Source organism: Pantherophis guttatus, chromosome 2 (genome assembly GCF_059756535.1).
Source record: "Pantherophis guttatus breed Tessera chromosome 2, ASM5975653v1, whole genome shotgun sequence".
Lineage (NCBI taxonomy): Eukaryota > Metazoa > Chordata > Lepidosauria > Squamata > Colubridae > Pantherophis > Pantherophis guttatus.
This window is the reverse complement of record NC_142064.1, coordinates 154,321,229-154,443,124: the sequence shown is the minus strand read 5'-3', so window position 1 is coordinate 154,443,124 and position 121,896 is coordinate 154,321,229. Positions and strand designations below refer to the sequence as shown.

General features: G+C 40.9%; 2 protein-coding genes across 4 annotated transcripts; both read right to left on the bottom strand.

Moving 5' to 3' along the window:
* Positions 1 to 3,434: 3,434 nt before the first annotated feature.
* TTYH2 (tweety family member 2) lies at positions 3,435 to 76,521 on the bottom strand. 3 transcript variants are annotated; one of them, XM_034412735.3, is made up of 14 exons: positions 76,330 to 76,521; positions 58,410 to 58,582; positions 40,440 to 40,551; positions 33,928 to 34,148; positions 32,076 to 32,171; positions 30,812 to 30,884; positions 23,520 to 23,589; positions 22,121 to 22,176; positions 20,605 to 20,697; positions 18,969 to 19,061; positions 18,721 to 18,863; positions 17,579 to 17,764; positions 13,398 to 13,476; positions 3,435 to 6,235 (listed from the first exon to the last, which is right to left on the bottom strand). In XM_034412735.3, exons 1-14 carry the CDS (start codon positions 76,459 to 76,461, stop codon positions 6,155 to 6,157), a joined length of 1,608 nt encoding a protein of 535 aa, XP_034268626.2. In that variant the 5' UTR covers positions 76,462 to 76,521; the 3' UTR covers positions 3,435 to 6,154. The 3 variants fall into 3 exon arrangements, with proteins under 3 accessions (XP_034268626.2, XP_087743164.1, XP_087743165.1); XM_087887038.1 differs by lacking the exon at positions 76,330 to 76,521 and adding an exon at positions 70,915 to 71,011; XM_087887039.1 differs by lacking the exons at positions 13,398 to 13,476; positions 76,330 to 76,521 and adding an exon at positions 70,915 to 71,011.
* Positions 76,522 to 87,511: 10,990 nt separating this feature from the next.
* Positions 87,512 to 95,231, bottom strand: RPL38 (ribosomal protein L38). The gene is made up of 5 exons (XM_034412733.3): positions 95,086 to 95,231; positions 94,852 to 94,879; positions 92,198 to 92,258; positions 89,887 to 90,009; positions 87,512 to 87,590 (listed from the first exon to the last, which is right to left on the bottom strand). The coding sequence occupies exons 2-5, from the start codon at positions 94,852 to 94,854 to the stop codon at positions 87,565 to 87,567; spliced, it is 213 nt and encodes a 70-aa protein (XP_034268624.1). The 5' UTR covers positions 94,855 to 94,879; positions 95,086 to 95,231; the 3' UTR covers positions 87,512 to 87,564.
* Positions 95,232 to 121,896: the final 26,665 nt, after the last annotated feature.

The window sequence follows — 121,896 nt, the reverse complement described above, 5'->3', positions numbered from 1 at the left end:
GTGTATAAAGTGCTATGTTTTTGCTGTGAGCTCAAAGCCCAAATGGGTGGAAATGCAACCCCAAGGCTTTACTATTGTGGATATTCTGGTACATAAACACTGAGACGTCCTCATTTAATGCCAGAATAGCTTTTACAGTCAGGGGAAACTCGTCTTTCAGATTGAAGCATCTGCTTAAAAGCCCATTGTTCCAAAAATAACAACAGTGACTCGTTTGCTGATTTCCAAGTACAGTACAGGTAGTCCATAATTGAGCCCAAAATTTCTGCTGCAAAGTGAGACATTTGTTAAGTGAGTTTTACCCCATTTTATAACTTGGCACGGTTGTTAAGTGAATCTGAGCAGTTCCTAAGTTAGTAACATGGTTATTAAAAGAAGCTGGTTTCCCCATTGACTTTGCTTGTCAGAAGTTGCAAAAGGTGATCACATGACCCCAAGACACTGCAACCGTCACAAATATGAGTCAGCTGCCAAGTGTCTGAATTTTGATCACATGCAACATGGGGATGCTGCAACAGTTGTGTGAAAAAGTCACTTTTTTCAGCGCCATTGTAATTTTGAACAGTTTACATTAAAAAGAGTCTGATTGTTATCTGGAAAGCTAGTGTTTTTGTAGGTTACCTTTCTTGGAGATCAACAGTTATGTACTTTCACTGCCTGGAATATTTTGGTCCAGGGAAAACTGTGTCAAGTGATTGTGTCAGTTAGCATCATCACAATACCCTAACCCCCATCATTGGCTGGGCTGTATACAGTATAAACAATATGTATACAGTATACAGTATAAACAATAAACCCCACACTCAACAGCACAGATTTATTTATTTATTTATTTATTATTTGAATTTGTATACCGCCCTTCTCCCGAAGGACTCAGGGCGGTGCACAGCCAGATTAAAATACATATAATACAAAATTTAAAATAATTTAAAACAGAATTAAATCCAATTGGCTCCCCAAAGCATTTAAAAACCCATTACCCCTTAAAACCCTTTAAAAATTTCAAGCCAGCCCAGCTTGCTGGAAAAGGAAGGTCTTCAAAGCTCGACGGAAGGTACGGAGGTCCGGGATTAGTCGTATTCCTGGGGGTAGCTCGTTCCAGAGGGCGGGTGCCCCCACAGAGAAGGCCCTCCCCCTGGGGGTCGTCAGTCGGCATTGCTTGACCGACGGCACCCTAAGGAGGCCCTCTCTGTGGGACCGAACTGGCCGATGGGAGGTTATCGGTGGCAGAAGGTGGTCTCGCAAATAGCTGGGCCCTAAGCCATGGAGCGCTTTAAAGGTGAGAACCAATACCTTGAAGCGCACCCGGAAGACCACCGGGAGCCAGTGCAGCTCGCGCAGGTAAGGTGTCACATGGGAGCGCCAAGTCGCTCCCATAATTACCCGCGCGGCCGCATTCTGGACCAGCTGAAGCCTCCGGGTGCTCCTCAAGGGGAGCCCCATGTAGAGAGCATTGCAGTAGTCCAGGCGAGAGGTGACTAGGGCATGAGTGACCGTGCATAGGGAGTCCCGATCCAGAAAGGGACGCAACTGGCGTATCAGGCGAACCTGATAAAAAGCCCCCCTGGCCACGGCCGTCATATGTTCTTCTAAAGACAGCCGTGCATCCAGGAGGACGCCCAAGTTGCGAGCCCTCTCCGTGGGGGCCACTGACTCGCCCCCAATAGCCAGAGTTGGCACCAGCTGGCTATATCGGGACGCCGGCATCCACAGCCACTCGGTCTTGGAGGGGTTGAGTCGAAGCCTGTTCCTCCCTATCCAGACCCGCACGGCCTCCAGGCACCGGGACATCACTTCAAGGGCATCGTTGGGGTGGTCTGGGGTGGAGATGTACAGCTGAGTATCATCAGCGTACAGATGGCATCGCACCCCAAATCCACGGATGATCTCGCCCAGCGGCTTCACATAAATGTTGAACAGGAGAGGCGAGAGGACCGACCCTTGTGGCACCCCACAAACAAGGTGCCTCGGGGTCGACCTCTGCCCCCCTGCCAACACAGACTGCGACCGGTCGGAGAGATAAGAGGAGAATCACCGTAAAACGGTGCCTCCCACTCCCAACCCCTCCAGCCGGCGCAGCATGATACCATGGTCGATGGTATCAAAAGCCGCTGAGAGATCTAATAGGACCAGGACAGAGGAACAACCCCTGTCCCGAGCCCTCCAGAGATCATCAACCAACGCGACCAATGCCGTTTCCGTGCTGTACCCAGGCCTGAAGCCGGACTGGAACGGATCCAGATAGACAGCTTCATCCAGGTACTGCGGGAGTTGTCGCGCAACCACACTCTCAACAACCTTCGCCACAAAGCGAAGGTTGGAGACAGGACGGTAGTTTGCCAAAACAGCCGGATCCAGAGAAGGCTTCTTGAGGAGGGGCCTCACCACCGCCTCTTTCAAGGCGGGAGGCAAGACACCCTCGCTCAGATGATGTTACCTAATTGGGTAATGAAATGTATGCAAGCAAACAACCAAGGATTCCATCAATACATCAAAAAGGTCAGTTGATGTAGTAGGGGTTTGCCGTCATCAAGAAACTAATCACATATTGTCCATTTTGGACAAAGCTAGATGATAGACTACACATACACATTATGCTTTTAGCAACAATTATTGGATCTCACAGTCAGGACAAAAACTGTATAGGAACTTTTTTTCATCCCTTTCCCCACTGTACAAAAGATATGTTTAACTCCCACATCTCATTTCAGTTGGGGAAAGGAAATTTTTTGTTTAAAAAAAGAAGTTAAGTACAATAAGTAATGCCAGGTTGCTTTAAGAAAAGAGAACTGGAGTCCATTTTGAAAGTGTAACACTTGACGCTCTTGGAGAGCCAAATTAAGACACAGTTAATTGCTTCCATCTTCAATCTTAGGAAGGTGGGTATGAAGGTCATGATGTATAATTCAGTTATTTCCAATTTGAGATTTACGGTAAATTTTGCTGTTCACTGTAAATTTTCTTATAAAAGAACAGAATAATTCTAATGTTCTATTGTCACCAAAGTATATTATGATATTAAATTGAGAGTCTGAAAGATAATTAAGACTTACTGATTGTTAATTTATGCTCACTGTAGTTTTAAACTACTGTTTAGCATACTATTTTCCAAATCAAGGCAAGTCTTTTTTTGGTAGGCCTTGATTACAGTATAAATTACACACACTGCAGATATCTTCTTAAGAAGCATCTGCTCTGCTTATATATGCTTGCATTTTCAGGTTTCTTTCAGTTTTATAACACCATATACCATACTACTATTTTATTTAATAACGTAATTAAAATAATGCGTGAATCTATTAATAGTATGTCTTTTTATTTTTGCCATCTGCAGTACTTAAAGTACATCTAATAATAACTAATCCCAAACACAAAGCTTTACATTGAAAACAACTGAAATCAAACTAAACTAAAAAAAAACAGGAAAGTGAAACTCATATTTTAGTATGTGTTTATTATCAGTTTCCCAGTCAGTACATATAAATCAGGCACAGCTTTGAAGTAGCCTGTGATAGTTAATTCACATGCATTTTTTTTGTTTGTTGAAAAAAAACAATTGTAGTTATCAATAGCATTACTCATAGCATAAAATTAAGATTCTCTTCTCCCTCTGCCTTAAAAATGTAGCCAATTACATATAAGATGGATATATAAATTATGTTGCTGTACGTGATAGGTACAAGTTATCCTTGATAGAAAGACACAGTATGTAATTGTTGTCAAGTAATTAAAAATCTTCATGTCACATTATGCATCTTGGAGGGCAGCTCTCTACCTTTACAGTTGTTGTCATTGTAGTGGTTGTCAGTGGCAATTTTGAACAATGTGCAAATTGTCCAAATATTATGTTGAGACCACTGGAAACGCGCATTTTCAGCAGCCTGTGAAGATATTCTGAGTTCTTTGTACTTAGTTGAGGAAACCCACCTGTTTTATGTTTCCAAGAGAGTGCTCACATATTATTTTCACTTCCAACTATGCCTAAGTAGAAAAAGATAAGCTAACTCATTTGGGAAAATTTAGCATAACCCAAGAAAATGTAACTTGTTAACTGTAAAAGGAGTTGCTTTTGGCAAAAGTTGAACAGACCTCTAAGAGGCTTTGATTCTTCAATTTGATATTCTGTACTTTGATTTCCTTCCTTCAGTGCTTCTCATCTCCTTGGAATCCCTCCTGTCCAAATGTTACTATTTCTTTTACTTTCTCTCTCCAATAGTAGATAACAAGAATCTGATTCTGTTTCAGAAAAGCCCACAAGATCTTTGTTACCTGAGGGAATGATATGACGGTATCTCCTGCCTGTGATTGCTCATACAAATGGTGACTAGACTGGAAAAGAAATCTTAACACTGGTAGTTGAAAATGGCTGCTGAGACAAAGGACAGACTGCCTGGCACTGTTTTAACCTCCAACACTTTGTCATTGCTCATCTCCTGGTGGCTGAGATAAAATGAGAGCCAGCAGTTCTCAGGACAGATATGTCAACAACTGTTCTACTTCAAGGACATGAAGAGCAGGATAAAAAGCAGTGGGAAGGGCAGAAAGAACAGCAGTGGCTATGAGAAGGAAACTACACTCTCACAGTGACAGAGGGAAACTAACTGCTTATAGCAGTCTGGGTTCAGTTTAGTTTGCAAGGAGGAATCTTAAAAAAATTAGATTGAATATCCAAAAGACTTCTGCTGAGTTTAGGCCTGACTATCAATCCTGTCAAGCTGTGTGAAACTGGGGACTTCTCTTTAGTTTTGAACTGGGAAACCTGAAACTTGACTCACTTTGCCCAGTGATAGGACTTGCCCTTACAAGACACAAATGTGTGCAAGTAACAATGGAAGTTATGAACAGTTCCTAATTTCAAGGTATTACAGTTCTTTCATGGATGGAGAAAGCAAGACATTATTCGGAAGAAACTGTACTGTCCTTTTCAACACTACCTGCATATTAGAGTAGCCAATCCAGCCCAATCCAAAGTTCCCTGGTATTTTTTATTTCCTCACAAAGTAAGAAAAATGTATTTTGGAATATGTCAGTATTTGCCACACAAATACATTATCTTGGAAGGTTAATTTTTGCCTTTACTTTTAATTCCCTTTTGGGGGCGGGGAGGGGGAATCAGTGCCAAAATCAGAAGTTGGCTTGCAAAGTACATAAAAAAGGTGTAATTATTAATAACAGAAAACTATAAAAACAGACACAAAAATTATGTTCTTTGGGTAGCTAATATAAAACATAGACTAAAAAAAATAGCAAACCAAATGAAGTATGTAATAGAACAAAAAAGGCATTTGTTCTAAGTAATACCTGAGGCCACCACAACAGGAGTTGGTGAAGTTCATGTCAGTTCTTGATGCAAAAGAGTGAGTGACAAGTGGTAATATTGTGCATGGATTTTTGTATCATAAAATACCAAACAGGTTCTATCAAAAAGGATAATGGATGATACACTTCCAAGCCAACAGTAAGTTCTGTGCAGAGGCCTCATCAGAGGACACTAAAAATTCACTTCTGTCAGCATTGCATGTGATTCAGGAGTGAGGTGCATCTTCTTTCATGGCAATCTCCTGCCCCATTTCTCTGAGGTTAGCATTGTACACCATGTGTCAAGTATTCTCTTTACTTGTACAGTGTACTGGTCTTATTATCTGCCCTAATAAAACAAAAAGGAAGACAGAACCGCCCTATCAGAGATGAACAAAACTGCCCTGAAGTTGGTGCAGAAGAAAAGGAAACAGGACTTATAGCATTAATTGCAAACCCATGGCAGGCCTTATTCTAATTTCACATCTCCCTGCTTCTCCAATATAACAGAACAAAGTTTGTTATAAAGCAGTAGTGACAGGAATTGAGCAAGAAATCAATAGACCTCTGATCCTTAGCTCATTGGATGGAGGATCCGGGTACCATCCTGGGTCTGCAACGGAGGAAGACGTAATATTGGAAGAAGAAAAGCTGCCAATCAAGCACACAGGATAATCCTTGAAGAGTACCTGGATTGCCAGCAGGAGTTTTCTTCAGGCTGATCTGTTTTCAACACCTTTGAACACCTGACCGGTTTGCTAGGGAAGCAATCTTATTCCCAGCAGTCTATGTGCCTTCAGTTATTATTGGGTTTCACTATAGCATCGTGGGTGGTTTCTTCTCTACGATCTGAGTGCTAGGCTGGAAATTCGTTGCTAGGCTGTCGCCGGAAATCATCATTAACCGCAAGATAGGTGGCTCGCATACTTGGAGAATACTAGGCAGAGGAGAGAAAATGGGAGAGAAGTTATACGTTGTGATTTCAATGACAAGTTTAGGATTTTACTGATAGAAACTACAGAAAAAAACAAACAAACAAAGATTCCTTCTAAAGTCTCACAGATGAAATACTAGCTCTACAGAACCAGCCAGAAATTATTTGTACCATCAGGAACAGAAGAACATGCTTGACCATTAGCAGCAGAGGTGGAGTGGGATGAAATGACAACAGAAAGGCAACTAGAAAGCAAATGTTGGTAAGACGTAAAGATCTTGTGATTCCAATGAGAAACTGGGATAGGCATCCAGCTGCTATTCTCCACTACTGGGATACAGCAGTAATGGAGAAAAGGAGAATCTTTCACAGGAAAGTTGTGAGTTGATTACACAAACACCAACAGCAAAGTATATATTAGACCAGTATTGAGCTTTGTACTTTTAAAAATTCAACAGAAAATGTAAAAAAATTTCTTTTCCATCAGAGATACAGAATATAGAAGGGACCTTGGCGGTGTTCTAGTCTAGCCCCCTGCCCAAACAGGAGACCCTATACCATTCTGGACAAACGGCCATCCAATTTCTTCTCAAAAACTTCCAGTGATGGAGCATCCACAAATTCTGAAGGCAAGCCTTGAAGGAGTTAGAAACAGAATAACAGAATTGGAAGGGGCCTTAGAGGTCTTCTAGTCCAACCCCCTGCTCAAGCAGGAGACCTTATACCATTTCAGGTCATCTCCAGTCCCATTATCAAGAAAAGTCTTTAGAGAAGATGACAGAATTAAGTTAACTTCTTTTCCCCATTAATTTCCCTATTTCGGTACTACCTCTAAGGAGTAGAGGTAAGAGTTAGGTTTATTAATACAGACAACCCAAAAAGTGATAGGAACCAAATGGGATCACAAATTTCTAGCATACTGGAAATATAGCGCTAAGGAACAACTGTGTGCCTATATACACACACTTTTCCTAATTGTATCAGTGACCCATAATAAAATTAGAGAACGAACACCTTTCCTAAATCAGTATTCTTCAAATGAGTTGGAATTACAATATGTAGAAACACCCCCTCCCCCCCAATTGCTGTACAGAACTCACCGTTGCCAATGCGCCATGGGCAATTCACTGCAGCCAGATCGCCACGGGACAACTCATCATGGGACAATTCAACAATTTTATTTCATTATTTAAAATAATTTAAAACTTTTGCCCTGAAGCAAGTTGGCCCGCAGCAAGTTGGCCATGGCGAATTGTCCCATGGCAAGTTGACCATGGTGAGTTGGCCATGGTGAGTTGGCTGTAGTGAGTTGTCTTAGACCAGGGGTCCCCCAACTTGGCAGCTTTAAGACTTGTGGACTTCAACTTCCAGAATTCTCCAGCCAGCATAGCTGGCTGGCTGGAGAATTCTGGGAGTTGAAGTCCACAAGTCTTAAAGCTGCCAAGTTTGAAGACCCTCTGTCTTAGACCCTTGCTGTAGCTTCAGGATATCTGGGAGACATTAAATTAGAGAATGCAGGCCTGGAAAATATAATTGGTAAATATGAGTGAAAGAATTTATTATGAGAAAGTTGTCTTTCCAGTCACAGAAAATTATTCACAGACTACTTTTCTGGAACAGAATAAAACTTGAAAGTGTTTCCTTAAGGCATTTAAATCTTATTCAATTTGGACTACTTCTATATGGAAAAGAGCTACATTTAATTTTACCATCAGCTTTGAGGTTTTTGCAATAGCAAATATCTGCAACACTGAGATTAAAGCCTCCAAAAACTGGCACAGCCCCAACTTTTAAATGCCCAAATTAGAAATAGTTCCTTGAATATTTAAACAACTGTTAGGCTTGAAAATGGATTGTGGCAGCTTGTAATGCAAATATCAACTAGTCTTCCTGATCATTCATCAAGCAGGCAGCCTCTCTACATATGCTTTCCATCTTTCAGGTAGATTGATATTAATTTTAATAATTCACATCACAGGGCATTTACTCCATGAAGCATATACATTTCTCAGAATAGTATACATATAAAAATCAGGGCTGCATTTAAGCATGGATTTAATTTCCATTTCTCTAGACCATCACAACATAAACCTGAGTCTGCTTACACATCGGATGAGAACGCAGTGTCGCATGACTATGCAGAATGCAAGAATTCAGTTGTGACATTAGAAAGGGGCAGCTGTTCTTCTGTTTACCTCCTAGTAACTGAACTAAAATGTACCCACTTCTGTTTTATGAGGCATGCAAAGTTCATCCATACAGAATGATGGCGAATGGTTTATGATTTGTCTTCTAGGGAATTGCTTGCCTCTGGAAAACTGGTTCCATTAATAGATCAGCAGCTTCAGCTTCCTGAGCTATAGAGTAGGATTATTCTGCTTTGTCACCTCAGAAGAGAAACTCAAGATCTTCCCCATTTGTGGCTGAGAGGGCCAGAGGCAATCTTTCTCCATTCCTTCTTGAATAGCCTCTCCAAATATACAATAGGCACCAACTCTGATGCATTTCAAGAAGGCCATTAAAACAATATCGCTCCCCTGAGTTATTAATGGCTAATTTAGACGTCGCCATTGTGATGTGATGTTAGTAGGTGGGTATTTAATTTATTGTAACTGTTTCATTGATTTGGTGTTTTGTTTTGTGTAAATCACTGGCAGTCATACCTAGAATACAATATATTAAAAAAATTAAATAAAGTGTCACCCTTTGAGGTTTCTTTGGCTTCTTTCTAACAGCTAACTCACCTCTCTCTTATTTATTATCATAACTGTTAAAGACACATATTAACTGCAGAGGCATAATTTGTATTTGATGTTTCATTAACATTAAAGTCTTATTTTTGATACTTATGAGAGCCTGGTTGTTGTGGTCCGCCAGCAGCCTGTGGACCTGGCAGCGGATTCGGATAGTGAGGAGGCTGGGAAGGACAATGGGCCAGTCCTGGAGTCAGGGGAAGGCCCGGACGAGGGCTCTGCATCGGAGGCAGAGATGGGGCCAGGGCAGTGGTGAAATGTAAAACTTGTTACTACCAGTTCTGTGGGTGTGGCTTGGTGGTGGTAATGTGACTGGGTAGGCGTGGCCAACTTTTTTTTTTTTTACTTTTAAAAGCATTTTTTCTACAACCTCTTCGGCCGAAGAGGTTGTAAAAAAATGCTTTTAAAAGCCTCTGACAAGCCCAGCTGAGCCGCATGATCATCAGAGGCTTTTTTTTTTTAAAAAAAGCATTTTTTTGGCCAAAGAGGTTGTAGAAAAAATACTTTTAAAAATAAAAAAAACAGCCAAAGGACTGGTTATGAAGAATTTGTTTTGGACGACATTGAGAATGAATTAATTCTCAGCTGTTTTAATAAAATAAGTTTGTTCAGGACTGAATTGTGTTTGGTAATCACTACTTGGGCCTCGGTCACAACACTGGTCTGGGTTCAATTTAGTCAGCTACTTTGGTGGTCTTTGCAGCTATATAACAAATGACTGATTCACACATGCGGTTGTCATAATGTGTTTGGTTTATGGCTTATCATGAATTCATGGTTGTGGTCTATACTCCATGCTTTTGTTATTGGGATAGATTCAGACATCATGTAAAGCCAACCCTTCCCCCCCGCCCCCCAACACCCCAGGAAAGAATTCAATGAAATAAGGTTGTTTTGCAGGGCTCAGGAAACATGCCTGCTCTGTGGCAATTTGTGCTTTTTGCAGTGATCTCCCCCCAGAGATTCATGTGGCTCCTACTTTTTTATCATTCAGGAAACTATTAAGACCTGGGTGTACTGATTGGGGACAGGATAATTTTGTCCTTCCGTTTTATTCTGTTTTGAATACTCTGGACTTCCAGTCAGTTGTATCTTTTATATGCTTTCATAGATAAAGCATATTTGTAAGCCGCTCAGTCTTTTAGGACTCAGGTAGCCTATATATTAAATAAGAAGAAATAATAATAATGTTTGTTACTTATCAAAGGCTAGGGACATATTTTATTCATTATAGATTAAGTTGCTGAATAATTTTTCCAATAATTTTCCTGTTCTTTTAATTCAAGTTTAGGGCTCAATGATGTAATTATTCATTTTTATGGTAGTGTTGAGCATTTCCATCATTGGCCCAGAACTGACTGCAGCTTGTATTTTTTTAAAAAAGAAACACAAGCTGTTCAGTGTCTTGGATCCCATTTTTTGTCTTCCTTGTAAACACCACTTCTTAATCTTTCTACTTTTGCACTTTGGTTCCAAGTGAAACACTTTAATCCAATGGAAAAGTAATGTCTGTACCGGAGGGAGGGAGGAAGGAAGGAATTTTACTTTCATGGTGATTGGTATTGTACTAAGACGAAGTCTTCTGAATTAGAACTAGGTTCATGGTATGCACTATTACCTTCAGTTGGCAGTAGAAGCTTATGGGGGGAATGTGATCAAGTGAAGTTCGGTCTCAACCATGCAAGAAATAGTCAAGAACTGAATGCAAAAGTACTGGTAATGCAATCCAAACAGTAAGAGATATCAATTAATATAATGCTAGTCCTATGCATAACATACATTAAGGAGAGAGAGAAAGAGATAGTATTACCCCTTTTAATACTTACCAAATCTAAATCTGTGCATAAACATAAATAACTGCTCACTTCAGAGCCTCATACTTTTACCATGAGTTTTTTTCATAATATTTTAATAGGTGGGAACAGATCAAATTCAATCAGTCTGGACACCTTTCACGCAACTACAGAAAGGCAGCAATTTTCCCTTGCGCTCTGCCTTTGTAATAGTTTCCCATTCCACTTCTCTATACAGATTTGGGGAAAACACTTCTTGTAACTGATGAAGTACATTGTAATTTCCGAAGTTGTAGACTTTGTTAAATCTGTTCAGCTTCAAAGGCCGCTGCTAGTTTGATGTTTTATTGAAACATGGCTGTCCTGTGGGAACTTTCCAAAAGGAAATCTCCAGCTGAGTAAACCATAACAGGAACAGACCATTTGGAAGGCTCACTGCATCAAATTCAAGAGCTTTTACTTATTGACTATTTAAATCAGCATGACTGGAAGTCTGGAATAAACTTTTTAAAAAATGTTATTCCCAGCATGAGTTCTCAGCATGAAGGCAATTGGGGAAGCAGCACTACTCAAGAGGGTTTTTAATTTTGCCCATTTGAAACACCACACTCAATCCATATGCAGCATGCATTGTTATGGGGAAAACTAAACAACCTGAAATTACCAGAAATTTCCCCCACAATTCTGCCCTTGAAAAGGTCTCCGTGGAAAACCTTGAAAAGGTCTCCGTTGTCAATTAATGTAATCCACTCTGCTAAACATTTCCAAAATATGGCATTCTCCAGATGTGCAGGGACTGCAGTTCTTTGAATTTTCAACCAGCAAGACCAAATGCAGGGACTTATGGACATTGCAGTCCAAATACTTCAGGAAAGGAACGAATTTGCAGAAGGATGCAGTGAGTCTAAATTACCCCTAATTTATTTCTTACTACCGGTTCTGTGGGCGTGGCTTGGTGGTGGTGGGGTAATGTGACTGGGTGGGCGTCGCCAGGGGCTGCCTATCAGGAACTCAGCTTAGATCGTCATAGCATTTAAAAGAAAAAAAGGGTTTTTTTCTTTTAAATGCCTTTGACGAGCCACACGATCATCAGAGGCTTTTTTTTAACTTTTAAAAACATTTTTTCAGCCGTAGTTGTAGAAAAAATGCTTTTAAAAGTAAAAAAAAAAAAAGCCTCTGATAATTGTGCGGCTCAGCTGGGCATGGGGTGGGGGGGGGGGTGGCGGCGGGGATTTTTGCTACCGGTTCTCCGAACCACCCGCCTCCATCGCTACTGGATCAGGCAATCCGGTCCGAACAGGGAGCATTTCACCCCTGATCTAAATGCAAACTAATGGCAATTTTAAATGCCCAGAATCCATAGATTCTACAGTATTTGTATATTGGGAGGTTGGGGATATTTACAGCACAGGGAAATCTCTTATGAAAAAGTAGGGGGGGGGGGAGGAAAGCACCCCATCCCTCCCAAGATATTTTTAAAATGCAAGCACCTTAAAAGATAATATAGCTCCAAAACAAGTTAACTGAAAAACAAAGCAAGCATTGCAATTTGAAAGATTTCAAAACAACAACAAATAAATCTTATGTTAAACAAAAAAGTGATATGCATTGTAACATTATATATTTGAAGAAAAACATTTTATAAAAGTAGAATAAGATGGGGAGAAAATAAAAAAGATACCCACTCATTTTCTAGATGAACAGAAACGTGCAATTCAAACAAACAACATGTTAAAGATGCAGGGGAAAGCCAATTTGATCTCGTGGTTAAGGGAACAGGTTAGAAACTAGGAGACTGTGAGTTCTAACCCTGCCTCAAGCATGAAAGCCAGCTGGGTAAGTTTTGGCCAATCACTCTCTCTCAGCCCAAGCCACTTCACAGGGTTGTTGTTGTGGGGAAAATAGGAGGAGGAAGGCGTATTAGGTATGTTCGCTGCCTTGAGTGATTTATAAAAATAATAAAGGGATTAAAAAAAAATCTAAAAAAACCAACTGAAATATACAAACTGTGTAACATGCATTGGATAACATAATCACGCAAGCTATAGAAACAACAGCCAAAGTCTGCCGATGTGATAAGAATTGCAGCACAGCCTCGCACAACAGTTTGCCTGAGTGACTAGCAGCCAAATAGCAATGCAATGTAATGCAACACGACATTTTCTGCTCTTTCGCTGTACAACTGCCTGAAGCTAACCAGAAAGATGCTATCTCAGTGGGAGATACATTCTACATTGTGTCTCATTGATATAGCTAAAACAATTATGGGAACAACAACAACAACAACAACAACAACAAAGCCAGCTTCCAGAAAGTAGGGCTGCTGCAGCAATTTTCATCTTCAGATAGCAGTATAGATTCTGGATTGTCGTTTCACTGAAAAGCCTACATTTAAATCATATACTGCCTGTTTCTTCATCTCTAACATCAGGGGGGGGGGGGGAGAATCCCATAAACTAGTATTTCACATTTTCTGACAAAAAGCAGAAGGGTTTTTCATCACAGTTTTTAAAGAAAATGTGTTTGTTAAATTGATCAGGAGTGTTAGTAAAAGCAGGGGGGGGAGGGAGAATAAAGGGTTTGTTGTAAAAATGATTTAGCCTCCGGAGCCCACCATACCGTGGGGGGAGGTGATCCTCTTCCAATCAGGGGGACGTTTTCATACCGTGGATTCCCACCAAAGAGCACAGCTTGGTTCCTGCAGGTAAAGAGGAGTCAGATCAGGAGGACAATCTATTAAAAGGAAATCTGTTATGGGCTATGAAATATTCCTGACATTTTCACAGAAGCAGGGGATCCTTGTTGGAGGCAGAAGCCTGTGGGAGTGGGGAAAAGGTGGGAGTGTGGATACACAGGGTATTTATTCACGCTTGTCTTTGTGTCGGAAGTACCTGTGGTGCTTCCAAGTTGAAACAATTAGCCAGTGACATCACTGTTGCTCTGGGGACATCCAGTTGGGGTTCTTTCATGTCCCCATTAATGTGCCCACCAAAGTGGTATCTATCTATCTACTTGCGATTACATGCTTTCAAACTGCTAGGTTGGCAGGAGCTGGAGCGAATGATGGGAGCTCATCCCGTCACGCAGCAGCACTTGGATCTCGAGCCATTTATTAATTTTGCCCCTCGCAGCACCATGAAGATAGCTTAGAGAGGGAATCAGCAAGCATTCATAAATGCCCTGATCATCGTCTTTTTTGCCCTGGTACTTTCCAGATGCATTAGATGGGAACTTCCATCATTTCTAGTTCAATACTCAAAGATACAGCTGGCTGAGGAAAATACAAATGTTACTCCCAACACAGCTGAAGAACGCCTGATTGGGAGAAGCTACACCAGCTCTCATGAGTTGTCTCCTTGATCTGTAAAACACCGTGGGGAAGGAATTCATTCTGGAACGAACTCCTCTACATTCAGTGAGCACTATGTACCCTGTTTCCCCCAAAATAAGACATCCCCTGATAATAAGCCCAATCGGGCTTTTGAGTGCAGGGCAATAAGGCCAATCACTTATTTCAGGGTTCAAAAAAAATATAAGACAGGGTCTTATTTTCGGAGAAACACGGTACTGCGAAGAACAACTGAGCCTTGAGAACAATAGCAAAGGACATGCGTATCCTCTTTCTTTTATGCACAATGAGTGTGAGAGGAAGGACATCCAGCAAAAGTCACTCAAGGACAGACAAAAAGAGCAGTAGCTAACAATTAGGCTTACCAATGCTCCAAGTTTATTTTACAACATCCTCCAAAGGAGAAAGAGGATGAGAAGAATAAGTTGGTTGCTTATCAAGTTAAAATTTAATGCAGCCTTTCCTAAATGTTCTTCAGACATGTGGGCCTCCCATTCCCATTATCCCCATATGGTAGGAAATTTGAACATGTAATCAAGGTTACTAGGTTGAAAGGCTGGCAACTCAGAAGTTGTACTGAACTGTGAAGTAAGTGTGAATATACAGTAGTGGCCAAAATTGTGGAAAACTTTTGGGAAAAGTGTACTTTCTAAAACTAACTAATAACACCACTTTTTTGGGGGGAGTAGTACAGTGGTGGGTTGCCACCGATTCGGACCGGTTCTATAGAACTGGTAGTAAAACCGGAGGGAGGCTCCACCCACCAACCCTGACATCATGAGAACGCTTCTGCGCATGCTCAGAAGAGCGCGCGCGGTCCTGTTGCGAACCGGTAGTAAAGATAAGTAGAACTCACCTTTGGAGTAGTACTATAAAATTATATATCAATGGAAAGATAATTAATCAAGAATGTAATGCAATAACTTTTATGAAGGGTTTGCTATTAGAATAGCAGTTACAGTATAAAGAAGAAAAGTGAAACACATAGAAAAATCGAGATATACAAAAATTATCACATTAGTTAATACTAAGTTGGGTAACCTTTAGCATGAATTATAACGTTTACAACGTTATAATTATAACCTTACAACGTTTTCCCATGGAGTGAACCAAGTCTTTTAGTTCTGCAGCTGTTATCATGTGAAATTAAGATTGAATGATTGCTTCTATTAACTGGGTTTTATTGCTGGGTCGCTTCTGACTAACAAGTTTCTTTAGTCTGCTCCATAGATTTTCAATTGGGTTAAAGTCTGGGCTATTCCCAGGCCATTCCAGCAGTGGAATATGATTATCTTGAAACGCCAAAAAAAAGTAATGTTATTAGCCATCAAACCTCAAAAATACACTTTTCCCAAAAGGTTTCCACAATTTTGGCCATGACTGTAGTGCAGGGCATTCACGGGCCTATATTCCAAGTGGGAAACCAACTTTTCTGCAAATCATCTTTATGTGGCAAAATTTATATGCCTGTGAAAGCTCAGGTAGTTTTTAGGTAGCATTGTTTCCCTCTGAGGATTTACTATAATGTACAGTATCCGAAAGAACAGTTTTGAATCAGCTTCCATTTTTAACCCAGATCTGGAATCAGCAACTAGGGTATGTTTCTGAGGTCACAATTGGAAAAAAAAATCATTCAGCAAAGAAATCACATAATCTCTTTGTCTTCCTACCTAAATTGGAGCCATAAAGGTGGGCAACACAATGCTCCCTTCCTCAGCTCTGTGACTAGGCAGAAAAGAGACAATTTGTTCGATTGCTCCTTAGCAGAAGAACTTTTCTTTTCTAAGATTTTGCAGCAAATGGTTCAGAGAGCTGAAGGTGGGAGACCAGATGGTTTCCACCAGTTATGAAAACAGAAATGGGAAATCTCCTTCCCGCCATTTTGGATGGACTTTCTCCTCCAATGGACCTTTTCCATTGTTAAACCTCACTCAAATTCAGAGGCAATTCAATGGTAACACCATCTCCCTGAAGGAAACAATAACAACTTATGAGGGTACTGAAGATGGGGGTTCAACAGCTGCCTGAAACCCAAAGTAGGATTAAGTTGTACACAATACACATCTGTATAGTGACAGATGGGATATGATGCCATCTCCAGAGTTTCCCCACCATGCTCTTTTCTGGTGGCTGCTGACATCTATGGCCAGAGAATCTGTACTGGAGCTAGAAGTTACTACATTTTCACAGAAAAGATGGTAGTAGCTATATATATCTTCTCATGCATAGATGAAAAATAAAGATTCACTTGAGTCAAAATAAATTCCTAATGAAATCCATGTATTTTGCTTGACCAAAATATGGAAATGGTTGCACTCTCTTCAAGATTTAACTTCTAGCCTAGCCTGCAGCCTTAGGATTTCTTAATAATCTCCCATCCAAGGCCTAAGCAACTCCGACAATGTTCGATTTTTTTGACATCAAACATTCCCCCAGTTTTTCTTTGTATTGCTATCTATTATTTCATTCCAAGCCAAGTCATAGAAAGGTGCAAAAAGGAAGTACCATGTATACTTGTAGATGAGCTGAGAATTTTGGGTTTCAAAATACATCCCCAAAATTGGGTTCAGCTTATCTGCAGACCAGTCTGTCATGGCCTTTAAAATCATAGTTTTATAAATGCTGACATTACGCTTTCAATTATCTGTCCACTGCTATGATTAATAATACAAGGACTGACTTATCCACGGGTGACCCATTTTTCATGGCATTTTTGGTTGAAATTTCATGGGTTGGCTTATCTGTAATTATAAACGATAAATGGCCAGGACTTCCTCCATCAAAAGTCAGCACATTTTCCAACCAATCAATCCATAAATATATTAAAACAAAGATCTTTTCATAAAAGGACATGCAAATTTATATGACAACTCAACAAGAAAAAAACCCCTTCCTGTGTTAAATTAAAGGATCACACTACAGTAATTAACGAATAATAAAAGATGCAAAAAGTAGGACAACAGCTTGTTTCACACATCTTCTCTAGGGATATTTTAAGAACTGCATCTAGTCTTTATTTTTAAAAATGTTTTCTCCAACATACAGTTCAAAAGTAGGGTTTCTCAATGTTTTTCATCTTAAGGCCATCTTCTTTCAATAAGAAGGCAATTGCTACAGTTTGAATACCTAGCAGCTGTATAAACCTGGATTTTGGGTCTCGTGGCTGGGAAGTCAGGAGTATGGAGGACATGGGTTCACAGCTATTAGGTTGGTAAAATGGGAAAACATAATGGTTTTCAAAGAAAGATGGAATGATGGAAGCAACAACAAAAGGCAGCCCAAATCTGAACGAGGACAGACAGTATCAGAGTATATTAAGTTAAGGTGGAGAACACCAAATAGCAGAGGCTATGTCTGTTGCCACCTTGAAAACCTCACAGGAGAGGATGTGGGTTTAAGTACTGATTATTGCTTAACTTCTGCATCTTCTACTAATTCCATGCATACTTACATGTACTCAGACACTGGTGCATTGGAGATGGTCTGGGCAGGAGGCTGAAGGCTCGTCTGACTGCCCAGGCTGCTACTGTAGCTACAGAAACTACGGAGTTGCCCACGGTTGGGATTGTGGGCAGCAATACGTCGAGCCTGTGGGTTGAAGGGGTCCTCTTCGTCTATGTCATCATAATCCCGATCCCTAGAAGGAAAAAACAACAACAACAGGCCAACTTAGAAAATAAAATAAAATCTGAACACAGGGGATAGTTATGAACGGAGTGGCAAGTGAGAAGATGTAACACTCATTCCTGGAGGGATATGGTATTTCAGTTGCTTGAAGTATCCCTTAATTTTAAGGTTTCTTTTGTAATGTTAGCAGAGACCAGGAAAGGAACCATAGTATCTGAAAAAAGAGAGCTCTTATTCCACTGTAGAAAACCCAACTTTAAGGGACAGTTCACATTAATCAGGAAACAGGAAAAAAAAAGCAGAAAGAACTGATTGTGCTTCCTTCACCAATTTTAGGTAATGAAAGAAGAATGAACATACAGAAGTTATCAAAAAATTGATGTTTTTATGATCAGGAACGTATTATTTATTAAATTTATATGCTACTCATCTCATTGTCGAGTGACCCTGGGGAGCTTAAAACTAAGGAATGCTAGAGAGTGCCTATAGGTGATGCTAGATAACAGGGAGAATATTCTTGTGTTGTGTTTTTCTCTCTCATAGATGAATTGCCTGATTCTCTCCCCCTCTTACTGTTCTCTCCATTCTCTCTCAACAAATTAAGGGTGAATATGAGAAACCCGGAAAGACATGAGAGGTTAACTATTCAACAATTCTGGTAAGTGACATTAAGTGGCCATAACATTACTAAATAACCTTATGCTATGCTATTTAGTCAATATCTCCCACTCCCACTCTAGAATGCTTCTTTAAATTCTTCAACATGCATAGCTCTCAATGATGGGACAATAGGAAGATCAGCTCATAACTCTGCAACTTTATTGAAGGAGAAATCAGACTGATGTTCTGGTTGTTGCAGAACATCACCCATTTTTATTTTATTCATCCCTTTTTCAAAACATCCCTCTGTCGTCAGCAAGGTTATTTTGACTTTATGGTAGCCCTGGGTAACTTATTCCGTTTTACCTGCTGGCTAAATGTTTCCAGGCTCGAGGCATGGCACATATGATGGTGGAGAAGGATACAGCAGCCATCAGAGAGAAGAGGGTGAGGTAGAGCAAGCCTTCCACCCCATCGTAGCAGATCCCAACCAAGGCATCCAGGTAATCCTTTAGTGAAAGGAAGGGAGGGGGGGAAAAGAAGAAAGGAAGTGTCTTGCTCCTGTGCTACGAACACCTTTGTACCCAAAGCAGAGTGTGCCTTATGCTGCTTACCTTGTGAAGGCCCCTGCAGTCCAGCATGGCAGTCAGCTGGTGAAGGTTGATTTCAGAGTAGTTCAGTAACTTCTGTATATCAAGCAGGTCTTTCTGCAGCAAGGGCAAAAGCCGTCAGAGAAGGGGCATATATTCTATTGGAAAAGGAACAGTGTTCACCATACCTAGAATGACTGTCCAACCATCACTGAATAGACTACCGATTGTACTGCAGTCGTAACCTATCCTTCTCAGCTGGCACACACAATATCACCTCTCTGATTTTATCTTGTGATATCAAATTGGGCTGAGAGATGGTGAATGGCCCAGTGACTTTTTTTTTTTTTGGCCGATTCCAAATTTGGAACCCTTATCCTTCCGATCTTAATTTAACTGTTGCCCAACATTGGTTTTATAGAAACAGGGATAACTTTAGAGCTTTAGTGCTTTTACAAAACCTCATGAAGAAGAAAAGGGCATCTTCTCTTGGTACTGCTATTAGTTATTACCAGGGATTCTCTCTCATTTGATTAAATGCTAAAAGAAAGGAAAAAGAACTACCTTATTGTTCACCTGTCAGCAATAGATATAGACAGAAAGCCATCTCACTTATGCATGGAGGCATTGCTTGATTTCAGATTCTTTTGCTAAAGCTCCATATGGGAGCTCAAGGGCATGCCTGTCAAAGCCCATGGAACTGGCAAAACTGAGGAAGCAAAGACAACCTAATTTTCAGGAAGGCATATGTAATGTTAGTCTGAGATAACATTATTTTTGAAAACTGTCAGCCACAGTTATAGTAAGTTATTAATTTGGACTCTCTTTGAAACACTTTTTTCTCACAACTTTCACATCTGGACCATGCAGCCTCTTCTCAGATAAACCAGTGGCTTCATCCCCTGCTCACAATCTCTCACAATGCCCTAGGACAAGTTTCTCAGATACCTGAGGAGCCTATAGGGACAGATCCACCTACCCTCTGAAGCCAATATTACACTTCATTTCACACGGCAGACAAAATGTGACCATGCGTTATGTTCGACTCCAACTATCATAAGCCTTTGCTACGGTTTGCAGGTTGCTCATTCATGTTATACAGAACATCGAATGACATTTCCTGTCAAAAACCAGTTTGTTAAGCATCTGGCTTTTTTTAAATCTAGCTGAAGAAGGCTTTGAAATTTCATCTACATCTGAAATATACAAATGGATACAATTGCTAACTCTTTTCTGTTCACATGAAATTTCACTCCATCTATTAGAATGGCTTCCAGTCGCTACAGCAGTCTTTCCAACTTTATATTCTCTGGATATGTTGGGAGTAAAGCTCATAGAATTACTACCTGGAGAAAACCAAATCAGTGAAGACTATGATTACAGGGGATCCTAGACTTGTACCTCTGCTGCTGTATGGTCATGGCACCTACATCCTGTCAACCATAACCTATGATTTTTCTGCTGCTTGCTTTACCTTCAGGTAGTTCATAAGAATATTCAACATTTCCCTGGTTAAATATGTGCCCATATTTTGTATTTGTCAAATACTGTTTCTGAAAACAGCAGGTGTGTGACCCACTTCTAAATATACGTAACTCAGAAGCTTCCATCGAAGAACCTTGCCTACTTCCATAGGAAAAGACAACAGTGTGCAACTTACTTTGGCTGTAGGGAAAAAAGGCACTGCAAACTGCACAAGACCCTGAATCTGGATCTGCATAGTTGTGAGAGAACGCTGGTAAATAGTCAGAGCCTACAAATAGAGAACACATCATGCAAGGTATTAGTCTTTTTTTTCTACATAAATCTTAACTTGAGGTACAGGTAATCCTTGACTTATGACCACAATTGAGCCCAAAATTTCCACTGCTAAGAGAGACCGTTGTTACCTGAATTTTGCCTTGTTTTACAACTTTTCTTATTTATTTATTTATTTATTTATTTATTTATTTATTTATTTATTGAGATTTATATGCTGCCCTATCTCCAGCCGGACTCAGGGTGGCTCACAACAGTAAAAAACATCTAATGAAAAAGTTAAAAAGAAATTAAATCCAAATCTCATAATTTAACAGTTAAAAGTGCAATTAAGATTAACAAGTTAAAAATTAAAACCCCATCAGTCCAGGCCAGTCAAACGAAACAGCCACGTTTTCAGGTCGCGACGGAAAGAGCGGAGGTCGGGGGCCACCCGGAGCTCCAGGGGCAGTTGATTCCAAAGGGTAGGTGCCAGAGATATTAAGTGGATCACTGCAGTTGTTAAATTAGTAATGCTGCTTTACGTGAATCTTGCTTCTCTATTGACTTTGCTTGTCAGAAGGTTGCAAAAGGTGATCATATGACCCTGGGAGATTGCAACCATCAATAAATACAAAGCCAGTTGCCCAGGTTCTGAATTTTGATCATTTGATCACAGGATACTGCAATGATTGTAAGCGTGAAAAATGATTGTAAGTCACTTTTTTCATTGCTGTTATAACTTTGAATGGTCACTAAACTAATGTTTGTAAATCAAGGATTTCCTGCAAACAGATTAAATACTATCCTCTTTCAACAACTAGGAGTCAGTCCACACTCTTTTACATCAACATTCACAACATCAGAAAGCTTTCTCTTCCTGGAAATCCAATGAACTAAATGGTTCTCTTACCTACATTTCATAATTAATACCTTCTATGTAGAGGTCCAACTTTCCAGGACTTACTGAGATTACAGAAGCCACAGCTCCAGATTGAGTAAGGAGACATCAGAGCTGGATCTTCCAAATTGAACTAACTGAACTAACATGTTCAGATAAGGATGTTTCCTTACCTGGGGAGAGCCCTGTGGAATGCAGTATTGCAGGCAAACTCTGCCCACACACCAAGAGTTCGATCCTGACGGGCTCAAGGTTGACTCAGCCTTCCAAGGTCAGTAAAATGAGGACCCAGTTTGTTGGGAGTAATCAACAAATAATGCTTCTAGATTGTAAACAGACCAGAGAGTGCTGTAAAGCACTAAGGGGCAGTACATAAACCTAAATGCTATTGCTATTTTTGTGGAGAGTAATGTTCATCAATTTTCCCTGCCCTATCACTGAAAGCAAACTGATTCTTGGAATAAAGAGCCAGGTTTCTGTTTTCATTGCTATTGGGGAATCCTTTGCCAAAGGTGTACAAAGGCAACCAAGTTCTTACCTGTTGAAAGGGGTTGGTCAGACTCTGTCTACAATACAGGTAATACTGTACGATTTCTACAAAAGCAAAGTGCAAGAGGAAGAGAGTTATTGTAGTTATTGGTTAAAGTGTGACACTTTTAGCAACTTCTAAGCCATACTGAGTCAGCACTGCTCAGCACCAGTTGAGACAACACTATATGGAGTGTCTCAGTTTATAATGCTGGCGTTGTCTAATATATGTTGAAAAAATAATGCTGCAGAAAAGTTTGTATCTAAAGGTTTTGCCAGACTTTTGACATGCGCAGAATGAGAAGCAATATTTGAATAAATCTATTTTCATATGCCACATAAATCATAGCCTGCCATGAATGTATTACTTTGTAAAAATTTCAGCTTTCATTAATGATAAAGCTACATCTTACACCATATCTCATAAATACTGCCCACCTACCAGCATAAAAGCAACTGCAAATGGTAACTAATATATGATTGGTTCATCAAATCTCTATCCCTACTTAACCCTTCCACACTTGCTGATTTTTCCAAACCAATCTCCCCTACTAATCTGAAGTTCTGCCTTAGTATGTTAAGAGACATAGCAAATGCCAAAGATAATTAGCAAATGGTCACTTTGCATAATCTCCCATCCCTACTAAATTTACTTAACCTTTTCTCTTTCACCCAATCCTTCAAAACAAGTTGGAGCAACTGCTAAACTGTGGTTCTACATTAATAAAAGGAAATAAAATGAAATCTGAGTCCCTAGCTTAAGGGAAAAAAATATCAAAACTTCGGCAAACATTAACAAAAGGGATGTTTTGGCCCAGATTCTATAGCCGGGAGTATTCTCTTTTTGCCTCTGTTCACTGAATATGTTAAACTGGTTTGGGGAGGATAATTTAATGCATAAGCAGAGTGGGGTAGTTTTTACCTCAAACAGCCATGGGACTCTTGTGGGGTAAATTAACTGTACTTGGTCAGTGTTCTCATAAGATGTCAGTTAATGGACTGTTAAGGTTAGACCAGAAGACCTCCAAAGTTCCTTCTTTCTATGATCTTTCCATGCTACCAAATCAGAAGTAAATTTTAGAATGGCCAACAAAAGAGGTCTCTCTAGGATCTACTTGTGTGCTCCTTGGTTTTTTTAACACTTCCATACATAGTCACAAAGGTAGGTTGGAAAAGCACAATCACTTTCTGAGCACTTTTCACTTAAATATTCTGAGCACTTTCCACACAAATATTCACATTATCCCTTAATTAAAGTGTGGTACCTTAAATCTCTGGATTTTGTATACTGATGTTTATCTATGCAGGGCTGGCCCTAAATCTACTTCACATTTTATTTCTCTTCAGTCAACTTTCAATTAAGGCTTTTTCCTCCGCTATTCAAATGACGGCAAAAGCAATATTTTTACCTGCACTGAGGTCACTTTTTGTCATATTCACAATGAATTTATCTGGGGACACGCAAAAGTCACTGGTACCCTATAAGAAGCAAAATTTTTATTACACATTTTTTAAAAAGAAGATAAAATTAATGTTTTTTAAAAGGAAGTTGTTATCATTATTTGAAGTTGTACTTAAGGAGGTTACATGCTGATTTACATCTGAGGTTACATCTGGCTTAAGAAATTGTTTCTACATATCCCAGCATTGCCAAGTGAATGGATAGACTGCACAGGTAGAATGGACGTTGTCTTACCTGAACGTCCCTTTTCTGGGCGCTGCGTACACTATCCATGCATGGGTTAATCCTTCAGTGCTTGGCAAACAACTGAGTGAAAACAAAAGGCTTTTGTTCCCCTTTCCGGCTCCCAAGCCACGCCTCTGGTCCCATGATCCCCCAGTCTGAACGAAGGCGCAGCGGACAAGAAACCACACTATGGTAACCTATAAAACTCAACTTTATTAACTCAAATTAATGTAAGGAAAAACAAAACTAGTCTCAGCCCTACCAGTGGCAGGCAGCCCAAACGGGCGGGATATGGATAGTGTACGCAGCGCCCAGAAAAGGGACGTTCAGGTAAGACAACGTCCATTTTCCTGTGCGCTGCTCCCACTATCCATGCATGGGATATACCCAAGCTTAAACCCCCTGGGTGGGGGGCTGACTGCCCCCAGAGTCCTCCTCTGACAGTACTTTTTGCAGAATTCTGCGGCCGAAGGATGCCTCAGCCGAGTTGTAGGCATCGATCTTGTAGTGGCGGATGAACGGTGTGAGGGATGACCACGTTGCGGCTCTGCAGATGTCCACGACCGAGGCTTGGGTGGCCCAGGCCGCCGTGGTGGCCGCGCTGCGAGTCGAGTGCGGTAGGATCTTGCCGGGTGTCGGTTTGGCGTTCAAGTCATATGCCAGGGCGATGCAGGCCTTGATCCATCTGCTAACTGTGGCTGCTGATATCTTCTGACCCATGGACTTTGGGTTGAAGGACACCAGGAGTCCCTCCGTACGGCGGAAAGGAGCGGTCCGTTGGATGTAGAGCTGGATGGCACGTCGTACGTCTAGGGTGTGCCACCTCTCCTCTCTGGGGTCGCGAGGTGAGGGGCAAAAATCCGGCAGGATGAGCTCCTGAGCTCGGTGGAACCACGAGTTGACCTTTGGGATAAAGGCAGGATCCAGGCGTAGGGTCACCGTGGAGTCGTGGAAAATGCACAAATCTTTGCGAACTGACAGAGCCGCTAGCTCTGAGACTCTCCTCGCTGAGGTGATCGCCAGCAGGAAGGTCACCTTAAACGATAGATACTTAAGCGCTGTCGAGTCCAGGGGTTCGAAAGGGGGCCCGGTCAGAGCTCGCAACACCAGTGGTAGATCCCATGAGGGGTAGCGGTGAACCGTGGGTGGCCGCAGGTTGGTGGCCCCGTGCAGAAACCCCTTGATGCGCGGGTGGTGCGCGAGGGATTGGTACGGAGAGCATGCAATGACTGTTGACAATGCGGCTGTCTGTCTCCGTAGGGTTGCGGGGGCCAGGCCCTTGTCTAAGCCGGCTTGTAGGAACCGCAGAATGTCCCGAATGGTGGCTGACGTGGGGTCGATATGCTGTTGGGCGCTCCATCGACAGAACGCCTGCCATGACGACTCGTAGATGCGGGTCGTAGCTGGACGTCTGGCCGCCTGGATAGTGGCCACCACCTCGTCTGGTAGGCTGTCCTTCTTCAGGATGACCCGTTCAAGTGCCAGACGGCTAATTGGAGCCACTGGGGCTCTGGGTGCGTGACTGCTCCCTGGCACAGGACGAGCTGCTGCGGTGGGATCAGCCACGGCTGTTCTACGGACAGTGCTACCAAGTCGGCGAACCAGGGTCTCCGGGGCCAGTTCGGGGCTACCAGGAGTAGGTCGGCTTTTTCTGCCAGTAGCTTCCGAATGAGTCGCGGGAGCAGCGGGACTGGTGGGAATGCGTACAGGAGACCCTCGGGCCACTTGCAGCGCAGCGCATCGTGGTCCTCCGCTTGTGGTGTCGGATAACGCGATACGAAGCGGGGGAGCTGAGCGTTGTTCGGGGTTGCGAAGAGATCTACGACCGGGTTTCCGAAGCGTGACGTGAGTTCTTGAAACAGCTGAGGGTGGAGCTGCCATTCCGCTTGATCTATTGTTTCGCGGCTGAGCCAGTCCGCCGTCACATTGGTTGTCCCGGAAATGTGATCTGCTCTGATCGAGAGCAGGTGTCTCTCTGCCCAGCTGAACAGCTCCGCGGACTCCTTCATCAGGGTACGGGACTTTGTGCCCCCCTCCCTGTTGACGTGTGCCTTGGCCGAGATGTTGTCGGTCAGGATCAAGACGTGATGCCCCTGCACCGTCGTCTGAAAGTTGCGGAGTGCCAGTCTGATCGCTCGAAGCTCTAGGAGGTTGATGCTGCATTGTCGTTCTTCTTGCGACCACTGACCTTGTGTGACTAGGTTGTGGAGATGGGCTCCCCACCCCCGAAGGCTGGCGTCGGTGGTGAGTATCAGACGGTCTGGTTCTAGGAAGCTGGAGCCCTTGAAGAGCGACGGTGATGTCCACCACCTGAGGGACCTGCGGACCTGTAGGGTGAGGCGAACCTCCTTCTTGGAGTTGGCCCTTCCCGTTCGCTGGAAGGGGAGGAGGAACCACTGCAGGGGTCTCGAGTGTCCGCGTGCCCACGGTACGATGCCGAAGCAGGATACCATCTTCCCGAGGAGGGTTGAGAGGTGGATCAGGGCGACTCTCCTCCTCGTCAGGGTCTGCAGAGCTAAAGTTCGGATGCTTTGGATTCTGTCCGGTGACAAGAATACCTGGCCGCTGGCCGAATCTATCTGTGCCCCCAGGTGGAGAAGTCTGGTGGTGGGCAGGAGCTGACTCTTTGCAAAGTTTATGGTGAAGCCGTGATCCTGGAAGGTCTTGATCACTTTCTTCATGTCTCTGTAAGCTTGGTCGGGCGTGGACGACAGGACCAGAATGTCGTCCAGATAACATAGCACCCAGATCGGGACGGCCCGGAGCTTGGCCGCCACCACCGCTACCAGCTTGGTAAAGGTGCGGGGGGCCGAGGAAAGTCCGAATGGCATCGCGCGATATTGGTAGTGACGGCCCGCGTATTCGAACCTCAGGTATTGACGGTGATGCGGGTGAATCGGCACGTGCAGATAAGCCTCCCGGAGGTCGACTGATTGAAGGAAGTCGCCCTGTCTCACTCCCGCTAGGATGGACTTGAGGGAGTGCATCTTGAACCTGCGGTAATGTACCGACAGGTTCAGGCGCTTTAGATTTAGTATGCCCCTCCAGCCCCCGGAGTTCTTGGGGACCAGGAAGAGGGTCGAGTAGAATCCTGAGCCCCGCTGGCTGTGCTGGACCGGCTCTATGGCCTCGACCTCCAGGAGGTGGGCAATCTCCTGCGCCATCAGGTCTTGGAGCTCCGAGGATCGAGGGATTGGACAACGGACAAACCGGTGGGGCGGCTGGCCGGAGAATTCGATGGACAGCCCGGAAGAGGTCGTACGCCTTACCCAGGCATCCGAGGTCGATCTGGCCCATTGTTGGTGGAAAAGGATGAGCCGTCCCCCTATGGGCCCCGTGGGCCTGGAGTCATTTTCCCCTTCTGGCAGGCTTAGGGCCGGCTCCACGGAAGTTGCGTTTAGGCTGCTGGTGTCTTCCTCGGTCTCGGAACTGTTGTCTGTCGTTGAATCTGTCTCCTCCCTGGTAGTGGGAGCGGTGCGAGGAGGACCCCCTGGGTCCGGCGCCTGCCCGAAAGGGCTGTTGGAGCGGGTAAGGCGTGTACCTGCGTTCCTGGCGCCTGTAGGTTGATGGGAGGATCTTCCTCTTGTCCTTCCCTTCAATCAGTAGGGGCTCCAGCGAGGCACCGAACAGATCTGGTGCTTTGTATGGGGAAGCCGCCAGCTTCCATTTGGCCTTGAAGTCGGCTTTCCAAGGCCGGAGCCAGAATAGCCTCCTAGCCGTAAGGGTAGAGGCCAGGGCCCTTGAGGCGAACTTGGCTGAGTTCAGGGAGCTGTCGGCAGTGTATTCGGTGGCCGCTATTATCTTGTTTAGATCTTGATGCAGTCTAGTGTCCTCAGGCGGGAGCCTGTCCTGCAGGTGACGAAGCCAGATGAGCGAGGCTCTGTTGAAGAAGGACGAAGCTGTTGCGGATCTGATTGCCCAGCCCACGGCCTGGTGTGCTTTGCGGAAGGCCCATTCCATCCTCTTTTCCTCCGCCTTGAGCGTGTCTAGCGGGTCGGTAGAGATCAGGGAGCTGGAAGATAAGGTTGCCACCGGCTGATCTACTGAGGGGAGCACCAGGAGGTCCTCTAGCTCTGGGGCTGAGCAGTAGAGTTTTTTGTCGAGGTTGCTGGGAGTTGCCATGGAGGCCGGCTGCACCCAGGGGTTCTGGATCACGTCTGTAAATAACTGTGGGCAAGGGATGTAGTCCTTTTGCGGCTTTGACGATTTGAAAAGGGCGTCGTGAGGGCCCGCCGTTGACGTGGAGGGTGTTGCGACATCTCCTGGCACTCCGAGGTTGGTTGTAAGTCGTGCCTTGTGGAGAAGCGACTTGAATAGGGCCGGACGGAAAAGGCCTGTGAAGGCCGGGGTGTCCGGTGCTAGGCCCTCATCCTCCGATAGCTCCATCTCTTCTGGGCCCTCCTCCGCTTGGTCTGATTCGTCTGATGAAGAGTCCCGGCCTCGTTCTGGGATGGGATGAGGCTGGGGCTGGAGTGGCCGTGGATGGCCCGGTGCTACTTGTGCGGGAGCCTGGGACGCCTGCTGCATTGTTGCCGTGAAAAAGGATGACAGGGCCGCTGAGAACATGGCCTGGAAGTCCACTGGGTGTGCCAACCCCAGTCCGCCCTGACCTTGTGGGTCTGCCCTTGACGGTGTGGCACTCGCCTCTCTAGTCTGGCGATGCTGGTATGGTGCAAAGGAAATTGAAGCGTCCAGTCCGGGACCTGAAGCTGTCTCGATGCCGGATGTTGTGCGAGACGGTCCAACCCCCTCAGGGGTTCCAGGAGTGGTTGTGATGTCGGTCACAGACGTAAGCCCCCGTTCCGCCTCTCTTGGGGCGATGGGGTTAAGCTCCCCAGGTGCAAGAACCCTGGGTGAGTTTCCTGGAGTTGCTTTGTGCGCCCCCTCCCACTGTCGCTCCAGGGTGTTGTGTCTCCTGAGGGCATCCCTATCTTGTAAGGGAAGGGAGCCTTCAGAGGCTGCTCTGCTGGCCGAGCTCGCGTGCCTCTTTTTTGATTTCTTTTTCCCCCTTCTTTCGGATGTACGTGGTGGGCTTAGCTCCAGCTCCATGTCTGATGATGGGGGGGAGCGAGACATGGCTGAGGCGGCTGGAGAAAGGCGGTAGAGACCTTGCCCGAGACCCCTTCCGATGATTGGCAGTGGTTGTTTGGTGCCCCTTCCCGCAGTGGGGGGGGGGGTGTGCCGGTCTGCAGCTGGCTCCCTGATTGGGAAGGGAGGCACAAGCTGAAACGATGCCCAAAATGGCGGCCCGAAGGTCCACCAATATGGCGCTGCTCCACGTGGCAGACTTGGCAGCGGTCTTACAATGGCAGCCCTAGGGTCCGGCCAGACGCCGCGCAATCCCCTAACGAGGGGTTTCTGTAGTGCAGGGGGGGGCTGTCTCCCTCTTCGGCGCTTGTCCCGCCTCGCGCCCTCGCTCTGATGCCGCTCCGCGAGGCCCGGCCTTGGATTAGGCTTCGGAGCCTCGCCACGTGGGCAGCCGACGCTTCCTGCTCCGCCGGCCAGCTGATGGGCGCGCCGCCGCTGATCGAGGTCTCCGGCGTGGGGGCGATGAGCCTTGAAACCCCTTGCCGGCTGGAGCAGGCGCAGATCGCTCCGGTAGCTCCGCCGGCCAGCTGATGAGCGCCCCGCCGCTGGTCGAGGTCTCCGGCGTGGGGGCGATGAGGCTTGAATCCCCTTGCCGGCTGGAGCAGGCGCAGATCGCTCCGGTAGCTCCGCCGGCCAGCTGATGAGCGCTCCGCCGCTAGTTAAGGGCTCCGGCGCGGGCGATGGAATTTGAGGCCCCTGGCAGCAGGAACGGGCGTGGGTCGTTCCTAGCGCCGCGCTCGCAGCGAACTGGCCGGACTGATGCTGGGGGGCTGGCGAGCGAGCGTGTGAGCGCTCTGCTCCTCTCCCCCCTGTTGACAAAATCGCTCAGCGCAAAGCGCAACAGCAAGAAATCGCGAAAGGGAGCTATTCAAAAATAAAGCAAATTCCTAGACGCTCAAAGGAAAGGAGAAAGCCTGTGAACTTAGAGATTCTTAAGAAGATAGAGAAGAAAAGATCCCCACAGAAACAGTACCTTAGAAATCTGTGGAGCTCCAAAAATCACTACAGTGTTTGCCAGCAACTGAGTGAAGACTGGGGGATCATGGGACCAGAGGCGTGGCTTGGGAGCCGGAAAGGGGAACAAAAGCCTTTTGTTTTCACTCAGTTGTTTGCCAAGCACTGAAGGATTAACCCATGCATGGATAGTGGGAGCAGCGCACAGGAAAATATGCATATGAATTTAAGATATTAAAGCTTCCTATGAATATGCATTTGTTTTAAATTTTATTCTTCTATGTTGAATTTGTACACCAATTATATCTGTATGAAAACAATGCATAAAAAATCAAGGTGTTTATAAAAGTTGACTTTTCAGATAAGAAAGAAACCAGAGCAATACGGAGGCTGCAATAACTCATAATAAATAAATATCTCATGCTTAGATGAAATTTACTTTCTGATACTCCCATCTGCCAAAAAATTAGAGTAACCAAAGTTTGTAAATAGCAGAAAGGAAACCATTTAATTTCTTCCTGGCTCCCCTTGAAATCTTGGCAGAAGTGCCACTAACTTACAAGTAGAGCATTTTATGAGATTGGCAGTGCTGAAGGCACATGGCAAATTAATTTTCCTCTGCCTGACGCAGAGCAGGCAGGCAACCAAGCAAAACACCTTCAAGATGACTTCTGCTCATTTTAAATAACCAATCTCCTTGTTGCTCAAAATTCCTCCTGCTAAGTGTGCATTGTGCTATGAGAAGGTATGATTCTGGAAACACAAAAGCAGGAAAGGCTGCAGGAAGCAAGGCAAGGAAGAGCAAAACACGTCCTCCCCAAATGAACAGGCCTTTTAGCTGTCAGAAAGTTGGAAAGAATAGTTGGGCGGTCTCCGGTGGTCAGGACCTAAGGCATCACAGTAAACTTTGCGCACTGAGCCCTTAAAACAGCCAGTTTGATGTTAAAGCTCGAGTTCAAGTGTCGGGCTTACCACTGCTGCTGAAACATCTGCTGCATAGGAAGCCCAGCTGAGACAAAGTGTGAAAAGTCCACAGCACAGCATCCTGTGGGCAAAAAATATACAACAAAGAATCAAAAGGAGACCTCAGAAAGGTAACAGCAAGACTCTGCACCATTGGTTTGAGCACTCTTTCTGGATAGAGTCTTATGTTGCTATTGTTCTTGCTCCTATAACATCTTTTAGGACAAGTCTTGATTATGCCTATCATAGAGATGCAGAGCATAATCATGCATGGAGAATATTGCCTGTAAATCAAACGGTGCAGGTGGGAACTGAAGTTAAGCACTTTGAATCCAGTTCCAATTATTTTGTCTGCACAAACTGATGAAATGCATGATTGTCCTGGATATTTTGATCCAGATCACAGCTTCCAGTCTTACTAAAATCTACCCCTTCCTGGACATAGAGCTCTCTCTCTCGTTCACACAAACAGAAGGGGGGGGGGAGGAAGGAGGGAGAGGGGGTGGGAGGAGATACCTGCACCGGAAAATATATTTTTAAAATCAATACTACAACAGATATCCAAGAAACCAGTTTCCTCTAACTTGCAATTCTGGTAACTTCATTCATATTAAATTTGTGTTGCTTTTCCAGCCTGACTGGAAACAGCAAAGTCCATATGGAGTGGGAGTTAACAGAAAAATTATCTTCAAAAACAAGAAAATATATTAGTTTTTGCAGACTCGGGCTAGCTATATGTTAGAACAGCTGTGCCATAAACGAAAGCAGATATCTATGGTAAGACTATCAATCCCTCACTGAAAACTATTATCCTTTATTCTGTCCTTTTATTTTGTTGCATTTGCTTGTTCTGGTGCGGTCATTCTAATGAAAAGGAACACTCCCAGGAGTAAAAGAGAAAGCTAGTCTAACAACATCCTATATCACAACTACAGTGCATTCCAGAAACAGTTTCTAAAATTCAGATGGAAAATTGCTGGTTGGTGTTTTCATCCATAAAGTGTAGTCAGGAAGGGTTGTGATAGTTACAATAGAATGCAATGTAGGCAGCATGGAACTCTTGGATCCCTTCCACGTGAGCCTACCAATTCTAAGAAACCCTCCCTAAATCCCACAAGCGGAGACCTTTGCCAGGTGGTTTTTCTCCAGGGAGGACTCTCTCTCTTAGGGTCCAAGATCATCAGACCGCAATAAAGACTTGAGTGCCTTGCGCATGGCTGTAAAAGATACCTTTTCTTCCCCCCTCTCTTGTGGAATGATTTTGTGTACTCACGTAATAAGCAGACACCTGGAGTGCTTAGTCAGCCCAAGGCAAGCAATAAGGCAAATCACCAAGTCCAGAATGAACAGCAAGAGGTAAGAGAGCCATCTGGAGAAAAGAAAAAAAAAAAAGAAAAAAGAAAGAGAGAGAATGCTTGGGTAACTCATACATCCCTGGAGAAACTTGGCAGGAGGAGGGATGGTGAAATTTAAGCAGGACGCTGTTCTTAGGCTTTGTGGGCAACACCTCCTCAGAACCATGGAACAACAACAATATGGCATTTCTACAAATTATCCAAGTTTATGAAGGGCAAACTCCTCCTCTAGAGACCTGAAGACAGACTGCTGAAATTGAAAGGGAGACATCATCCAAGGGACATTCCAATGCAAATGGAAACATATATGGCTAGCAGAATCGAACAGATTTGAGAAGCTGAGACTTCTCCAGTGCAATCATACTTTCTTGGGAATAAGCTGTACTTACTTTGAAGCTAGCAGGCAGGTGATGACAGGTAGTAATAGACTTCGTTCATTCAGTGACTGTTCAAAGTTACAACGGCACTGAAAAAAGTGACTTACGATGTTTTCACACTTATGACCGTAGTAGCATCCCCATAGTCATGTGATCAAAATTCAGACGCTTCGCAATGGACTTCTATTTATGACGGTTGCAGTGTCCCCGGTGTGTGTGTGTGTGTGTATGTGTGTTCATGTGATCCCCTTTTGCGATCTTCTAACACGCAAACTCAACGGGGAAATCAAATGAAGGTAAAGAAAAGTCAGGTAAGGTAAAGAATCTTTACCACTAGGATGCAGCAATATGGTGGAAATGTTAGCATTTTAATCACTTAAAGTATCATTAAGTGTTGTACCTTATGATTCTTGATGAACGTATCTTTTCTTTTATGTACACTGAGAGTGTATGCACCAAGACAAATTCCTTGTGTGTCCAATCACTCTTGGCCAATAAAAAATTCTATTCTATTCTATTCTATTCTATTCTATTCTATTCTATTCTATTCTATTCTATTCTATTCTATTCTATTCTATTCTATTCTATTCTATTCTATTCTATTCCTACATAATTTGATATTTTTTAAAAAAAGAAAGCTGTTTCATGCTGGAAAGAAAGAATTAAGCAAAAAACACAGTCACTTGACCAGGATGAAGTTCCTCTTCCTATCTGTCCAATCACTGCCCTCCTGGATATTGCTGTAAATCAGAAAGATTTTAGGCTTAAGGCCCATTCATTCCATCAGGGGTAAAAGGAAAGGAGAGAAAATAGCAGTAGCAATAGCACTTAAGACTTATATACTGCTTCACAGTGCTTTTACAGCCCGCTCTAAGCGGTTTACAGAGTCAGCCTATTGCCCCCAACAATCTGGGGAAATGAATGAAAGAATTCCTGTCTCTGTAATGGTGCAATGAAATCCACAAAGTGCTATTTTAAGGAGTCAGTCCATTGGTACAGACAGGATATCATCTCTGCTGATCGGCAATAATTCTGCAGGATATCAGAGCAGGCACTTCCCCCATCCCCTGCCCCAGGAAAAGCCAGCAATTGAACTATGGAGCTACTGTTCTCTCCAGTAGCTTCAGAGGCCTGAAGGAAAAATCCCTTTGAACTTTCAAGACCTTCTAGATTAGCTCAAACAGCTTCTAACCGGAGACCTCAATCTTTCCCCAGCCGAGGGCCTCTTAAATATATTTGACTTCATTTTCTGCATTTCTCAGTCAAGAGTCATCCTGAGTTGGGAACATGAGAAGGAAGACATCCAGCTTGGAGAAGGCTGAAATCCACAGACTCTTCAATAGCTCCTTACTGGCAATGTATTTCTCTTGCTACGGTGACCATGCTGACTTACCTATAATATTCTACATAGCTGACATCATTGGCAATCATGGACAAGTCTACAGTGACATCACTCCACACAGGAAGCCCTGACAGTTGCAGCACAATATTGCCTGCCATCTGCTGCATGAATTTGAGCGTTTGTACATATTCACTGTGGGTTGCAAAGATCTCATTCAGGCGAGCCACATGTTGCTCCAGAACTACTTTCATCTGTGTTGTAGTTCCTGAGACCTGCCAAAAGACAATAAGCAGACCTATGAGAACCAGCAGGCAGATAGCTTCAAATCACTTGTACAGCAGAATGACCACAATGACCTTGACTTATATAGGTAGTCCTCGACTTACGACAATTGAGCCCAAAATTTCTGTCGTTAAGTGAGAATTTGTTAAGTGAATTTTGCCCCATTTTATGACATTTCTTGCCACAGTTGTTAAGTGAATCACCGCAGATCTTAAGTTAGCAACACGATTGTTAAGTGAATCTGGTTTCCCCATTGACGTTGTTTCTCAGAAGACTGCAAAAAGTGAACACATGATCTTCAGACACAGCAATGGTCATAAATATGAACCAGTTGCCAAGCCTCTGAATTTTGATCACACGGTCATGGGGATGCTGCAAAGGTTGTAACTGTGAAAAATGGTCATAAGTTACTTTTTTCAGTGCTGTTGTAACTTTGAATGGTCACTAAATGAACTGTTGTTAAGTCGAGGACTACTTGTATATTGATCTGGATAGGCCAAGTCGTTTTATGCAATCATCACCCCAAGAATAAAGGCAACACAAAGGAGATGGTGACTAACTTTCTTCATTTATACATATTATAATCTAGAACAGCTTTCCTCAGGCTGGTGTCTTCCAGATGCATTACATATCAATTCCCATAAATCCCCAGTGAAAAGGCTCTTCTCACAATAGTAGATAATGAAATTATCCTTCTGAAAAGCAAGTTAAATTAGCACCATGGGACTGGAATGAACCAAATCTATCTAGTCATCAGGGCCTGTTCACAGGCTCATCTTTCAGCTATCCTCCCATCCATTTTTTTTTTATTAAAGGAATATTGGGAAAGGAAACCCAGGAAGAAAGGAGGGGCAAAGCAGCAACAAATGGTCATGAAAATTGCTGGTCATTTGCCTACAATAGCAAGTTCAGGTTATCTCCTTTGCTTTCCATGTAAAGGTACAGAATAAATTTCTGCAATCCTGATGCGTAAAGTAGAACACCTAACATGCCAAGAAGTCATGTATTGAAAGGTACCATATTGTAGAAGGCCAATTTGTGTTTCTTCGGTCTTCAACTGAAAAACAGTATTTGTGGAACCAGTATTTTTGTATATACAGTGTGTGTGTGTGTGTGTGTGTGTGTGTGTGTGTGTGTGTGTGTGAGAGAGAGAGAGAGAGAGAGAGAGAGAGAGAGAGAGAGAGAGAGAGAGAGAGAGAGAGAGAGGGAGAGAGAGAGAGAGATCAATAACGGAGAAGGAAAGATCTAGACCGGGGTGTCAAACTCAAGGCCCGGGGGCTGGATCCGGCCTGCGGGATGCTTAGATCTGGCCCATAGGGCTGCCCTGGAAACAGCGAAGGACCAGTCCATGGTGCCTCTGCTAGCGAAAATGGAGCTCAGGAGGGCCATCCGCAGTCCTCCCGAGCTCCGTTTTCGCTGGCAGAGGTTGCAAGAGGCCGTCACAGCCGAAAACGGAGCTCGGGAGCCCGTTTTCGCTGGCTGAGTGCTTGGGCCACCGAAACGAGTGTTGTCGAGTTGGCCACCCCCACCCTGGCCATGCCAAGCCCAGCCCTCCGAAGTCAAATACAACCCTGATGCAGCCATCAATGAAATTGAGTTTGACACTCCTGATCTAGACATACTGTACTCGTAATCATAATCATAATCTATTCCTCAGATTATTAGTAGACCACCAGCATACAGGAACGGAAACATAAAACAGAAGAGTCTCTCTGTGCGTGATGTGGGTGGTTTCTAAATTTGATATATAAATATAGCATCAACCCAGGAAAATACAAATAAGAATTTGTTTAGCACGATTTCACTAAAATGAGAATGAGAGTTACATTGTCCAATCTCATCACCTTGTGGTGCTCCTTGCTCCTTAGCTTATAAGCATTACTATTTAGTTGTGGCCCTCTGCCAAGAATTCCAGAAGAACTTCTAATAAGCATGACTCCCAGATACCTCAGGTGATAGGCTACTTTTCCTGGGCATGATGCCACATGAAATGCTCTAGCATTGCGTTCTTAGCTGCAACAGGAAGACGCAAAAAGAGATGCTGGCAAAATGCCTAGGCTCTTGCAAGGCCTTTGAGAGGCTGCTGAAATTAGTCAATACAGGTACAGTTCTATAAGAAAGTACCTGCTCCCTTTCAGTTTTTCTGAATTAAATTTCCCTCCCCCTCCCCCCCAACAAATATTCTCAGAATTCATGTGTTCTACAGGGATCAACCTGGGGGAAAAAATCTCCCTTAGATAAAAGTGGTTGTGCCACTTTTAGTCACATTAACTGCAACCAAACACTTCTTCCAACTGGCGTTCTATCTCTCACATTAACGTTTGGAAATTTTGACTCACGCCTCTGTGGTGAATTGTTTAGATGCAGAAGTATCTCAAGGTTTTTGAGCATGATATAGTCATTTCAGGCCCTGCTGCTATATTTCTATGAGGCTTGGATTGGATTTTGATTTGGCCGTTCCAAAGCAATTTATTTATTTGTTTTTTATTATTTGGCAAATGTATATTGCTGCCTACTCTCTCACCGCGACTCAAGGCGGCTTACAGGAAATAAAAACACAGTGTAAAAGAAAGAAATAAAATATAAAAATAATAAAATATCAACCCCCCTCTCCCCCACCCCGGCGTCAACACACACTCATACCAGCCATTTAATGGGCTCCATCCCACTCTGGGTTCCTCAGACCCGATGGCAGAACCACATCATCAGGGCCTTCCGAAAGAGTGTCAGAGTGGGGGCCAGTCTAATTTCTGGAGGGATGAATTTCCAGAGGGAAGAAGCCACCACAGAGAAGGCCCTTCTTCTGGGTCCCACCAGATGTATCTCCTTGGGGGATGGAACCCACAACATTCCTTGCCTCCACACTCTAGTAGGTTGGGTGGATGTGACTGGCAAGAGATGGTCCCTCAGGTAACCTGGTCCCAAGTCATGAAGGGCTTTACAGGTGAAAACCAGCATCTTGAATTGCACCTTAAAGCAAATCAGCAGGACAGGTGACACATATGCACATCGAGGCCTGTACAAAACCATGCGGGCTGCTGTAGTTTGCACCAACTGGAGCTTCCAGATGCCTTTCATCTACAGCCCAATATAGAATGTGTTGCAATAGTCAAGATGGAAGGTGACTAGGGCATGAGTGACTGTGAGTAGGGATTGTTGGTCCAGGAAAAGGTGTAACTGGCGCACAATCTGCAGTTGCATAAAGGCTCTTCTGGCCACGACTGCCATCTGCTCTTCGAGCAGGAGTCGTGAGTCTAGGAGAACCCCAGATTATGCACTGGGTCTGTTTGGGGCAGTGCCACCCCATCCAATTCTCCCTGGACCAAAGAATCCCAAACCAAGAGCTACTTGGTCTTGCCAAGGTTCAGTTTCAACGCATTGTTCCCCATCCAACTCCTAACAGCCTCCAGGCATTGCGAGAGGGAGGTCACGGCATCGCTTAACTCACCATGAGCTGAAATATACAACTGATATCATCAGCATATTGATGATATTTCAGTCCATGGTGAAGAGAGAGTACCGAGCCCTGTGGGACCCTACAAAGCAGTGGGCGAGGTCTGGATCTCCCGCCTCCTATCAACACCAATTATTAAAATAGAATAACAAAGTTGGAAGGGACCTTGGAGGTCTTCTAGTCCAACCCCCTGCTCAGGTAGGAAACCCTATACCTTTTCAGGTAAATGGTTGTCCAATCTCTTCTTAAAAATTTCCAGGAGCATTCACAACTTTTGGGGCAAACTGTTCCACTGATTATTTAACTGTCAGGAAATTTCTCCTTAGTTCTAGGTGGCTTCTCTCTTTGATTAGTTGTCCTTCACCCATTCTTTTGTAAATTTACTTGTATGTTTGAGTCACTGACTTATTCACTTAACGGACAGATGGTCTGATATTATTCTGTAGAATTCTCTGAAACAAACCAAAATGTATCCTTTCTTCAATAATGGTAAGTCATCTAGGCCCTGAAGCTGCATACCATCCCCAAACCATGACATTATTACCTCCATGTTTGACAGCTGAAATATGGTTCTTCTTGTGGAGCATAGTGTTTGTCAGTCAGTCCTCTATTATACATGAACACATCTGTGTAACCTCAGAAGTTTTACTTTTGATATTTGTTCATAGAACATTTTGCCAGACATTTAGGGAGTCATTCATGGGGGGATTTTCTGACAAACTTGAGATGAACCACACTGTTCTTCATAGTGACCAACAGCACTCAACATACTAAAACTATCATGAATTCTATTTTCATTCAGTGCTTCTCTGATAGTAGTCATTAACACTAAATTTAGCCAAGTTGAAAAATGCCTGCATATCTCTGAATTTCTTCAGAACATTTTTGGGATTTCCTGGACAATTTTAAGCTTTGCTCTTTGCCTGATTTTGACAGCCCCCTTTTAAGAAAGAGCACTATTACCTCAATTTTCCTCATTGCGAAATAGTTTCTGATTGTGAGTCTGGAGTCTCAACTCTTGAGAAATGGTTTTGAAATCTCTCCCCCACCCCCCACCCCAATCAATAGGCAACAATTTTGTTGAAATGGCAATCTTAACAGATTTCTTTTAGTGAGGCATGACTTACTTGAGACATCTGAGTGGTGACCTCTGTGACGAAGGAGCCAAAGTTAGTAGTGTATTTATTTAGGATTGAGCTGAGTCAAACCAGCACCGATTATTTAGTGAGATACACAATTGGTCTTAGTTATTCTTTAACTGAATTTACAGTTTCCAGTGAACAATACTAGAACATCACGTTTTTGGATCACTTTATGAAATAAATGAAACAAGGACCCTATGTTTGTCTTCTTATTTCAGACTCCTTTTATACTGTATGTCATAGGGATCCACATGAAGCTCTGATAACATTTGTTGGCAAAGATATGTAAAATTACAGAAAATCCCAAAGGGATCCTATAGCAGTACAGCAAAAGCAGGATGAGACAACTAGAAGGATGTTATGTCACCATCACTCCATGGCTACATTCCCATTCGCTCACTCATATCCTTTTGACCCTCTCAATGCTTCTTTGTTCAACAGTCTTCCTCCCCCTTCTGTTTCAAGCAATCCTTCCTCAGACAATATATTCTCATGGGTTATCTTAGCCCAAATCCTTACACTATGATCTCAGCTCCCTTCAACAGTAATAAAATAACTTCAGTTAACTGCTCTGAAGTTAACCGGAGCCAAGGCATTTCTTGATAGCACAAAAATCCATTTAGTCCATTTTACTGACTAACCAAAGTGAACGTTTCCAATCTCAAATTCAGATTTCTGACTTCCCGTTTTTTGCAGCCGATATGCCTTCCGGAAAAAGGGAAACTATCAACCTTACTTATATCCAACAGAGACAGTATATGATGCAACTAACTCTTTCACATTATGCCATTCTGAAGTACAGATGATAGTAGCTTCAGGGAAAAATATAATGATAGACTGTGGAACTGTTGATATGAATCAATTCTTTGCCCAGTATTAACTGTCAGTTTCACCTCACTGAGAGGAATGAACCACTTAGGTAAAATTGCAGGAAATCTGTGAAAACCATGCCAAAGAATTTCAGCAGCTGTAATGATTCAAGAGCAAGCCTTATTTAAGGAAAGGGTATTCAAACCCACTTAGATATAATTTTCTTCCCTGCACTCTCAAGGGCTCTTTTTTTGTTCAGGTTGGCTTGTCTTCATCTGCCCTTTATTTTACAACTGCCCAAATTGCTATCAACTTGGCTATGAAATAATGCAATTTCCTTGATCAAGTCTGCCAGCTTGATCAGACCAGTCAGAGAACCTTTTCTTCAAGGCCCCCACCAACAGGAGGTGTGTGACCTATAGAAGGTGGTATAGAATCTCCTGCTTGAGCAGGTGGCTGGACTAGAAGATCTCCAAAGTCTCTTCCAGCTCTGTTCTGATTGATTGACAACAAATACCTGAAGGTGGACATTCCGTCACATTCTTTTCCTATGGAGTAGCTTACTGGTGAGATGGCCACAATTCTTATCCGAAAGATCCAAAACCTGTCCAGAAATGTTAAGATCAAGCTTTCCTAGAGGGTCATTTGAGATTGATTCTAGAACCATCAATATAAAATTTCCAGAAGTTCTTAGCAGGAAAGCTAACCCTTTGAAGTAAGAGAAGAGATTTCAACAATGGAAGATCTCTTGGTATTAGCTATTCCAATGGATGACCATTCCAATGGAATCTTATTCTCAGATACTGTAGCTGCTTCAACTTCCAGCATTCCACAAAACCTATCTAAGGCTGTTCCCCTCAGAAGAAATGCCTTACCAGTGAATCAACCCCTGAGAGGGTGTGATTAGCATTATCAAGGGCGTAGATCAGCTGATAAATCCCATCGTTGGTTTCACTGTTGCCATAAAACCCAATGCCAACAGCCGCACTAAAAAAGAGAGAGGAAATACAGAAATGTGAGTAAACAGAAAAAGTTATAAATCAGGGCCATTTGTAGCAGCATCACCAAGTTTCAGACTGAAAATCATTAGTGTTCTATCTAGTGAAAATATTTTTTTTAAAGAAATCCTTCAAATCTTTCCTATAATAGAGGTGTCTCCCTCTCTCTCTCCCTTCCTCTCTCTCCCCCTCCCTCCCTCCCTCCCTCCCTCCCTCTTCCTCTTCCTCACCCTTATTCTTATTCTGTGAAACAGCTTGAATTTCTTTTTTTAGAACTGGCCTGTCAAACTGGCAATCTGCGGAGGCCACGCCCACCCCAGATCCGCAAAGGCAAAAAACGTCACTCTATCTAATTTTTACATTCACTCTTTCTACTTTTTCTTTTGTAGAAGGGAACAATAGCAGCATTCTTCCAATTGTCTGGCACACATGCAGCCTTTTACACAAACAAGCTACATAGTCACTCCATAAACAAACCACATCCCTATTTTAACATTTCTTCAGTTACACCTGCCCCCTTATTATTTTCAGCCTACTCACAGCATTTATGATTTCCTTTTCATCCATTATTCTGGAATGTTAACATTTATAGCATTTAAAAAAGTGGATTTTATCAAATCCACTTTTATATCACTCCCATTTCATATAAATCTCCATTCCTTCCACAATTCTCTTCCTTCAGCTTCATCCCAGATTGTAGTTCAGCGTTTTAATTTTTTGCGCTTACTCTCCTCAAGGCTCCTGGTTTATGCCTCTTCGCTTATTTCCACCAAATATTCTTTGCAGCTTTTTTCTTTCTATATACATTATACAATATAATTTTAATTATCTTCATTTTTCAAGAACTTGCTCTCAATTCTTTTTTTCTTCATCCAGAATCTCTTTCACTTCATTTCTTCAGGCTCTAAAGAATGGCGTCTTTGCCAAGTGTGATGGAAACCCCCTTTTCTTTTGTTCTCATTGGTTTCCTCATTTCTGCCTTCTTTATTCTTCTTTGTACAGGCAGTCCTCGATTTACAACAGTTCATTTAGTAACCGTTCAAAGTTTCAACAGCACTGAAAAAAGTGACGTGTCTGTTTTTCACACATGACTATTGCGGCATCCCCTTGGTCATATGATCAAAATTCAGAGATGTGGCAATGGACTCATATTTATGACGGTTGCAAGTGTCCGGGGGAGGGGGGGGGGGCATGCGATCAACTTTTGCAACCTTATGACAAGTAAAGTCAACTGGGAAGCCAGAATCATTTAATAACCTTGTTACTAACTTAACAACTGCAGTGATTCGCTTAACAACTGTGCCAAGAAATGTCATAAAATGGGGCAAAACTCACTTAACAACTGTCTCACTTAGCAACAGAAATTTTGGGCTCAATTGCGGACGTAAATCGAGGACTACCTGTACTTTGTTGTTTCCTTGTTTAATACTTAATAAACTTTTATTATTCACCTAGCATCCTTTTCCTAATTCTCATTGTTGCAACCTCACACATCCACATGGCAGCCCAAAATATTTTACTCCCTTCCAAGCAATTTCCACATGCTGTTTCCTTTCATCCCCTTTCCATTTCTTCTGTGAGGAATAGATACTAATTCTAAACAGTTGATTGTCTGAAATGCTTCACAAGGAACATGACAGGGAAGGGATGAGAAACGGAGACATACTGGGCCAACATGAGAAATGGTCTACTTTACAGAAAGCATGGACGGGCACTTGAACTACCTACGATTCGTATAATTTTTGTCCTCCAAAAGACTGTATGATGGCCTGATGATCAACACGGTTACTTGGCTACTGTTTGGAAAAGGACTGCAGGTTTTCTGCTGACATTAATGGCATGACACCAAGCAATCTAATTTCTGCCAGCCAACTGTTAATGTAATAGTAATAAGAAATCAGTGAACTGTTAACAGCTGGAAGGAAGCTTCATTACTTTCTCTTTCTTCTGAGTAATTCAAGACAGCAGGACAAGGGAGGGAGAGACAGAGAGAGCCAAAGTGTCTGAGGGGAACTGGGTGGTGGAGCTGTGAAAGGGTTCTAATCCAAACTGTTTCAAATTAAATATAAATCAAGTCAAATTGAAAACATTCTGCTTTGAATAGAAAAGATCTGCTTTGAGTGCAAAACAGGAGGGTTTAAACATTTCAAATATGCTCCCAAGTTTGAATTGGATCTGTTACAGTAACAGTACAACAGAGTCAAAAGGGACCTTGGAGGCCTTCTAATCCAACCCACTGCTGAAACAGGAGACCCTATACCATTCAGAAAAAAACGGATGTCCAATCTCTTCTTAAAAACCTCCAGTGATGGAGCACCCACAACTTCTGAAGACAAGCCATTCCATTGAATAATTGTTCTGTCAGGAATTTTTATCTTTCGTTCTAGGTTGGATCTCTCTTTGATAAGTTTCCAACCATTGCTTTTCGTTCTGCCCTCAGGTCAGTGGTGAAATCCCAATTTTTTTTATTGCCGGTTCTATGGGCGTGGCTTGGTGGGCGTGGCAGGGGAAGGATACTGCAAAATCTCCATTCCCACCCCACTCTGGGGCCAGCCAGAGGTGGTATTTGCTGGTTCTCCGAACTACTCAAAATTTCCCCTACTGGTTCTCCACACTGCTCAAAATTTCTGCTAGTGGTTCTCCGCACTGCTCAAAATTTCCACTACCAGTTCTCCAGAACCTATCAGAATCTGTTGGATTTCACTCCTGCCTCAGGTGCTTTGGAAAATAGGTTGACCTTTTCCTCTCTGTGGCAGCTCCTCAAACATTGGAAGACTGCTATCAAGTCACCCGTGGGGGCCTTCCCTTTATTAGACTACAGTAGACATACTCAGTTCCTGCAATTGTTCATCATTTTATCCTCCTTCAGAGTTATTGCTGTTGAGTCAGGTACCCCCTATTCTATACCTGTGCATCTGTTTTTTCTTGCCTAAGTGTAACATCTTACTTTTCTCATCACTGAATTTCATTTTATTAGATAGGGCTCTGTCAAGATCCTTCTGAATCTTGAGCCTATCTTCTAAAGTGTTGGCGATTCCCCCCAGCTTGGTGTCGTCTGCAAATTTGATGAGTTCCCTTTTTATCTCCTCATCCAAATTGTTTATGAAGATGCTCAAGAGTACTGGGACTAAGAGAGAATCTTGGGGTATCCCATTGCATGCTTCCCTCCATATTGATGTTGTTCCATTGAAGGCTACACATTGTGTGCGGTTGGTCAGAGAGTTATGAATCCATCTGAAGGTTAAGCTGTCTATCCCACTTTTTTTTAAAACCAAGAAGTAGGCTGTGATTTACTTTGCCAAATGCCTTACTGAAGTCCAAGTATACAATGTCCACATCATTTTGCTGGCCCACTAATTTAGTCACTTTGTCAAAGAATTCAATAAGGTTTGTCTGGAATTTCCAGTAATAGCTTTACTTGTTTCAAGGTGTTTGCAGATCCATTGCTTATCTTTTTCAGGATTTGATGTGAGACTGATTGGACTGATTAGTTTCCTGGATATTTTTTCCCCTTTTTGGAAGATTAAAATCACATCAGCTCTTTTCCAGTCCTTTGTTAGTTCCCAGGATCTTTGAAAGATATGGTTCAGTAGTTCCAACATCACATCTGCCAGCTCCTTCAGAATTCTGGGATATAATCCACCTGATTCTGGTGATTTTAACTCATCTAGAATGAATAGATGTTGTCTTACTCCTCCTAGGAGAACCACTGTTTTTGAGCAAAAACCCAAACCAACCCATTTCCAAAATGCTCAATACAACCACTTCAGCTTCACGCATTCTTGCCTAATTGCTCTATGTTTCTATTGGGATGTTACTCATTCAGGACAATTCAATTCATATCCCTAGTACATGAACACATATAAGTGAAACATGTACACATGTAGACTTTTGGGTAGGTAAACTTGTAGTCAGTGGATTGCTCACCCATGAAACTATTTTTGTGTAAAGAATATTCTAAAACATGCTTGTGGTTCAGCTTCCAGCTTTGGGATTGATTGGCATTTATATCCACTGTATCCATTTATAGGCATTATGTAAGGCAATCTACTGTAAGGCAGGCTTCAGTTCTATTCCTTTATAAGATGCTTTTAAAACAGAAAGAATTGAACATATGACATATCCAGTACAAACTACAGACACTGCAAAATAGATGGAAAAAGGGCCCGAGCAATTTGCTTGTCTATTTCAGGTGCCTTCTTATAAACAGAACATACACTTTTTAGTCCAAGGATTTTTAAGTCACTGAAAATTAATAAATATTGTAAATGTAGGACCTTGCCAACTTACAACCCTAAATTTACAATTTAGATAAGGGCTAAGGTCTACAATATTTCAGCTGTTCTGGATTAAATTCCCATACTTTCCAGCTAGCCAGGAATTAGGAAAATTGAAGTCCAAAATATTTGGAATCAAATTGGGGACAGATGAAATTCCCAGCTAATTCAACAGAGGATGGTCAACCTCATTTCATTCCCTCTACTTATAAATGAATTTGTAAACTGGCTTGCATCCAAATGCTGAGAGATTGAGGCTAAAAAGCAAAAACAAAAAACAAAAAAAACCCCACATACAACCCCCACCTTTTTTGTTATAAAGAGTTATGAAAATTTGCAGAAAAATATTGCTTTGCATGAAAAATATTTTTATAGTAAAGCTTCAATAGTGATAACTAAGACTGTTTCTTTCCAAAGAAAGAAATGCTGTTTGGGGAGAAACATTCACTAATTCACACCATATTCATTTATTCAGAATAACTAACATGCTCTATTTTGTCATTCATCTTTACTGCAGATTAAAATATTTGAGCCAGCGCTGTCCGGAGATATTTCTGTGACCAGTATGACGTCACAGAGAACTTTATCCTCCCACTGAAGTGATACCTATTTATCCACTCGCATGCTTTCGAAATGCTAGGTTGGTAGGCGCTGGGGTGAGAATGGGAGCTCACCCTGTCGCATGCAGCTCGGGTCTCAAACCTGGGCTGTGGGCTTTCCAGCAGACAAGTCCAGCATTTTAACCACTGAGCCATCACACTGCCCTAAAAGAGACAAGGATGATTAAAATTTAATGATAGAAATTAAAAGGCAGTGGGACTTACCCAGGGGTGAAATGCTCCCGGATTGGACTGGATTGCCCGATCCGGTAGCGATTTTTCCCCTGTGGTTCGGCGATCCAGTAGCAATCGCTGCCTGGGTGTCATTACTTCCTGGTTTTAACCAGGAAGTAATGGTTTTTAACCAGGAAGTAATGTTTTGCGCATGTACAGGTGTGCACATGCATGTGATGCACACATGTGCAAGCAAAGTGTGTATGTGAGGCGCGTGCACTTCCAAACCGGTAAGGAAGGTAAGTAGATTTCACCCCTGGACTTATCCTATTAGCTGTTTGCTCCTCTGTAAGCCCCACAATAGGCCGCAGAGCCATTTTTTCACACCTTTTCAGAAGGCCAGGAAAATAGGGGTCCACCTCAATTCGGGGGGGGGGGCAATGTTCCACAGGGTGGGCTCTATTCCTGGACCCCAGCAGTCAGCGTTCTTTAGCGTTCTCCAGGTCTGCAAATACTTCCCCTAAATGAACAGGTGAGGGCTGATGTAATGGAGAGAAGATGGTTCTGTAGGTAACCTGGCTCTATGCCAACATAAGGTTTTAAAGGTCATAACTAATATCTTATATCCCTCTGCTCCCAACAGTTCATTAGCATCAGTGCTTGCTTTTATAGAGCTTCATGCAAAGGTTTAGGCATTTCTGGTCTGATTTGTATGTTTCACTGAATCCCTTTGTGAAGAGATCTCTATTCAAAGAGGATTTGTTGGAGCGTACAATTTTTGCACAAGCTGTACACTCAGCTCTTATCGGACTGTTTTTACAAGTTCTGCAACACTGATATTTCACTCCCACCTCTATTAGTATTATTTATATTCACAAGTACTCATTTAATTTGCTATTGTATTATCAGAAACATTTACAGTGCAATATTATGCTTGATTAATATGCCCCTTCAACTGCAAAGAGGTTCCACCCTTTCAGAAAGTTTAAGGTAAATAAACAATGTCTCAAAGTATTATTATCTTTATCAGAATTCAGTTTCAAATTAATTTTTAATAATTTACATAGAATTCAGACACCAAAACTGCCATGAAATGGCAAATTAACACAGCAATTTAAGCACTTCAACCTGCGTAGAGTTTCAGACATTTTAAACCACTGATTTCATGCATGCTTGCTTTTGCACAAGTCTGGGATGTAAATGATATAAACATTTCAAATTTCAACTCTCTACATTTATCTTTCCCTGAGGATTTTCTCTGGATGAAGGGTTTCTCTAGCCTGGGTTATGGTATATTATGATATTATGTGGATTATATAATAATAATAATAATAATAATAATAATAATAATAATAATAATAATAATAATAATAATATATTCAAGGTTGACTCTATTATTATTCAAGGTTGACTCAGCCTTCCATCCTTGCGAGGTGGGTAAAATGAGGACCCAGATTGTTGGGGGCAATATGCTGACTCTGTAAACTGCTTAGAGAGGGCTGTAAAGCATCGTGAAGCAGTATATAAGTGCTATTGCTATTGCTATAAGATGTCTGTTGGTGTTGTGAAGCTGAGTTCATGAATATATAAGTGCCTTTGGAATAAGAACAAGCCCTTTTGTACTATACTAGAAAGGGTTTTTCTACAACTTTTTACTTTTAAGTGACCTGAGGTAAATCCACCATTGAAAAGAATAGAAGATAAAACAAAAATGCCTTATTACTAGCAACTAATGTGTAGATAGTAAAAGCCTCAAAATAGATTGGATGAATTAAATAATACTATTGATTAAAGAATTATCCCAGAAAATATGTTTGCTATAAACAAGATGGTTATAATTACATACATCCATTTTTAAACAGAGACTTTGCAGAAGAAGACATCAAGCGTATTGTGTTTTCTCTTGATTTGCCTGAGGATAAAACCTGGCAAGTTTTTAAATCTTTACAATTTTCCTATTTAAAAAAAACAAAAAAAACTATTGCAGCTAATTTAACAGTGTAACCTTATACTTTCTAGTTTTCTTGGGAGAAGTGCAGAAGCTTCTGAAAAAAAACTTGGTTGCTTAGGAAGACAGAGGAAATGCAGGAGGGTGAATGTCATTGTTAATTACTTAGCGGGATTATACGGGGAAAGCTATTTAGTTTGTGACTCCTGTTCAACTATCCTTGATGCCTCAACCAATAAAAATGATTCATGCTTGCCAGCTTTCCTTTTATTTTTTAATGGTTTCCCTGTTTCAGATGGGCTGTACTTTCTAAACGCTGATGTGCATTTCTCCAGTTGAACTGCACAGAAGAGTACTCAGCTATGGCTATGTTTATCTCCTGCTCATTAAACATTGATGCCAGCTTTGAATTACATTCCCCACGTGGAACATTGTTTTAAGGCTTCCGTGTGGAAGTATGTTGTAGGAGATTACAGACCATTATAGAAAGCATCCCTGGCAGTTCCCCTCTACTCTTCCACAAAAAAACAAGCAATATTGGCTTGGAGACGCAACAGGGCATGGCCTATCCATTTGGTTAATGCATCTCACATGCTGGCAATAACATATAACATCCCACATGCGCAGTGACATGTAACAGAAAATTCATGGTCAATCATAGGATACTTACTGAGGCAATTTTTAACCAGGGGAGTAAATTCTGTTCTTCCAACCCCCTGAGGAAAAAATTAGTTGGCTCTCTTTTTTACTCTAATTACTTTATATTTTAAAGTAATTTCATCCCAGAAACATGTAATCTGAAATCATAAGGAAACAGATAGGCCCTCCAAAACAAAGCCCAAAGTGGCAACAAAAGTTACTTTTAAATTAGACAAAAAAAAAATTAAAAGAACTTGGAAGTAATCATATTAAATGTAATTAATTAATGCAATCTAAAGCAGAGGTCCCCAACCCCAGGGCTGCAGTCCACTATCAGGCCGTGGCCTATTTGGAACTGGGGTACATGAGCGGTGGGCTGGCGAGTGGTGGGCCGGCACACCAGGGGTCAAATGCTCCAGGTTCAGACCAGATCACCCGATCCAGTAGCGATGGAGGCGGGTGGTTCGGAGAACCGGTAGCAAAAATCCCTGCCCCCCCCCATGCCCAGCTGAGCCGCGCGATCATCAGAGGCTATTTTTTTTTTTAAAAGCATTTTTTCTACAACCTCTTTGGCAGAAAAAAATGCTTTTAAAAGTAAAAAAAAAAAAGCCTCTGATGATCACGCGGCTCAGCTGGGATCGTCAGAGGCTTTTAAAAGAAAAAAAAGCTTCTGCTGATCAGGCAACTCAACTGGGATCGTCAGAGCCTTTTAAAAGCATTTTTTACAACCTCTTCGCCGAAAAGGAAAAATGGTTTTAAAAGTTAAAAAAAAAAAGTTGGCCACACTCACCCAGTCACATTACCCCCCCACCAAGCCACGCCCACAGAATCGGTAGTAACAAATTTTAGATTTCACCACTGCATCACACATGCACATGCGCACATGCATGTGCATGGTCCCACCACCCATGCAAGTTGAGCCATCTATGCATGCATGTGTGCATGGCGGCCCACTGCTCATGCAGCCCAATTCCCCTTTCTACCCCACCTCCTGCTGATCTAAAGCATCTTTAATCAACTTTAGTTTTTGTTCTTACTGTGGTCACATCCAGAGTGTGGTTTTTTAAAACCAAAACATACACTGTTCTATTACATTATTGCAAGTTACAAGTTATTCCATTTTCAATATGCATTCAAAATTACAGCCAAATAAAACCAGAGGTATAGATTAAAGACAGGATTGTATACATAGCATTATAACTATTTTGAGGTCACTGCATTTGTTACCAGTTGGCTTCCTGACACAATTTATAAATCCCACTACAGTGTAGTGGGAGCTTAAGAGAGCGACTCTTAATCAAGTAGGTTTCTGTTTGTTCAACTAATTGTCTAGAAAGAACCGGTTCAGAATCCCTCCTCCAGGTGAGATGCAAGCAGTTTGGGCTAGAAGTCAGACCTATAAATTTAGGAAATGCATTACCCCAAGTAATATGAATGACCTTGACTCTTTTCTTCTTCTAGAAGGCCTTAAACACCACATCCTCTCCTTTAGCGACTGCAATACTGTCCTTATATTCAAGGGTGGGTTCCACTTACCTTTACTATCGGTTTGCAGCGGGATCGCGTGTGCGCATGCGCAGATCACCAATGATGACATCACGCCGGGTGGGTGGAGCCTCCCACCGGTTTTACTACTGGTTCTACAGAACCGAACAGAACCGGGAGCAACCCACCACTGCTTATACTGGAAATGATCACTAAATATATATGTGACTGCAATATTATGTGACCATAACTTTTCAATAAAATAAAATAAAATTAGCTCATCTGGGTGACATCTTGTAAGGGTGACATCTTGCAAATCTGAAAGTATATTTCTTCCCGTTTCCTTTGCAGCCTAAAAAACTGGGGAGTCCTCTTGTCCCACCCACATTCTGAGCCTCTTGCTCCACCCACATTCCTGCTGTGGATTCAGTTGCTTTTTATCTAACCCTATGCTCTGTCTGTCAAGATCAGGGGTGTCAAACTGGTGGCCCACGGGCTGGATGTGTCACACACAAGCCACTCCCACCTAAGCTCTGCAAAGGCAAAAAACATCACGATATGTGACACCATCGGGTTTGATACCCATGGTTAAGATCATTCCTACATATCATTATAGGGCCCTCCTGGGAAGAGCTAACTTGGAGATTTACCTGAAAGTTTGGTGTGAGGAAAACGCTGGACATCTGTTGATTCTGCTCCAAATTGGACTCTAGCCTTGGAGCAGGTCCTCAGTGGTGGCTAGAGTTCAGTGTGGCTTGGTTATCTAGGACCGTGATGGCGAACCTATGGCACTTGTGCCCGAAGTAGCACACAAAGCCTTGTCGCCTGGTACAAGCAGGCTTGCCTGTTTGTCTTCCAGGTTTCTGGCGCACATCTGCGCGGGGTGATCAGCTGCCCTTCGCACACAACGGCAGTGCCGAAAACTGGTTTGCGCATGTGCGCTGGCCAGTTGATTGTCGAGTGTACACGCACGCTAGAACCTGGAAGTTTGGCTTTTTTGGAGTGCGGTCCTGACGAGTGTGCGTGCGTACATGATGTTTCCGCGTGACCTTTTCGGCACTTGGTGCTGAAAAGGTTCTCTATCACTGATCTAGGAGAAGCTTGATCCTGATGATACAAGACAGGGTACGTGTAACTAATGCACAGCTTGCTTATTTGTGCATTAGATCCATGCCCCTCATGGTTAGCTAATGGTGGTGAATTCTTCCTTGAGATGGGGATAGTTCCACCATCTTTTAAAGAGGCAATGGCTCACCACTCAACAGCCCATTGCCCAACTGTATTGGATAATTTTCATTTGGTCTCCAACCTTCCCTTTTAAGGGAAGATGGTTATATGATAGCTGGTGGATTATGTAGACTTGCAAGATTTATATCAGCTCTCCCTGATAAATCAGTCAGAAAACACAACTAGATGAACTAATTCTACTTTATTGTAGAAATACATTAACAGACTTTTGTAAGTTTGAAAGTACAAACTTCCCACCACACTCCTGTTTTATCCACTTAGGCAGGTCCTTCCTGTTTCTTTCTCTGACTATTAAGTCAGCCTTATTGTCTGTTTCTTAGGCAACATCTCTTCCCTTTGTCCCCCAAGGTCATCCACACATTACATGTAGAAAAGCAAGTCTGAATCATATACTTGGACTGCAAAACTCCAGGTGACCACTAGATAGCAGCAAAACATTAATATGTCTCTATTTTTTTGCTGCCATCTAATGTTTATCTGGATATCTGTAACCTAGTTATAACAACCGTTTCCTCAATTTTAAGTATGTTAAGGAGTAAACATGAACCAAAAAAAACCCCCTTGTGATTCTCATCTCCATAGAGTAAATAAATAAACATTAACAATCAACGACCAGCTCAAAAATAAAAGGAAAACAAATTGTGATAGCATGTTATAAAGCAACGTATCATTTAAAATCTAACGTATCAAGTCAATGGAACTGAAGTAACTTTAAGAGAGGATTCATGTTTCAGTTTGATCATATATCAAGACTCCCCACTGATGTTTCCAAGCACATGGCAAGCAGAAAGTAAGACAGAGTTAGGTATATGGCATAATATGTATAACTTCATTCAGTCTGTTTTTGCTATTCATTTAAAAGTCAAAGAACCAGATTTCCAGCTATTGGTATTCAACTCCTTACACTAAGCAGCTGCAATCAAGACACCCTAGGGAACTTAAAAGTACTTAGGTATTTTATTTCTCTGCTTCCTCCCCATCTTACTTGTTCAAAGTTCATACAATTTATCTGATTCCAAGGAGATGGTTTTGCAAAGTTTTTAATCAGCCCGAAGGTCTGGAAATCACGTGCCTCTGTTCTGGGGAAGGAAGCAAGTCATGGGAAGAGCATGCTGGATTAATCATTATGTTTATTCCTAAATACAGATAGTTCTATTCAGCAAAGAGAATTAGAGGGGGTGGGGGTGGGGAGCCCTCCTTCACCTTGGGAGGCTCAGATGACTCTCAAACAATTAAGAACTAAAATCCTTGTAAGCCTTGGTTGGAACAAGTAATTGAATGATCTAATTGAGAACAGTGTTTATAGAAGAGCAACCAGCAGAATTCAATGGAAACCCATCAGAAAACACATGGAAAGGAAATATACAAAGCACATATGTGGATGTCATTTCATTTCCTCTGTGCTTGTTGTTAAGGTTAGCCAGATGGTGAAACAGAATGCCTATTTCTAATATTGCGAGTTCTTAAACAGAATAAAAACCAAAATATTAGCAATAAAAGCCAGAAGTAACTTGACTGGCCTGGTTTACTTACTGTGCTCAGCTACCCCATAGTTTGTTTGATTTTGATTTAAGATGTTATCGGGTTCATGTTTTCACACAACACTTTGTTTACAGGCTTTATCTGCTGATCCAATAAGAATTAACCCTGAGGGGTTAATATATAAATTTGGGCACTGTGATTACTCAGTAAACATAGTCAGAATAACCATGGCAATGTATGAAGCCAGCTACTGTTTGAAAGTCTCAAATAGCAAGATACATTTAGGGCATATCTATTATCAGTTTTTATGCAAAAATGTGATAAACAGTTGAAACACCAAATCTGCTTGGAACAGGGCAGCATAGAAATGAAGTAATTAAAAAAAAAGTTAATGATGAAAGAAAAGGGTCTTTATTTTCTCTAATACGTCTCTTCTTAAGGTTGCATATGCATGGTTTAAAAAGTGGTTATTTCTTATTGGTGATGTGGAGGAAATGTCAGACAGAACATCAAAAATTCAGCTTTCCATGAAAGTGGACAATTCTTGCCACTTTATGTAATTTCACAAAAGACCTACCGACCTTCCCCAACTTGAAGCTTTCCCAATGTTTGACTACAACTCCCATCAACCCTAGCCAGGCCTAGCCATTTTGCTACTTAAGAGATGACAGCTGTTAAGTAACTAAACATATCCAGAAGACATTCTTTCTTTCCATGGATTGCCACTACTTGCAAACTGCATCACTCTTCCATGATTCTTTCATCCTGGGTTTCTGTATTCTGCTTTACTGTCAAGTATAATGCCACTCCAGACAAGAAATCGCACAGGGGAGGAATAAAAAAAAGGTTAATAATAATAAAAAAAAGGAACAGAAACACTCATTAAGTTCAGTGAGCAGTAACAAATGAACTTCCTGTGGCTGTCTTTCGTCATTTGTTTGCTTTCATCAAGAAAGTTGCAAAAGTAGTTTAGCAGAACCAGGTTGATTAGGGGCTGAGGGGGAGAAGACATACAATTGTCTTATTTCTGTCTGGACTTTGTTCAATTCTTCCTAATCATTAGCTTTTGCTGTATCCTTTAGATGAACTAAATGCCTTTCGGCAGGTGTCTTTATCAGTGACAAATCTGGAAGGCATAGGTGCACCAATTTATAGGTTGCTGAGTAAAGATAAGATCAGCTGGTCAATGTTTTACGCTTAAACTGACCCAGTTCAAAGGAAACAGAATGATACTATCAAAAGCACTGGAAGGTGATGTTGTTTGCATATACCCACACTTGGGCCTTGAACCACAATTTAGAAAGCAACACTTGACCCCCATCTCTATGTAAATTTAGGATGAGAAATAGTCTTGTTTATAAGATGGTTAAAATATTCCTTGATCTTACAGGGCATGTAATGTAACATTTGAAAATCTTCTTTTCCCTCATATTTCTAAACAGAGCAAAACAGAATTCAGTTGTCCATTTCCAAGTTTAAACTGTTATGGATGTTCAGGTGCTGAAGAAGACTAGGTCCTATTTATACGGACAATTCTATGATATATTCCTGGCTTAACTATTAGCTTTATCAAAGGATTAATGGGATCACTTGCCCATTTTCATATCTTGTTTTAAATTAATCATGAGGATAAGATTTCCTATCATGTGCAACGTCTATGACTATAACGTCTCATTCAGAAGGACAGTGAAGACGGTCTCACACAGACAGGAAACGTTTAGATGATCATATTCAAGTCCAGGAGATGAAGATATAATCTCTCTTTCCTGAGGCTCCCAGTTACATTCACCTCTAATTCAGAGTCTATATGCAAATGTCATGGGACCCTTGGAAACCAATTATGCCATCCCTTTGGAAGAAAAAGTAAAAACAGATTCCTTCATTGTTTGATTTCCTTTAGCTTCTTGGAATTTGCTACAAGGGAGATGAATATTGGAGCACAATAGACTTCTCATCCTGGCAAATAGTTGGGGAAGAAATGGAAGTAGTGACAAATTTTATTTTCTTGGGCTCCAAGATCACTGCAGATGGGAGGCTGTAGCCAAGAAATTAAGACACTTGCTCCTGGGGAAGAAAGCTATGGCAAACCTAGACAACATACTAAAAAGCAGAGACATCACCCTGCCAACAAAAGTGCGTATGGTCAAGGCTATGGTTTTCCCAGTTGCAATGTATGGCTGTGAAAGTTGGACCATAAGAAAGACTGAGCGCCAAAGAATTGAGGCCTTTGAACTATGGTACTGGAGAAGACTCCTGCGAATCCCTTGGACTGCAAGACGATCAAACAGGTCAGTCCTAGAGGAGATCAATCCTGATTGCTCTTTAGAAGGCCAGAGCCTGAAGATGAAACTCAAATATTTTGGCCACCTAATGAGAAGGAAGGACTCACTGGAGAAGAGCCTAATGCTGGGAAAGATTGAGGGAAAAAGAAGAAAGGGACGACAGAGAACGAGGTGGATGGATGGAGTCACTGAAGCAGTAGGCGTGAGCTTAAATGGACTCGAGAGGATGGTAGAGGACAGGAAGGCCTGGAGGAACGTTGTCCCTGGGGTCGCGATGGGTCGGACACGACTTCGCAACTAACAACAACGAAAAGACTTCTCAGCAATATTAAAGAAAAACCTAGAATTATGTGTGATGCTTTGGGGCACCGACAAATGGGCCTTCTTCTCTGAGTCAGGCATGGAAGTGAAGCCAATGAACCTCTCCTTTATATGGGTGGCAGAGGGAAAAAGAGCAGGTAATCAAGCACTTGGCTAACAGAAAGACAGTGAGGTGAACCATTATTACCATTTCATTTATAGAATTGGGAAGACAGTTTCTTTGAAAGCATTGAGAGGTTGTGGTGAATTGATTATCACCATCAAGACAGAGTATAAATGGATGAGCTCACCTTTCAGTCAGATCTCAAGATAAATATTATTTCTTGGACCACTTACTTCTTGGTGATCAAAACTTGTGGCTTGTACAATTATCTTTCTGAAAAGCATCCTCACAAAAACATAAAAATAAAAAACTTTAAAACAGGCACAAGCACAAAGAGAAATATTGCTAAGGTATCTATAGCCTATGGAACAAGAACTACTAGAGGCAGAAACCAGATTCAGGGTAGGTAGGGGGCACTTGAGATCGCATTGTTAACATTTGATGGATAATGGAAAAGGCAAGAGGGTTCACAAAAAGAGCATTTACTGCTTCATTTGTTTTTAACTGTGTAGATCACAAGGTATCATTGATAGCTGTTAAAAATAGGATGATACCAAGCGATCACATCAGCCTATTGAACAATGTACAGGCTGATTAGGAAGCAATCAAAGACAATATGGAGCAAATAAATATTCCCAAATTAATGGAGGAGTGCACTGACATTGTTTTATTGCGCTCTTTATAATCTGCATATAAATGAAATGAAAGTCACATAAATACTGCAGTACGGGAAATGGAATTTCAAATTATAATTCTAGGAAGAAACTTTAATAGCATCAGATATGCTAGTAATACAACTTTGATGCCTAAGGAGTCTTTTGTTAAAGGAGAAAGAGGAAACTAAAAAAGTCAGTCCTCTTCTGAATATTAAAAGAAGTACATTGTTACAAAGCCACGCCCATACAAATAGGCAGAGAAGTAGAATAAGAAATAGATTTTGTCTTTCTCGCTAAAGAGGATGATAACTTTATCCATGAAATAAAAAGGCATCTGCTGCTGGGGAGAAATAGTATGATAGATCTACTCAAAAGATTAAAGTGAGGAGATATGCACTGACAACAAAGCCATGCACTATTAAGACCTTCATTGAAAGTTGGACCACCAGGAAAGCCAAATGGAAAAAAAAAATAGTTTTTGAATTATGTGGCTGGAGAAAAAAAGTTAAGAATACCTTAGAATGCAAAGACAAATCATGAAATACTAGATACCAAACAAATAATGAAGCAAAAGCTTAAATGACTTGGAGACATGAGTCATGAATCACAGGAGAAGAACCTTCAACAAATAGTAACAGAGTTGGAAGGGAGCTTGGAGGTCATCTAGTCCAACCCCCTGCTCACGCAGGAGACCTACGCTAGGGATTCGAACCGCCGAACTGTTGACCTTTCTGATCGACAAGCTCAACATCTTAGCCACTGAGCCACCTAGCCAGGCTCAAAACAACCTTCAAAACAACCAACAGAAGGCAAGGAGGTTACATATTCACTAATGATAAAAGCATGGATTTAATGGAACAAATGTTTACTTCTTCATCAGAAACACAGTAAGTTTTTGTTCAGTTGCCAGACCTATATAGGTATTATTTGACTTACAACCGTTCATGAAGCAACAGTTTGAACTATGACAGCACTGAAATAAGTGGCTTACAACTGTGGTTCTTGCACTTATAATTGTTGTAGCATCCCCACAGTCACAACTGTGGTTTGGGTGCTTAGCAACTGACATTTATTTACTGCAAGTGCACATCCTAGGGTCATGTGATGGCCAATTGTGAGCTTTCTAGCTGGTTTCCAACAAGCAATGGAGAAAACTGGACTTGCCTAATGACCATTGGAAAAAAGTTCATAAAATTAGATTTGGACACACGATAACTCACTTAATGACTGCATCACTTAGCAATGGATGTTTCATGCCAATGTGATCATAGGTCAAGGACTACCTGTATAGTAGCTGACATGAAGTGAAACTTCATCTTGTTTCTTTGTATTGAGGTCATAGCATGTGATGTAAAAAGTCAGGAAAGTAGAGTGAGCTATGGAAAAGTTGCCACATAATGATATTATGCCACATAATAATAACATAATATGTTAACATAATAATGTTAAGTTGCCACATAATGATATTATGCCACATAATATCATTATGTGGCATGGTATCATTATGTGGCAACTTAACATTATTATGTTAACATATTATGTTATTATGAAGTTATTCATAATAATAATAATGTTATTATGAAGTGTTAATGTTACTTTATAATGCCTTGGTGTTCCAACTTGGAACACGGCATCCAGTTTTGGTTGCCACAATATAAAAAAGATGTTGAGACTCTAGAAAGATGTGGAGAAGAGCAACAAAAATGATTAGGGGACTGAGTGATAAAACATAGGAAGAACTGGGTATATTTAGTCTAATGAAAGCAAAGACTGGGGTGACATGATAGTAATCTTCCAATATTTGGAGGCTGCCACAAAGAAAAGGGGAGTCAACCTAGTCTCCAAAGCACTTAAAGGCAAGACAAGAAGCAATGGATGGAAACTAATTAAGGAAAGAACCAATCTTGAAATGAGAAATTTCCTCACAGAACAATTAATTAGTAGAATGCTTTGCCGTCAGAAGTTGTGGATGTTCCAATTCTGGAGGTTTTTAAGAAAAGACTGGACAACCATTTGTCCAAAATGGTATTTAGGGTCTCCTGCTTGAGCAGGGGGTTGGACTAGAAGATCTCTAAGGTCCCTTGCAACTTTGTTATTCTACTGTCACACTTCTTTTCCTTTCAAACTATAAACTAAACAGGTGAGGAAAAGAAGCAGAGCTCTTTGTTTACACAACACATAATTTTAGTATATAATACGCTATGAACTGTCTGCTTTCCCAATAACCATCTATCCTAGCATTCCAGAAAAAATAAAAAGTAGAAAAGCTATGGTAATAATACTCAGTATCTTATTTTGCAGTAACTTCAAATCTGTGATAGCTTGGGAAAGTTTCCTTGGACACAGATTTTATATTCTCAGGTTTTTTTTCAATCTTATACACAATCTTATCACAAGAAGAACAGGTGAAAACCCAGTGGGAATTTATAGTATTTAGAATAAAAGACCAATGGGTCTTCCTATGGACCCACTGCTTAATTGAACGCTGTAGTTCTTGAGAAGAACCAGCCCTCAGCATACCAAGGCTCTTGAGTTACAACTTTTTTATAGAGGATACTTTTAAAAGCTGTCACTGAAGGAAGCTTTCGAAGCTTTCCCACACCCTTATTACAGATCAGGCTGAAAAAACTCACCAACACATGAGAGCAGCTACCACAGCAGTCCAGGTGATGCAACAAGAATTGGGCTTCTTAGTCTCCGACTCTTCCTCCTTCTTGCAGCAAGATAGGCAGATGAGATAGATGCCAAGGAAAACAAGGTTGAGACCCAAGAAGAGAACTCCGGTCAGAGCCAAGAGGATCAAGGACTATGAGACAAGAAGGGGAGAATTCTCTTTAAGCCTCTGTTTCTGGCTTTAAAAAAAAAAAAACCAAGTAAAACATTTTCCTGCCACCGGTCAAAACATATTATATATTTGATGCTGGAACCAGAGCTACTAGCCCTAATGCTAATCTCTAGCTTTGGTCTTACCATAATTTCAGAACTAAAGACTTGCTTTTTATCATCACTTGACTCTTGTAAACAAACAGTCAAAGAATGGATAGAAAGATTCAGCAAGTGGACTTCTTAGACACCACATATAAAGTTAGTTTAAAACTAGTCTTTCTAAAATGAAATTCACTTCAAATTTGTCTTGCTTAAACTACTGGAAAGCAAAGGAACAGAAGAGAGATCAAATGTGTTAAAATCTATTTTCATCCACATGCCAACCTGTATAATTTAAATTTGGCAATCACCAACTAAATTGTTAAATTCTGCTATGGCATCCATTTAAATAGCTATTTATTTACTACATTAAATATATACTTTTCCAGTAGTTAAATAAACATGGCAAATTAAATTTAATGGAACTTAAATAAGAATCCCTTAAATAAGAGTCGGGAGGTTAAAAATGATCCTATTTTATTTTACTTTATTTATTTTACTATTTTATTTTATTTATTTCTACCCTGCCTTTCTTATTTTTACAAATAACTCAAGGTGGGGAACATATCCAGCACATTTTTCTCCTCACCTCCTCCCTATTTTCCTCATAATAACCACCCAGTTAGGTGGGTTGAGCCCAGAGAAAGTGACTGCCCAAAGTCACCCAGCTGGCTTTCAGGGTTAAGGCATGACTAGAACTCATGGTCTTCATAAAAGATGTTCATATTGCAGACCTTAAGGCTCATTACATTTGAAAATATGCATGTGTGATAAACACAAATCACAAATAATAGCGATATTAGCCACTACCAGGTGTATACCAGTGGTGAAATATAAAATTTGTTACTACCGGGTCTGTGGGTGTGGCTTGGTGGTGGTGGGGTAATGTGACCAATTTTTTTAAAAAACTTTTTTAAAGCATATTTTTACAACCTATTCGGGCGAATAGGTTGTAAAAAAATGCTTTTAAAAGTAAAAAAAGGGGCTCTGATGATCACAGGTGTGACGCACGATCGTCAGAGCCTTTTTTTACCTTTTAAAAGCAGGAAGTAACAACACCCGGGCAGGTGGGCGGAGCCCCGCGCCATCATCGCTACCAGTTCTCCGAACCACCTGCCACAATCGCTACCAGATCGCCCGATCTGGTCCGAACCAGGAGCATTTCACCCCCGGTGTATACCCAACTGTATCAGTCATTTGTGACTTGAGTGGTTGAAAGGGGGAAAAAAATTAAGAATCGTCACCTGTTTTCCAAAATCATAAGAACTGGTCTTACTTGTTGGGGATAAGTAATTAAATGACCATTAACAAGCTTTATGTGCCTAAACAGTAGTGCCATTCTCCTATAAGAGGTCATTATGCCTCAGGCAACTTTACCATTAATAGCTGCACAAATATAGGCCAATTCAAGGCCTTTTTATGGCTGGCAGTGATGCAACTGCCTATTTGCTGATTTTTAAAAATGTTTTCCAACCCATCATCCATTTAACTCTGTAACACAGAAGTGGTTTTAGTTTTGCACACCACATTTGGAATGCCTGAAGCCAGCCAAATGCTCTACATGAAAGATGGACCTCTCTTACCGTGTGAAACAATTCTTTGGGTTATAAACCATTCTGCATTTGTAGGATTACAAATGGGCCATAATAAACATTAGGAAAAGTGCAGTGCTAAAATGCAAATGAAATCCCCAATTAAGCAGGAAAAAAATAGAATGGCTTCTGATAAATCACATCCTTCTCTCACAAGGCTATCAAAAAAGAGCCTGGTGGTGCGGCAGACTAAAGCACTGTTATTAACAGTTATTAACATCAGCTGCCTGCAATTACTGCAAGTTCGAATCTTGCCAGGCTCAAGGTTGACTCAGCCTTCCATCCTTTCTAAGGTAGGTAAATTGAGGACCCAGTTTGTGGGGGCAATAAGCTGACTTTGTATAAAAATATACAAAAGTATGAAGGCTATTGCTTAACGTATTGTAAGCCGCCCTGAGTCTCCGGAGAAGGGCGGCATGTAAATCAAATTAAAAACAAAACAAAACAATATGGTGTCTATACTCGGTTATTATCTGTTATGCCAAATCTCTTTCTATCTTTTGTGATTATTAAAATGTTGGTTCTTTATATTTTACAAGAGTTGGTTCCAGAAAGCAGGACAAGTCATCCCTTTCTTTCAAAGGTAACATTTGATAACATGTCCAAAAGTTTTTCCAAAAGCCTATCCATTTTTGCAGAATTTTCGCTGTCATCCACACTTTTATTGGAAATATATACAAGATATATAAACTCCATTTTGACTCAGTTGATTTACTTTCTCTTGAAGACTTTGAACAAGATACTAAACTGTTTTGCAGAATGTACAGGTAATCCTCGTCTTACAACAGTTCACTTAATGATCATTCGAATTTACAATGGCACTGAAAAAAAGTGACTTATGATCGTTTTTCACACTTATGACCATTGCAGCACCCCCAGCATTATATGATTTACATTTGGATGCTTGACAACTGACTCACATTTATGACGGCTGCAGTGTCCTGGCGGTCACATGAACACTTTTTGCAACCTTCTGACAAGCAAGGTCAACGGGGAAACCATTAAGATTCGCTGAACAACTGGGTTACTAACTCAACAACTGCAATGATTCACTTAACAAACGTGACAAGAAAAGTCGTAAAATGGGGCAAAACTCACTTAAAACATTTCTCACTTAGCAACATACATTTTGGGCTCAATTATGGTCACAGGTTGAGGACTACCTGTATGCACCTGATAATAGATTGGCCCATCATGCACAACATTTTTTCGGATGGATGATTTCCAGTCCTTTCCTCACCCTTCCACTTTGATCTATATTTTTTCATAGAAGCTGCATTTCCTTACAAATAGTCCTTGACTTACGTATGACCACAATTGAGCCCAACATTTCCATTGCTAAGTAAGACAGTTAAGTGAGTTTTACTGCATTTTATGACCTTTCTTGCCACAGTTGTTAAATGAATCACTCCAGCTGTTAAGTTAGTAACACACTTGTTGACAAAGTAACGAAGTTAATGGCTTCCTCACTAGGTTTGCAAAAGCTGATCACGTGACCCTGGGACATTGCAAACTTCTTAAATATGAGCCAGTTGCCAAGTGTCCAAATTTCGATCACATGACCATGGGGAAGCTGCAATAGTTGTAAGTGTGAAAAGTGTGGTCATAAGTTCCTTTTTTCACTGCTATTATAAATTCAGATGGTTGCTAAACGAATGGTTATAAGACAAGGTTTGCCTGTATTTACCTCCCTCCCTCCTTCGTTGCTTTGTTCCTTCCTTCTTCCCTCCCTCCCTCCCTCCCCTTCCCCAATCTGCAATAATTTACAGTGATATTTTAGGACATCAAATGAAACAGTATATAATTAACAGAATACATCAAGGCAGAGGATAATATAACAAAACAAATAAATAACAACCAGATTGCCAATATAATCAATTACGACACTGTAACATCAAACTCCAAGAGCCCTGAATAAAACCTTTTATCTTAGCAGCCTTATGGAATGATGCAGTCATTGCCAGATGGATCTCTGGGGGAGTCTGTTCTACATAGTGGTTTAAAAAACCCCCATTGACTGTAATAGACCGTATACTTCCCTTACAAGGGGGACGCTGAGCATCCCAAACTAGGATGAGCACACATTTGACACTGCTTACAATTGACAATATGGGAATCATCAGGGCTTGCTGGGAAATATTGCTGATGGGATGCCACAGCTGGCATCAAAGATCAGTGCCAATTATGCATTTAAGTAGAAATGCAGATAGGTTCACACTACTTGTACGTTACAAATGGTTGGTGAATCTTATTTTGCAACAAATAAGAGATCTATAGTATCAGAAGTTACTGGATAGTGTACTTCTCCACTGGATAGTGGAGAAGTACATCTGCCCTCCCTGCCATATGGGTTGCAACTCCCCAGAGCCCAGTAGAGGTAGTCCTCGACTTATGACCACAAGAGCTCAAAATTTCTGTTGCTAAGTGAAACATTTGTTAAATGAGTTTTGCCCCATTTTACGGCCTTTCTTGCCACAGTTAAGTGAATCACTGCAATTAGATTGTTAAATTAGTAACACAGATGTTAAGTGGCTTCCCCATTGATGTTTCTTGTCAAAAGGTCATAAAAGGGTCATAAGTACATGACCACAGGATACTGAAACTGTTGCCAAGCGCCTGTGACCACGGGGTTATGCTGCAATGGTTGTAAGTGTGAAAAATGGTCATAAGTCACTTTTTTCAGTGCTGTTATAACTTCAAATGATCACTAAATGAACTGTTGTAAATCGAGGACTACCTGTAATTAGCTGGCTGAGAATAATGAACTGCTCATTGCCTTCTTTCTTTAATTTATTGTTAAATTACTAAGGCTAATGCCCTTCCCTGTGGATATACTTTATGACAGTATCTTGGGCATCTGTGCAGCTTCCTATACACTCTTTCAAATGCTTCCCTGTTCAGGATATTTACATCAAAACTATTTAGGACATTAATAGAATTTATACTATCTTCCTTCCAAAAAAGAGCTCGGAAGACTTTGCTAACAACTTTCCACATACTCACCAGTTAAACTACTGGGCCAGACTTTATTAGTTAATACAAGGAAACTGTGATACTTGCCTTCCAGTGGAAGATTAGAGGTCTCAAAACTTAAACTTTCAGCCTTGTTGCCATGATTTCACTGTCAGAGGGGTGTGCATACGTTATGTATGTGTACCATATATGCATTTACTATTACAACATAGCACACGCTTTCTAAGAAGAGCGCAGGTGAAGTGCAGATTCTTAATCACATGGAGGCCATTTAGGGCAACAGCTCATAGTGACTGTAATATCTTCTCAAGTTTTTCAAGCCTCTCTTCAGAGATGTGGAGTATTCAGGAGAAAAAAAAAGATTTTCCAATAGCTTTTTAGGAACATTTTCCAATGGCCTAATTAACCAGAAATTTACTTGGACTGTTGGGGTATATCCCATTAATTTATTTTAAACATAGGCTGTATTGCCTTTGCATACTTTACAAATTCCAGTTTTCCATCCCTCCTTGCATATTGAAATGTTCCAATCTGATGGGCTCTGTCTTTACTTGTTAGGTTGCTAATTATTTTTTTTAAGCAAAGCAATTTTTGGAAACAAAGATTTTACCGGGAAATCATAAGGGTGGGAAAGTTTTAACTCTATCACATTTTGTTTGCCGTTCTTCCTAAGTGTTCAGAGCCCACCCACTGAATCTGAATTTTTTCTCACTTTTCCTTATGAGAAAACATGTGCATGGCAACTTCACAGGTGTTGCTGTTTTAATCACAGTGCTTTCCATTGCGCATATAAATGTATCCCTGTTGCTTTAGTTTCTGATGACATGTTTGAAAGCAATATGTCACCCAAGAGTCAGATGAATGTTAGAGAAAGTCCATAACATGGCACCTCTTGTCTTGGCAACTGGGTACCTATAGTCCTGACAAGTTGGGTTTCGGCTCAGGCCAACAATACCCTTACTTGGAGCCCTTGGACAACTTGCTTGTGCTCAACCCAACCTATCCCCCTCCTCCCAATGGGTTTTTTTTTTTTAAATAGAAAGAGGGAATGCTATGCAGGCTCCTTTCAATTCCTGGAGGAAATCAAATAAAGAAAATATTCATTTCAGATCTAAATGATAGTTCACCTCCAATTACAAAAATAAACTGAGAAAATAATAGCAATGGCACTTAGACTTATATACCGCTTCATAATGCTTTACTAGCCCTCTCTAAACGGTTTACAGAATCAGCATATTTCCTCAACAATCTGGGTCCTCATTTTACAGTCCTAGGGAGGATGGAAGGCTGAGTTGAGCCGGTGAGAATCGAACTGCTGGCAGTGGGCAGAATTAGCCTGCGATACTGCATTCTAACTGTTGTGCCACTCTTGCAATGAAGCATGAAGGGCCTTGGAGGGTATAATTTACAAAAAGCCTATTTGTGATAGGCTGTAAATGATCAGTCCCTCCCTACAAGTCTCATAGGACAATATAGAACAGTGGCAGTCTCCATGCAAAACATTTCTAACAATATTCCATGGTCACACTCATTGCAAGACAGCAGTAACTAGGCAAATGTGAATGAAGCTGCTGGGAGGTTAGGTCATTCTACAGTACCAACTGTGCACTTGTTCTAATCTCAATGAAGGGCACTGGATTTGAACTTTAATGCCATTACAGTCTGCAATCTGGCTACCTAAAGACCTGCATTCACCTTGCATGAACTTAGTGGGACTTTTAAGACGTCACAATTTTTCTTTGACATGTTGTTGAAGCAGATCAATTCATCAAATATCAGAGCAAATTTCTCTTTATTTTTCTAGAGTACCATCCTTGGGTAAATTCTGATTCCGGGTTTTATTATTTATTATTAATTAGTTATTTGGTTTAAAATGGGATTTTATTGTACATGTTTCTTAACTTGTGTTCGCCGCCCTGAGTCCTTCGGGAGAATGGCGGCATATAAATACATGTAATAAATAAATAAATAAATTAATTAATTAATTAGAGCTCTTCTCTGTCTGCTTAAATGCACTCCAAAAATAATATTTAGGTTTTATTAATGTTTAGAATGGTTTTCAATTAGCCTTCAGCCATTCCACTTTAATATAAGAAAAAGGACAGTTCAGTAAAGATGTTAACTCAATGTCCAGCACTGGGCACTCAGTATCAAAATGCTGTACTCAGATGGACCAGATGTTCTTAGCCAAATAAAGAAATACATAACATTTTAGTTGTTCGTTTATTTAAATGTATTGGCCGCTCAACTCAGCTGGACTCTGTAATCCAATAGCAAAGAGGGATTGTATTAATGGATGCATTAAAACAGTTCTCTCAAGAAAAATAAAAGTTTTCCTTTCTTCCACTGATTGCAGAGGCTTTGGTGCTGCTTTTGGAGCCTGTCAAACAGAAAGCCTTGCATGACACAGGGGCCAAGCTGGAGTCCCCAAGCGAGAGGCAATTTGTTTAAAACTAAATCACAAGGATTGCTTTTGGACACAGAGCAGCTTTTCTGTTGCTGAAACCTAGTTGCTATCCAAAGGCATCTCTGACCCCATTAGGACAGAAGTATGCTTTGTCGGATGGTGTTAAGACTCGAGGTTCCCATTCAGCACCTTCAGATGAATGCTGGAGCAAAGGGAAGAAGGGAAGTGCAGGCACACTGGCATACAAAATCCCTTAAAAGCACAAACATCAGCCAGGATGACAAAGGAAGCCAAAGGAGACCCTACACAATAAAGGCATTTGTAAGAGTACGATTGGGTGAGGGAAGAGATATTTTTCATAGAATGTAGCCCCAACATAAAACAACTGCAAGTATTTATTAACCAAAAGCCAGCTTTTTGCGGCAAGAAAAAACTTGTAATTCGACGTGAAAGAGGAACAGAAGCTCTCTCTTGCTCAATGCAATATTTTGGGCCTTCGGGGGTGAAAACCTCAAAGTCCCTCACAGGAAATATCAAGAATGTGTAATCTTACGACTGCTTCCTTTTGATCTACATCACCCAATTCAACCCACCTCCCTTTAAAATATTTCAGGCCATCTTCAAAAGAATCCAAGTGGCAGTAAAAAAAAAAAAATCCAGATGGAAGGGTTTTAATCTACACTTGCAAGAACATTTCAAGGGGACAAAGATCTCATTGTACTTTAGTGATAACTAAATGTACGTAATTTTTTTTTTAAAAAAGACCATAGACTAACATAGCATAGTGAAAATGTTTCAATAAAACATATTTTCAAAAAACAGATGATGGGTAGAAATAGAGACATGTATTCATCACCTTTTAAACACTATAATTTGGTAACTAACTGAACATAAATTTTGTCAGCTTCATTCATCAGCTGTCTTTTTTTTTTTTTAATTTGATTTATATGCCGCCCTTCTCCGGAGACTCAGGGCGGCTTACAATGCGTTAAGGAATAGCCTTCATACTTTTGTATAGTTATACAGTCAGCTTATTGCCCCCACAAACTGGGTCCTCAATTTACCTACGTTAGAAAGGATGGAAGGCTGAGTCAATCTTGAGCCTGGTGAGATTCAAACTTACAGTAATTGCAGACAGCTGGTGTTAATCACAATGCTATCAGTCTGCTGAGCCACCAGGCACCAGGTCTTAATTAGAAAAGTTTGGCAGTGGTATTTTAAAAACTAATAATAACTGAAACGAATCTTCTATGAAACAGAACTTGTTTTTTTTTTCTTTGTAAAGAGACAATAATCCAAAAACATAGTGATTCCATGGGATTCTGAACAGCTTCTATTCCATTTTAAAACAAAGTACATTTTTAAACCATTGTAATGCAACTATTTATTTACTTTGTCTTCTCCATATCAGACGAACAGGAACCATGTCAGCAGAAAAGAAGAAAGATCCATGAAGGGAGTCCATGTGGGGGATAAGGGCTGGTATAGATGTTGCAATGCCAAGGAAAATCACCGAGATGTGGTATCTGAAATTTCCATGGTCTATTCATGAACACATCTCTCACACTCTGATTACTTAGGGTGCTAATTTGGAATCATTGTTCAGCTCCAGCATCTTTAAAACCAAAAGTAGAACCATCACTTGGAAATTGGGTTTGTATCAAGTCCAGCTAAGGTTGCCATCTGATACAGAGATTCTTCATAGCTATATGCAGAGTATTTGGAGTAGATAGATGACCAGCAAGACCAAGGTTAATAATGCTCATGGATGCATGTAAACAATCTTTCCGACATCAGTTCTTCTAGAAAGCGCTTTTGTAAATAAGTAAATCTAGATTAGAAGTCTGTATGGAATTACATACTTGCAGAAGATGCCCATGTCAATCAAATTCAGCAGAGGTGGCGCAGTGAGTGCTGTACTGCAGCTACTTCAGCTGACTGATAGTTCAGCAGATCAGCAGATCAAATCTCACCGGCTCAAGGTAGACTCAGCCTTCCATCCTTCTGAGGTGGGTAAAATGAGGACCCAGATTGTTGGGGGCAATATGCTATTTAGTATACTGTCTTTGATGTAAGCTGCCCAGAGTCCTCGGAGAGTGGGCGGTACAGAAATATGATTAATAAAATAAATATGATTAATAAAATGCCAGTTCTGGGACTGCAACGGGTCAACATGCAGGGTGTGATGGAACTGGAAGACCTATAAGCGTGCGTGAAACAAAACAAAAATTTGTGTTTACAAGGTTCTAATCACTTGACTTGACAATAGCTATAGATTTTAATAAGATGTGATGTGCTAGGGAGGGAAAAAAACAAGGCTTTTACTTTAATCAATGCACATCTTGGAGACATATTCCTTTTCAGAGTGTAATAGCCTGCCAGAATCAAAGCAGCAGACAAAGGATGCTTGATCATGTGAACAGGGGCTTGTAATTGGCAACCACTGTCCCCATAGCCTATATCCTTTGCCTGCAATGAAAAGCATGCAATACACATTTCCCTGCCACCATCAAGTGCTCTTGAGATGAGAAACAAACATCAGAAATCCCCTAGAGTGGGCAGCTGTGCCATGCACCATTGTTCGCTTCTTTGCTGGTGTTAAATCTAGCCAAACAGTGCCAGGTTTCTATGAGGCAACAATCCACAGCCTGGGCAGTATCTGCTTCTCCTTGGGTAATTTCCAACCCTGAGGTCAGGAGAGTGTGGGAGGAAGAAGAAATCATTCTACTTCCTTCCCAACCCACCAACTTCACATGTTCATAAATGGCTGCTCAGTCTCGTCTTGGCAGGATGCCCTTTAATGTCAGGTCAGCAAAGCAATAGTAGTGCTATCTATTATCAGCCAAGACAAGACCAATTTTGCAAACAGCATCCCTTACTCACTCTCTCTTTCCTAAACTTACAGTCACCACAAACCTCAGTAAGAGAATGATGACGCACCGTTAAATGAAATATTCAACCTACCAATGAAATGTATAAATTCTGAGCCATAACTTTTCTCTCCTCTGCTTTTTTCTTAGTCTCAATAAAGAAGGAAGAAAATCAGAATTTGCACTATTTTTTTGTTAACTCGAGAAGGAAGAAATGTCATTCACTGTATCACTGGAATATAATCTGCATACTGACTCCCAACTTTGATTGTAGATTATTATCAGTATCAACCCAATTGATGTGACTTGTTAAACCAAGACTGATGGCAGAGGAATACAGCTACTCCATAGCTGCGGGCCACACTTGGCATTTAATTGCATCTCAATGGCCATATTCTGAAAGTAGTGGGCAATGTCAAGACAGTAATTTGTACTCAATTATAGTTAAATAAAGTTTATATGATTACTACCTACTTAGGTATTGAATAATGTTTACCTTCTATTGCGTTGCAAATTCCAGTTCAGTAGGATTGGAATTTGGGAGGTTATACCATTGATTGTTGGGGGACATTAGGCCTCAGGATTTCACCTCTAATTCAGGGCTTAACATTATGCACAAGATCAGAATTTAAAGTGAGCCCATTGAGACTTGTTCAGTACACCATCGTTAAAATAAACAATGGCTAATGCATTATACAAATCCTACCACACAAAGCGATGCTTGGAACAGACCGAAATGTGGTGTGACACAAAAGAGGGCCTAAAATCTGACATTTAGGAGCTCACATAAATTGCTCTGCATGAGGATTACATACTGAAAATGGAGACATTCAGACTGAAATTTATTTTATTCAATAAAGACAGGAAAACCCTGAGTATGCAGCCTTCATGGTGGCTTTAGGGGGGGAAAAAAAGCAATTATTTCTCCAGTCCTGTTTATTAGATGGAATGTTTGACAAAGGCCAGAGGAAAGGGGAAGTAAGGAAACTGGAAATTATAACTATTTGGAATCAGGGTATACAATGCAGGCAGATGTGCATAATTAAAAAGATTCTTCCTTTTGTGCCTCTCCCTTGTACCTCCTCACAAAGTTTTTGAACTGTGCCTTTTACCAAAGTTTAAAATAGATCTGCCAACCTGGCATTTCTAGAAAAATAAATAGATTCTCAAGAATCAAATTAAACTAAAGTATAATCATGTGATTTTTCAAGATTCAAAAGGAAAAAAATTATAATATTTTTCTTGGCTCTTATACGTTGCGAAGTGTACAACTCTTGTACTATAAAGAAAAATCCCTAAATTCCAGCTTCATCAAAATGTATATTTATCCTAGAATATATGTGTGTGTGTGTGTGTGTGTGTGTGTGTGTGTGTGTGTGTATGAAATTTTTATTAATGTTTTTAATTAAATTTAGAGACATTAAGAAAGAAATACATTTAAATTCTGGATCATCCAAAGCTTCCTTCCATCTTACTGGGAGTGAAGAGTTATTAAATTTGTTCATAGCTGTGATGAAGAATTAAAATTCTTAATAAAAATTATATTCTTTCCTTATACCGTAATATGCTTAGATACATTATTTGGACAATAGACAGAGGAGACCAATCAGCTCTCCCATCATGTTCTAAACCTGCTTTTTAAAACATACAGTTCTTAGAATTTGGATCTTTATTGCCGGGGTATGTTCTTTTCCTGATTTTATTGTGTTATTGTTTGGTTGTGTGTTTTTTTAAAAAAAATAAATGTTTCCTTATTTGAAAAACTCTGAAGTCAAGTGTTAAGAGAAAAACAAACATTTACTTATATTACATCCTTGTCCACAGAAAATTTCAGCTTTTATTATGGGATATCATTAGAAAAATTCTGAGAAACTCTCAGGTTAACTATGAAAAATTCAGACATTTTGAAAACAACAGACCAATAAACTTTTTCATTTGTAATTATAATACAGTTGATCACATACAATATGGCACTCGTTCTGGAAAATCATGATAATTTTAAGGACACGATTAATAGTTTCTAAATCTTCAGGATGTAATACTAAGCTGTGGTTTGTTGTGATATGCACAATTGAAAGAAGCTGCAATAAATGTAGGGTTTAAAAGCTCCTTCTCAAACTTACATAATTTAGATAAGGAACTTGCTTCTGTTTTTAATTTAATCAAAGCTTCCCAAATTACCTGAATAGGAATTATGATTAATATTGATAAAGAGTTAATTCTGAAGCATCATTCAGAAATCATTTTTGGAATGGGCCTATTTGAATTATCATTAATACAGGCAGTCCTTGACTTACAACAGTTTGTTTAGTGACCATTCAAAGTTACAGCAGCAGTGAAAAAGTGACTTATGTCCGTTTTCCACACTTACGATAGTTGCAGCATCCCCATGGTCATGTGATGAGAATTCAGATACTTGGCAATTTATGACGATTGCAGTGTCCTGGGGTCCTGTGATCAGCTTTTGTGACCTTCTGACAGGCAAATTCAATGGGGAAGCCAGGTTACTTAACAACTATGTTACTAACTTAACATCTGCAATGATTCACTTAACAACTGTGGCAAGACAAGTCGTAAAAATGGGGCAAAACTCACTTAACAAATGTTTCACTTAACAACATAAATTTTAGACTGAATTGTGGTTGTATGTTGAGGATTACCTGTACTAGACAACCCATGACCTTTGGGACATCATTTCTTAAATATTTCCTTGCCAGTTTCCTTAATTCCTCCAACAATGATAGAGCTTCTAAAGTACTGTTTTCTCTGGGGAAATTATTAAAAATTCAGGGGGATATTCAGAGATGTTTCTGCCTTGAAACTACCCCATGTTGAACAGCATAGCCCAGTCATAGATCAGGAGTTGACCACAGGAAATATTTTATGATATTTTGTTTTATATCATAAAATGTTCTATGATAATGTTTATGTCATAAAATGATTTAGAAAATTTGCCAACATTTCAATTCCACGGGTGTCATAGGTTTTATATGTATTTTGTAAATTAATCCATTTATAGTAATTTGGTGGAAAGGGTTTTGCCATATGATGTCCATTTCGCCCAGTTAGGGGTAGATACAAGAAATTTAGTAGCGTATATAGATTAGCTATCATATATTACTATATATAGCATAATAAATCATGACTGAAAACAGGCTGATGAAAAATTTGTCCTGGAAGTTCAAGACCAGAACTGCAGGGCAACACGCAAGGTTTGCTCCAATTTCTTTCTGGTAGTAGAGCTAAGCTAAACAATACACATATCTATAGACCAGCATTCCCATATCTTCTGATATGTTTAGACAGGAAATCTTCAAACTTTATGATACTGCATTCTCCAAAAATGATAAATGAATTTATACAACTGCGCCATCGTGAATAAAACAAGATATTTCATCGTACGTAATTAGGAGTGGATAAAAAAATAATAAGTAAGTTTAATCATACTTTAGGCTTATTTTTATCAACACTCACATTTTGGTTTTCTCCAACCACTCAACACAAACCACCATTTTAAAAAGTTACACATTTTAAAAGAAGAGCTAAAAATACTGGACTTTATTTACATATAGAACAGTCTGTTGAAAACAATCTGCCTTCACAATATTTGATTGCTGGAAGGTTTTAATAGATAGCTAGATTCACAGATTTAGCCATCTCTCAAAATTCACTCTGGGTTTTGCTTCTCGCTGCTCACATTCAAAGTAGGTTTGGCCAAACAATGTGACAACATTGGTCCAAAAGAAAGAAATTGACTTTCCTGTTTTAACTCATGCTCACTCCACAGATTCAAAGAGATATGGGCTAAACAAGTCTGATTCATTTTATCAGATCTAAAGGTTACATTTCATTGTGCAGTTTCAGACTTGCACATACATTTTTTAAAAATTTATTTTAACAATAACAAAAAAGCACATTTGTTTTCCTGAGTTTGTATCAAATGCTGCTTCACAAATTCTTTCTCTCTCTTTCAGGAGATACTTATGGAGGAGCAAGAGGCTCTGAAAACCTACCACAAAAAGGCATCAGGAAACATTTATTAAATTCTTGCTTTAACCATCATCAGATCCAGAATTCTCACTATTGTAAAAGTTGTTATATAGTGTGCCCATAAAATAGTTTAGAGTCATTTGTGCCAGTGTTTGCTTTCCTGCATATAAAGTCCATTAGATGGTTTTCCAGGTGAACACCTAAAGAGTGGCATTTAACAAAATATAATTGCAGCCATTTTCCACTGTTCTGATTGTTTCCCCTCCAGACATATTAATGACACTTCTCTTTGCCATCTGCGGCACTAGCTCCTGGCATATTAGAGATGTGCATGTCTCAATTATATGGGAATTGTTCAAAATCCTGGACTCAATTAATCTAATTCTTCAGGCCTGCCCATACAATGGGAAAATTTTCACCCACAAGCCCCAAATCTCCATTGTACAAAATTGCTTGTGACATTAGAGGTTTGTGGTATTTGTAATGGTACAAAATGAACACAGCAGATACACTTAGTCAAATACAAAAGGAACACTGATGAACAATTCATGGTTCTTCTGGCCAAAATCATCTTGACCCAACAATGCTGAGATCCTATATGATTTTTAAAAGAAAAACATGGCTATTATATATTAAAAAAACAAGGTGCAGAAATCTGAAATGAAATAGGGAAAAGAAATCAAAAGAGAGAGAGGAGAGAGAGGAGGGAGGGAGGGAGAGAGAGGGGGGGAGGGAAGGAGAAAGATAAGAGTATTGATTAGAATATATCTGGATTTCCAGTAAGCATCTGATAATACTGAAGGACAGTAAAATTAATAATATTGTTTGAATGTTTATTCTGTAAGAGTTATCTGTATTTTTTTTAAAAAAAATCAAATGCAAGGTAGCAAAGAAATATATAGAATGTCCATTTCTTAAAGTGAAACTGTATATGTAAAAAGAGCAGGATAGGAAGAATATTGATGCTTTTGAATTTTGGAGAAAACTTCTGAGAATACCATGGTCAGTCAAGAAAACAAGCAAAGGGATCATTGAACCAAGCAATCCACAGTTCTTACTCAAGGCACTAATGATCAGGTTCAAATTACCCTAGCTAGCTCTCTGGACTAGCTCTCTGGAAAAAAAGGTGTTATATATTGTCCTACCCAAAGGGGAGAATGTTAGGAAATGACTATTACCTAACTTGTTGGGTTGGCAATATATAAACCATCAATATAGCTTTAAGACATACTGTGTCCTGATTGGTTAGCTCTGTAGCCAATGTCCTTAAGAGGGAGCTAGAAACATGGTTTGTTTCTCTTTGCTGCTCTTTGCTGTTTTGTGCTCTCTGATATCTCTGTATGCTACTGTTTGCAACTCCAGAAGAACTGTTTATTGTGAATGACTATGATGACTGGTAAGAAGACTTTGTTATTGGATTATCCCTGGACTGTCGTTTTGACTATCTACTGCTTTATATGTGTATGAGCTGGACTGTTTATTGGACTGTGCCTTACTATTTCCTGAAAGTAAACACAACTCAGTGTATCTGTGTGTTGGATGTGTTTATTCGTAACTAATCTCAATCACTTTCATGTGCACACCCTTGCTACTCAAGGGTTACTCTGCAAATTCCTTAACAAGCCCTAATGCTGGAAAAGGTGGAAAGAAAGAAAAGAACGGGATGGGAGGTGATGGACTCAGTGACAGTAATGAAGAAGACCTAAACGACCAGGTTAGGGACAGCTCATCAAGGAGAAAATTCATCTGTCTGGACTTGATGGCATATATGGTAATGTGCATATTTACATTCTCATAAATAAAATGCCAAACACTTAGTCTGCTAACCAAATTACACAAAAAGATGGATGAAATTTAAGTTCTCTAAGGCCCTCCTTCAGTGGATCTAAATGAAGGATCGGCAAACTGTATTGCTTTTACAGGTCATTCCTTGAGAGTCTACCATCTGGGGCCAATTTTCACAAAGTGATACAAAGTGGAGCCAAACACATTGACCTGCTTTATCCCCTGAGTCATACTGTGAGGCATAAATTCATAACCAAGAAGTGCAGATCAAAGAATTCAACATCAACTCCTAAAAACACTATACAATCTGTGGGCAATTTGGTTATATGTCAATCTTCACTACATCATTGCAAAGGAATCATTGATTTCCCCCCATCCCCAGTGGTAGTAGCCAATCTGTTTGGCAGAATGAACTATGAAGATATAATAGTATAATTTTAGCATGCCTATAATACCAATCTCAAGAAGTAGCAGAAATTCCAATATATACATTTGGGCTCTCTAGAATACACTACATGCAGCAGAATAGACAGGAAAGGAAATGTTATAGAACGTCTACACTATTTTAAATGAGTTTACATTTCCAGGACCAGGTAAAAATGATATTTCCGGGTGCTGAAGAAGCCTGAAGAAGTTATTTCTATGTTGTGTGTGAGGATTTCTGGAGTGTGATGAGTTGGAGGATAGAAAATAGATAAATTACATAAAAGATCCCAAAAATTTCAAACCGGTCTGCTTGTCATATGTGCTCTGGGTTCTTCTTTGGAAGGAACGATGTCAAGAAAGTCAGAATGAGGAATCAGGTTAGAGCAGAACAACACTTAGAACCAATGACTGAAGATGCAGAGAAATAAATCCTGGGCTAATTATTTGTCAAGAAAGAACTGGCTGACCAAGACACAGCCTTCCTCAATATATAATGGATTCAAGATTTCTATATATCAAAGAGCAGAGGGCCATCTTTTAAGAATGTTGTTTTATCCCACATTATAGATCTAGTATAGAGCAGGAGACAAATCAGAGATCTTCAAGAATCCTTCCAATTCTATGGACCGATTTAGGCAGCAAGATGACTTGGGGGAGCAAAGAACCAAAAGGATGCCCAACTGGGGAAAACTGAGAGAGGAAGTCCACTGGCCAGAAGGGTTTCTAACATGCATTTCCTCCAGATCAGATAAACTTCGTTTTATTTTTGTAACTTCGAGGAACAATCGATGGGCACCTGGTTTTAAAGCAGCCAACAGAAAGCTCAGCTGCCTCCATACGACAGAATCCCAAAGGCTGCATTTTAAGGTAAGGATATCACGCCAACATCAAAGCAGAAAAGGGCTAATTCCCTAGCAACCAGAAATGCGAAAACGGCAAAATGCATTACACGCCAGCACTTAGAAAGAGAGAAAGGGGTGGGGTGATGGGGGGAATCACAACCATAGCTTTACTACACCAACAAGCTAACCGGGCAGAAACTACTCCAGACTTCACCACGCTTCATCGCCTCGCCGATCTCGAACGATTCAATGACCGGCCGGGCTGGGGTAGAGCCAGAACCGTACAATGAGCGTTATATTATTTTGGATTTGCAAACCAACCCGCCTCGGTCTATCGTCGGGGAGCAAAGCAGGCCCGCGAGGGGCTTCATCGGCGCAAAGAAACCACGGGGATGGACGGAAAGAGAGGAGTAGGGAAGGAAGTTGGAAGGTCCCTTGGTTAAAGATCCCCCCCCAAAAAAGGGGGGGGCGATTTTACTGACACGGACGGCGTAATTCGTCCTGTTTGGAAAGGCACAAGAACCGATTCTTGGGAGGGAAACCCTTTCAAGATCTTAGCTGAAGACCCGAAGCAAACAGCCGGTTTTCCATTACGGACAATCAGATCTGGAGAACAGCCGGAGGGCGGAAATCCGAAGAGCCAGCAAACAGCCGAAGCTTCGTGCAGCCTCCGGTTTGAGGGAAGGGAGGAAAAGCGGCAAAGACATGCAAAGCCACCACGAAGGCGGAGGGCGAAAGCGCACCTGCTGGTAATCGTCGTCCTTCGGCCGGAAGGCGTTGGGCACGGATCGCAGGCTGAAGCTCAAATGGGGGAACCCGTGCAGCCACGATGTCCACCAAGGCGCGAGGTACTCGGCCCGCGCCGCCAGCAACATCGCTCCCGCCGTCCCTGCTTGCAGCACCGGGGCCCTCGAAGCATCCGCACGCGCCGGTCCACTCCGAACGCTGGCCGGAGCCCTGCCTTCCCGCGTGCCGCCTCGCGAAGCTCGCCCGCCAGGCCCCGCCCCCCTCTTCTTTTCTTTTCTTTCGAGCGGCAAAGGGCGCGGAAGCTTGAAGGGTTGCAGCCGACGCCCCCTGCAGGATGTCGGAGACGGTGCTCAAAGGGCTTTCCTGGCTCGGGGCTCTCCCCCCTCCCCCCACGCGTCAGTCGGGGGCACAAAGGTTTGCTTGGTCCAGGCGAAAAGAAAGAAGGTTTTTTTCCCCCCCTCCCGCCTGGAGGATGTCCTCGCTCGTGGGAAACCCACTCATGCCAAGTTGTGAGGATCGCACAGAAGTATTTCAAGGAGGATGTGCGTGGGAGGAGCAGAGGGGTGGGGGTTACTGCTCCTGCCACTCCCTCTGAAATAGAATGTACAATTTGAAACCATCAAATGCTTTTTTAAAAAATATTTCATTCAAGGTAGTAAAACAAACGAATGAGAATGTTTACAGTATTAATATTAATAACAAGTTATTTCGGGTTTCTCACATGCTCCTAATTACTGGATAACACTTCAGTGGAAAAAAAATGGAGGAAAAATTATATTGACATGGAATGAAGTGGGACGAATTTAATCTTATTCTTTAAGGGGCTCTGCCAACCCCCCCCCCCATTTTAATTCATTCTAGAATATGTTCTATTATCGGAAAAATGTATACTCTGGTTAGCTTGTTCTGTCATGATTCACTGTGTTGTCGTAAATACCATGAAACCATGAAGGAAAGAAGATATATACATGTAGTCCTCAACTTATTACCACAATTGAGACTAAAATTTCCATTGCTAAATGAGATAACTGTTAAGTGAATTTTGCCCCATTTTATGATTGAGTCATTCAGTTGTAAAGATACTAATGCGATTAAATGAACCTGGCTTCCCCGTTGACTGTGCTTGTCAGAAGGTTTCAAAAGGTGAGCACATGACCCTGAGACACTGCAACCATCCTAAATACATGCCAGGTGGCAAACGTCCAAATTTTGGCAAGGTGACCAAGGGGATGCTGCAACGGTTGTTAAGTGTGAAAAACGGTCATAGGTCACTTTTTCAGTGCTGTTGTATCTTTGAACAGTCACTAAAAGAATGGTTGTAAGTCGAGGACTACCTGTAAACCCTTACACTCCATTCACCTTTTTCATGAGGATATACTTTGACCTCTTCCCCATCGGGCCCAACGTATTTCACCACACAGCTTGTCTGTGGTATCAGCTCCAGCAACAAGACTGAACTATGGACAGAGATGCGTATAAGGGAAAAGGAGAAATTTGCAGACACAGCTAAACAACTTGTTTTCCTCCCATGAACCAAGATAGAAGAGATGCTGATTATTCACTGCCAGGTCTCTTCATATTCTTTGTTTGCCTTTGAACTGATCAGTAAGAGCTCAGGCTGACAGTACCCCAGAGTGGGCCAGGTTTCACCAAAGGACTCCCAGTTGTAGCACCTCACTGTATTTAATTATTTAAATTTTAAAAAATTCTAAATGTAATACAATACAGATAATTTATGTGATTGCTACCTGTCATCTCCATATCTAAACTGTGTCCTATGGAAATATCCCTGTAGGTGATAGATCATATGCAGATTTCTTTTCTGGATCAGTACATGGAGTTCGGATGTGCAACTCTTCCCTCTCTTCAGTGATGTTCACACATAATGCTAAGCCTTTTTAGCATGATAAGTATAAATAAATATAATCTAATAAAAGAAATAAGGAATAGTAGCCTTCTTGAAACACTAAGGCACAATGGATACATCCATCATATTAAGCTAAAAGCCATGGTGTTACTTGGTGTATTGTGTGCACCCTAGTTTCTTTCTACAAGACTTTTTTTAATTTCAATGAATAAATTGCACAGAAATTCAGCTGCATCTACATGTATATACACATACAGTTATGTGCATACATCAGTCAGGACAAGCTTATCTGACTGCTTCTAAATCACTGACAGCATTATTTTTATGCACCATCAGTACACATAGGATTTTATAGAATTGTACAGCAGCAACAAGAGTCAGATGCTTTGCCTCCTCATAATACATTTGAAGAGGAAGAGTGAAGAATGAACCTAAAGCCTGGTTCTCTAGCCATCAAGGCCAGCACTATTTTCATTTCTGTTGTAACTGTGAAAAGGAGATTTGTTCTTCTGTCTTATGATCAGTGAAAGGATAAACGAAAAATAGATTTAAAAGGAACTGTAGGAGACATTTCTTTGCAAGAAAATACATTTTATGAAGACAATCCTATTTGCTCATACAAACCAAGCTAACTCAAAGCTATAGACAGAAGTAAAATAATAATCAGGGCTTACTGAAATGTGCTGTGAACAAGAGGATAAATTTTGTGCGTAGGACTGAGTTATTCTGCTACGCAGTAAGTGTAAAGCTGCCCTTTGGAAGCACTTTCCACTAAAGAAAGGCAGTAATCTCATAACTTATTTAAGTACCATACATAAGTGATCTTCTGGGTCTAGTCTGTTCATCAAACAGGCTGCCCTTTCATCTGTAGAAATTTAGCCAAAGGAGATGGAGAAGGGGCACAGAGTCAACCAAAGTTATTATTGTCTGCTGCCATTCTGATATTCAGCAAAAAACAAACAATGGTAAAATAATATTATGTCAATGGACACTAATGGAATGAGGAAAGCTGAAAAGGCCAATTCATTTTCATTTAAGCCATCTTCTTTCCTGCAGGAAATTTCTTTTTGACTTTTGGAAAAAGTACCTGTGAAAATGAATGCAGGCCAACACAACTTAGTTAAATTGACCTTAAGTGATTTCTTTAGAGCTAGTCTTTTACTAGAGAGTACTTTCCTAAAAGGCTTGGCAACTGTGAAGTTCTCTGAGAATGGGATACCTGGACCTAAATGCTGGTTGGTTATGTGCCATCCAGTCATTTTAGACTCCTAGCAGCCACATAGATAGATTTTCATAGATGATAGACAATCTATCCATCAGGTCATGTACGGGTTCCAATTGTGTACTCATCACTACCATAATGGGGCTGCTGGTCATCCTCTTCTTCTCTTTCCTTCCACTTTCCCAGCATTAGAACATTCCCTAGAGAGCTAGGTTTTTGCATATGTCCGAAGGAGGATATTGTAATTTCTACTATCTAGTTTTATAGTAATCTAATTTTAGAAATGTACAGATTCACTGAAATGTATTTATTTTACTGGACATATATGCTGCTGTACCAAGTGTGATTCTGAGCAACGTACAGAACAATAAGATCTAAGAACTCCCTAGAACCAAGGAGAAATGTCCCGAATAATTAATCAGTGGAATAATTGTTAATAATTATTAATAATTAATCAATGGAACAGCTTGCCTTCAGAAGTTGTGGGTGCTCCATCACTGGAGGTTTTTAAGAAGCGACTGGAAAGCCGTTTCTCTGAGACAGTAGGGTCTCTTGCTTGAGCAGGGGGTCAGACTAGAAGACCTCCAAGGTCCTTTCCAACTCTTGTTATTCTGTATTCTGTAGATTACACAACAGAATAAGCACAATAATGTAAAATAACATTGTAATAAACAAAAGTCTGTAGTTTCTCAGTCATCGAGGTAATGGTTGTTCAAAAGGTGCTTTTTCAGGAGGCAACTGGGCTTGTTTTTTCTTTAAAGACATTTCGCTTCTTATCCAAGAAACTTCTTCAGTACCCACTATCCTATGGAAGGATTTATATTCCTTGCAGACAGCTGGTCATTTGCATCCTTTTAGAGGATCATTGAAGCACTTGGAGGCTTATCTGTGTCCTCAGGGTCACCTGAGTAGTGCTCCCGGTTCCTGTAGTCTGCAATTTTTTCCCCTGGAAATCCATTCTTACTCCCACACCATTCAAAGAGTGTTCATCCCAAATTGTATAGCTAAAAGTCTGTAGAGATTCTCAATCGTCCAGATTATGGTTGTCCTAAAGGTGCTTTTTCTGGAGGCAACTGGACTTTGTTTTTTCTTTGAAGATGTCTCTCTTCTCAGCCAAGAAGCTTCTTCAGCTCTTCCCCACTATCCTGTCAGAGCTGAAGGATTGTAATAAATAATATCCCACATGCTGAGGTTCAATCATAATACCATCCTGATCCGAGAGCTTAAAATGGCTCCCTTAGCTCTCAAAGACCCACTGAGACAGCCTGGTTTCGTTAGCTTTATGAAAAGGACGTATCAGAAGGAACACTGTTCTACAGAAGGAATCTGTAACTGAGAAAGTCTAAATCTGAGATTCCTGCATACAGCATTCCTGTGAGGATAGGACCTGTGGGAATCATGTCATCTGGATCTCAGTGAAGAAACAGAGTGGTGAGAGAAGCTGGCCCTGCAGATAGCCAGAACCTGAATCATGAAAGATGACCACTATCAAACTGAATTGCCCTTAGAAACAAATGGTGCAGCTCTTGAAGAAGGGTACATTGACATATTTTCTAAATCACAGTCTGAGATTGCATTTGGATTGGATACAATTTCCAGGTAGTCTTCAAGTATAGTAAATCAGTGAGATAATAAATTAAGCCCAATTGATTGTCAAAAAGAGAGGAACAAACTTTTTCACTATGTAGCAGCACATATAAATCCTGGGATAGATTAATAGATCTAAATTATAAAATACTGTGAATATTATCCTTAGTTATTGTACAACACAATTCAAGGAAGATAATGGCAAACCTGCTGTTTACAACAAAAGCAAACTCATTTGATAGATTATCAGATGTGTGTTTCAGATTCCTGGATGCGTAATGATATCAATGGACAGCTTGGCAAGGAAGAAGAATACAAATTACTTGTGACTGGGCAAGATCAGAGATATCTTTGAATATTACTAAACCAACATTTTTTTAAAAAAATATCCATTTTATTATTTTTAAACATTGGGGAAAAAAGATTTAAATTATGCTTAAAAAGCCAATCACAATTCATTTCCCTATATTATCTAAATAGCTTTAATCTGAGTAGTGATTTATACTTAATGAGGACTTTTTCACAATTCTATCATATTTTCTCCCACTTCAGAGAATTACTCTACTAATGTGAAAATATGCTTTTTCTGTACCTGTCACACTTGTGAAAAGAACTTCCTTGGCATTTAAAGACTTGCTTAAAGCAAATTGTATGTGTGTAAAGCTTTTGCAAAACTTTTATTTGAAAGAGAGTATTTTGGGAGTGGGAACAAGAGGAAATTAACCAGACAGCTTAACAGGCTATTTCTTTGTAGGCTTTATGAATCATTGTACCAATGGTCTGTATTTATAGCTTCCAAGAATTTATATTCTTTGGTTAATAGAATGTATAAATCCCAAAGATTTTCCAATCTGAGGTCATGACTTCCAGCCTGATGCAATTAATCTTTAACATCTAACTGAAGGATCCTTTCAAGGGAATGGTAATTAGCACACGATTGGAATGCTACATTCTATGATGCTAGATAAAGAGTCTTTACATGCATAGTGGTAGGATTTATGTTCCATTAGGTATTTCACGCTTGTTTAAAAATAATAACAGAACCTGAATCCTTCAGGTTTATTCTCCATTTTGTATGTTGCTTCCTGATTTAGCATATTACATTCACACTGCACAAATTGCTTTTCTATAGACTAAAACTATAAATCTGTTCAAGCAGGAGTAGAAACTGAGCGAATGAGGAAGTTGTGTAACAGCCATGATTTTCTCCCAAGATTTGTCATTATCTCTGAACCTAACTATAGCAACCCCTGGTCTTGTTGATGTGCATGTCAGTTCATGTATCTTTGTATCCTTTTGTAACCTAATGTGGTCTGACATAAAATGCCACCTATGCCAATGCATCTGTTCCATTTTTATAGAATTCTTCCGGGGCAAAGGAATATAAATACTGACCAAGTTTAAAGCTTACATTCATTAAAATATATATTCTATGGTCTGAAGGGTTAATATGCAGAGATTAATGTCAAACGATTTTAAAAAGTAGTTATTTCTGCCAAAATACCATGCATTTATTGTTAGTGAAGACAAAATCTGGTACAGCAAAGCTACTTAAGTTTCTTCTCCACTTTTAATTTTCTGAATTTAATATTTTGGACCTCAAGTTTCATGAGCTGAACTCTTTTCACAGGAAAAAAAATCTCCTTCAGTTAGGTGGAGATAGCAGCAAAATCACTATTCTTTCTGTAACCTGCTGAAAAATTTGTTTTTGGGGTTCCTCTGCTGTATCTTAAGACCTTTCTATTTGTGGAAACGGAAGTCGGAATCAAAGCCATGCTTTATTTCAAAAAGTATGAAGTGACTTGCAAAAATATCTAGCTATAATTTTCCTCTTGGGTTTAGATTAATTGTTCTAGAATTATCAGTTTGTACCGCAGATGGGGACTACAGCCAAGAAATTAAAATACGCTGTTCCTGGGGAGGAAAGCTACGGCAAACCTAGACAACATACTAAAAAGCAGAGACATCATCCTGCCAACAAAAGTGCGTATAGTCAAGGCTATGGTTTTTCCAGTTGCAATGTATGGCTGTGAAAGTTGGACCAGAAGGAAGGCTGAGCGCCAAAGAATTGAGGCCTTTGAACTTGAGAAGACTCAAGTTCCTTGGACTGTAAGGCAATCAAACCGATCAGTCCTAGAGATCAACCCTGACTGCTCTTTAGAAAGCCAGATCCTGAAGATGAAACTCAAATACTTTGGCAACCTAATGAGAAGGAAGGACTCACTGGAGAAGAGCCTAATGCTGGGAACGATTGAGGGCAAAAGAAGAATGGGACAACAGAGAATGAGGTGGCTGGGTTAGGGTTAGGAGGAATATTGTCCATAGGGTCATGATGGGTCGGACATGACTTTGCAACTAACAACTCCTCCTCATTGTTTAAAATCCATTAAAAAAACTACTGGAGTTTTAAAAAAATTCCAAGTATGCAATTATTAATATACAATGCTATGGTTTAGGAGTGCTCTGTTGCGTGTCTACAGAAAATATCAATATAAATTAAATTACAAGATACCTATATGGGCAATACCCAGACATGCGATAGAAAATATAAGTGTGGAACAGAAACAAGATAGGACCACATATAAGGAACTTCTTATAATGGAAGGGAATATATTGCAACTAAAGTCTTTAAATGTATTAAGAGAAGAAAAGATAGCGCAGACTTGGTTTCAGTTTGGACAGTTACATGTGAGATGGAAAGAGGATCAGAAAATTGGTATCATAAAAACTGATGAAAATTTGGTAAAACAAATTAGAGATCAAGGTCAATCGCATATGGAAAGGTTATATAATGCATTGATAGAAATAGATTCAGAAACTGAATTAGTTAAAGATTGCATGATAAAATGGGCACAGAATATCCAGGAACCAATAATGATGGAAACCTGGGAAAAAATTTGGATTAGAAATATGAAATTTCTAACCCAAAGCACAAAACTTGAGAGAAAATTTTTATAAAATGCTTTATAGATGGCATCTAGATCCTAAAAAATTAGCATGTATGTATCTGAACCAACAACCTAAGTGTTGGAGATGTGATTGTGATGATGCAACTTATTATCATATATGGTGGACATGTAAAAAAGTTAAAGCTTTCTGGATAAAAATATGGTGGATTATTCAGAAGAGAATATTTGGATTTAAGAAGATATGTTATTACTTAGCTAAGCAAATAGGGAGTTAAAGTGAAAAAAGGGACGAAAAGAGTTTATAGATAGTTAGCATATGTTAGATTAAGATTGCTAAATGGAATACCCTGTATTTCGCTCTGGGAAGTGGGGGGGGGGGAAAGGGGGAGGGGAGGGAGGGGTAATGGGGAGGGAGGGGAGGCTTAAAACTTGCTTAAAATGTTTGTAAAAACTTTTCAATTAAAAAAAATAAACAATGCTATGGGAGGGAATGGGAGACATCAAAATTATATATGCTTATATGAAAATTAGGCAAAATTACATGAAAATTACATGACAGATATGAATCTGTCATGTCGGATATGAATTGTAGCTGAAACTGAAGCTTCCAATGCATTAGCTTCCTGCTTGATTTTATAATATCCACTTGTATTTTATATTGAGAAATTCATCTCACTATGAATTTCTCAATATTATATGTAATAGAAATCTTTAGGTATGTTGCTTACTTTTAAGGCTGGTAGTGTCCCATTGCGAAAGGTAATTAAGAGATTTTCCATTTACCACTGCAAATCAGCATAAGCACATAACAGCTCTTCTCACTTAGCAGAGAACATGTAATACATGTTTATGTCTGCTTCAGCTGCAGTACTAAAGATGAAAAGGAGATAATTCTGCTATCTCAGTCTTTTTGCAAATACACAAGATGGGAGAAATGCTACTCAAGGATGTGACTCAAAATGCTTAATTTAAAAACAAGTGTTTAGAGAAAATGGTAACTCAAGTCCATATTTAACATTTCTTCCCTTAGGGCTGACAAATTCTTTGCGGATTCCCTTTTTATGCCTATGTAGCATAAAGTGTGCCATCTACTTCTACCACTGGAACAATGAGCACAACCAACAAATGTTACGTTTCACAGATAAAAAGCTTCTCATCTTTTTCTGACAAACAATTCTCTAGCGTAGAACAATTCACAGTAGGAAGCACTGCCACCGTGTCAGTGTCAATTAGAGACCAAAGTGAACTGACCAGATATGAATTGTAGCTGAAGCTGAAGCTTCCACTGCATTACCTTCCTGCCTGATTTTATAATATCCACTTGTATTTTATAATATTGAGAAATTCATCTCACAAAACTTGCACTAGGGGCTTATTAATGGGATAGTGGCAGTCATAATTGTTAATACTGAATGTATAATTACAACTCTGAGGCATGGGATTTTTATTCTTTTCCCTCTAGGATGATGATGAGCCATCAAATAACATTATATATTGCAAGTTGTTATAATTCACAAAGGAAAATTTGTTATAAAACAACACCTTATTCATACAACATTTTACTCATTTAATTGGGTTCCCTTAACCTGGTTTTAGGACTTGTGTACAGATGGATCATTTTTTTAGGTCCTATTTATACAGAAATATTGGAAATTCAAAAATGTTGGCAAACACTTAAGCATCACTGTATTTTCTGTGGCAGAAAAGTTATCAACCTTTATTGTACTTAAGATACCCAGTGCTACCATATTCTAATCAAAATTGTTAAGCTATTGCTTAACGCATTGTAAGCCGCCCTGAGTCTCCGGAGAAGGGCGGCATATAAATAATTTTTTTTTTTAAAAAAAAATGCTGCTCGGCTACCAGCCTCAGTCAGTATCTTTACAATTAACCTACAGGAGGATTTATATTCAAAAATAGAAAAAAGACTTAGGAAGCCATTATTAGTGTTTACTGCATTTTGTATCTTGTTTCCTCTGAAGCCATAGAATTGTTTGTATGTCTGAGGAGTATCACCTCTTATTTTATCCCAACTACCCCTCAGATAAATTAGGCTAAGAGCAAACAATTTAACTCTCGTGAGCTCCATACTTGAGTGGGAACTTGAACCTAGCCATCCCAGTCTAATACTTTAACCATCTCCTTAGAGAAGTACAAAATCACTCTACGATTAAATTACAAATTGGCAGACACTCCCTATGAAAATCTTACCATCCACATCAGTGTTGAATGGCCAGCAAACTATGGTTTGTTTATCTTGACATGGAATATTTATAATTTAGACAACACATTAAATAACAGTTGTACGCTGTGGCGTGGTATGTTTGTAATGATCTAGAAATGTAACAAATACATTGAAACAATTTTCTCCTAAATCCCATTTTATTTTTGTAATAAAATGAAAAGCCCAGTTTTTAAGAAAATTCTTATAAACAGATGGGCGCTTAGGTAACCACTGATCTGGTTGTAATTATGGCAAGCAGGAATTCCAGTGGACATTAGGAAGTTGAAGTATCATAATTTAAAAACTCTGATAAACTGATAAACTAGCATGAAGACTGAAGTTTCATCTAAGATGAACAGTTTTTTCAGGCAGCCAATAGACAAACATCTCCCACATGTTCTTCCTCTGCAAGACCCTGCTGAGTTTACTATTATTTTACTTCTGGACAAGTAGATGCATCTTGAAATACAGCATTGCTATTTTTATTTTCCACTCTGGGCTTGATGAGTATCAAGAAGTATTCTTGGAAATAAAAACGCTAGAGGGCATAAGCTCCATAGCATGCCAGTTTTCCATTTTAAAAGATATGAAAAACCTCTGAACAGCAAGTAGTCTGACAACTGCAAGAAAATTATTCGCAGGTACATTGGTGCCTATGGGCATCACAGTGTACCTTAAAATGCATCTCTTTAATTATAAGATTTAGAACTCCTGCTTGCCAAGATGACCAGACCAGTAATTAGAATCAAGTTTTAGCTATGGGAAGAAAGCTGGCAGTGGTCGATGGAAACATACTCTATATACTGAAGACCATCCCCTGCATTATTCATGAACACCGTCTAGAGTCAACAAGAGGCTTTCAAAACAAGATCTGGAATGAATGAATACCCCCTCTTCAGGTTGCATGCTTTTATAGATAGAATGCATACAGTATACTGACAATTCTGACTATTGTTACGTGTTTCAGCTTTCAAAAATCAAGCGTGACACAGAGATGCCTCCTGATCTTGGTCTGTTAGAGCAGCCTCCCTAGCTTGGCCTACTCAGATGCACTGGGGTAAAATTCCCAATACATCTAAAATATGCCTGTTTTGGAATAGCTACTTAAGGTTTCATGCCAACTTGCATCTTATTCCAATATTCAAGAACTGTATTTTCAAGAGGTCATCTCACGTGCATCAGAACTGTAAACCAGAACTGCAGGTGGGAGCTGCACAATGTAGTACCCAAATCAATCCTATTTCAAAATTAAGAACAGACGCTTTTTGTCTATACCTACTGATTTCACGCTATGGAAGGTCAAATGTTTGCTAGGCCAGTTATATTTCCTGCCAAGCTACTCGCAGAAAAATATGACACTGACAAGAGAGAAAGTTCATTCCTTTATTACAACCCACCGACCAAATTCCAAAGAGGACAGATTCACTTCAGTTCTTTTACTGCCAAACCTAGAGAACAAAGAGAAACACATACTGAAGAAGAGCAAACAGACAATACTTTCATTATTTGTATGTAAAACTATCATTTTAACCATTTACCCAAACACAAGTTGTTTAACTTTGAAAGGAGATCTTCCTGAGCAAGTGTAAGAGCATAATCTGCAGCCTCATAGCTAGTTTTTAATTGGTGGCTTGATATAAATGTCACTAAACATCTAAAATTATCTATGTTCTTCTTCAAAATGACATCTCTTTATTCTATCCAGCAGAGATGTTGAATTTGATGGCTTAAATGCAGCCTCCCAGCTCTACAATATTCCCTGCTACACAAGTGACATTTAGACACAGGGCTTTAAAAGCTTAGCTTATTAGGCTGACATTTCATTTGTATCTGCTGAAAAACTCAGAACTCTCCCATCTGCCACATCTCTTGGTGGATATTCATTACACTGCTTTTCAGTCATTTGCCTCTAAATCTGTTCTGTATGTTTAACCCCCACCCCCCCTCCACGTTGCCAGTTCTGAAACAACACTGGTGCTCATACAAAATATGTATTATTTGGATTAATCTACAAAACTACTGCTTTCTGGGATCATTTCATTTCGTTGCACCTATATTTTTAACACGAACTAAGCACCAATTTATTGTTTTCATTAAACCTGAACTATCCCTTAAAAGCAAACTTTCATGTTGGTATCAACAAGGAAAATATATTTCTATTTGTTAAACAAACAGCAGAGTAATTTAATTTACAATGCAAAGGGATTTAAGTGATTAAATCCCACTAACTTTGAAAGGAACTGCTATACTCATTGACTGAAATCAATGGAAATTAAACTTCCTTAACCATAGTTTTCTTCTCAGGGGAAAAAGACTGTCCTTCTAAGAGATAATGCCTAATTAATACAGCAGTGTCAAGTAACTTCAGCCAATTTAGAGATTCAATTTTTAAACATTTTAAAGTGTGAAACTGCCTTTCAAGTTTAAGCTACTATACCTACAGATTATGATTAATTTCAAATCAGTTTTAGGCACATAGTTTGGTTTTTGTTGAATGAAGAAAGTGACCTTTCAACTTATCAGTCACTAGTGAGTACTAAATGTTTCATTTTATTCATATCATCTGACAGTTCCAGAAAACTGTTGTAAGATTTTATCCTGGAATTTGCAGTTTGTGTCAAAATACAAATAATATTCAGACTGATTCTTTTACAGCCTCCCTAGAATTGCATCAAGAGATCCAGAACCAATGCCTAGATATGAAGCAAATCACCAAAGAGTAATTCAGCTATGACACAGGCATTTTTATTTAGTAATGCTGACTTTGGAATAACAATTTAATCAATGCTGGATAAAATAGCAAATGTAGGTTCACAGCTCAGCAGTTTGCCTGCACTTGGCTTTGACCTCAGACAAGAGCTGTAACTGGGAATGCCTTAATCCAGTTTAGGTAACTGGAGAGAGATGTGGTCAGAATAACTGATGCCTTAATACTCCACATCTGGAGGATTGCAATAAGATGAAAAGTATTTAGAAATAACAATGACCCAGAATGCTGTAGCCAGCTTCTTTAGAGAAATTCCATTTAGGAAAATAGGACTATTTTATCTAAATTGTTTCCATGCTTAATTCAAACTGTTGGCAATGATATTCAAAGTTCATTATCAACTAAAATATCTAAAGGGCTGTTTTTCCTACCCATGACTACTTTGCTGGCTTTCCCTTCCCACTTCTTGGAGGTATAAATTATCAGTTGACATTAACAGGAAGAACTTATAGCAGTTCTGCCAGGCTCTGGAATTTCATCTCAAGGTGGCCTCCCACTTTCATCTACTAAGAAGTTAGTCATTTTCTATGATCTGTTAAAATGAATGAATCATCTAAGTATCCTCACTTTGATGTCACAGCATCCTAAAGTACATGAAGTTAACTCTTCAGACAAGGCAGCTGATTTTATTTCTTCACATGTTTATTTTCAGGAAGCCTATAATCATTTAATTTTTTCAAACTTGTCCAGTGCCCCAAATGTTCAGGGTTTCTCCACATGCAATGCATAATAACAAGTCATTTTAGATTTATAGTTTGCCTTTTATCCAGGTGTTCAAAGCATATTATATAGTATTCTGTGAAACAAGATTGGCAAAAGTGACCCAATTAGAATACTCATCATCTTATGAAAGAACAAATAGACAAAACTATATACCTAAAACCCCACAATAAGGATCAACTGGCTAAAATGTGGGACAATTTGCTTACTATTAATTTTATTGCATGTTGCACAATTCCACTTATAAAGTCAGTTACCTGGTGGCAGAGACTGCTTCAGTTTTTCAGCCTTTTCCTTATCTGTGATGACCAAGGTGTACAGGTATCGGCTGCAACGCACCTTGAACTTTACATTGTCTTTATTCTTCTTGATCTTAACAGCTATTGTATAAAAATATCAGGGTTATCATTATGCATTGATTATACTAAGGAACAAACTGCCTAGTAAGAAACAGAATTTAATGTAATTTTGAGACAGAACATTTTATTATATCCACTTTATCTCATGATGACAGAGACACTTGTGAGTAGAACTAAGTTATCATACCTGTTTAAAAATGTTTTTGTTTATTTAATTTAATTTAATTAATTAAATTTATATGCCGCCCCTCTCCGAAGACTCAGAGCGGCTCACAATACATTTTAAAAAATAATTATTAAAAAATTATTTAAGTAACATACTGGAATAATCTTGAGGCTAATATTTGTTACAGACTCATAGATATCAAAAGTACATAAAAACAAGCCAAAAATTAGTTTCTGTGATTTTATTACCAAAAACAAGCACTAACATCTTTACAGTAAAGGCTTACAGTGTTAAGAAAAATCTGTGAACCCTTTAGAATAATCTGTAAACCTGCAATGTGATATCAGCTTGACTATTGGTACTGGTAGATTTTATACCCAATATATGCACTATACTTTTAAGGAACATTCTGAGGCAACATTCATGATCTTGGAGAAAATATGTGACACCTTAGGATAATCTTAAAAGTAAGATTTAGCTTAAGAGTAAACTAAACTTAACTGCTCCAGGAATACAATACACTGGGATACTACAAAGAATCCAGGATGATGGCAAAAGATCTGTAGGCTATTCTTACAATGTCCGGTGAAAGTATTCAATGGGCCTTCCATAAGGAACTATTCAATAAGTTACTACAATAATTTCGATGGACAGAGAGGTCAAAAGTAGAACTTTGGGGAAAAAATTAGAAAATTTTGAGAAAACCATCATATTTCTGCAAACGATTCTCATCCCAACCAGCATGCCAGTTGTACTATTATGATTTGGGGTTGCTCTGCACTTTTGGGATTAAGAGGGAAAGAGTCTGGACTATACTGAGAAGTTCTACAGGAGTCTATCTGCCTATAAAGTGAAACGTAAGTGAATTTGGGTCATGCACCACAACGATCCCAAACACACAAGCATATCTACGAAGAATGGCTGAAGCAAAAGAAAGTTTGCGTTTTGGTATGGCCAAATCAAAATCCCGATCAAATGAATTGCAGCATGACCTAAAGCCAACTGTTTCAGGTAGTTTTCCCTGTATCTGACTCTGGGCGTGGTGCTCATCTGTTTCTTAGCCTAAAGAAGCCAGCCAGTCATGTGACCAGCATGACTATATGCTAGGGCTGTCAAACTTCATGCCGATGCCTGGTTTAGCAAAGGGGAAAAAAGTCCCGACATGTCATGTGATGCAGCCCTATGTGAGTTTGACACCCGTTATACGCCAAGGAAAACTGTTACCTTCCCACTGAAGTGGGTATCTACCATTGAGTTGAAATAACTCTATAAAGAGGAAGAGGCCAAAATATTCCCAAGTAAATTCACAGGATTAACAGGGACAGGAATCCCTTTGCTGAAATCACTGCTGCTTCAGGAAACATCACTAGTTATTATGTAAAGATTCACATACTTTTTCCATCAAGTGTTCAATTATGGATATTTCTAAAGGGCTCAGAAGCTTGTATGCAGTTCTGCAGTACATTGCTAAGTTGCAAAACCATTATAAAGAAAAGCTTTGATTCAAGCATAATAGAATTCCCAATCTGTTTCTAAAAGCAAACATGATAAAAATATGTTTACTGGCAATTTCTTAGCTGATTATAATGCCCTAGAAATTTACCATTGTTAAGTAATGCCAATGAAAGCTGCTACAAAACTTTATGGTTTTTAAATGACTCTAAATGATGTAAATTAAAACTGCTTTGGAAAATGTTTCACTATTAAGCTTCTAATCATTTACTTAATGATCTTTTATATATGACAGAATATTCAGAGACATTATTTAAAAGTGTCGGCAAAAAGAGCCATTGCTTTTAAAACATGGACAGAGGGAAAGAGAATGCATGACTAAGACATGGCTCTCCAAATGCAGTATTTGGACAAGACCTGGGTTGCTATGGGACATTTTAAAAAGTTGATAGCGCCCACAATTAATATTAAAGAATACCACTCTAACATAATAATGGATATTATATTTTCAGCATAAATTACAATACAAGACTAAATCACACAACCATTATAATTAGTGAAACAAAGCAAAGAGCCCCAATTGGTACTCACATTTTGCATCTTTCCTCCTGGCAGTCAACAGAAAATCTTTGATCTCTTCAATTTTTCGAGGCTATAATAAATACAAGAATGAACATGAGCCTGGCGTCCAGTGCATTGTGAAAATACATTTTATTCCTGCAGCCCAACAACTTTCCCTTTTTTTGCCAAGCCATTCTATTAAACAGAAAAATGTAACCTTTATGAACTCATTTTTAGCAAAAAGTAGCATCATTTAAGGAAGCAGAGAGGAACAAATATTAGCAATAAAAAATATTTGTAACTCAGAGATGAAATGAGGGGTCCTTGGTGCTCTCTGAACTTGGTTGTTTATTTGCAGACATTACATTACCAAACAAGGGAACATCATCAGTGCTAGTGCTGGGACTAGCACTGATGATGTTCTCTAGTTTGGGTAATGAAAGGACTGTAAGTCAGGGGTGTCAAACTCGCATCATGTGACATATCAGGACTTTTCCCCCTTTTTGCTGAACTGGTTTGGGCCAGCATGTGATGCAACTGGCCTGCGGCCTGCAAGTTTTGACACCCCTGTTATAAGTAAACAATCAAGCTCAGAGAGCATCAAGGACTGCTCAATGAATGTTAAGACATAACAACCCAGTGACTATGAGTGATATTGATATCTTATCAATATGAAATCTGGGAAACTCTTCACAATATTCTGAGTGGCTTCAGCTTAATGAGTTCGCTAATAAATGAGGGCCTGGAAATTTTTCTGTTTCCATATTTGCTCCTAATACTAGCATTAAAGACATCTAACTGCCATCTCTGTAATTTTTGCCGGCTAGTCTTGCTTACGTATCACTTCATGAAATCATGTTCTGTCATCTGGATAAGCCTACTTCCCCATCCCTTTTCTCCTGAAGAAAATACAGGGGGATTGGTTGAATGCCGTTTGGAGCAAACCTAGCAATTTTCCAATAAAAATGTCCATCATAAATTGTTCTTAAGGCAAGGGTCACTTGGGAGAAAACAGGCCTGACAACTAAAGGTAACTGGAGTATCTTCAAGCATGTCAGAAAACGCAGTCCATCCCCATGAAGAGACTTGCTGGGATCACATATGGAACATTTGTTGAAACTGCTACAACTTTCTTCAAGCTATAATCTAACCCTTTCCTGTTGTTCCAGAATTGGAAAGGCTGATGGATTGACAAGCTTTGGCTAGCGTTTTATACAATTAAGACTTTCTAGATCAGGGGTCTCCAACCTTGGCAACTTTAAGACTTATGGACTTCAACTCCCAGAATTCCTCAGCTAGCAAACCTAAGGAGGAATTCTGGGAGTTGAAATCCACAAGTCTTAAAGTTGCCAAGGTTGGAGACCCCTGTTCTAGATGCCTTTGTAATTCCAACCTTTCACCTAACTTGGAGTAAGTAAAAGTGACGAAGATCAATCAGAAGTTGGTGAAAGATTTCCATCTCCCTTTGCAAGTGACACAAAACTTACCAAAATGAATATTCTACCCTATTCTGATATCTACAGGCAGCACATATGCATCAAAGTATCTCGCTACAGCACAAAGGAAGATGGTTACCTTATTCTGCTTTTATCCAGCAAAGCTCTCTATCAAAAGCAGCATGTTTCAAAAAAGCAAGTACAGGTAGTGCTCGACTTACAATCAATCGAGCGCAAAATTTCTGTTGCTAAACGAAACAGTTAAAAGTGCGTTTTGCCCCATTTTACAACATTTTTTTGCCACAGGGGTTAAGGGAATCACATCAGTTGTTAAGTTAGTAGCCCAGCTGTTTTACTGTGAATCTGGCCTCTCCATTGACTTTGCATGTCAGGTTGCAAAACCGTCATAAATAGGAACCAAATGCCAAGCATCTGAATTTTGTGACCACGGGGATGCTGCAATGGTCCTAAGCGTGAAAAACGGTCATAAGTCACCCTTTTCAAATGGTCACAAAACGAATGGTTGCAAATTTGAGGACTACCTGTATTCTCACACCAAACTGTGTTCTTCCAGTTTCTTCTCCCCCAGTACTAGTACTGTACCTTCCATACATTTTCCTTATAGGAAGGAGGGATGGTTAAACCCCTCTGGGCTCAAATACTAACTGGCTCAAGTCTGGGTTACTACATTGATGGGAAACTTTCAGGAAATACTACAGATACGGACTGGATTGCTAAATTGAAAAAAGTATCCTGGAAAGAAGGCAATGGCTAACCACTTCCATGGTTTATCTAGGATAACCACATGGCCTTACAGTAGTACTAAGAGCCAAGCTACATCTGAAAACTTGCATTTTTAAAAAAGTTGCTTTCCACTGCTATTCTCCTAGAATAACGCCTATTCCATATATTAAATGCAGGTTTTTATTCCATATATGGAATAGAAAGAGAGAGAAATCGGATGGAATTATTTCTCTTACTTTATTTCCGTTCCATATATTAAAATTTAACTCAATGTAAAAAAAGCAACAACAAATAAAACTATGCCTGATTTGTTTAAAACGTGAAAACGAAGTACGGGAACACATTTAAACATTCATGGAACATGAATAATACGTTAGCCATTCGTCAGAATCAAAATGCCCTTCGCGGGAAAAGGCTTTTTCCACTGTTATCTTTTTCGAACCGACTTCTTTTAATTTTGGCATCATCAAAACAACCACCGATTCAGGAGTATCCGCCGCTTACCATGGCGAGGGCTTCTGGCCGCAGCTGCCTGCAGAACAGAAATCAAATTAGCGAGTTAACTGCCGGAATAGGGGGTTCGATCGCCGACTTATTTTCCTCCCGCCCCCCCTTTTCCGCCCTCCCCAAACATTCACGGTCACACACTTGGCACCTTAACGCTCCTCCTCCGCCCTCTTCCCACCTGCCCCCACCTGGAGTCTCCACGGATGCCAACGGATTGTAACCGCCGCTTACCGAGAAGCACGAAACAACGGCAACACCACGGGAGAGAAAAGAACAAGCACTTCCGCATCCGGGTAGTTAAACCCTGCTTTTGGAGCTTAAACTACGGAGGCCGAGGAAGATCACAATAGCAAGCGAGGCAAAACTAGCTGGAACTCGGCGGTGTTAGAGTGGAAATGCGTGGGGCTTGTAAGCACTCTGTAGCTGGGTATCAGGGATGCTGTACGGCGCGTTGTAGGTGTCAAATCAGTCTTGTATGTACGTACAACTAGAAGCTTTAGATTAGAATTTGCTTACTTGTAAACTGTTCCTACCTGCGAATTTAGCGCAAAATGCGCACTCTATGAAAAACAGCAGCGCGGGTACAATTTGCAGCAGCATGCATTAAATGCATAAAAAATGAAGCAACCACCACCATGAAGATAAAAAATTGTTTTCGTTGTCTTATTCAATCAGAAGCAAAACAGAAACCATTCCCGAATAAGCCCTTATATTTAAACTTTATACTTACACTTTAGCCCTTATACTTAAAAAGAGCAAAAGATAATTGAGGATACAGAGAGATCCATTTCTTTGTAGCTTTCAACGTAGGGTTGCCAGGTCTGCTTCCAAAAAATAGCGGACAAGGGTGGGGGGGTGTTAAGTAGTAAAAAATAAAATAAAAATTTACAATTAAATTATATATTTTCTTACAAACATTTTAACACGTATTAAAATAATCACTTCAAAACTTTACTTAAAATTCAAAACATCAAATATAATAATATGTAAAATATTAAATTACATTTTAATTTCATCATAAAGCTTTTGAATAAAAAAAATGTCCACTATTTTGTGGAAAAAAATAGTGAACATAATGTGAAAAAAGTGGACTGTCCGCTCAAATAGTGGACACCTGGCAACATTAAGAATCAGCAAGCAGCGCTCTAACAGTAGCGGCTGGGATGAAATCCAGCAGGTTCTGACAGGATCTGGAGAAGAGTAGTTCGAAGAACCGGCAAATACTGGTCCCAGAGTGGGGTGGGAATAGAGATTTTGCAATATCCTTCCCCTGGAGTGGGGTGGAAATGGAGATTTTGCAGTATCCTTCCCCTGCCACGCCCATCAAGCCACGCCCACAGAATCAGTAGTAAAAAAAATTGAATTTCACCACTGAGCAGCGGGACCTAAGAAATTTTGATAGTGGCACTGCTAGGCAGTGTCATGATGAGGTTTCTCTCTCCCCAGAGAAAAATGGGGAACAACCAGATGCTTAAATATATTGTAGGACGGTTACATTATACACCTTAGAAAAGCGGTTTTTCATAGCAGTTTATATCCATTCCAAAAGGATTATGAGATAGCAGGTCGAAGATTCTGCTATCTTATGATGGGAAAATTATGCAGACAGAAGGGTTTCTAAGAACCTGTCAGAATGGAATAAAAGAGCATGGAAACTTGGGGAATAGAAGAAAAGGAACGACAAAGGAATAGGACTGAGCACCCACTGAGGAATCTAGTTTAAGAAAAGAAAGTGTTTGGGATGACAATTTGGCCTGACAAGAGTTCTACAAATTTATTTTATTTATTTATTTTATTTTATATCAATTTTATATACCGCTCTTCTCCCTGAGGACTCAGGGCGGTGTACAGCGAAAGTAAAAACATAAACTACAAACATTAAAATACAATTAAAAAGATATATATATATATATATATATATATATATATATATATATATATATATATATATATATATTTGGCCCTATAATTAAAAGCAATGACAACACAATTAAAAACATTTAAAAAAGTGTTAGGCCACCCTGGCTTGCTGAAAAAAGAAAGTTTTAAGGGCACGGCGGAAGGCACTGAGGTCTTGGATTCTCCTTATCTCTGGGGGCAGCTGGTTCCAGAGGGTAGGTGCCCCCACAGAAAAGGCCCTCCCCCTGGGGGTCACCAGCCTACATTGTTTGGCTGATGGCACCCCGAGGAGGCCCTCTCTGTGGGAGCGCACAGGTCGATGGGAGGCCATCGGTAGCAGCAGGCGATCTCAAAGATATCTAGGTCCTATGCCATAGAGCGCTTTAAAGGTGATAACCAACACCTTGAAGCACACCCGGAAGACCACTGGGAGCCAGTGCAGCTCACGCAGGAGAGGTGTTGTATGGGAGCGCCAAGCAGCTCCCGTAACTACCTGCGCAGTCGCATTCTGGACCAGTTGGAGCCTCCAGGTGCCCTTCAAGGGGAGCCCCACATAGAGAGCATTGCAGTAGTCCAGGCGAGAGGTGATGAGGGCGTGAGTGACTGTGCACAGGGAATCTCGATCAAGAAAGGGCCGCAACTGGCGGATCAGGTGAACCTGACAAAAAGTCCCCCTGGCTACAGCCGTCAGATGTTCCTCCAAGGACAGCTGCATATCCAGGATATTGCATATTATACATGCTATTTTATTATCTTTATTGTCTTCCACCCAGTTTATATCATGCTTTCTGTAGAATGGCAAAATGCAAGGGTGTACAAATGTATTTTGAGTAGGATAAAACTGTCTGAAGTCCTTAAGCAGAGCAAAAACCACAAAGCAGGGGTGAAACCCAGCAGGTTCTGGAGAATCGGTAGCGGACATTTTGAGCAGTTCAGAGAAGCGGCAGCAGAAATTTTGAGTAGTTCGGAGAACCGGCAAATACCACCTCTGGCTGGTCCCAGAGTGGGGTGGGAATGGAGATTTTGCAATATTCTTCCCCCAGGAGTGGGGAGGGAATGGGGATTTTGCAGTATCCTTCTCCTGGAGTGGGGTGGGAATAGAGATTTTGCAGTATCCTTCATCTGCCATGCCTACCAAGCCACATCCACCAAGCCACACCACGCCCACCAAGTCACACCCACAGAACTGATAGTAAAAAAATTTGGATTTCACCACTGCCACAAAGATAACATTTAATGACAAAGGGAGCTTACATCAAGAACCAAGACGCTATCGAAGAACACTGGGTTCTAGTATGTGTACTGATTTCCAGAACTGGACTGATTCCAATTAGGTTTGGAGTGGATAAAGTAAAGGTAATGGTTTCCCTTGTTCAGTCCTGCCTGACTCTAGGGGGCAGTGCTCATCCCTTTTTCTTAGCTGAGGGAGCCAGTATTGTCCTCAGACATTTCTGTCGTCAGGTGGCCAGCATTACTACACGCTCAGGCCAGGGGTGGGTTCTAATTTTTTTTACTACCGGTTCTGTGGGCGTGGCTTATTTTGTGGGTGTGGCTTGGAGGTCATGTGACTAGGTGGGCGTGACTAGCTGGTCAGAGTCATTTCTGGAAGGTCCTCGCACTTACGACCAGTCCTCGCACTTACGACCCGACTCATTTGTTTGCTTTTAACACTGATCAGCTGTAGGACGGCCCTTTGAAGCCCCGCGGCAAGAGTTTAAACAGTTTTTTTCCCTCTAGTCATCAGCTGGGACTCAGGAGGCAGCAATAGATTGGGGGTGGGACCAAATAAAAGGTAAGAATAATGTGGGTGGGGGGGTGGGAGGGCGGGGGGGGGGAGAACCGCTTCGGTGACGTCATATCGTCATTGCTACCGGCTCGGCCGAACCGGACCGAACCGGGAGGAACCCACCACTGGCTCAGGCACATGGAATTCTGTTACCTTCCCTCTGAAGTGATACCTATTTATCTACTTGCAATTGCATGCTTTCGAACTGCCAGGTAGGCAGGAGCTGGGGCAAGTAACGTGGCATCCTGTTGCCTGGCACTCAGGTCTTGAACCCAGGCTGTAGACTTTTCAGCCGACAAGCCCAGTGTCTTAACCACTAAGCCATTGCACCCCTTTGGAGTGGGTATAATATGAATAATTACATGCCTGAGAAATGGACCTTTTGGGGAGGGGTGGAAGAGGAAGGTTTTAGAAGAAAGCAAACCAGAGGCTTCACCCTAGATATGAAGGAGGGAAAAATATTCTCTCCAATACCTACCCAGGCTTGAAAATGTAGGGTTTTTCTCTCCAGCTCGAGTGCTTCTATATAATTCTGCATTCACCTGTAATTGCCTTCCTGTAGAATAAAACTGACTAATCAGAATCTAGATTGTTGCTAATATAATGTCTGAGTGCATTTAACCTTTTCCTTTTCTTTCCTAACTCATTTTGCCTGGTAACTAATAAAAACTATATAGAGAGTAGAGAAATCAAACCTCTTCTCCCAAAATTACCTTTGTGCAGAACCCAACACAAGTTATGATGATGAACATCAACCAAAGACCTCACTGTGGTTAGGTCCAGAATCCTTTACTTCCTGTTTATAAGATACTTGAGCAGAACATGACAGGAGTACATTGCACTGTTTGATTGGGTAGAACCAAGGGATCTCAGAAAGGGATGTCTGCATTAAAATCTTTGGTACTGAAGGGAATGGATAACTTAGAAAATGAATCACATATAAGTGCATCATTCTTTAACTTAGCGCTCTCCAGATTTGTTGGGATTGGATTCCAAACTACTGAACCAGAAATTGTGGAATATTTGTATCCTCTACAATAATTGTATAGGTAATCCTCTATTAGTGACTGCCTTGCTTAGCGATTATCTGCAGTTACAACAGAAATGAAAACATAAGTTTGCAAATAGTCCTCACATTTATGGCTTTCACAGGTCTGTAAAGCAAAAGAAAGAGGAAGTAAACTCACAAGGACAGTCATGGTTTCACTTAACAACTGCTTCACTTAATGACCAACCCTGATCCCAATTGTTGCTAAAAAGCACTACCTACAATAGCAACAACATTCATGTGGCAAATTTCAAGTATTCAGAGTGGTTCACACCAGTGGCGGGTTGCTACTGGTTCGCCCTGGATCGGGTGAAGTGGTAGCTGCGGGAGGCTCCGCCCACCTGCCTTCTGCGCATGTGCTCCCACAAGCACATGTGCAGGTAGCAACAGGTTTTGAAACCCGCTCCTGGTTCACACATTTGATCTTGGCAATCCTGATTGAAAATTAGCATAATCCTCCCTACTTGCAGAAAGAGTTTAGGGCTGGTTTACTGAAGAAACTGAGAGAAATTATTGCTGAGGTGAAATTTAAACTGGCATGATCCCATTTCATATTCTCAGCACTTATAAACTCTCAGATCTCAGTGCTTAAATATAAATGGATCTACTTGTGACTTGAATTCCTGAGAAAAATCAATATAGAACAGCATTCATGTTTTGCTCTATTGATTTATACAGTATCTATTACGTTGGCCTCTATATACATTAAGTTGAAGTGGTAACTGCATTTATTAACATCTGCTAGAGTGATGCTAGCATCTTTGGGCCATCAGAAATGGCAGTTGTTTCAGAAAGAGACTCCATAGATAAAATGGACACATGCCCCATCTTTACCTCTCCACAGAGAAGCATGTTCTGTACACCTTCTTGCACTGAGGTAGTAGTAAAAATACTTGGAATACTTGAGTTTATAACCTTGGGCATTTACTTTGTGCATCTTTATAATGGTTTTTTTTTTTTTAATTGTATCCTTTAAAGGATGATCTGTTGGAGGCTATCTGCCAATGGCAGTCCCTCCCACCGCTTTTCCTTCTTTGGTCTCCCTTTCTGGCCAGGATTCAGGACAGATAGTTGGGTCAGAAACCTGAATTGATAGTTTAGACAGGCCTTTTATAATTTAGATGATAATCTACAGTCACCCGCCTTTACTTTATGCAGGAGAAATAGAGGTAGGGCTAATGCAAAGTCCCTGCGTGTCTTTGGCTTATTTGTGTGCCCTTGTATATATTTGTTCCTCATTTCCTTTAGCAGAGCCATGTATGTAGTGATAAAAATAAAACACAAGGGGGCACCCTGAATACAGCTTTGAAATAAAGCGGGCAAGGAACAAAAATGGAAATGAAAAACAATCCATCCCCAAAGGGAGACTAATCATAGTTGCAATCCAGCTTGGCTTGCACAGGAATCATGTTCACCTTAGGAATTGCTTATTAGCCTGTCATTAATCATTATGTATGTGCAACTACCTGCGGTATCATGGAACCAAGATCATCTGCCAGTAGCAATGGCCAGCCCTCAGTGAATTTAACCCTCAATGAGCTTAACTCACTCTATGTGACTAGATCACATCCTTCTGCCTTAGAAACCCTCCTGTGTTTCCTCACTACTTTCTGTTCTTTTAATTTACTGGAAAAAGGATAATCAAAATCAATCCATAGTGCTGCCTTATTCATAGGAGCCCTCCCTCTCTTATAGATACAAGATAATCCTCGACTTAAGATTGGTCACTTAGCGGCTCTTCACAGAGCTAATTACAACCCAATTTTGAAATTACAATGGTTAGCTTCCCCCATCCCTGACCATCATGATTGCATTTTGAGTGCTTGGTAACCTGCCTGCATTTATGGCCATTTGCAGCATCTTGCAGTTATGTGACCACAATTTACAATGCTTTTTGTTGGAAACCAGTGTTTCCTTCAGGTTTCCGGCAGAAAACGCAATTGGTTACAATGGATTTGCTTTAACGACCGTGGGGTTTTCTTAGCAAATGCTTCAAAAAAGGTTGCAAAATTGGACTGGGTCACTTTTTAACTGGTTCGACTTACGGCCTTAATTCTGGGGTCAGTTACGGTCGTAAGTCGAGGACTACCTATATAAATATTATGAAAGGTAATCTTTTCTGCGCAGCTCTCTGACTATGAATAACTCCTCCCCTATCACAACACTGAAGAATTCAAGATGAGCATTTGATTTTCACAGAACTCCTAATTATTATCCACGACCTAAAATGTAATTTTATGTTACCAATCTTACTTTGCACCTTGCTTCAGGATTACTAGGGTGATAATGAATGTAAATGGGTAACATGTTTATAAATTCAGATAATTTCCATTTTGAGTATATCTTCCTTATCTTACTGAAGCCTCTAAATTAGACCTCCTCCCTCTTCTCTGTCATCTTATAGATCTGGAACTAAAGCTGAGATACAGAGATTTCATAAGAATGATTTGTTGTTGTTTTGGAAACAACATCTCCCAACTGCAAAGTGAATGCTGTTTAATATGATCTTTGTCATGAGAAGCAATCATAGCTTCTGGTGACATTTGGTGAAGCTTGAAGTTGTTTAGAAGTTATCAATCAATTTTATTTCGGTCACAGACCGGCATAGAACAAATAGCAATTATGTAAAATAGGAATGAAAATAAAAAGTCATATTGATAGACTCAAATAAGGTAAAGATAAAATTATTAATGTAAAATTGCAGAGGGCATGAATTCAAATGCAAAAGAATCCTATAAAACTGCAATGGATTTTACAAGAAATACTCTAAATGCTATAAATAACTATGATAGATAAGGGAAGATAAAAGGAGATAAGAATACTAAAATTTCTAAAACATGAAGAGAATATAAAGCTATACTAACATATATTAAATTTAATATTTGCTGAAGGCCTGCTATGATTTGTTGGGATTAAGACTGTGATGGTCTGCCAATTATTAGCAAAGAAGTAGCAAAATAAAACATAGAGCAGTATATGCATATTTAAAAGGAGAAGTGGGAAAATGGTGGCCGGAAGGCAGGGGGCGGAGGTGGGACAATGAAAGGGAAAAAAGGAAGAGAAATGTATTGAGTGATCAACGTCTAATTAAGGTTCAGCTTTATCTCACTTGGAGGAGTTGCTTATGTTTAATCAGAGTTTTGACACAGAACCAGAGGACATTTCTCACATATTTCTATAAAAAAAGCAACACAGAAATGCATAACCCATAGTTTCAGTATCTCTCTCACCTCAAGGACAGACCCACAGTATGTTATAGAATCTTCCCTCTAACAGACGAGAATGGAGGACATTACAGCGAGCAAAAATAACAGATCTTTTAGTGTTTGGGGGTGGGGGTGGGGGATGGGACAATATTGTAAAGGTAGTATGCAGAAGGAACACTTATTTTGTGGCTTCATATGGTGGACCCTAGCTGAGGTCATTTTGCAGAGCCACATCTCGGGCGCATTGCTTTGAAAGATGTGTTGGCCTGATCAAATTTCACTGGAATCAATACATTGGGGCAGAATCCACAATGGCTTCAGGTGGCACCAATAAATTTTTGCTAAGCATCTGGGATTTGTCTGAAGAATCAAAGAAGCAAGATAACCTGGGTTGAAAACTTTTATGAGCCAGTAACTTAACATGTGCTATTTGGGCATGGCTTTTAATCAGAACAATTCCATCTTCAGCCTGAAGATTGAGTGAGGAACACAGTGAGGAACCAAGACCAAATTCCTTAGGAAGCCTGATTGAACAGCTTCTAATGGTTCTAGAACCGTGATGGCGAACCTATGGCACACATGTCAGAGGTGGCATGAAGTGCCTTCTCTGTGGGCATGAGAGCCGTCACCCCAGTTCAGCTCCCACCAGCCAGGTGGTCTTCAGGTCTCTGCCGCGCATGTGTGGGAGACGGGGCGTGTGGAGGAGGCTGCGCGTGCATGTGTGGGACACATGTGGAGGCCCCGTGTGCATGCAGGGGGATGGGGCACATGTGGAGGCTGCACACGCATGTGCATGCATGCATGTGCGCTTTGGGCACTCAGTCTGGAAAAGGTTAGCCATCACTGTTTTAGAATCGTATATGAACGTATTTGGAAGCCTTAGGGCAGCTATGATATTGTTTTGGCTTTGGATACTTTTAGTTCACCAGGTATTGCCTTCCTACCCTGTGAAAAACATTTTAATATGGTAACTATACTTTTTCAATCTTTCGTTTTAAAGACTTAGAAGACTAATATTTGGCAAGGCTTGGACCAATTTAAGGGCCTAACGGTGCTGGATTATGTTCAGTGTGGGAGAATCTGGAGTGTGCTTTTTGTTTCAGATAGAGTGCTAGACAGATTTAAGGAACATGCGCTGTCATCAACTTGGCTAGATCATCTCATCATAGGCTTCTGCCCTTTTCTCCATAGCTGCTGTAATTGAATAGCTTGTTTTTAGTCCTTTAAAATTCCAAAGAATGTTGGAAGGAATTAATGCAGATGTACTCCAGATTCTTTCTCTCCATCAGCAGGATAATTCTTGTCAACAGAACAGACTGGACCAAATGTGGTGTTAGAAGAGAAGCTGACAAGATAATGAGCCATATCAGGCCAGGGGCTATAGGGAAAAATTCCAGAGGAAAAAAAAAAGCCGTACATCATGTACCTTCAGATCATGCTCTGGCACAAATTATCTAACATTAATACATGTATAAAATCCTGTGGTTAATTGTGGGAAGGGTTGGGGGCTAAAATAATTGGGGACTAACTACTTTGAAATAACGTATAGGTCAGTGAGTGCCGAAACTGGAGCGCGCGCCAGAGTGCCGGAATTCGGAAGACAGCAGCTGGCTGGTGTAGATGCGTGTGGCGGCCAGCTGCACTTCCGGGTTCCGTCACGCGCATGCACACCGGCCAGCTGCTCTCTTCTGGATTCCGGCACATGCATACGTGCCAGCCAGTTGGTCTGTACGCGCCGGCCACGCACACCTGAACTCGGAAGAGCAGCTGGTGACAGTGCATGTACCCACAGAGAGGGCTCTGCGTGCCACCTCTGGCACGCTTGCCATAGGTTTGCCATCACTGGTATAAGTGGTCCTTGACTTACTACCACACTTGGGACCAGAATTTCCATTGCTAAGCAAGGTGGTTGTCATGGTTGTTAAGTGAATTACTGCAGTTGTTACGTGAATCACTCAGTCATTGAACAAATCTGGCTTTCCCATTGACCTTGCTTGTCAGCAGTCTTTTTTGGGAAAGTCGAAAATGGCAATCGTATAACCCCGGATGCTGCAACCATCATAAATCATGACCATTGTCAAGTTCGATTACATGACCGTGAGGATGCTGAGACAGTTGTGTAAGGACCAGTGTAAGTCAATTTTTTCAGTGCTGTTGTAACTCTGAACAGTCACTAAATGAATGGTTGTAAATTGAGGACTACCCGTATGAATATTTACTTTGCCGTGACCTACATACAGACATACAGACCTAAAAGCTGCTTGCATCCAGGGGTGAAATTCAGACGGTTCTATCCGGCTCGGGCGAACCGGTAGTGCCGGCCGCGGGAGGCTCCGCCCACCCACCTGGACGTAGTCATGTCCTGTTTTTGACCCTCTGTGCATGCGTAGAGGAGGTGCGAACGCTCACATTTGTGAACCAGTAGCGAAGGTAAGTGAATTTCACCCCTGCTTGCATCCAAACAATTGCATGGTACCATGTCTATGATAATATCACCATGTTTCCTCACAGTGCGGTATTCTCTCCTGTCTCTAAAAGGCAGCATTGTGCCAGTTCAGTTGCTCAATTTCACACTAAACTGGAGATTTTGTGTAAGGGTTCCTGAATGATCTCTAATTTCAGGGGTGCCAGGATGCCCATCGATTAGCTCTAGGGCTGTTGATTGGTATAGTTTGAGTCAATACAACAATGGTTGCAGCCAGTGGTGAAATCTTCCCTGGTTTGCCACTGGTTTGCTGCCCGTGCATGCATGGTACGTGCCAAATGCGTGCTGTGTCCTTGTGCATGCACAATATGCATGAAAAGCACGCTGCATGTACATGCACATTATGTGCCAAATGCACGCTGTGAACGCATTCATGCACAGTACATGCCAAACGCACACTCCATGCGGAAAAAGTATGTAGAACAGCGAGGGGGGGAGAAACAGCTGTGCCGCGTGATTTAGATTCACTAGAAAGCTATTTTAAATCATGCGGCACAGCTGATTGTCGGTAATACCGGTTCGGAGGAACTAGTAGCTTTTTTTTTTACTACTGGTTCGCCCAAACCTGTAGTTTTTATCACTACCGGTTCGCCCAAACTGGTGCGAACTGGTAGTATTTGGTGAAATGCTGGTTGGCATTTGGTGAAAAGCGGTGGCTGGTTGCAGCCCCAGATGGCTGGTAGGTGGCATCAGGGACCTTTCTACTTGACCGTTCCTGCAGCTAAACAGCGTACTTTCTGCAATTACACTAGTGAACTCCGAGTGGGAAGGGAGAATGCCACACTGCGTGACCTTGACTTGATTAAGTCAAAATTAAACATCTTTCTAAAAACACTTTAATGTAAGTGAGAAAGAGCCTGCTGAGTTTCAGCTAGGAGATGGAGATGGTATCTGACCTTTTCCAAGACTGTAAAACTGTGACCACTTAGCCTACATCGGCAAAGGAAACGAGGACACTTTCTCACATCTAGGGGAATTATTTTGGAGAAAGGAAGCATCCGTCTTCAGTCTAAGAGAGATAGCATCATCCCATCTATCAAAATGTGACGGAGAGAGGGAACATGAGCTACGGGAAAATGTACTAGCCCTTCTGAGAGCAAGGGATGTGGGGGGGAAGCCTATCGGCTTGTATATCTCTTGCATTATGTGGAGGTAGAAAGGAAATCGATAGAGCTGTCATGCCATTAATGCATTTAGTATTGCAAACTCTCCAATCATGGCAATTGCCAGATGGATGTTTCAAAAAATTTTTTTTAAAAAAAGGTGAAGGAGATAAGCACCTGACACACGTTGTAAGGAAGTCAGGAAGAAGAGCAACACTTGGGGAAAATAGAGCTAATAAATCACGGTCACCTGAGCAAAATCTAGAACAGGTTACTGATGGAAAAGTCCCTTTAAATAAATAATCATTAAAAAGGTGAAATAGCTCCACATGAACCAGGTTAAAGGGGCATTTGTGTAATCATCTTTCAGGGAGAGAGAGTTCTATTTTACAACAAGGACAATGAGGAAGGAGGGGCAATTCTGATCTGGGCAGGCTATACCTGTCTTCCATTCTTTCTTAGGAAGTATAGGTTAGTCCAGGATGGGCATAATATAAAACTATGAATTGCCATTTTGAAAGAGATTAATAAAGTCTCATCAGAAAGACTGAGAGATCAAATTAAACCTATCAAACCAAGATTGGTGTCTTAAGTTTCAGGTTGTGTGCCTATTCCCTCCTTTTCATCCACTCACCACTTTATGCTTCTGGTGTTTTTGTTTCCTTCTTAACTTCTTTATTGTCTCTTTTGAATGGTGTGTAAATATGGTTTATCTCTATGTGTTCGTTGATGGCTGATTTGTCTGAATGCCAAAGTTCCAAAATTCCTTAGCATTTTTGCACCAAACTAATTTCAAAAGCACTAGGGCAGTGATGGCGAACCTTTTAGAGACCGAGTGCCCAAACTGCAACCCAAAACCCACTTATTTATTGCAAAGTGCCAACATGGCAATTTAACCTGAATACTGAGGTTTTACTACCTAAAATAATGATAAACAAGGCAGAGTACAACTAATTGTTCTAAGAAAAACACGATAAATGCATTTTTATGCCCCTTCAGTTTTTCTGTTTTTGAAATATTACATTTAGCAATAATAAAAAAGAAAAACTTTTGTAATATCATTTGTCTCTTTCCCTCCCTCTCTCTCACCCACTCTCTTTCTCTCTCTCTTTCCCTCCCTCCCTCTCTCTCTCCCTCTCTTCCCCCCTCTCCCCTTCCCCCTCTCTCTTTCCCTCTCTCTCTGTCTCTGCCTCTCTGCCTCTCTCTGTTTCTCTCTCTTTCCCTCTTTCTTTCTTTCTTTCTTTCTTTCTTTCCCTCTCTTCCCCCTCTCTTCCCTTCTCTCCCCTCTGTCTCTTTCCCTCCCCCTCTTCTCTCTCTTTCCCTCCCTCCCTCTCTCTTCCCCCTCTTTCTCTTTCCCTCCCTCTCCCTCTCTCTTTCCCCCTCTCTCATTCCCCCCTCTCTTTCCCTTTCTCTCTTTCTCTCTTTTTCCCTCCCTCCCCCTCTCTCTTTCCCTCCTTCTCTCTCTTCCCCCCCTGTCCCGTCCCCCCCCGGGGTGGGGGAAAGGAAGCCCTGAACTGGTGCTGGGTGGTGGGAATCTGACGTCTGGAGGCCGACGAGCCTAGGAGCAGTGCACCCACGCTCAGCTGGTTAGCTGAGAGCTGAAGCCCAGCTGCTGGCGGGGAGGTGGGCCATCCCAAGACAGGCAGCTCTGCAGAAAAAGCAACCGGGAGGTGAGAGTGAGCCCACGCTGAAGCAGGGTCGCATTGTGGCTCCGCGTCGTAATGGACTCCAGGAGGAGGAGGAGACCCCGTGTCCCCCATTGTGAAGCACACTAAATTTCACTGTGCTGCACAAGGGGCAGGCCATAGAGGTGGCAACAGCAAATGCACCGGCACGAAGGCAGAATGCTGTTTCGCACATTGTTTTAGTCCTGCAAACAAGGGTGAGAAACGCGACAGATAAATGTGATAGAGCTGGGCTGGGGTGATGTGTGTCCACAGAGAGGGCTCTGCGTGCCACAGGTTTGCACCACGGCACAAGGGAATTCCTGGAAGATTTCCATTTGGACCAGAACACATATTCTCCAGCAATCAGATAAGCAGGGATTAACACCAGACAAACAATCAAATAGAAAACAAGACCCTAATCAACGTTTTTGCTTTGCTTTATCTCAGTTTTGTTTTACTTTATTTTTATGGGATTGCATGTTTCTCAATAGAGAATAAACAGGATAAGATGAACAGCCTGGTATTGTTACTATACAGCATCAGACACAATAGGTCAAGATAATTAAAACAGTGCCCATACATTCAAAAAGTAATTATTGGAGCATCACTGCAATTTTCAAGGTGAGAAGATTTAAAAGACCTTTTTTAAAAAAAATACATAGTGGCTGGTTTAAAAGAAAGTCTCCTCTCCCTTGGCATAAAGCCTGATAAGTAAACAAGGATTGTTTATAAATAAGTCATATGAATGATCACTGTTGGCCACCAAAATTTCAAAAGGACAATTGAATCCACACTAAGTAGAGACAAACCATTTCAGAGGCTTCATACGACAAGGCACAGAACTTTCAGATACTAAGAAATCAATAGGTTTAATCATCTTTTCCCATTCAGAATGGGAACAAACTCTGTAAAAAAAAAAAGCTCGGCTAAGAAGAGTCTGTCTCCCATAGAAAAATAATTGTGTTGGAAAAACACTTTTACATGACAATGCTGATCAGAATTTGGCTGGAGAAAGAAAAGCAGATGAGCTGGCTAACTTTAAAGGAATCATAATGGAAGATGATGAGTAATGGCCAACTTCTGATAACAAGAGATTAATTGCTGTGAGACTGAGAGAAGCTTTCAACTTTGTACATATAGGGCAGAAAAGAAAACTGTTTACATTGATTCCTGTGGCTCCGCTATTAAATGAGAAGCAGCGTCCTTTCCTTTAATTAAGTTGTGATGTTGGCAGCTTAACACTCAGGCTGAACATGGAATATCCTTTGTGAGGAGCAAAGTTTTACCAATTCTAAATTGGCAAGGTGTCAGTTTCTTTTCCAACCAGGCCATCAGTCAACTGACTTAGAATATAATATATCACCTGTAGCATCCCAAATCTAAGCCGCACTCATCCTGTTCTGGAAATCACCCAAATCATCCAATTATCGAAATACTTTCTTCAAGTCATTATATTTCTTTTTTTAGGGCAGTCAGAATACCTGTCCTAAATTACCATAATTTCTCTTTTTGGATCTCCTTTTAGAGGACACGGCACACAATTCTCCTCTCCTCCTCTCCTCTCCTCTCCTCTCCTCTCCCCTTACCTTACCTTACATCACGAATAAGCAATATCCAATTCATGGGACAAATCTTTTGATATCCATCAGGTTCTGTCTCCCACTTAATTTTATTTATAAAGGTATTTTAAATATTTATTTCTCATATAGCATACTATATACGGAGTAACAATATATATTAACATTTTATTTAGATTAGTAGAACACGATAAAATATAAATGTTAAAAAGATCTATGTTCAAATTCCAATGTCTAGGTCATATAATGAAAATTCTGAGGATGAAGCTAAAAGGCTGCAAAGCAAAATCTTGTTTTCAGCATCTTTGAAAGAATGCCCTACATACACCCCATAGATATTCTAAGAAAATAATGATGGTGGATGCCTCAGTCAGGTATTTTGGAAATTTGTCGACAGGCCCAGCATAAAAATAATAAATTGGGGTGCAACCTTCTGGAAGCTGAAAAGAGCTTGAGGTTCTCACCAATTTCCTACCTGTTAAATGAATGTTTTATGATGGTGACATTTAATGGGGCAGTTAATTTTTTTTTTAAATTTGATTTATATGCCGCCCTTCTCCAGAGACTCAGGGCGGCTTACAATGTGCTAAGCAATAGCCTTCATCCTTTTGTATATTTATACAAAGTCAGCTTATTGCCCCCACAACTGGGTCCTCATTTCACCTACCTTAGAAAGGATGGAAGGCTGAGTCAACCTTGAGCCTAGCGAGATTCGAACCTGCAGTAATTGCAGGCAGCTGGTCTTAATAACAGGGTGCTTTAAACCACTGTACTACCAAGTTAATACCCATAATATGATCCCAAAATTCCAATGCTGCTTATAGACCCCCAAATTTCCTCTTTTTTTAAAATGAAGTATCTGCATTCATCTTTTTTTCCCTTCTAGACTGAACTTGCAAACTATAGCCCAAATCTGAGCAAAGTATACTTCCTACTGTAGATGGATTCTGACTCAAAGCTTACTTTAATGGTTGAATTTCTCTCCCCAGTGCTTTCATCTTTGCCAACCAGTATAATCATGGGAAATAGAAATTTAGCACAACACATCCAAAGGACATCAAGACAAATAAGGTAACTAGGTCATTTTTTAGGCTCGTGGTGGCAAATTTGATTTTAAGCATATTATTCACTGCATATCTACAGCCTTCTTATACCAAATCTCTTAAACCTCAATATCTCATGATGAAAAAAGTGATTTGAACTATACATATTGTAAACCTACATCAGTAGTAAAATAAAGGATGCATAGTTTGAAATAAGTTGCCCACAAACTGAACTCAAAACTTGATGAGGATTCTTTTTCTTGCCCCATCTAGTCATGTAAACTGCCCCAACTGTTATTGATCACCAATGTTCAACTTTTGCTGAGATGTTTGACATAAAAAAAAATCCTACAGTCTCTCACACAACATCTTAGATTCTTAGCTTTGTACCAAAGAGAACATTAAAAACAGAGACAGAGAAGCACAATCTCTGTAAAATAAAAGTATTTTGCCTTCCCTTTTTAAATATTATTTTTCCACAGAAAACTCCAATAGTGTAGATATGAAGAAGCTTTAGAAAAAGGCAAAAAGAGGAACACAAAAAAAAAAAAAAAGGAAAGAAAAGAAAAGGAAAGAAAAAAAAAAAAGACACCAGCCTTTCTGAACAGTGTTGGAATAAATTGGGAGGAGATGACTTCTGTCCTAAAAGAGTGATAATTTTAACTAAAATTCAATTCCAGATTGAGATTTGGATAAGGAAAGTTATTCAGCTGTCTTGTTCTTATGGAAGGCAATTGCATTTGATGTTCTGTAGTCAAAAGCTGATGTTAAATAAGATAGAGAAAATTGGATGATTCCCTGATGTTTATACTGGGGAAAGAGGTCATCAGTGCTGAATGATTACATTTTTTGTCCACCGTTGTTTGAAGGAATCTCAGGACAAGCTTTTTCTGGTTCCATTTGCACAAACACCTTGTAGGGAGATTAGATAGAGAGGCTATGATTACCAAAGAAATGTCAGGGCTGAGCAGAGATTTGTATATGGATTTAGATCAATTTATTATGATGATTAAAGAGCAATCCAAAATAGAACACATACATCCTTGAACGTAAGACAAGATAACCAATATAGGAACTACCTCAGAATTTAATCAATCAGTTGCTGGGATGCACTATAATGCTAATCACCATATAAAATTAGCTCACTTTCTCAGTAACTGCTGAATCATGATCAGACAGAAAAAAATTGCCCATCCTTGTATAGTAGGGAACCATTCTGGGTAAAAAAAAAAGCTAGTTTGAAAGAATTTATGTATAGTAGGAATCAAAATATATATTTTGAATGCTTCGTTGCAGATATGGAAGGAAGCTGTTTTGGGCAGAGGTATTTCTTCTGGTTCCCTGAGTTTAGGTACATTTTCCAATAACGTCCTCTCTCTAAAATGCCAGTTTGGTCTAGTGGTTAAGGAACCAAACTAGAAAGCAAGAGAACATGAGTTCAACTCTTGTCTTAGCCATGAAAGCCAGCTCAGTGACCTTGGGCTAGTCTCTTAGCCCAATTCACTTCACAAGTTGTTGCTGTGGGGAAAATACGAGGAGGAAGGTGTGCCAAATATGTTCATCACTTTGAATGATAAAGGTGTGATAATAAAACAAGCAAACAAGCAAATATGTAAATAAATAAATACACAGTTGAAAAACTATGGCTAGAGGGCTAGGCCAGTTAAAGAGGTAAATAAATCCCAGTGTTTGCTGGTCAAATAGGTGGGAGGACAAATCTTGGACGAAAGCTTCATTTGAAATACCTTGCCTGTTGCTCTTCATATTCACCTTTGCATCATGGTGGGTGAGTGTGCTGATGAGGAAGGTCCCAGTGATAGAAGAGAATTTCTTCTGTGTTGTACAAGTGGATAAAGATGTTGTTGCCCTTGCTTCATGCAGCCATCTACCTAGGACCGTGATGGTGAACCTATGCCACAGCTGGCATGCAGAGCCCTCTCAGCAGGCATGCGAGCTGTCACCCAGATCAGCTCCACTGCGCAGGTGCGTGCGTGCCTCCCGCCAGCCAGCTGATTTTCGGGATGCACAGGGGGCGGGGCACATGTGGGAGATGCGTTTGCATGTGTGGGGCCCACATGTGCATGTGTGGGGGTTCCGGGGGTTGCGCATGCATGCATGGGGGATGGGCGGGAACATGGGGGGGTTGCGGTGCGCTGCCCCCCGGCCCATTTTTGGGCCAGGGAGGCTGCTAATTTTACATCTGGTTCACCGAACCAGTAGTTGCAAGGACTGGCTGGCCTCTCCCACCCCACTCCGCCCGTCCAAAGTGTCTCCACGCAGCCCATTTTGGATGCCAGGTAAGTGCAGAGCTCTGGGAGGGTGAAAAATGTGCCTCCCAGAAGTTCTGGAAGTCCGGAAATGAGCTTGTTTCCAGCCTCTGGAGGACCTCCAAAGCCTGGGGCAAGCTGTTTTTGATCTCCCAGAGGCTTGAAGAAAGCCTCTGGAGCCTGGGGAGGGTGAAAATGCCTCCCCCGGCCACGGTGCAGGAGGCCGTGTAGGCCATGCCCAGCAGGGCCACGCCCACCCAGCAACCAGGCAGAGAACCAGTTGCTAAAATTTTTAATGTGCAGGGGGCAGGGGAGTATGGGGGTCATGTGTGTATGCGCAGAGGGGGGTCATGCACAGGGGCGTGCACATTGCATTATGGGTGCCAGCACGCATGTGCGCTGTCGCACGTGCATGCGCTTTTGGCACACAAAGAGAAAAAGGTTAGCTATCACTGACGTAGGAGCTGAAGACAAAGGGCAGGAGTGAGACTGACTTTGGGACAGAATCTATTGGCTTGCTTGGCTGTCCCTTTCAGTTCCTGAGGCTATCGCTGAGCACAGCTGACACTGGAGGAGGATGACATTGCTGAGCTCCAGACTGGTCAACCAGGATCCACTGGCTATGAGGCTGTGCATAGGATGCTCATAGCATGCACATATATGTAGCATGAAGAGACACCCTGGCCAGTGGCAGACTTTACAGCCCAAACTAAAGGAATAAATGATTCTTTATTTCTTGTACATTGCATGACTTTCTGGAAGGCAAGCTATTCATGTGTTTTATAAAGTTTCCATGGAATTCCTATGGCTGGAGTAATAATTCATACACAAAAAGTCCAGTGGAATCCAGGAATGTGTTTGTACATGTGTGTGTATCACTGTGCCTAAGTTTGCATACATATGATGGAAATACGAAAGAGTACCCCTGCCTGTATGTTGACTTGGTTAGTGTGTTTCTTGGGAGTGGTGATGGTTTCTGAGCATGCTCTTGTCATTGCTGACATTCAGATTCAAAATCCCTTTATATGTTGTGGGTGCCTTAAGTCTTCAAGGGCATTCTGAAGCTCTGCAATCTAAAGGACAAAAGATCATGCACATCAACTCAGCAGGCCGTCATCAACCAATCCTCCTTCCTTCTAAGTTCTCATTTTGCCTGGAAGAAACTAATACTGGTTTTGTTTGTGTTTTTGTCAATCCACTGCTGTGAGGCTACTGAAAAAGGGAAGGGGAAAAAAAAATCAATCTCTAGGTGAAACTATAAATACCAGGGAGGAGATCATTCATTTTCCTGGCTATCTTCAAGGTTAGGTTTTGGGCAGAGACAAGATTTAGAAGAGAATATCTGTTTTAAGGCTTGTTTTTAAAGTGACCCTTTGCTAGGCTGACTGGAATTAATTATTATTATTCTTTTTACTGCCCTGGTGTCCTTCTGCTCTCGAGGAGTTCATTGTCTGAAAGGTTGTATCTTCTATAAAAGCCAAGAGCTGGTTTGGCCTAATAGTTAAGGCACCAGGCTGTGAGTTCTGGTCCCAGTTTAGCCATGAAAACCAGCTGGGTGACTTTGGGCCAGCCACTCTTTTCTCAGCCCAACCCACCTCACAAGGGTGGTTTCTGGGATTCTGGGGGAAATAGGAGGAGGAAGGTATGTTGGATATGTTCACTGCTTTGAGTTATTTGTAAAGTAATAAAGGCAGGATATAAACAAACAAACTAGCAGCCACAGAGCCAGCATCTCTCCGCACACTCCTTCCAATTTTAATCCCATGCTCCTTGTGCAAAGGGAATCCCTGTCTTCAGGAAGGCTAATGTTTTTGAGAATGGGATCTCATAAGTGTGGAGAGCTTTCACAATACTCTCGAATTCCAGAATTTGGAAGGCCAGGTCCAGTAGGCTGTAGTTCTCTTCCAGGCAGAATAAATGCTAATTTATAAAATTAAAGGTGCCGAACCACTTGCTATCTTGATTAGAACTCAGACTTTCCTTGTCTCCTTGACCTTTCACTGCACCGCCACATGTCAGCCCCATGTATGCCTTGCACTACTCTGGATTCTACAGGCTTGTTATAAAGCCATCAGCTTTCAGCAATTATGTCAAGTACACATTTACAGTAATTAAGGCATAACAATCTCCATCATGCAGAAAGTTGGAAAATTATCATATATCATTATCAGTTTTTAAAGAGCACCATTAAAAGCCTAAATACAATTCTGAAAGACCTCAGATTTCTTGGCCCCTTCAGGTAAGTAGGCCCTCGGATTTCTTTTTTCAAGCTGCTGTCTTGGATCTAAGTACTATATTAACTGTATTATGGATATTAACATCCATCCAGAGTAGGGCTATATTGAAATTTGCTTTGCAATTTCTAAAAAAACCCAACACTATGTTTTTTTTCCTCCTGGGGATATTTCTGAGCCTATTTTATTAGAAACAGCAGAGAGTGTTTTATGGTTAGACATCTTTTCCATCAATCTGAAGTCCTCCTGGCAGCCTGCACTACCTCCCTGTCTGAAACCATCCAATGGAAAAAAAAGTTCTCAAGAATATATTTCATTAGAATTTAATTGGAAATCTGGGAGTTTGGAAATCCAAGGGGTTTGAGGAGTCGGGACCACTACCGTAGATGTCTGCATTCACATATATTTCTTGGATACCTTGTTCAGTGGCATATCTTTTGTATGTTGACACCTGGAGTGGATCAGGGGGTTGAACAACAGCTGCAGGTTCCAGACTAGCATAACCACATAAGCACCAGTCTACTCTGGTCCGTCTTGGTCACTGCACTGCACTGCACTGTTCCTTGCCAATAGTGTGCTGACATCAGCAACTCGACTCCACACCTACCACCAATCTTCCAAATAGCCTCCTTGGCATCTTCAGCCAAGGTAAGAGGCTCATTTTTCATCTTCAAGTCACCAAAAAGCCTAACAAGCACTTTTAGTTGGGTTGGTTAAAATTGTCTGCAGTGTACTCCCTTTTTGGCCCAGGATAGACCATTCCCACAACCTTGGTAAACCACTGCCTCGTAATTAAATAAGCACAAAAATAACACACTTCTCCGATAAGAATTTACCAAATGTTTTGTCTTGTTTAAGAGAGAAGAATCTCAAAAGCAGGTGCTTGTTCATTGTACTGAATGAGAAATGGTAAAAAAATTGCATTCCCCACCCCACCCCACCCCACCCCCATAGGATCAATTCACAGTTTCCAAAAGGAATGAGGCCAGGACATAGAAAAACATCTGAGTTTTTTTCTGGATTAAAAAACACATTTTCTGAATATGACCTTGATCCAATTCCTTAGTCGGAATTACCATGAATTTATCTACACCCTTGAATCATTGTGTGAGGTGGTCTTTTGAAAATATATCCCAACAAAGATTCATCAAAGGATAAATATAACCAGATCTTAGATAAGTGTAGCAAAATATCTTTCTCAGAGAGTTTCAGAAACCAACCTTCAGAAAATCTCAGGCTGCAATCCTACAGATGACAGATCACCAACATGGAACCATTGTGATACGGCCAATCTGCCCTAGTCAGCATGGTCTCTGAATTAGCCAATATTATTAGAGAGTCAATTTGGTCTAGTGGTTAAGGTACCAGGTTAGAAAGCAGGCGACTGTGAGATCAAGTCCTGCCTTAGCCATTAAAACCAGCTTGGGTCACTTTGGATCAGTTACACTCTCTCAGTCCAACTCACCTCAAAAAGTTGTAGTGGAAAAAATAGGAGGAAGGAAGGAATGTTGGATGTGTTTGCTGCCTTGAGTTATTTGTAAAATAATAAAGGTGGGACACAAATAATATATAAGTAAATAAATAAGGAAGATCATAGGTTGCCCATCCCTTCGGGGAAATACAATAAGCTCCGTTGAACTCAGTGGCCTCACACTGAACCATAATGAGGCCTATTTGATTTTGCCTTAAGGGAGGAGTGCTTAGCTTTTCTGGGGTGAGTGATGTATTTGGTCTTTGAATGATATGCTCTAGGATGACCTCCAAGAAGATACAAAATTACAAATGGGGCTAAGAAAGCTTAAAATGCTTTCATTTACACTTAATTAGAATTACATATTATAAACACAATTACCCTTTAATCACATATATATTCAATAAAGGAGAATATTTGTAGCTCAGGGCGTGAAATGAAGGGTTCTTGGTGCTCCCTGAGCTTGCTTGTTTTCTTGCAGCAGACCTTTCATTACCTAAACTAGGTAACATCATTAGCGCTAGTAAGGAGTGCTGTTTACCCTCAGTTTATATTCTGGTGTCTTGCCTCTCTGTGTGAGTGGGGGGCGGTCTTAGGGATTCTTTGGTTGGGCTGTTAACTGATGGCTCTTTGGCAGTGTCTTGATTGGGGTATTACCAGGGGTGGGTTCTAAATTTTTTTTACTACCCGTTCTGTGGGCATGGCTTATTTTGTGGGCGTGGATTGATGGACAATTATTTAGGATTTAGCAGAGGTCCTGGTCTACCAGGCTTTTAACTGCTTGCAGAGCTGTACCGATCTACCCATTTATTTTTTGCAGGCACTGGTCTACCCATTTATTTTTGCAGGCACTGATCTACTCATGTATTTTTGCAGGCACCGGTCTACTCATTTGTTTTCTTTTAACGCTGATCAACTGTAAGGCGGCCCTTTGAAGCCCTGCAGCAAGAGTTTAAACAGTTTTTTCCCCTCTAGCCATCAGCTGGGACTCAGGAGGCAGCAATAGATTGGGGGTGGGGCCAAATAAAAGATAAGAATAACATGGGGGGTGGGGCGGGTGCAGAGGGTGGTGGGGCAGAACCAGTTCGGTGATGTCATATCGTCACCGGTACCGGCTCGGGAGAACCGGGCCGAACTGGGAGGAACCCACCAGTGGGTATTACTTACTTGATTGTTTGTCTGAACAATTTTAAATTGACCTTGGAGTTAATCTATGCTGATTTGAAAGCTGGTTACTAGTGGAGAGGTGCTGGAGTCCTTATCTCTTTTGGACTGATTGATTGTCTCTTTTGCATAGTTTATATATGTTGTTAATGTCTATGTGTCTATTGATGGCTGATTTGTCAAGAGTGCCAGGCTTCTAGAAATTCCCAGGCATTTTTGGACTTGGCTTAGTCTGGGATCACCCCCACCCACACAGAGAGGCAGAATATAAACTGACAGCAAACAACACTCCTTACTACCACTGATGATGTTACCTAGTTAGGGTAATGAAACGTCTACAAGAGAGCAAGCTCAGAGAGCACCAAGGACCCCACACATACATATTCATTTTACTTTTTACACCCCGTTAAAACAAAACTTGGTGATACCTGGGGATAGCATGTAGCCTTTTCCACAGTCCTCTTACTGTACAGAGTGTGTTGCCATCGTCTTGTCTTGAGTAACAAAAGCACAAATGATAATTGGCAAGCAGATCCTCATTGGAGAGGAAGAGCTGCAGTTTCTCCTTGGAGGGTATAATTTTGGCTACCAGGGCAACCTGACCAACTGGGTCCAGTGCAGATGTAAAAATGCTCGAAGGCTGCAGACCTGAATCTGTCATCATCAGGACAAGGACTGCAGCAGCATGCTTAGAAAGATAGATTGGTAGTGAACAATGATAATTATGGCTTGCGTACCCAGGGAGATGTTTATAACTCACTAAAATCTACCTTTTCTGTTGTTGTTGTTGTTGCAAGCCTATTAAATAAAGCTGTTTAACATAGAACAAGGAATTACAGCTCCTTGGAGGCCTTTCCATTCTGTAGCTCATATGGCAGAAAGCCTGTGGATCTTGATGCCTGTGTTTTCTTTCCTGGGGGGGAGATGTGATGAGAAATCTCTTCAGCTAGTCAATGCCAACTCTTCAGAGCCTCAGCTTAACTTCCGTTAAAGCGCACGTGGGCATCTCATACATTTATGCATTTATTGACATTCTTTAAGGGGAAAAAATGTAAGGGTTTTCCCTGATCAGTTGTGTCCGACTCTAGGGGGTGATGGTCATCTCTGTTTCCTAGTTGAGGGAGCCAGTGTTGTCTGAAGACACTTCAGTGGCCAGCATGACTGTATGCCAAAGTGCATGGAATGCTATTACCTTCCCACTGAAGTGGTACCTATTTATCTACTTGCATTTGCATGCTTTTGAACTGTTGGCAGGAGTTGGGGCAAGAATGGGAACCCATCCCATCGTGCAGTACTTGGGCCTCAAACTGCTAACCTTCTGATCCACAAGCCCAACATTTTAATCAGTAGGTCACCATGCCCTATTTACATTCTTACTTTAGGTTTATATGCTACCCCAATCAAGGGCTCAGTCTTGGGCTATTGATATGCATGCTTTCAGTAAAACATTAGGTAAAGGTAAAGGTAAAGGTTCCCCTCGCATATATGTGCTAGTCCTTCCTGACTCTAGGGGTTAGGGTTAGGGTCCCTTACTCAGTAAAGCATTAATTGACTCCTATTCATGGAACTGGAGGACAACAGCATTGTTCTCTGCTTAAAAAAGGAAGAGCCTATTTTAGCTTAGAAGATGTTTGATCATTATCTATGTATCAGAAGTTTTCCAATCCTGAGTGTTTTTATTGGTGTCCCTGACACCTTATTTTCATAATTTGCACTCCCCCAGTTGCTAAAACCTCCTTCACAATCCATCTTCTTCCTGTCCGGGAATATGGTGTCTCCTATTCACAGGCCAAGCTGAGGTTTCCCTGGCCCTCTTTCTCCTCAGTTCCATTTTTCTTCAAGTTTTGTGTCTCTTTCTTTCCAAGCCTATGTTGTAAGATTGGCACATCCCTAAATATGTCCTATTTCCCTCCCCCCCCAATGTCTTCCATCTGTCTAGGAAGAAAAAAATATATATCCCAAAATGTTCAGGATTAGAGGACCGTGAGATACTACAGACATGCACAGCTTTCAGGAATCATAAGGACACACTTAAGGAAAGAGAAGCCCATGTTTTACTCTCCTGATTTGAGAGACAAGAAATGGAAAAGTATTGTGCTTTTAAGGCTTGCCTAATTGCACGTGGACAAAGCACCTAGGCAAAAACTGTCCCTCAGCCTTTGCTGAACAAACATGGGTCAGCAAAGGATACCTTGAAACGTAACCAACCTATACTTTCCTTCCACCTCAGGGTGTCACCAATATTTTCTCTACTTCAGAGTGTCACCAATCAACACTTTCTTTCCTTCTACCTCAGGGTGTCACCAATTAATGCTTTTGCCTTGTCTCTTTTGTAAGCTTGCCAAAATATAAATGAGTGTTTTGCTTTGATCAGGGTTCCTCTTTTAAGAGAGATAACCCGTTTGCTGCTGCACAACAATAAAGGAGATATTTATTTATGTGCAAAGGGGATTTCTCCTGTCTGGTGGCGCATTTGGTCAGCTGTCTCTGGGTCAATCAATTGCTATGTGAAAGAGCATGGGGGATGGGGAGTGAGTGGCCAGCATGCAAATTATGTAGAGGTGTTGCAAACCAGAAAGGCCAGAAGGATTGACACTGGCTTTCAAGAATTTTTGGTTGTTTGGATGCTAAAAAGTGAGCACCTGGATGCTAAAAAGTGAGCACCTGAAACCTTAAATAATAGAGGCCTTTGATTCACGCAGCAAAGTCTAGTTTAAATAGCAGAAACTTTGATGTCATTTCAAAACACGATGACCTTGTAGCTCATAGGGACTTTTGATTTCATGTAACAAATGTTAGTTTAATGGCAGAAACCTCTGATTTCATTCAAAAAAACCCTCTGATTTCATTAAAGAAATATTTTTGATTTTGAAAGATTACTTCAGGCCAACGTTCTGGGAAAGGAACCCAAAGAACCTAATTGATTTAATAAGCCATTGAGAGTTTCATGGCGCTACAGAAGCACAAATAATTATTTTCTCTCCACATAAACAGCTTAATCTCATCCGCAGAAAGCTGAAATATGGTAATCTTTCTACTTTTGTCACTAGATTCTGAATACCATCACACACAGTGGTAGGTTGCCCCCAGTTCGCACCGGTTCTATAGAACCGGTAGTAAAACCGACGGGAGGCTCCGCCCACTGACCCTGACATCATCAAAATGCTACTGCGCATGCGCAGAAGAGTGCGTGTGTACGCAAGCGAAGCGCGCGTGCACGGCCCCATTGCAAACCGGTAGTAAAGGTAAGTAGAACCCACCTCTGATCACGCAGCAACGTTCACCTTTATGCTGTTCGTCAACTCTTGGCTACTTCAGAGTTCTTTTACTAAACCATTTGATCTGTCCAAACACTTTTCAGAAAGCAGTTCCTATGAAAATAGGTTTAGTTTTCATGTCTTCTTTTTCACACATGCACCCTACTCCAATTCTGGAATTGTTTCTTCAATTGAAAAAAATAAACAAACAAACACCATTCACACAATTCTGGTGGAAATTATGAATTCCTCCCACCTATGTTTTTATGACTCAAACGTAACTTTTCTGAGCTCATTTTAAAGAGAAGGAGATCTAAAACAAATAAACCACGTAAATTAATGCCTCAATTGGGATTATTTCAAGCACAGTGTTTGCAACGTGCCCATGACAGCAACAGCAACAACAACGGCACTCAAAGTTCCCATCTATGAATGGTCCAGATAGATCTTTTCGGCCTGGTTATAAAGACTGGCAAGCTTGCCAGGCTCTAGGGTGGCCTTCTGGCCCTCGTGCAGATGGTCCATTGGGAGTTCAGTGCAGGTCCAATGAGTGGTGCCTCGTTCTCAATGTGCCTCTTCTGCAGCTGGGCTGCTCTGCGTATCGCTCCCGCTGATCATAAAATCACAATTGATATTTCCATTAGTTATAATTTACAAAGCGATTACCTTTAATTTCTCTTTTATTGTATTTTAATGGCTTAAAATTTCTTCTTGATGAGGCTGAGCAGACAGAGATGGTTCAGGGGGAGGATTGGATGGCACTGTTCTTCTGTCTTTATACCCGCAACTTTTACAACCCCCTCTTTTGCATTTAATCTGATGCCAGCAGCTGCAG

Coding starts and splice junctions, on each gene's coding strand:
- TTYH2 (XM_034412735.3), bottom strand. CDS start 76,461: ATGTTGCTGGCGGCGCGGGCCGAGTACCTCGCGCCTTGGTGGACATCG. Junction 19,062..20,604: donor CTTTTTTCCCTACAGCCAAA/GTAAGTTGCACA, acceptor CCCTTGCTGCAG/AAAGACCTGCTTGATATACA. Junction 6,236..13,397: donor GAGGATCACCTCCCCCCACG/GTATGGTGGGCT, acceptor TCCTCTGCCTAG/TATTCTCCAAGTATGCGAGC.
- RPL38 (XM_034412733.3), bottom strand. Junction 90,010..92,197: donor CAGGAGGAAAGATGCAAAAT/GTGAGTACCAAT, acceptor TTTATACAATAG/CTGTTAAGATCAAGAAGAAT. Junction 87,591..89,886: donor GAAGCAGTCTCTGCCACCAG/GTAACTGACTTT, acceptor TTTGTTCTCTAG/GTTTGGCAGTAAAAGAACTG.